This window comes from Protopterus annectens, chromosome 3.part1 (assembly GCF_019279795.1).
Source record: "Protopterus annectens isolate FY-2018-M chromosome 3.part1, PAN1.0, whole genome shotgun sequence".
Classification (NCBI taxonomy): Eukaryota; Metazoa; Chordata; order Ceratodontiformes; family Protopteridae; genus Protopterus; species Protopterus annectens.
Window position 1 is genome coordinate 1,194,970,329 of NC_056732.1, and position 144,179 is coordinate 1,195,114,507.

Genomic DNA, 144,179 nt, shown 5'->3' on the forward strand with positions numbered 1-144,179 from the left:
TTTATTTATTTTTATTTATTTAACATTTGTTGACCGGGAATGTCCGACTAGGTTCCACAGAGCCTGTTTTCAGCGGAGGCCCGGGGAGAAACGCTCCAGAAAGTTTACCAGAGTGAGACAGAGAAAAGTTAGAAAAATATCTGGGCTTTTCAGAAATGTCTTAATTATTGCAGACAGTTATAGTATAATGCAGTTTGGTCCTACCTGGATATACCTACAGCTGACATCTGCTAATATGTGATAGCCTGAGCACTATATGTGTGTACAATACTTAACAGTGTAATGCAATGAGTAACACAAAAGTTGATATTAGTTCACACGTATTAGTAATTCAATAGATGTGCTTACAGGTTAACTGTAATAATGTGAAAACATTCTACTTCAAAGTAATACTAACAGTTGTATTAAACCATTATCTTATACTATTATAAAAGGCTCTGTCATGCTGGTAAAATGTAAGAAACTTTACAAGGCTAGCCACCCGAGTATAAAAATCAGCTCTAGGTGATTTGGTGATGTTGACTCAAGTTGCCAAAAATGGGCATAGGTATTTGCCAGTGATAAGTGTGTTAAGGACCTACACTGACCTATACCAGGGACAAATGCAAATTGTGGGAGGGGTAGTACTTACAGCACTGTGTTCTCTTAGATATTGGCCTCTCAATAGGTGAGTCCCTGTTCCTCCTAAACTTGTGATTGCACATTTGCCTACTCTGGCCACTTTTCACGGCTTTCGGCTTCACTGAGGTTTGAAAAATAGCCTACCTTACACCAGCATGTCATACCCTTGCCTTTGCTGGTGAGGTATGAGCAGATGTAACCTCATCATTCATCCCTACCCCCACAGCTTTTATAGGTCCTTGGGACACTAATTTAAACTAGCCCACCTTGGTCATAGTAAAGACATTACCCCTCTACACCAACAGAGCAGGCATACTCAGAAAGACTATTAGAGTTTGGCACATACTTTCATTGTGCTATGAGTTTCCAGAATTCTGAAACATTGCATGCTAATGAGGCCCGTTAATACTATATGATGGTGAAGAGCAAAACATGACAAACACAAAGCCAGAAGTCTCAACATCAAAATGCACGCATTCGAGGCACTCCTCAGCATGGAGAAAATCGATATATGTGCAGTAACAGAAACCTGGTTTAAGGCTCCAGAGAGCACCCCAGCACTACCAGGCTACAACTCATACAATACATTTCGGCCACAGAAACCAAACCGAAATACAAAAGGTGGGGGTGTATCCATATTCATCAAGGATACCCACACCTCCTGATTAGTGGCACAGCACGATGCTTCAGAGATCATCCACATGCAACTAACAATGGGCAAAACTGCAATTCAAATTGTAGCTTGCTACAGATCACCCACCATGTCCCAGGACCCCCATTCCACATTTCTGGAAACACTGGGAAATGTAAAGGACCCTAATATTGGGTGATTTCAATTACCCAAACATTAACTGGGAGAACTACTCAAGTACTAACTCCCTTGCCCAACTTTTCCTAGAATTTATAAACTCAAATGCCCTGGTTCAACTGGTCAACACTCCCACCAGAGGTGACAACATATTGGACCTGGTCATCACCAACATGGGCGACTGGTGTTCCACACCAGAGGTCAACCCCTCACTGGTTAGAACTGACCATAAACAAATCACTTTGGATATCCATATTCCGCCCCCACCCTTGGACAAGAAAGCCACCATGAAAAACTTTTCAAAAGCAAACTTCCCGTTACTTAAGACCAAGTTGTAATGTTTCAAAGCACCCATGCTGAAGGATTACACTGTCCAAGCTGCAAAATCCTTTACTAATGCATTCTACGAGCAGCTACAAGAATGCATGGATTGTGCCATCTCAAGCAAAACCAAGACTCACTCCTCCAAGAAATGGAAATCAGTCTGGTGGATTCCTGCCATAAACAAGCAATGCAATAGAAGGAGGAAACTAGTACAGTAAAGAGTAAAATTGCAAGAAGGGAAGACATCCTTGATCAGTATCAGCAAGAAACTACGATCCCTCATAAAATCATCCAAGGCGAGCTTTGAAAGAAAAATTGCCAAGGACTCCAAAGATAACCACAAGGCATTCTTTAGCTATGTCAAGAATCTAAGTGGCAATGCTCAGATCTGCTCAAAGTTAATGCAGAATGGCACAGAATATACTGAACTGACCAATATCGCCAACATCCTGGCAGACAGGTTCAGCGCAAACTTCACCCCCCTCTCACCCCCAAAAGGGCCCATAACCATACCAGAAGAATGTAGAGTCCCTGAAATCACAGACACTCAGGTTAAAACAGTCCTCTCCAAAGCCAAAAACACAGCATCAATGGGACCAGATGGTGTCTCAGGCTGCGTCCTACACAAGCTCAAAGACAAACTAACCCCTCACCTAAACACACTGTTCAAACTCAGCCTCTCCACAGGCTACATACCAATAGAGTGGTGCACAGCAACAGTTATTCCGCTCCACAAAGGTGGAGCCACAACAGACCCTGGGAACTATCACCCTATAAGCCTGACTAGCTTGGTCTGCAAGGCTATGGAGCGCATCATCATGGAATTCATTAACAGAGACATTGGGAACCTCCAAACACTGGACCCAACCCAGTTTGGCTTTGTTAAGGGCAGATCATGCCTCCTAAACCTGGTGGACTTCTTTGAGACAGTTACCAAGGCTATAGATGAGGGAAAGGTGGTACACACAGCCTACCTAGACCTTGCTAAGGCCTTCGACACCATTCCCCATTCTGGTATTATAGACAAGTTCACCAGCCTGAACATAAACCCCTATGTCACAAGATGGGTTGTGAACTGGCTCATGGACAGAACCCACATGGTGAGAGTTCTGGGAGCTAGGTCCATCTCTAAACCGGTTATAAGTGGTGTTCCCTAGGGCTCAGTCCTAGGACCCCTCCTGTTCGGCATATACTTTTCAAAGGTACAGGCAAGCACAGGAGGACTATGGCTGACCAAGTTCTCAGACGACTGCAAAGTAGGGGCTATAATTGACTGTCTGGCTGACACAGACATCCTCCAAAAGGGTCTCACTGAGACTGAAACCTGGTGTCAAAATCATGGCCTTAAGCTAAATGCCAAAAAGTGCATAGTCATCCCCTTTGGAAAAAACAAAGTACCCACAAACTACCACATAGGTGGTAGTCCCCTAAATACGGAAGACGTAATAAGGGATCTGGGGACCCAAGTAGATAGTAATCCCACCTTTGATAATCACATTGCCAAAGTGGTTAGAAAATCCTTCTACATGGCCTACCTAATCACAAAAGGGTTCACATCCAGATCAAAAGAGGTAATTGTGCCCCTCTACTCATCACGCATTAGACCCATCTTAGAGTACAACGCCCCATTTAGGATGTACCTTACAAGACACCTGCAACAGCTCGAAAGACCACAGAAGTACCTCACCAAGACGATCAATGGCCTCAAACAGATACCCTATGCAGCTTGACTGTAGAAATTCCAGTTGCACTCGGTTGCATACTGCCTACTCAGAGGTGATCACTGCCTGATATATAAGGCAATGTCCAACCCAGAATTGATGGACATGTTCCACCTAAAGAAAACCTTATCCCCTAGAGCCACATGCTCTAAGGATCTAAACTTCACCACAACAATAAATAGGACATGCTGGAGGGATAGATTCCTGTCCCAGAGACTTCCCATGCTTTGGAACAAGATCCTAATCTACATTAGACAGAGCTCCATGCTAACACTCTTCAAAAGACACCTTGACGAGTGGATGGAAAACAGAAAGTTTACCTCAAGGATCACTTCAGTGGCTCTGCTGGACAGAGGCACAGGGAACTAATCTAAGGGGATAGCAAAAGCCAACACATTCCTGCTAGGCTTATAAATGCCTTCAGGCAGATAGTCTAGTACCCACCTATGAACCAATATGGTCACATGCATGGGATTACTTCTACATGGAGAAGTAATGGAGCTGCTTGATACCAAGTATGCCCACTTATTTTATGTGACATCTGTTGCACTATATCATTTTTTAGATCTTTGTTCAATACCTAAATTATTAAAGTGATCCTTTATATGTTTGCTGAAGTTGATATGTTGAAGTTGTATATTATAGTATTGTTTACATTTCTGATGCTTTCTTTAGAGACTACTCTGTGTTGATGGCAATACTTCTACTGTAATGGTTATTGTGGTTAACCTTTGTGGGCACTGATGCATGTTTTTCCACAAGTATATGTTGTCCATATCTATGTTGTTGCATTATTAGTATAGAAAGCTGTTTGCTGCCCACAACTATGCTGCATACCCAGCCCAATCACAAGTTTTTGCAAATCTCACCAGCTGTATCAAAGTTAATTTAGAATATGTTTTCTATCTCTACCTCTTTCTCTCATTATATTGTGCAGATGAGGTCAATACAAAGGCAAAACATGCAGGTTCATAGCTAGCTGGGTTTGAATGTCTTGGCTTGAATGTAACCGTAAAGACTTAAAAAGATGAAAAAGTCATGGACATTCAGAAGTCATGTAGCTGAAATACTCAATGTCTTTAAGTGGTCATTTGCATCTATCCCATGAGCCTGCATTACAGGAGGTTTATGGTATCACACAGTCAAAAGTCTAGCTTGATTGTGTTTTTATTGTAGTTTTTACTGAATGGTTTGTCTGTGTGACCTGTTGGCTTAACTTTGAGAGATTACTGTCTAAACACACTGAGCTGAGCGGAGGAGGGGCACTGAACACAACTCTGATCTGTGATACATAACAATAAGTATCCTGTTTTTTTTTTTTGCTTTGCTTATTTTTACTAGTTATTGCTTATTTTATCTATTTATAGCACTTTTTATTGTCTGCTGCATACTTTTTACTGTATTTTATTGTTATAAACTAATCTGCACAGTTGTATTAAAATTGTCTGCCTTACAGGGCCTGATAAATATGTTTTTTTTACTGTCACACTGTTTGTAAAGCCTTTTTTAGCTAGTTTCACTGTGTGAAAGGTATTAACTGGAAATTTTCTCCATTTGTTAAGCATCTGTGTGTTTGTTCTGATTTCCTGCAAAGCCGTGTATCTTATAACTGATTTTTTTGCAGTTAAAATAATTTTCTAGGGTCTCCTTGCTCCATTATCTGTTTAAAACTTTCATTTATTGGCTCACTGCTATTTTTCTGCTGTGATAAATATTTCTGTAGTGCTTTCTGCCTAAAATAGTGTAACTGGTAGCTGTAGTGTAGTTTCCCACCCTCCCTCTCTATTGCTGTTTCGTTCTTATACTTGGTGGTTTTGCAGTTGCCCACCCCACTGTAAATTTGAACTGGGACACTCTTCCCAGTCTAGTGTCATTAGCTCGTTCTACCTAATACAGATAGAACATTTGATAAGGCCAACCCACTTAGTATATTAACCTTGAATTATCTCCTGTTCCTCCTTTCTCCCATTCCACTTTATAAAAAAAAAACACTTTGCTAAAATCTACCATTGCAAGAATCTCATTGTATTCTGACTGAGTGTGATACTCAAACAATCTGGAAATATAGAGCTGATAAGTTTATATTTGGCACTTTTAACTGTTCAGAGTTCTGCACTGTCTTAATTTTTGCTTGACTGAATTATTTATATATTTACTGGCATTGCTTTCTGATACTCTAACTGCCTCCATCTTCATTTTTTTCCTAATTTACTGCTTTCTGCACTTTTTAATCATTTTTTAATTTAATTTGAATTTATTTAAACTGTATTTGCCTTAATACTGCTACACACTCAAGTGTGCTAGTGTGCACTGCATTTGAATTGTTTTTACTGCTGTTTTTGCTTCTTTTCTGTAAAAAAAATTCTAAGCTTGTTTCCTGCCTTTCCTGTAGCTAGTCTAGTCCAGATACATATTTGCTCTATCCAGGACTGTTTGTAAGCTTCTGAGCCCCCAAGCCTTTCTGTGTTGGAGGGAAGCCTTCTAGCTTATCAGTGGGAGTGTTACACACTAGGTAGCCTATCTACCACAAGAGGAGTGGTTTCTGGCCCAGAAATTGTAGTTTATTGGATTTTTGGGCAGTTTTTCCATCCCTTTCAACTTTCTGGTTTAAAAGCCCGCATTTGTGCTTGTTTCTTGCATTTCCTGTAACTAGTCTAGTCCAGATACAGATTTGCTGTATCCAGGACAGTTTGAAAGCTTCTAAGCCCCCAGGCCTTTCTGTGATGGAGGGAAGCTTTCTAGCTTATCAGTGGGAGTAGTAAGCACTAGGTAGCCTATCTACCACAAGATGAGTGGTTTCTGGCCCTGAAATTATAGTTTATAGGCTGTTTGGGCAGTTTTTCCATCCCTTTCAACTTTCTGGTTTAAAAGCCTGCATTTGCGCTTGTTTCTTGCATTTATTGTAACTAGTCTAGTCCAGATACAGATTTGCTGTATCCAGGACAGTTTGTAAGCTTCTGAGCCCCCCACGCCTTTCTGTGATAGAGGGAAGTGTTCTAGTTTATCAGTGGGAGTGGTAAGCACTAGGTATCCTATCTACCACAAGACAAGTGGTTTCTGGCCCAGAAATTGTAGTTTGTTAGCTGTTCAGGCAGTTTTTCCATCCCTTTCAACTTTCTGGATTAAAAGCCCATGTTTACTTGGGTTTGCACTTGTTTAAGCTCCATGCAGTGGCTCAGAACTGAGGTAAACTATTACTGGTGCCAGAATGTCTGCTCTTCAGTTTTTCCCTTCGATTGTGCTAGTTCTTTCTCTCTTACACTTCAAATAGCCTAATCGCTTTGTACTTTAACAGGTTTTTGTAGCAATTATTGTAGCACACATAAGTGCCATCAACACTAGTCGTTCTTCATGGAAATAGCTCCAGTACTTAGTAGTTATGAACACCCCTCCTGGCATGATCAAAGGGCAGTTCCCTGTGCTTTTTTCTATTAACCTGGTGCACTTCGGCATTCTGAGGCAGTGTAGCAACTGCCTCATGTACACAGACAATCCTCTCCTCTTACCTCCCAACACTCAGACTTGTGAGATATGCACTTATATCACTAAATTGGAAGCTATGCACTCTCCAGCCAAGACAGAACTAGCTGGTCAAGAGGAGCACCACATCACATGGAACACATAGCCCTCAAGAACACCCACTATCACACCTCTCACATAAAAACACAAACCACACACCCACCTTTATGGAGGCTCTCAATAGAAATTTACCCAAACAACAGAGAACTCCAAGACAGAAATGCACTCCACCACAACAAAGCACAAACCATAGGACACATAGCTCACCTCCACAGTGTGCTCCTCAACCTAAGCCCTGAAAGCTAAACACCTTTCCCAATACACTAATCATAGGTGACTCAATAGTGAGGCACACAGATGTCCTACTCACTAGGTTGAATAAGGAGAAGGTAACAGTCAGCTGTCTATCAGGTGCCAGAATCCGACACATAACACATGCATTCAGGTCACTCCACAACAAGTGCAAGTATGATGCTGCCATTGTCCATGTGGGTGTGAATGACCTGAGACCCACCTCCCTGGACTACATGAAAAGAGACATAGTGGAGCTCTCAGATTATGTATCCCAGACAGGTATGACACTAGCCTGAGCAGTATCCTACCATCACCCAGAATGATACCACAATACAAACAAAGAATTATTGATTTCAACAATTGGCTAAGTTTCTGGTGTCATTCTAAGAAGATCCAGTATCTGTTTGCTTGGGATGACATGACTGACAGACCTCAATGCTTTGCCAGAGATGGCCTGCATCTGTCACCCCTGATTTTCCAGGTACTGGCTAAGTCTCCTGCCAATCCTATAGTGCCTTTTTTAGGTGGTGTTCCAAATACCAAATTACCACAGTAACACTTATAAATAAATGCAATCAAAGGGCCATGTTGCTCAATGCTAGAAGTCTAAATCTCAAGATGCACTCGCTCAAAGCACTCCTCAAAATGGAGAACATTGATATTTGTGCTGTAACGGAGACCTGGTTTAAAGTGGCAGAATGCACCCTTGCACTACTAGGCTATAACTCATTCCACACTTTCAGCCCCAAAACATAGACCGAAGCTCCAAAGGCGGTGGTGTCTCCATATTCATAAAGGATATGCACACCTCCAGACTAGTAGCCCAGCATAAAGCATCTGAGATACTTGAGGTACAACTAACATAGTGTAAGACGGCGATCCAGGTCATAGACTGCTATAGGTCCCCAACCATATCCCTAGACTCTCACTCCATGTTCCTAAGCATCCTGGAATCTATCAAGTTCCAACCCAACACTGTCTTATTAGAAGACTTCAACTACTCCTCCATCAACTGGAAAAACTACTCAAGCACCAATACACTGACCCAACGCTTCCTGGAATTCATCAGTTGCAATGCCCTGGACCAGCTCATTTTGACCCCCACTAGAGGAAGCAACATCCTTGACATATTTATTACTACAATACTACTGTTGCTCTATACCAATAGTCAATCCCTCCCTGGTCAGATCCAGCCATAAACTAATCACCATGGAAATCCACATCTCACCCACACCCCCTGCAAAGGTAACCACCTTGAAAAACTTCTCCAAAGCTGACTTTGGACTCCTAAAAACAGAGGTGGCTAACTTCATGGCACCCATGCCAATGCAACATAGCTGTATGACTGAATCATATTCCAATGCACTGTACAAACGTACATAAATGCATGAAACTAGTCATACACAACAGAACCAAGATGTTCTCCTCCACAAAAAGGAAGTCAATCTGGTGGTCCACTGCCATTAATAAACTCTACAACAGAAAGAAGAAACTGTTGCAGAAAAAGGTGAAGTCCCAAGACTGGAAAAACTCCCTTATTAGCCTCAACAAAAAGTTGATATCCCTCATCAAATCCTCTAAAGTCAGCTATGAAGGCAGAATTGTGGCAGACACTAAAAAGAATAACAAAGCCTTCTATAGCTTCTTTAAGCCCCTTTAAGTGTTCCAAAAATATTACACTGCCTTTTTAATTACATCAAACTTTCAGATTATGTTAGTATAAGATTTTTTCAGAATCCCACCTTTGGTTTGTGTTTCGGTATTTTTAAAGTGGCCACAACTTTGCTTGTTGTTAAAAATGAGATTCTCTGATTTCTTCATATTGTTCTTTATACTATATAAAACTAACAGAAGCATAGCTGGTTCAACAAGCTTCCTGGACCAGTACTATGAACCAGAACCCCACTGTTCAGCTTTTCAAGTGAAGAGCAAAAAGACAAAAAAAGCACTACTTCACTGTAATAAGCTGATTGCTACATTGTAACTGATCGGGTTATCACAGTTAGATCTATGACCACCCCCTAGCTCTTCCACTGAAGACCAAAAAACATAGAAAATGGACATTCCTTCTTGTAGCACATCAAAAAGGTGGCCAGATGCATGAAACACCACCACCTCTTCTACCCCAGTCATTCAGGTCTCATTTCTGTGTCCTCTCCCCAGCCTACCTTCAACATATTTTATTAAAATGAAATAATAATTTTTTCTTGTAAGCTGCAGTAAACTGTTTGCTACATACGTGGAAAACAGTTGCTACTGGTTATACCATGCTTGCATGAAGTGTTAAGGTGCTCATGTTTAGTTTACAAAACATTCTTTTTAAACTGTAGTATACTGCTTGCTATAAATGTAGCAAACAGTTGCTACAGTTTATACCCTGCCTACATGGAGTGCTACAGTGCTAAGTCTTTTTTTACTTTTAAACTATAGAAACTGCTTTCTACATTGTAGCAAACAGTTGTCACAGTTTAGACCACGCAAAGAGCACTACAGCACCCAGCTTTGACCGCAAATACAACACCAGATTTTTAAAAAATGGTATTATATTAAAGAAAGGTCAGAATCAGCCAATTGTGCCCCCAACACATTGCAACCAGGACAGTTGCCCCTCTTGCCCCACCCTAGCTATGCTACTGAAAACTAGTGTAGCATTATGCACTATAGAAGAAGGTTGAGCTGTCTTACTAAGTAGTCTTTATCATGCACTTTTAAAATGAAGGTTCATGCTAAGGAAGTCTTATAGGTTATGGGATTTGTTGGCAGTCATATGAGAGATCCCATGATAAGATGACACATTAGATATAAAGAGAAGTATCACCTTTGTGATAACATTGACTCTGTGCATATTCAGGTAAACTTGATAACACATTTTTTGGATTGCCTGCAAACTGAGAAATTTGCGTGAGGTAAATATTCATGGGATGCAGTTTGATCATTATAATGACTGTTTTATTTTATGCACTGTTTATGGGTACTGTTAGTGATGGGTGTCTTATGTGTATCTTATGGAGACTTTGTAGAAATAGGAACTCTGTTTCGTTATATAACAAAAAGATGGATGCCGGTACTATTGTACAAAATTGTACCTATAAATTGGATTGAGTTCTTTCTACGTGGATGACTACTTCTGTTTCATTGTGAATAATTCCATTATTTGGTAGGGGAGGAATTGTACTTAATATTTTGTTTCTAATCATACCAGACTCCTGCCTTAACTTTTCCTTCCATACTTAAAATATTACCTTAAAACTTCTAGCCTAACTGAAACTCTGCTACCACATCGCCCATCTGTTTTCTCCCAAAACCTAGCTAGCCATCACTAAAAATGTTCTTATACCAAAATAGTCTTCCTTTTCTCAGCTTACACTAAGCAGAGCTCAGAATATGTAAAAACTACTGAAAATGCAATATTCAAGTTCGCTGTTTCAGCGGACATGAACATGCATCACTGCGACCTACGAAAACAAGTTCCTATTACAGAAAGAGCTATCTTGTTTTATGCCACCTTGATTTTATAAAATCCTCATAGATGGATACTGACTCTCACTGAAAAGTTTACTTTTAACAAAAAATGTTACTTACCCACTGAGAATTACACAGGAAGCGGCTCTAAAACTTTCTCCCCAAGGTTCGAGAACCTCATTGGTGAGAGAGCCTTCTCCAATATGGTGATAAATATATTTCTTGTTTAAAATAAAAAAAAAAAAATATGGGACATGCCATATTGAATAACTTTCAGACTAAACTAAAAGGTAATCAAAGCCTAAAGTCCTATAAAGCTGTTCTAAATGAACGCTTACACAGCAAAATTAATTGTATTTGTTTTCAAGAAGTAGGTAAAACCTACTAATCCACTTCAGTGCTCAACACAGATAAGCACTCTTCATATAATTTTTAGCTCTAAATTCTATCTCTTCCCCTAATTATTGTTATTCTATGACAATACCTAACAATTCTTCTGTTCAACATAAGTTGCTTTCAAACGTATACCTCTGTCTTTTCTATTTATTACTTTAAAGCTTGTTCTCTACATATGACAATTTAAGCACTTCCATGTCTAATGATTGTTTATTGTTGTTTGTATTACTTTCCAAAGTTAAGCATTTTTCCATTACGTTATTTTCAGTGCAACTTACTATGATAAGCATCTGTTCCTTACTACGTTAACCAATATCTATAATTATTGTTCCTCTAATGACTATTAATCTGTACTACTGAACCTGGGTTGTGGAGCAGCTCACCTATCTGGTTAACAAACTGAAAATAAAAAAATATATATCACTATTGTTAACGACCCCCTACCCTTTTCTCTGAGTACCACAGGATCTTTCTCTTCCATCTATATGAGTTAGTACCAGATCAATCAGATTGTTATTAAAATGGGTTGCAAGACCTTATTGAAAATATGTGTGCTCCCATCCAAGGAAGCAGGACAAATGCCACTAGTCCTGCAATGGGATGACATCTTAAGTTCTGCCCATTCTTACCCATTCTTACCCACTGCACATCTAAGTGTATGACAAACAGTTACATAACAAGCTCACTGAAATTGTCCTTGCTGTCAAAGATCATAAGGATAAAGATTTAAGAGATGAAGCAGGGAAGTTAAAGATAAAAAGTCGGCATTCAGTTATATAGATGAGTAAGGCTCTAAGTTGTGAACAAGCTTCTTACTTTAGTCCAGGGCACAGGGTTTAATTCTTTCAAACTTGAGTTGCCTGTAGTGTGACTCCAAGAATGAACCAGTCAGTGCTTCTGGATCACCCCCAGAAAGGGACATTTGTGTCCAGTAACCTTTGCCAGTTAAAAAATGCAGAAAGGAAGATACGGTAATACAAGCAAATCTGAAATGTTGTGACAAATAAAACTGAATGAAGAAAGTAAGGATACCATAAGAGCAAACATCAGAATTAAGTAAATTATGTTACAAATTATTAGGAAGGAATACAGTCTTTTACATTTTTTATTAATGAGTGTGGAGTAATCACTGAAAATTAACCAAACATCAGTCAAGGGTAAGATCAGCAGGGAGCAGAAGAGAAAAGGTACAAATACTAAATGGGAGCTTATGCTACACATACCTGTAACAAGGGGCTGGGAATATACAAACACAACCATGTCAATGATTCCACATAGGAAGGTTGATACTGTGCCATTCTTCCTTGGGGCTGCTTCTGGTAGCCAGAAGGTACAGAGTTTGATTTCTTCAACCTCCATTTATAATCAACAAATGCATTAACTAAATACAAAATAGGCTTGTGTGAACTCTTAAAGCTGAAGGTAGACCGAGTAATGGGATTCATCATAGTGCAGCCTTGGAACTACAACATCATATGCCACTAAAAATCATTTGAGGGTAAAGTAGTACTAGACAAAAGAATTTCAAAAAACTAATTTAGTCACATGGAAGAAATTACAGAGTCTGTCTTGCCAAGTAATAGATACTTTGGGTATGTTGATTTGAAATTCCTACATTTAAGAATGTTTAGAAACAACACCTCTGACAGCTACAAAGCTCATATTAGCCATACGGGGGATGGTTAAAACTTGATGAATAACCAAACACAGCAGAAGTAAATCTAGAATGAAATTAAAGCAGTTATAAACACTGTAATATAGTTTTTTTTCAGTTCTGAGCATATTCTACCTAGTTGTCCTAAACACAGAAGAAAGTCTGGAGCAAAAAATATGTCTCTTCAAAGAGGAAACAAAAATAAGTTAGAAGGTAACTAAAGAATGTGAGATATATATATATATATATATATATATATATATATATATATATATATATATATATCTAATGTATTTATTTATTTTACATTTGTTAACCAGGATGGTCTGACTGGACAAGGTCCATTTACAGCGGAGGCCCAGGGAGAAAAGCTCCACTTAATTACAACAACAAATAACAACAATAATGATATTATACATAATGTAAAAACATTATTATACTAGTAGTAGTTAGTGAGAAAAGAAACAGTAAAAAAATTCTAATCAGCAATATTTACATATGTACATTTGTTGTAAAAAAAATGGACAGAGATTATAACAAGATCCTGTTTGTCAAGGGATATCATTTGTAACAACCATGCTTACTGAGGGCATGAAATATGAGAGAAAACAGAAAGTGTGGAGGTAATAGATTTTAGGACTATGTGACACATGGACAGAGCCAAGAACTTATAAGATGGGCCTTAAGTGAGTTTTTGAATTGTGTGGTATTTGATGCAGAAGTCACAGATGGAGGGAGATTATTCCAAGTTTTTGCAATACTGTGTGAAAATAGAGCTTTACCTGTTGTGTTGTTAGCTGAGGTGATAGAGAGGAGTGATTTGTTGGCAAAGTGGAGTAAACGATTTGGTGTATAGTTAGTCAGTAATTGCCTTAGAGCTGGAGTTTTGTCAGGATGTTTTAGGTTGTTGTATGCTATGACAAGTTGGTGAAAGGTTAATAGCTGTGGGAGCTCAAGCCACTGAAGTTGCCTAAGAGGTATACAGTGATGGGTTCTAAACGGGGAATTCTTTGCAAACTTGGTGATTTTGTTATAACAAGACTCAAGTTTTTCTAGGTCAGATTTTCCTAAAATAAGTGAGAATTGGGGTGGCATACATTAGTGTGGAAAGAAGATGGGTTTGAGCTACGGTGACCTTAGCCTGATCTGATAGAAAATTTTTATGTCTATATAAGGAACCCATTTTTTGCGTACCTTTTTTATAGTTTGAGAGATATGGATGTTAAAGTGGAGGTTGTTATCTATCTCGATGCCAAGGAGCTTGGTGTGTAGAGAGGGTGAAATGACAGTTCCATTACTGGAGGAGATAGAGAAGGAGAGTGGAGAGGTTTTTGCTTTGTTTGGGGTAAATAGAAGTAGTTTTGTTTTGTTGGGATTTAAGATAAGTTGAATATTAGGATGCACCTTTCTACTGAGGCAAAAGATGCTTGGGCGAGGTGCTGTAGGGTGGTAAGAGATGGGGCTGAGCAGATTTAGGGTGGAATCATCTGCATACTCTATAAGTGAGGCCTGCAGGGTAGAGGTATGCAGATTACTGGTGAAGACAGAAAAGAGCATTGGACCCAATATGGAATCTTGAGGTACATCAATGGTGGTTGGGAGTAAAGGGGATATAACTCCTTGCCACTGGACAGCTTGCTGTTGGTCTGATAGGTAGTTTTTAAACCAAGCAATAGTGTTAGGGGCAAAGGTTAAAGAGGTTAGTGTATCTGTTAGTATGGGGTGAGAAACCATGTCAAATGCTTTAGAGAGGTCCAGGAATATAGCAGATACAAATCTGTGGTTATTTCTATGTTGTTTAACCAGGTTTGTGAAGGAGAGAAGGGCAGTGGTTGTGCTGCGATGTGAGCGAAAGCCATGTTGTGTAGGGGAGAGGAGATTGTTTGAGTTTAGGAAATGCATGACTTGAGGGTGTATGCATTTCTCTAGTATCTTTGATAAAGGAGACAGAATGGCAATGGGGCAGTAGTTTGAGAAATCATAGGAGTTTCCACCCTTATGAAGGGGAATAATGCAGGAGATTTTCCACAGTTGAGGGATATAGGATTCCTGCATGGAGCAGTTGATAAGGATTGAGACTGGGTAGGATATGGAGTCGTCAGCCATTTTTAGGAAATTTGCTTGTATACCATCTGCTGCAAGAGTAATCGGTTTAAATTTTAAGAGGTGTTTTTTATTGTAGAGGTTGGGACAGGTGAGAATGTAAAGGCAGATGTGTTGTTAGGAGCTGTTGTCATGGATGAGTAGCTATTTTTAGATAGTTGAGTAGACAGAGATTTAACGGATTCAGTAAAGTGATGATTGAATTTGGAGGCTATATCGCAATCTGTATTTGAGGAGGTTGAGGTGGGAGCTGGTTTGGTGGTTTTATCAGGTTTTAGTAGGGAGTTAATTGCATGCCAGAACTTTTGATGGTTGTTGGAGTGTTTGCTTTGGATACTTAGTACTTCTGTTTATCAAGCTTTGCTTGTTGTTTGACCTAATTCCTAAGGTGTTGATAGTTTTGTTTGGAAAGACTCATGTCGTCTTTCTTCCAGGTTTTCCATGCCTTATCTCTGCATTTTAATAGGGTTCTAGTGGACTTACAAAGCCATGGAGCATAGTGTAGTTTAGCTCTAATTGTTCTTATGGGGGCTACTATATTAAGGATCTTAGTAAGAGTACTATTAAAATAGTCCACTGTTTGGTCCAAGTCAAGGGTGCGTAGTGGTTCCCAGTTAGATTTTTTAACTTAGTGTTGAGATCTAGAGGGTTAACATTGCAATCATTTAAATTCAGACTTGTCTATAGACTTTAGGTTTGTGGATGTTAATATGTTTACATAGGAGGAAAATTGGGAGGTGGTCGCTAAGTCCATCTGGCAGACAGCCTATTTGGTAGTTTTGTTCTGGGTAGTTTACTAATGTCCAATCTAGTATAGATTCCTTTTGGGACTTTTTATCTACTCTTGTAGGTTCTTGAATGAGTTAAGGGAATCCATACAGGTTGATGTGGTTAGTGGGGTTTTTAGAATTGCAGGCTAGCCAATCAGTGTTTAGGTCTCCTAGTAAAATAATCTCTTGTGGGAGGTTGTCTTTTACCCATTGAAGAATCTCCTCAATTATCGGAGAGTTATTACCGGGAGGGATATATGCACAAAGAATATTGATACTCTTTGTCATGTTTAAGAGTAGCACAGAACCTACGATCTCAGCAGTATTAAATTTTGGTAGAGTTAGTAGAGGTTGTAGAGTAAGTGTATTTTTATAGACAATTGCAATGCCCCCTCCTTTCATTCCCTATATATGTATATATACATATATATATATATATATATATATATATATATATATATGTATATATTGTTTACTATCAAAAAGTCGAGTGGAGATGCTTGCAGATGGACAAGCGAAAGATGGATGTTCAATTGCCCATGTTGCTCAACATTCCTTGTTTGAATGTTCATATCAGCGAATGCTACTGTACATTCACTGATATGAATATGATGTACTACACAGAGATGATGATACAGTGCGGCTTGGGACATTCATCCATTTCCTCACTGTAGTGCATTCTCGGAGTTGGAATATATAGTTAGCAGGGGGTGTAGGGGGGTGGTGCAGGGGGGCTGGCCTCCCTGCAAAAATGCGATATGAGGTGGAGGAGTTTCCCTGACTTGAGCACCTATATGGACATCATGTGGTCTGTTCAGTGACAATGTTGAATCTGCTGAATTAATTCAGTTGATCCAATATTGTGAGCGAATGTACATTTTAACTTTCGCTCTTCCCTTCAATTTTCTGAATGGGAATTTATTTGTACGGTGACACTTTGATAGTAAATATATATATATATATATATACATATATATATATATATATATACATATACACATTTATTGAATTTATTGAAGTTTGTTGAATAGCACATATGTCGACTTTCATAATGTTGACACCAAATGGTTGAAATTATACATGTTGACTCACACTGCACAGCATATACTGCACATCAATCTTAGTACATACACAAAAAAAGAAAATATGAAAGAAAACATTGTTTTCTTGGGGAGGCAAGGCTCAGATAATTATATATACTAACACCAAGATTGCACGATTATCAAAAAAAATGACAAATTTGCCATCCCCAAGAATTGTTTGATCTCACAGCATTGTCAACACGTCAGTCATCTGTTTAGTTGAGAAAATTGTTTTGACAATGCAGACTTTGACAAAAGTACCATTTGACAAACGTGGCCGTACCCATATTCATCAAGTCTGACAATATTTTCACCAAAACGTCATAAGTGCAGAAGCACGACCTGCCAGAACATTGTATTTTCTGTCTGTGAAAGTAACCACTTGGCCACAAATGAAAAAAAACCACAAACAGTAGCAAATTACACCCATCAAAGTGGGGGACTTCACCCCCCCCCCCACAACCCTCCAACTTAAATATACCGAGGTCACACTACAGCAGAGAAAGGGCAAAGATCACCATGGTGGCAAAGCTGTTACTTACCTTGAGAGGAAATACAATGTTCTGGGAATTCATGCTTCTGCATTAATGACATTTTCATCTCGACAATTTCAAACTTGATGAACTGAGCCACAGCATTATGAAGGATAGCCATATAAATATATATATATATATATATATAAATATATATATATATATATATATATATACACACACACACACACACACACACACACACACACACACACACACACACACACACACACACACACACACACACACACACACACACACACACACACACATATATATATATATATATATATATATATATATATATATATATATATATATATATATATATATATATATATATATAGGTTCATAGGTTCATACTAGGCTATCTGCCCTAGGGCATTTATAAGCCTAGCCAGAGTGTGTTTGGCTTTCGCCACCCATTTTAAATTAATTTTGCTATGCCTTTTTGAGGTTAGTATACTGTGCCTCTGTCTAACAGCGACACAGAAGTGATAGCCGGGTAAACCTATGATCTCCCATCCACTCATCAAGATTCCTCTTGAAGAGAGTCAATGTGGGACACTGCCTAACCTGGACTGGGATTTTATTCCAGAGTGAAGGGAGCCTCTGGGTTATGAATCTGTCCCTCCAGCATGTCCTATTTATTTCAGTGCTGAGGTTCAAGTCTCTCGAGCGCGTAGCTTGATGGGATTTGGATTTTCTGAGGTGCAGCATGTCCATTAATTCCGGGTTGGACATGGCTTTATACGTCAGGCACAGATCGCCTCTGAGCAGGCGGTATGCCACTGAGTAGAGCTGGAGTTTCTTTAACCAGGCAGCATATGGCATCTGTTTGAGCCCTTTGATCCTCTTGGTGAGGTACTTTTGGGGTCTTTCCAGTTGCTGCAGGTGTCTGGTAAGGTACATCCCAAAAGGGGCATTGTACTCAATTATGGGCCTGATGAGGGATGAGTAAAGAGGCACGATGACCTCCCTGATCTAGATGTGAATCCCTTCATGATTAGGTGGGCTATATAAAATGTTTTTCTAACCACTTTGGCCACATGGTTGTCAAATGAGAGATTGCTATCAACTTGGGTCCCCAGGTCCCTAATGACTTCTTCTGTACTTAATGGATTACCACCTATGTGGTAATTTGTGGGCACTTTGTTTTTGCCAAAGGGGATGACTATACACTTTTTGGCATTTAGCTTGAGGCCATGGCTCTGGCACCAGTTGTCTGTTTCTATGAGGCCCTTTTGGAGGATGCTTGTGTCGGCTGGAGAGTTGATTATGGCACCCAGTTTGCAGTCATCTGCGAACTTGGTCAGCCACAGCCCTTCCGTGTTGTCCTGTACTGCCGAGAAATATATACCAAACAAGAGAGGTCCCAGGACTGAGCCTTGTGGGATGCCACTTGTAACTGGTTTGGAGTCTGACATGGCTCCAGCAATTCTAACCATGTGGGTTCTGTCCTTGAGCCAGTTTGCAACCCATCTAGTGACATAGGGGTTTATATTTAAGCTGGTGAGCTTATCTATAATGCCCGAATGGGGTATTGTATCGAAGGCTTATGCGAGGTCCATGTAGGCTGTGTGGACCACCTTCCCCTCGTCAATGGCCTTGGTGACTGTTTCAAAGAAATCAACCAGGTTTAAGAGGCAGGATCTGCCCTTAACAAAGCCAAACTGGGTAGGATCCAGTGTCTGTAGGTCCCCAATATATTTATTTATAAGGTCCATGATGATCCTTTCCATAGCTTTGCAGACCTAGCTAGTCAGGCTTATGGGGCGATAGTTTCCAGGATCCGTTGAGGCACCACCTTTGTGGAGAGGGACCACTGTTGCTGTACGCCACTCTTTGGGTACATATCCTGTAGTAAGGCTAAGATTGAACAGTAGTTTTATGTTTGGGTTTAGCTCTTCTTGGAGTTCATGAAGGACGCAGCCCGGGACACCATCTGGTCCCATTGATGCTGTGTTTTTTGCTTTGGAGAGGGCGGCTCTTACCTGAGCATCTGAGATGTCAGGGCGGCAGCACTCTGCTGGGATAGATATTTGTCCTTTTGGTGGGGAGAGGGGGGAGAAGTTTGCACTGAACCTGTCAGCTAGGATGTTGGCAATGTCTGTGGACTCGGTGTATTTTTTGTCATTTTGGTCTAATTTTGAGCATATCTGGGAATTCTCACCCAGGTTCCTAACATAACTAAAGAAAGCCTTGTGATTATCCTTAGTGTCCTGTGCAATTTTTCTCTCAAAGCTGGCCTTAGATGATTTTATGAGTGCCTGTAGTTTTTTGCTAATACTGATCAGAGATGCCTTCCCTTTTTGGGATTTTGCTCTATCATGTAGTAGCTTCGTCCTTCTATTGTATAGTTTGTTTATGGCTGGGGTCCACCAGACAGGATGTCTGCCTTTGGAGGATTGGGTCTTGGTTTTATTTGGGATTGCATGATCCATGCATTCCTGAAGGTGTTCATAGAATGCGTTTATAAAGGATTCTGCGGTCTGGGCCGTATTTTCCACAGGCCCGGGGGCTTTGAAGGATTTCGCCTCGGTTTTGAGGCATGTGAAATTTGCTTTAGAGAAGTTTTTCACTGTGGTTTTCTGGGCAGGGGTGGGGTCGGGATGTGAATATCCAGTGAGATTAGTTTATGGTCTGATCTTACCAGTGAGGGATACACTTCTGGTCTGGAGCATAGTGTCCCCATGTTGGTGATGATCATGTCCAGTATGTTTTCCCTCTTGTGGGAGTGGTAACAAGTTGTTCCATAGCATTTGAGTTTATAAATTCTAGGAACCTTTGGGCTAGGGTGTTGGAGCTAGAGTAATGCTCCCAGTCTATGTTTGGGTAGTTGAAGTCGCCCAATATAATGGTGTTTGGAGAGACCTTCATATTTTCCAGTATTCTCAGGAAGGCCAAGTGGGGTTCCTGTGTTTGGGAGGGTGGTCTGTAGCAGGCTATAAACTGGAAGGCAGTTTTACCCACAGTTAGTTGCACATGGATAGTCTCTGATGCTTCGTGCTGTGCCACCAACCTGGAGGTGTGGGTATCTTTGACGAATATTGATACTCCCCCTCCTTTTGTGGTTCGGTCCAAGTTTTGGGGCTGAAAAGCATGGTATGAGGTATAACCTGTTAGTGCTGGGGTGCTCTCGGGACCCTTGAACCAGGTTTCTGTTACTGCACAGATATCGATGTTCTTCATGCTAAGGAGAGTTTTGAGTGCGTGCATCTTGAGGTTTAGACTTCTGGCGTTGAGTAGCATTACTCTTAGTTTCTTATCCCTTGTGATACCTATGGAGGTGGATTTGTCTTTTGAGCCTTGCCTAAAAAAGGCACTATGGGGGTAGCAAGAGCCTTTGCCAATATCCGAAAGCCCAGGGGTGACAGGTGCAAGCCGTCCCTAGCGAAGCATCGTGGCTTGTCGAGCATGTCATCCCAGGCTGACAGGCATTGGATCCCCTTTGAATGACACCAACACTTAAGCCAATTGTTGAAATTGATCATCTTGTCTTCATATTGTGGCATCATTCTTGGTGAGGGTAAGATGCTACTCAAGGTCAGGGTCATACCGGCCTGGGCTACATGCTCAGAGAGCTCCTCTATGTCTCTTTTCATGTAGTCCAGGGAGGTACGTCTCAGGTCATTCACACCAGCATGGACAATGACTGAGTCATATTTGTACTTGCCTTGGAGTGACCTGAGTGCTTGTGTTATGTGGCGGATCCTAGCGCCCGACAGGCAGCTCACCGTGACCTTCTCCTTGTTCAGCCTGGTGAGCGGGATGTCAGTGTGCCTGATGATAGAGTCACCTATTACAAGTGTATCAGGTGTGTTGTTTAGCCTTAAGGGCTGTGACTGTTCGGCACACTGGCTTTGTGAGCTATGTGTTGCACGTGTTTTGTTTTGGGGTAGCGGTTGCTTGGGTGTCTGCTTTGGAGTTCTCTGCTGCTTAGGCAGATTTTTATTTAGAGCCTCTGAGTATGTTTTTGTGTGTTTATGTGTTTGGTTTGTTGTCGTGGTAGGTCTATGTGAGACTGGAATTGTAGTGAGTGTAGTTTCCTTCTCCTCCTGACTGGTTACACCAGTACTGAGTTGAGAGAGCTTAGCCTCCAGTTTGGCTATATGGTTGCATCTCTCACATGTGTTGGAATTTGTTGGGAGGAGGAGAGGGTTGTCTGTGTACATGAGGCAGTTGTAACATTGCCTCAAGATTCCCAGATTCACCAGCTGGACCGGAGAGGAGATTGACAACTGACCTTTGGACATGCTAGAATAGTATTGGGAATTCCTTTATAATTGAAAAAAAGGGCCAGTGGGGAACAAGGTACTCAAGGGAGTTTGTGAGGGTGTAGTGCTTTTAATTTTTTAGAGCTGACTTATATAATTGCTTTAGTGAGCAAGTGCCAGGTAACTTAAATGCAATGTGTTACAGGTAACTTAAATGCAAAATGACAAACAGTAACTTTCTTTCAAGTGAAACAAGGAAATAATTACAGTAAGCAATGCAGATATCACTAGGGATCCACAGAAGTGCTAAAAGGCTGCATTTTAGGTGGAATTAGCGTTTCAGGGGAAATAAACAAACAACAAGCATACAAATAAAGCTAGATTCAGCAGGCCTGGATCTAGTCTATGCTACAGCAAACAAGGTGTACCAATTTCAGTAAGAAACAGTTAGAATATGCAGGCACTATAAGCCTTTAACCAGAAATTCCCTGCTCAGAAGGGCAGAGTCCAGCCTCTCCTCCCACAAGAGTGCAGACTGCAATCCTTCTTAACGTAAAATAACTGGCCTGAAGCCCAAGTGCTTAAACCAGAACTAATACACTTTTAGAATAACAGACACTGAGCTCTCAATCAGCAGTTCCCAACTTAGAAGGATGTAAGCTACCTGTCCTGCCACCACAGTGCAGACCACAAACCTTCCTAATGTAAAACAACTGGTCTGAAGCCCAAGTGCTTAATCCAAAAGACTTAGAAATGATAGCTACACTTTAATCAAGTTACTACCAGCAGTAATAAATACAACTGAATACTTTAAAGAATGCCTGGATTAGTGCTCAAGTTATACAAACAAAGCTAGATTCAGCAGGCCTGGATCTAGTCTATGCTACAGCAAACGAGGTGTACCAATTTCAGTAAGAAGCAGTTCAAATATGCAGGCACTATAAGCTTTAACTAGGAATTCCCAGCTCAGAATGACAGAGTCCAGCCTCTCCTCCCACAAGAGTGCAGAACACGAACCCTCTTAATGTAAAATAACTGGCCTCAAGCCCAAGTGCTTAAACCAGAATTAATACACTTTTAGAATAACAGACACTGAGCCCTCAATCAGCAGTTCCCAACTTAGAAGGATGTAAGCTACCTGTTCTGCCACTACAGTGCAGACCACAAACCTTCCTAATGTAAAACTGGTCTGAAGCCCAGGTGCTTAAACTAAAAGGCTTACAATGAGTTACACCAAGCAGTAATAAATACAACTGAGTACTTTTAAGATGACGCAAAAGCAAAATAAAGTAGGAATAAAACACAAATACAGTAAAAGCAGATACATTTTTTTTTTTTTTTTTTTTTGGAAAGAGAGAAAGGAGTAGCAGAAACTAAGCTGATTGGCCTTCTCAAATGCTCTCCCTGTACTGGGTAGAATGAGGTAATGACACTAGACTGGGAGGAGGGTATATGGTCTGGGACTCTTGCACGAATGCACTTTTTACCGAATCGTGAATGGGTGGGCATACTTACATGAAAATGCTTTTCACCGAAGCTGCATTTTCACATAAGTATGCTTGTTGTGCCGGTCGTACTACTGTGAGGATAAGGGAAAAATCCCTTTTCCCCACTGTAGTGCAATTTCGGATTGAGAATATTAAAGTGGGGGGGTGGGAGGTGCAGCCCCCCCCCACATGGGGGGGTGATGGGGGGCTTGCCCCCTTCGTAAATGTAGATTTAATGTTTTTTTTTAGTTGCTTTCGTTAAAGTGTGTTCTGTGATAGTGGATTCGGACTGTTGAACTTTCGTTCAACAGTCCTAGATCCACACACACACACACACACACACACACACACACACACACACACACACACACACATATATATATATATATATATATATATATATATATATATATATATATATATATATATATAGGTCTACTGCTTAAGCCCGACTCTCAGATGACTGACTTTTAAAATCCCGAGTCTAAAATCACAAAAGTTCAGAAACCCGAACGTTGATGTTTACTATGGTAAGTAAATATGTGGCCAACTGTAAATGAAACTCATACAAAGATAAGAAACCCCCCCTAGGTGGGATGTAAACACCCCCCCCCCCAACTAAATATACCGATTACGGGATTGCACTACAGTGGAGAACAGGCCATGTTGGGCAAATGTTTATTTACCCTAGTAAACAGTCAACATTCGGATTTCTGAACTTTCTTGATTTTTGTCTATGCATTTTGAAAATCAGAGTTGAGCTTTAGAAGTAGACCCATATAAATATATATATATATATATATATATATATATATATATATATATATATATATATATATATATATGTGGATTACCTTCATAATATCAAAATGCCAAAACATCAAAATTCACATAATTGACACAAGAAGACTGCAACCTCACATCAACCAACTTTTACAATGCTGAAACTTGAAACAGCGAAACAGGTACTTCACAAGTCAGACAGTACATGTAAGTCCTGACTGGAGATCAAGCTGCAGTCATAAGGGCAACTTCTCCATTTAAACACATTTAACACAAAAATGTAGCCTTTTCAACATTTTTGCTAATTATATATACCAAATCCAAGATCACACTACAGTGGGGAAAAGGGTAAATTTCCTGATCCCCCGTTGTACTGTGATTTACATTTACATTCAAAAATGTTGAAAAAGCTACATTTTTTTCTCTTTGCGCGCATATATATATATATATATATATATATATATATATATATATGTAGAGAGAGAGAGAGAGAGAGAGAGTTACATACAATATAGCTACAACAAATCTATTGAATCAGGGCTTAGTCAGCACAAATGATCAAACATTAGTTTCACTAAAAGACAACTTGTCTGAATGTCTATTTTACTGAATGCAGTATAGCCAGGTGTATGTTCTGTAATACAGAAGCAGAAACATTTGGATGTGTATAAAGAAGCATTATTTGCTGCTTGAGTTAACCTGTAGGATATCACTGCTGATCAGGTTTGTATATGTGCATTGGCAGTGATTCCCTGTGTATATTATTTTCACTTTTCTGCACAGGTGTGCAATTGTGAGTTAGTATACACATGGAGGGTGTTTGCCCACCACAAAAAAATATATTTTTGAATACTTTTGCCGTAGATGTTTTTGATTGTCTCATGTTTAAATTATTTTGATTTTAAGATATATATATATATATATATATATATATATATATATATATATATATATATATGTGTGTGTGTGTGTGTGTGTGTGTGTGTGTGTGTGTGTGTGTGTGTGTGCGTGTGTGCGTGTGTGTGCGTGTGTGCGTGTGTGTGTATATATCATACTTGTTAGATGGAGGAAGTGTAAAATAATCTACCATAGATGAGATACCCTGTAGGAGAGAATTAATATTGCAGAAAGACTGGTGATGGGAATTGGCACAAGGGGTCAATTCTATGTACAGTTTTGGAGTTCTCTCATTGACATTAATAATGAATTGACATTGAAAGAACAGAAGTTGTTGAGAAAAACATCAGTAAAAATAAAATTAAACCTGCATGGAAGACATCAGTGAAACAATAAAGGAGCATACTATTTTTATAACTGCTGAACAGAGGAAGAGGGAGCATATGCAGAACAATTAGGAAAATCAAGTGAAGTCCCACAATTCAGGGGAACAGTTGCTTTTTATAAGAGAACTTTAAAGCAAAGGGGACAAATGAAAACTAGAACATGAGCAACTTGTGGTGCTGGAAGGAAGATATTTTTTCATAGGTGGAGTTATGGATGCATGGAACAGTCTTCCTGATATAATTGCATAGGTATAGATGGTGAGTTAAACAATGTATAGGACATAACTTTAAAAATTTAAGATATAGTTTATTCATAGGTTCATAGGTGCATACTACACCACTATTAAGTACTAGGGCCTTTATAAGCCTAGCCATGCAATGGAAATGTATCCCATGAATTATTTTGCCTTACAAGTTATTTTAAGGAGTACATGCCACTTAGGGCATGATGTAATGGCTGTCTCTGTCCATCAGAGGAATAGCTGTCAGATCAGAGGTTAATGTCCAATTTCCCATCCACTGGTCCAGGTTACATTTGAATAGGATTATGGATGGGCTGTGCTTCAAATGGAGGGGGTAGACTATTCCAGATAATGGTTATTCTCTGAAATAAATAACTGTCCCTCCAACATGTCCTATTAAAGTCACAGTCAAAGCTTAAATCCTTAGATCTAGTAGTTCTGGTGTAGTTCATTCTGTGGATATGAAAAAGGTCTATCAGAGTGGGATTCAAGAATACCTTGTATACCAGGCATAAACCACCTGTCAGCAGTCTGCAGGAAACAGCGTATAGAGATAGGACTTTGAGGTGATCTGCATAGGGCATTCTGTTTATGTCTTGTATTTTTTGTGAGGAACTTCTGTTGACATTGCAGTCATTCTGCGTGCCTGGTCAGGTACATAGAGAAAGGGTCAGATGATGGCTGACTACAGTGATGGGTCGCCTGATGACTGAGTGCAGTGGCACCATAGCTTCCCTGGACCTAGATGCCATGCCCATACTTTTAAGTTGAGTGACATTTTCTTACAACCCTAGACAAATATTGGTAGAAAGGCAGGTTACTAACTGCATGTGCATCCAAATCTCTGACTGCTGTATCTACTTGTATGGGTGTTATATCAATGGCGCAGTTTTCCATTGTGTCTGACTTCCCTAAAGTAATATTATGCATTTCTTGGCACTGAGTTTTAAACCATGGCTTTGGCAGCAGTCATCTGTCAGTGTTAGACCTGTAACACCATGTAAGTTGTTAGTTTCTTAGGGGGTTTCTATGATTGCTCCTAGCTTGCAATAATTTGCAAACTTGGTAAGCCAGAGGCCTTTGACGTTGGTGTTGACTTCCGAAAAATAGACAGCAAAGAGTAGTGGACCCAGCACAGAGTCCTGGGGGACTCCAGTTGTGCCCAACCTCTTTGTGGCGGTGGTCTCTCCCATCCTGACTTCTTGAATCCTAGCTGTGAGTCAGATGGTTATCCAGTGAGTTACTTAGGGAGTTTGTGCCTCATTTCATGAGTTTGTTTACAATGCCCAAGTGAGGTATTGTATCAAATGCTTTAGCTAGGTCAAGGTAGGTAGTATGTACCATTTTGCCTTCATCCATTTCCAGGATGACCTACTCACATCAGTCCACCAGGCGCAGTAGCCATATACTTCTTTTGATGAAACCAAACTGAGATGGCTTTAGTGGCTGAAGGTTTCTTATATCATTGTTACTCATCTCCATAATAATTCTATCTATGGATTTGCATGTGAGACTAGTCAGACAAATGGGTCCCTAGTTCCTGAGATCCACTTATTGTCCACCCTTGTGCAGAGGGATGGCCATTGCAGTCCTTCATTCACATGGCACAAAGGCTGTGCAGAGGCAATGGCTGAATAGCAACACCAGTGGCTCTGATAGGTCATCTTTCAGGCTATTTAGGAGGCATCTCATCCTAGGATATTATTATGGCCATTGAAGCTGCATTCTTCACATTAGTGAGCACATTTAAAATCTGCTCCCTATAGATTGTGGGAGGAATCATGCTTGATGGTATTTCCTGGGGCGGTGACTGGGGGTGGGATGGGAAGTTAAAGTTAGAGCTAAATTTGTCAGCAAAAGATTTGCTGTTGTGTGCTGCCTTTGAGGTTTTGGGCATAGCAGAAGAAGGCCTTATGGTTGTCCTGGGCAATTTTAAGTCTACATAATTACTCCATGTGAGAGTCAAACCCTGCACCTTATGTCTGAAAGGTAAACACCTTATCCACTATGTCAACCTCCCACTCTGGGGGTGAGGGGTAGCATTCTTCCATATCTGTGAGTACCAGATCCAATCTGGTTATACCTCTAGTAGGCATATGCACTAACTGGTCTAAGGTGTTTGTGTTTACAAAGTCTAGGAATCTCTGTGCCTACAAATCTGGGGTCATGTAGGATTCCCAGTTTATAGGGGATATTTAAAGTCCCCCATGAGTATGGCATTTAGTTGAATGGTGAGTATCTGCGAAAGGTCTAAGTATGAGCTATGGGTTTCACAGGACATAGAGGGTGACCTATAGCTTGCTATGATATAGTATGGGACTTTGTCTATGATAAGCTGGAGGTGGAGTAACTTAAGTGCATTGCCATTTTTAACCATCCTAGAGGTATGCTTGTTATTCATGTACATCAAGAGACACCTCCAGCTTTAGTCCTTATCTGTGCAGTTGTTGGTCTAAATGAATGGAAGGAACTGAAGCCTTATACTGCCAGGGTACTGTCATAGGTTGATAGGTACATAAGTAAATACAAGGTCTGGTGCCCTTGCAAGCCATTTTAAGGCTACCCAGTTTCCCTTTTTGTGCTTGAATTAATCTATTCCATTTGGTTAGAGATTGGCCTTACTCACCCCATCATAGATAATTATATATTACCCCCTATTGACAATAACTGGGATCATACCATATATCTATAATTTTAGTGGACACCTGCATGGGATAAAGCACTTAAGAGCTGCCTCTGTCCATCATTAGTGCATGGGGCAGTTCTGGAGTAAATTTTCTGTTCCCATTCATAGATGCAAGTTGTGCTTGAATATAGACAGGGATGAACTTTTTATGTTGATGGGCAGTGTGCTCTAGATCAACAGTATCCTCTACGTGATACTCCAATCAGTTCTGTTAATATTGCAGAAGAGGTTTAGATCCCTAGACTGAGCATTTCTGATGGTGTTTGCATATTAATGTAAATCCATCAGTATTGGGTCTGAGGATGCCTTGTATGTCAGACAAAGCTCACCTCCTAGCAGTCTGTAGGATACTGAGTATTTTAACAGGGCTTTGAGTCGGCCCATGTAGGACATGTTGTTTAGGCCTTGTATCCTTTTAGTAAGGTATTGTCTATGTGCATTCCAGTTGTTGCATGTGTTTGAATAGACACATGCCAAGAGGGGCATTATATGCAATGATTGGCCTAATGAGGCATGAGTAAAGGAGGACAATGGCATCTATAGATCAAGACACAAACCCTCTGTTTATAAAATGACTTTCTTACAACAATGGATTCTCTGTGGTTTTAAACTATGTCTTGGTGACTGCACAGATGTCCTTATTCTCCAAGGCGAGGAGAGCTTGAAGGAAGTAAATCTTCGTGTTTATACTCCTGGGATTAAGGAGTCACACCTTTAGATTCCCTTGGGTAGATTTTACTATGTTAGAAGATTTGTCAGTTTGGAATTCACTAACAAGGGCTCTGTGGGAGCAGGACAATTTTTAGACAACATTTGAAAGCCTAGAAGGAACAGGTGCAGACCATCCTTGGCAAAGCAACATGGTTTGTTAACCACGTTCTCTCTCACTGACAAATATTTTATTCCCCTAAAATGACACAAGAAACTAAGACACACAGTCCAAGAGTTCCTCGGTGTATCTCTTCATATAATCTAAAGAGATATGCCTCAGGTCATTTCCACTACATAGACTATGAATTATACTGGTAACTGTGGTGCAATCACTTGAGTGCATACATACCTTGGTGGATCCTGGCCCCAACAGAAAACTGACTGTTTTTAGCCTGGTGAGTTGGGCTAAGTATGTTGTACAGTGAAGTCCCCTATGGCAATATTCCTGGCTAGTATATTGGCTTACCTTATGGCCTTGGAAGTTGAGGCTACACTGGGTTTGGCTATATGCTTAGTGTTAAGTGTAGTTTCTGTTGAGTGGTTTCTGGGTTTGCTGAGGATAATTTTTGCAGGTGGAATGTCTGGGAGGTCTTTGGGAGGATTGCATTTATGTGCCTCAGCTTAAACAGGTCTATGTGTGAGGCATCTACTATGTGTGGTGAGGGTAGCATGTGTGTTTCTAACAAGCAGCTTACTATTATGAATGTCTGTATACAAGAGTTTTGCCTCCTGAGATTTTAAGTGTATACATCCCTCACATACTGTATTTTTTTCTTTAAGGATTAAGTGGTTGTCAATGAACATTTGACTATTGTTAGAGTATCTCAGTATACCCATATCCACTAAAGTGGCTGCATACAAATTGGTAAAGTGCATATCCATGATATCAGGTCCTTTATTAGGTGAGCTACAAGGGTGCAGTATACAAGGGGTGAATAATGGGCTGACTAAGGGTGCTTTTAAGGCTAAAATCTAGACTGGGCTAGCTAATATTAAATTTAAGGGGCAGTGCTCCTCAACATGCAAAATAGCTGTTCTGTGCTACTAGACATGCAAGGTAGTTGCTCTATACTCACCATGTTACTGGTGGAGTTTCAGAATTGGTTTTATAGGGAAACCTTGGTTTCTAGAGAGGCACCAAATTTATACAGGCACTTAAAACACAGGAACTAGCTTCAATATCCTCTGGCCAATACAACAACTATACTTACAGCTTTCTTAGGGTCTATATTACTTCTTCAAGAAACCTGCCCAATGCACACTAGATTGTCGACATGTATTCAGCAAAATTCACTTTTGTGATTCGCTGAATACTTAAAGGGCAAACAAATACTTGTCCTACAGCCCAACAAACCCAAATCTACCTAAACCAAACTCACCCCCCAAATTAAATATACCAACTTTGAGATTGCACTGCAGTGGAGAAAACGGCCAAGTTGAGTAGTTGGCCAACTATTTCTTTGCCCTTTAAGTATTCAGAGAATCACGGAAGTGAATTTTGCTGAGTATGTGTTGATGATCTTGCGTTTGGTATAAATGTTTTTGAAGACCTGATATAGACCCACTTTGTTATGCATTTCTCAACTCAAGACAGGCCAGGCCACCACCTACTGTAGAAGATGGACTATCCTAGAACTCTTACTGTAAAAACACAAAACAGATTGTTGTTGAGTGTAATGCTATCACAAAACTACATAAGCAAACTACCTGGACAAGGTAATTTAAAGTATTAGGAACCTTTAAATTATCTAAAGTGCAAAATCAACAAATAAAACAAAACTAAATCAGTATCACTCTAAAACAGTTAACTGAAGTTCAGAAATAATCAAATAGATATTTTATCTACCATGGATGAAGCAGAATTAATTCAAGAATCCTCAGAGTGTGTCAAGAGCACCAAACAGATGGAAGTTCTGGGAAAATGAGCAGGAGACAGTATGTAGTCAAGAATGTCTACTCAAGGTAGCAGAGCCAAGATGGCCAACTGACAGCAGCAGTTTTTCAGATATCTATGAAACTAGTATATAAAAAAAACAGGAAATAACTTATTTTATTTTAGCAAAAATACTTAGAATTGACAGATAAAAGTATAAACTATATTATTAGTAACTTTGGTTAACTTAGAAAAGTTTTTTCCTGTCACATTATAAAGGAGAATATATAATGTGTGGAGATGAGCACTTTGAAGACTTCTCATTCTGACATGGCCTTAAAAAAAGAAATGCAACTTGTGACATCTGCTCTACAAGGACTCTCACTAAAAATGGATGATTTTAAGGAGAATTACAAAACCTCAAGGAAAATTGTCAGAAACAAACATATTCTCTCAAGGAACTTATACAGCAGCATCAATCCAGAATAACACACTTAGAAGCATCCCTGAATGATCTTGATGGAGGACTGAAGGAAGAAGAAAGCCAGAAAGAATTTCTCATCAAACAAAACAGTTGGCTTCTCAATAAAGTGGATGACCTGGAAAACAGAGAGAGAAAGTCAAATATAAGGATTTCTGACATCCACGAGAGAGCTGAAGGAGAAGATATAATTTCTTTCCTGAATACCTGGATTCCAGAGATTTTAGATTTAAAGGAGGATCTGTCCTTTGGTATTGAAAGGGCTCATACAGCTTTAGGAAGCTAGTGTCAACATGCTCCTCTACTCCTCCCAGATCAAGGGTCATAAAGTTTCTATCTTATTTGGACAAGGAGTTGGTCCTAAAATCTGCCTGGAGGAAAAGTCCATTAAAATTTAATCAAAACCCAATTAGGATTGATAATGACTATTCTACCAGTGTTTTGCAAAAGAGGAAAAAAGCTTGGCCATTAATAAAACTGTTAAAGCAAAATAACATCAAAACTCAGCTTGTCTTTCCTGCCAAAATAAAAATTATATATCATAATGAAATGAGATCATTTAATTCCCTAGAGGAAGCCACTGCCTTTATTAAAAACAGTAACATTATTTCCTTACCTGAAGATATGGAATGGGCATATGCATCCCTGAAGAGAGTTGCTGGTAAATCTTTTTGGACTGATGTTAAAAAGAAAAAAACAAAAAAAAACTGAGTCAAAGATTACTTTTCCCACTAAATGTCTCAAAGCATCTACTGCAACTGGACTTTAATTTGCTTTATACTTGCTAAAATTTCAAGTAAGGTATGTCATGACAATATTTTTCTTATTGCTTTTCTTTCTCGTTTTGCTTTTTCATTTCTATACTTTTTTTGTTCATATACAAATTAAATAACTGTTTATGCTTTTAGTATATTAGTATAATATTATTGGTTTATTGAGTGATATAATTGAATAGTAGGCTATCTTTGCTTTTATGACCTTAAGATGGCATGCTTTATTTCAAATAATATATAGCCCTTTGCCCTGCTAAATGTTCTTCTGAGTTATTACACAGGCATAATCACTGCTTAGATTAATTTATCAAAACTGTTTTGGATACATGGGATAACAGGGCATATGTATGATTTAGTATATATTAACTAGTTTCTTTAATATTTATAAATTCTGATTGTTTCAGAATATATATAGGTACCTGTGTGAACAAAAAGCTGTTTGCCAGCTTTTGACATAAATTGGGTCTCTCTGACACTTATATGCTTATATGTTTTATGGCACAAGGTTTTTAAACAGTTACAAGTTATGTTTCCTATAGAGTTTAATGTTAAAGTACTGTTTTTTCTCTCATTTGCATTGAATGTTATTTTACTGTTTGGAAGTATCTGACAGTTAAACTTTGCATTTGTTACTGTAAATAAGCAGACTTTGTGATACAGTTAAAATGAGGTCAGGAAACTGTACTGTGTAGCGTGTTGGGTGGGAAATGTCAGTTTGAAATTTAAGAAGTGAAGCTTTCTTACTTAGCTCGTGACATCATGCATGCTATGGATGCAGATCAGATTACATTAAATCTAATGTGTATATGCAAACCTAATTGTGAATATCAAGTCTCTGACTGGTTAATATAGCATAGTAGGCTTCTTTTAAAAGAATTATGAGCTACACTATCTGCAAACATATTCATGGTTCCCTTTTATAATAGTGACTATATTTTGTGATCAAATATATACAGAAATGTTATTTTTTCTTGTAAACCATTAATTATAGCCACTATTTCTAGTGAATATACTGGAGTTTTTATAAATAAATCTTTATAAATAACTTTCCTATGCAGTTAGCAAGTGTTTAGTATAGGCTTATACATTTACAGGAAATGCTTATGACTAATGGTAATAACTGTAAGGATACTCAAACACCATACTAAATCCTAGCAAATATATGTATGAATAATTTTGATTGAACTATAATTACTTTACATTTAATATGTTGATTTCCTTATTGTATCCTAGATATTATTTATATTTCAGATGTCATGTGTTCAGTTATTATAAAGTCATGTTTTTTAGTATATTAGCACTTTATGACAGGGAAATAGCTCGGTAATATCTATGACTTGTGGTAACACAACAAACAAGTTATGAGTTTCAGTATTACCCTATTACTATGGTAGATATTTACAGCTATCTCTATCTTAATTTTGTCTTTGAGTCATTCACTTTTAAGACTTGTTATCCATAGTACATTTTAGATAAATAATTGTAATAATTTTTCTCATTTTAACAGATGCCAGTTAATTATTATTGATTTTAGTCAGTTACTTAAGCATCTGCTATTCCAAACATTTAGGAGTTAATTAAGAACAAATATGTCTTAAGGAATATTTCTAAAAATCTATGTTAACATTTTTTGGGAATGACGCACACTCACTATGTGCTAAGACCCAGTTCTCATGAAGTTTATATTTAGTGGGAGTTTGTCATGATAAGATTTATTCAGAGTGCAAGTAAATACAAATGCTAAATGATTCTTTGATTTGTTCTGCCATTTTGAAGCTTTTATTAGAACTAATAAAGATGATATGCTTAGGTATTTTGGGTAATCATTTAGATTGTTAATAAAGCTAATGTTTCCTTAGTCTATTAAGCAGTAAATTCAGATTATATATATATGCTAATATGTCTCTTGCATCCTTAGTGAATAATTACTGTATAAATGTTTGATGTTTCTAATAATAGTGTATGTAACTCATCTCTAAAACCTAACTGGAATTAATATCTGATTAGTTGTTTATCACTACTATTTTTCTCTTAATTTATAATATATTCTCCATTTTTTACTTTGTTTTCATGGGCTCGAACCAACAAAGGTTGATGGTTGGGATAGGTAGTCTAGCAGATTTAGTTTTGTTTGCTAGACTAGGAATGCATCTCATTCCATGTATAGAGTGTGTTAACATTAGTAAAATATGCAACTTTTTTGTTATTTAACTGTTTTTCTAGTTTTGAAATGTCTGACACAATTGATTTACTTTTATCTTTCATGGATAAATTTATTTGGATTGAGATAAATAGAAATACAGCAATTGATATTCTGATGTCTATTCAGGAAAAGTATTATATATACAGGATTCTATTAATACAAGTTCCTTTATTATTTGTTATCTTTAAAGAATTCAGATATGGATTTAACTTTGATATCTTTAAATACTAATGGCTTAAACAACCCATATAAGAGAGTCAACCCACTAAGGTATCTTAAACTAAACAAGGCTCAAGTAGTTTTTCTCCAAGAACACACTTTAAAATAAATGACACATTTATGTGGGACCCTAAGGAATACACAATACTTGCTCAATCTTCTTATAAAAAATAAGACCAGAGGAGTAACAATTCTATGGAAAAAGAATTTCTTAAATTCCCAAATCATTTACAAACATCTAGACAATGATGGGCTCTTGTTCTTAGTTATACTTAAGTTTAATACTATAATTTGGACCCTGGTTCATTTATACTGTTTCCTGGGTATGGGAGTTGGACTAGCTAAGAAACACTTAGACTTTATTACAACTATTTCTAAAGGTAATATTATACTAGGAGGTGGTTTCAATTGTATCACAGATATTACAGAAACTACCAATAAGAAATCTCCTAGACCATTGTCCTCAGCCAAACAGTTAAAAATGGACAGAAATATTTAAATTAAAGATACCTTTAATGCTTTGGGACCAAATTCTTTACTATACTCACACCAGGACTATGGACATGGTACCCAAACTAGAATAGATACAATTTATATCTCACAAGATCTTTATTCTAAAATCTTGAATTTTTCAACACAACCTTGTCCCTTTTCAGATCATAATTCTCTGCTGTTAACAATACACTTGGAATTCAATCAATTAGTTATTACTTTAAGGATTCCTTCATATATCACAAAAATTAAAGACTTTAAACCTTGGATAACTTCTGAACTTCAGCTTTTCTTAGAGATTAATTATAAACCTGAAGCAAACACAATTATGGTTTGGGATTCTCTTAAGGCCTTTCTATATGGTAAAGCCATTAGCTGGTAGAAAAATAAAATTAAAGAATGGGACTCAGAGTTATAGGATCTCCAAAATCAAATATTATCTCTTAAATCTAATAAAAACTTAATTGCTACAAATAATAATAAGAAAATAGAAGAAGCAAATAAGAAATACAATTAAATATTATCCCATAAAACTAATTTAGCTATGGAAAAACTGAAATTAAATTCTTATGCTACCTCTCTTAAGCATCGTCATAACCTATCTATGAAAGTTACGATACAATCAAAAATTAATAACATTGATAGTATCTTTCATGAAGGGAAAATGAAAAAAGTCTCAGACATAGGGGACATTCTGGAGGCTTTTAATTATCATTATGCAGAGCATCATAAAGATAAAATAAGTACAAATGAATGTGAGAAGTTAGAGAATATAATTCCCAAAATAAGAATTCCTGAGGAACTTAAGTTAGATCTACAAAAACATATTTCTCAAAAGGAACTTATACATGGGATTAAAGGAAGTATGTCTAATAAAGCACCTGAAATAGATGGCTTAATTATTAAAATTTATAGATTGTTCCCTTCTTCTATAATCTCTCTCCTACATAAAACCTTTCTTGAAGTTCAAACATTAGCAAATATTCCTCCTTCTTGGAGATATTCTCTAATTTCCCCTATATTAAAAGAGAATAAGGACCCTAATCACTGCAACTCATTTAGACCAATTTCTTTGTTGAATAATGATTATAAACTATTTATGTCAATTATGGTCAATAGATTGAAAATACCCATATCTAAAATAATTAATGAAGACCAAACCAGTTTCATATATAACAGGCATACACAGGATAATATTAAAAGAGTATTAACTCTGATAGATTACCTCAATAGCGGAAACCATGAAGCATTGATAATAGGTCTAGATATTCAAAAGGCCTTTGACTCCTTAAATTGGGGTTATTTATTTAAAGTCTTACAGTTATTTTATTTCCCTCCTTTTTTATAACAATGATAAAGAAAATCTATGAAAGTAATCTAGCATATGTCAGATTAGGTCCCTTTACTTCCAAAGCAATCCAAATCACTAGAGGTACTAGACAAGGATGTCCCATGTCCACTATCCTATTTGCTCTGGCCATAGAAATACTTGCCATTTTAATATGTTATAACCCAAAAATAAGAGGTATAACTATATATGATCAATATATTTCTAAAATAATGATGTTTGCTGATGATGTCTTACTTACTTTACCCGACTCTAAGGAAGTATTAGATGAAGTGGATATAGTAACAACAAATTTTCAGAAAATCTCAGTACTCTCCTTCAACAAATCTAAATCAAAATATTTATTATTAAATAAAAAAAGAATATACAGGTTCCAGTTAATCATATTATTGGAAACCATGTTTCAACTCTAAACTATTTAGGAATAGTCCTAGGCAAGAATATAGAGAAAACCTTACAGTTTAACTATGCTAAAGCCATAGACTTAATCAAGACATTAATAAGCAAATGGAATAATTTGTTTATAATATTTGATGATAGGTTACAACTGATAAAATGGATTTGCTACCTAAAATATTATATATAGCACAAGCCCTTATACTTCCACCAGGAAAGAAAATCATCAAATAAATCACTTCAACTCTGCTGAAATTCCTATGATACCACAAAAGAAATAGAGTGGCATATTCTTGTCATATCAGAAAATGGGAACAAGGGGGTTAAAATTCCCAGAGATTGAAACTTATATAAAGGCATCTATAATTAAAATAGTGATGAATTGGATAAATCCTAGATACTCTTCCAACTGGAAACAGTTACACTCCATTATACTAAAGAATGAAAATTGTTTATCAAAGAATGCTTTGGTAACAGACAAAGATAACAAGATATGGCACTATTTAAGTTTACATTTACAGTATAGTGCAACAAAATTAACTAAACTAGCACTAATAAGCAATATTTTTGATGTGTTTAGAAAATTCATTAACACAAATTCAGATATAACACTGTGGCATAGATTTTTAATACCATTTACTATTACAAGAGATTTCCCCGATAAAACACATAGAGAGATTTTTGGTTTATGGGACCATAATAATCTATTTGTTGGTTGCAATGTATTGAAAACCAACAAGCTTTGAACACATAAAGTATATTGTCAACCTATGGCCTATCCCCTAATGACTGGTTGGTTCTTCAGAGTGTCACAGCATACACTAAGGATATGTGTAGAATAATACATAACTCATCCTTCAAAACCGTACCAAAAATTGTAAACTGGATTTTTGGAATTCTATATAATAATATCAATGTTAAGAATGAATTACCATGTCTATAGAACACTTTAATTGTCTATAAGACAGCTCCTAAAGATTCTTACTGGCAATACCTAACTAAAGGGTTTCAAGTATCATTATCAATGGAAGATAAAATAATAATTTTATTTTCAGTTAAACTAACTTCTTACTCACAATTCTGGAGGATTTTCCATTGGAAGTTTCTACACAGATCTTTTTTGACACCTGAGAAACTCTCAAAAATGAACCCTTCAAACAAACAGCAAGTTATGTTGGAGATGTCATCTGTCCACTAATGCTGACTGGTCTCATATTTTTTATGACTGTACTAATATTAAACCATATTGGAATGAGATTAACAAATTTCTTCAACCTATCTATACTGATATATTTGTTTTGACAAAGTCTTTAATTTTATTGAATGTTGTTAAAAGTAATAATACGAAGAAATATGGCCTTTATTTGTTGTGGACAATGTTAGCAATAGCCAGAAAATGTATAACTAGAAGATGGAACTACAATGTAGCACCCACAATGGAGGAATTGCTATCATCACTGAAGAAATGCATACTAATGGAGAAAATATCTGAAGAGTTAAGAACTTTTCCCTAAGCCATTGGTTAATAGTCAGTGGAGGAAAGTTTTGAATTTGATTGATACCCTACAGATGGAACCAAACTCTTCCTAACTATCATAGTTTATATATTAACTTATTATTTAACTACACATGTTTTTATTTGAATACTTTTTGTCAGGCTGAATGTAAATACTGTAAATAGTTATTGAATGTTATGAATGTATTAAATTTATTGTGTTATTTCATCAAAATAAAAATCATTTGAGTAAAAAAAAAAGAATGTCTACTCAAGAGCAATACTGTTTGCTGGGTGGGCACTCAGTGGATCTATGGAAAATAATGGGTGGGAAGAATATTTAAATAGCTTATACAACAGACAGTAGCAATGAACGAGGGGGAGAAAAGGACTTTTAAAGACTATTTATCATTAGGTGTATATGCCAGAGACACAGCCTTTTAAAACCACAACAGGAAAATGGTGGAAGGGTTAGAAAAAAAAACTGAAGCTACAAGAAGCTAATCAAATAAAGCAATACTGGAGCTCTAGCACTATGACTTTGAGCTACAGGTCAATGAACCCAGGAAGGTTAGAATTTCAGAAACTTTAGCTTAATGTCTCAGTGGGGGATGGGGCAAACACAAAGAACAGGGAAACAGAAAGACACTGGAATGCAAGTTTAAGCAGGTAAATGATAAGCAGAATATGATCCTGTATTATCGAGGCTGGTATATAAGCAACTATGAAAACACTGAAGCACCAGTCTTATAGCAGAATATACAAGGCTTTCATTACTGCAATTCAACCATTGTCTAAGGAACTTGGCTATGCAGAAATTTACCAGTAACACTGTTTATGAAAAGAAAATAAATTCTAAATGAATAAATAAGGCTCATATATAGCAGTAGTTTACAGTTCTGCCACAACTATAAACATAGTTACAAGACCGCAATTCACAGCCCCAGACAGGGTTCAAAATGCAAGCAGATAGTCTTCATAAGTAATTCAGCTTATAGGGGTAGAAGTGCAGTATAATGTATAAACACAATCTCCTCACAATCTTGTATTTTACATACAGAATAGGGATATGCACCATATCACCAAGTCAGAATGCCAGCAGTGCCTACTTCTTCTTACAAGTGGAGCTGTACTGCTGATATTTAGAGTTGGGGGAGCTGTCTGAGTGCTTATGCATGCACCATAGTGGATAGTGAGAACCACCCTCTAGCCTCCCCGGTGAATGTCCAATTTCACTTTCTTTTTAGAAAAGATGTAATTCCTTGGTGGTATAGTGGCCCAAAACCCATGTCCCTCCTCCCATATATGGAAAATACAGGCATGATGGCCATGTTGCTTGTCATGCCTGCATTCACATGTATGCCCTATAGATGCAGCATTGATGCTGAACAGTCTCATGGTAGAACAACTCCACCTGTAAGACAAAACTAGAACTGCAGACAGGCTCCCTGCTTGCAGTATCAATTCCCTGAGAATGTTGGCCTGACTTAGGCAACTTCATACTATGCACAGACAAGATAATACAGTTCTTTGCATAGAATGTTTCTGAATCATATTATTTTGCTTGTGTGTAACAGATCCCTATTGAATTCAGTACCTCAGTCTGGCAAGACATTGAATTTGGCAGATCCTGATCCTCAGGTTGATGTCATTCCCACAGTTCAGGTTAAATTTTAATATTAAGCTTTGGAACATATTTGCACTAATATGCACATTATAATAGAGCCAACCAACAATGGGGGTAAAGTTATAGTACTGGTTAAGGAATATTGTTTAACAGCTATGCAAAATATGCTACTGCACTCCAACAATTTTAAAGAGGTAAGTTGTGAGAAAACAGATATTATGAAGGAAGACTGCAACAACATGTCGATGGATTCCCTAAGTGCAGGGCTATTATCTAAGGAGTAGTATATGTATCTTGTATATAAGAACATTTATATGCTGTATGTGTATGAGCTCCCAAAAATATGCAAAGATTTGACTATCTTCCATATAGACCAACACTGTTTTTTTTAGTAGAGTATATAACTGAGTCTGTGTCAGTCTACATGGAGTATGTCTTTAAGCCTTTAGTCGTGATTACATTTGGTTATATCAGCATAACAGGAGGATGTTTATTGCAGCTGAGGGAGGTGGTAATGGAAGAAAATGATGTGTTTTTGACAGTAGATATAAATTACTTCTATACCAGTATAGACCATAATCAGCATTTGGCAAGACCTGAATGGTTATTAAAGACCTATTCAAATTATGATCAGAAATGCATAAATTTATGTACTACACTATACATTTTGAGAAAATGCATTTGAATATGAAGGCACAATGCACATACAACAAAGAGGGCTGCCATGAACATCCTGATGGCTCCAGTCTATGCATGCAGTCATTAAACATATAAAGAGATTATAGGCAGGATTCCAAAGAATATTATAAGAACTTTATAAAAACATTTTTTTCACTTTCTTGATGATTATCCATTTCAAAGAAGTGTTATCAATGAGTATCTCTGACATGCAATAATATTCTTTGAGGTAGTATTTTATAGAAGGCAGGACAGAATAATTGTATAAGTAGCACTAGATGCTCAAATGATCACTGTTGCTCTTGCCTAAATTATGAGTTATGTCCTGTTAAGGATGTTACGCTTCCAAAGCTTCAGGGCACCTTCCAAATGCCCAAACTATTATATCAGCAATCTTGATCTGAGCTGACTGAAAGCCAGGTTTGGGTACCAAACCCTTCAGAGCTTTCTTGTCAACAGAAAGTGGGAGACCAAGTCCCTGAGAATAGTGCTGGGACAATTATACTAAATGTCCACATTGCAGCATAATAAACCAACAAGCATAATGGGGATGGAGGGAAGCCGTGGCTACTGCAATAGTGTTTTACTGTTATGGTAAGTTTTCTTACACAGCTGTGCTATGTTCTTCACCTGGATCACTGCTGCAGTAACCTAAGTTATATGGCTAGATTACCACAGCTTAACATAACTAGCAGGAGGAAATATGAGGGTCCAGAAGTCTCCGGAAAGTGGTTTTAACAAAGGCTGTCCTAGACCTAGTGAAGAAATTTAGTTTATAGTGCTTTGTAGAAGTGTGCATAGATGATGGAGTTGCTGCTTCTAGAATACTTCAAGAATCCTACCTTTTCTACAACAAACAAACAAGAAAACAAAAAAAAAAATACAGATGAAGCCAAGACTATGGTATAATGAGCTTTGACCTTGCCTGAAAGAGTTGTATTGTGGTGGGTATAACAAAAATTAGCAGCATAAGACAACTATATGGAAATGGTTTGTGCTGACACAGATTGTCAAATTTTCCTTAACTTCACAAGAAAAGAACAACTGATCATAAGTTCTGAAAGATTTTATTCCATCAAAATAGTACCTGAGTTTTCTATGAACACCCAAGGCATAGAGTCTCATTTTTCCCTCATTTTAGGTTCTGCAAAGAAGACAGGGAGAAGGATATCTTGGCTTTAGGTAAACTCAAATATCACTTTAGCCACAAATTAAGGAATAGTTCTTAAAGAAACCCTATCTTTGTTGAAAATAACATAAGATTGACCCACCATAAGAGCTTGCAATTCAGATACTTTTCTAACAGAGGTCAGAGCAATATGTAAGAATGCTTTACATGTCAAAAATCTCAAGCCAGCCTGATGAGCCGGTTCAAATAGAGCAAAAGTTACCAATTCTAACACTAAATTAAGATGCCAAAGAAGGAGCCTGCCTGTATTCTAGGAGGCTTTGTATGCAACACTCCTTTCAAAAATAGTTTTACATGAGACTGCATTGAAAGAAGGGGATCCCTAGGCAGAAATGCTGAAATGGCTTTCAAATGAACCTTGATTCAGGAGTAAGATAGGCTATAGTATAAGAGCTCACACAATAAAAGTAGAATCAGACAAACACAAGCCCTGTATGGGTGCTGCTACTTTCCTTGGCACCAACTAGAAAACTTCCAGTCACTAATTAATGATTTTCTACTAGAAGGATTTGTTGCATCTTTTAATACATGTTGCATGTCCTCATAAAGACAGTCAGTTATAGTTATTATGGTTGGGATGTTTCTAACACCCCTAGTCTTGTGTGAGTAGGTCTAGTCTGTGAGGAGCTTGTGGTAATTGTCCTTGGCCATTTGCAAAAGAAATGGAGAATCATTGCTGCCTCGGTCAGAAGGAAGTCACTACAATGATATCTGGAGAATCCTTCTGAATCTTCAGAATGACCCTGATAAAATATTGGAAAGGGTACAAAAGCATATAAGAAAATTTATGTCCAAAGAAAAGAAAAAGCATATGCCTTCCAGGCCTTCAAGGGTAGGGACATGGAGAAGAATTTTTCCAACTGACTATTGAGAGTGGAAGCAAAAATATGTACCGGAGGTGTTTCACACAATAAAACTGAATCTTGGAAGGCCTCTTGATGCAAGTTCTATTAGTAAAGGTCTGTCCAGGTCCTACTCAGCACATTTTTGCTGTAATGGTGCATAACATGCCTGTAGAGAAAGATTGTACTGAAGAGCTATAGGTTCATAAGTTTGCACTAGGTTGTCAACCATCAGGGTCTTTATAACCCTAGCAGTGAAACCCAACCCAGTTTAGTACTTGAATACATTGGATGCCTATATGGTGGGGGTATGTTAGTATGGAGGTAGCTAAGGATTATTTCTGGGGGTACATTAGTTTGGGATCAGGTAACTTATTGTTGGCCTCTATTCATCAGCGACATGGGTGTCAGACTAGGGAGTGTATTTATGATTTCACATCCAATGATCAAGGATTCACTTGAAAAGGGTCAGGGGTGAACTCCACTTCACATGGATGGGGAGCCTGTTCCATAGTGAGGGAATCCTTTGAGACACATTTTCTTCTCTCCAACATGTTTTATTTATATCCCAGGCTACCATGACTAGTCTACGTAGAGAGTAAGAATTTGTTCCCCCTAGACAGATAGTGTACCACATCACTGTGATATAGTCTGTCAGCACTTGTAAAGTCCCAGAGACCAAAAAGGAATGAGACAGTTGAGAACATTTATAAGTAAAAATATATTTTATTTTATGTGATTTGGTCTGTTGTTTTCTGTTACAAAGAATTTGCACTTTTATCCCCATATGCTATGTTTCTCAAACAAAGTCTGAGGAATCTGTAATTACTGACTATGCTGGAGATAGGTGGAAGAATGGGAGACCTGGATGTTTGAAAAATACGGTGCCTACAGCAAAAAGTCTCCCAATTCGCAAACTCCAAGCACTAAAAATTGAAACCTTAGGGGATGTGGATGTTGGGACCATATATATTATATGTACCAATGGAATTTTATTGTGTGCAGTATAGCAAAAAGCATCACGAGTTTCCATGGGCCCAGATAAAATCCCTGGCTGTATCTTACATGAACTCAGGCATGAGCTTTCAGCTCCATTAGACAGCCTCTTCAACCAAAGCCTGAGCACCGGCTTCATCCCAGCTGAATGGAGGACAGCCACTGTCATGCCCTCTACATAAAGGTGGAGCATCAACTGACCCAGGCAATTATAGGCCCATCAGCTTAACTAGCCTGATCTGCAAGGCCATGGAACGCATTATCATGGACCTTATAAACAAGGACATTGGCAACCTCCAAATGCTTGACCCCACACAGTTTGGTTTTGTCAAAGGGAGATCATGCCTGTTAAACCTGGTTGACTTCTTTGAAACAGTCACAAAAGCCATGGACGAGGGGAAGACAGTGCACATCGCCTACCTTGACCTAACCAAAGCCTTTGACACTATTCTCCACTCAGGCATAATAGATAAACTCTCCCAGTTAGGCATCAACCTGTATGTTACCAGATATGTAGCTAATTGGCTCACTGATAGAGCCCAATCAGTCAAAGTAGGGGAAGTCACCTCTAGTAGTAGACCCATAATGGGCAGTGTACCCCAAGGACTGGTCTTGGGGCATCTACTGTTTGGGATATATTTTTCTGAGGTGCAAGCCAAAACCAGTGATCTGTGGCTGACCAAGTTTGCAGATGACTGCAAGCTGGGTGCTGTCTTAAATTCCCCTAGTGATGTGAACATCTTCCAAGAGGCCCTTACCCAAACTAATGAGTGGTGCAGAAGCATGGCCTCAAACTGAATGTCAAGAAATGCATCATTATCCCCTTTGGGGAAAATGTCATCACCACTAATTATCACATTATTAACAACATACTAAGTATGCAATCAGTCATGAGGGACTTGGGCACCCTGTTTGATAGCAACCTGATTATGAACACCACGTTGCCTTCGTTTTACGGAAGGCTTTCTACATGGATCATCTCATAAATAAGGGTATTTCATCCAGGAACAAGGAGATCATAACATCCCTGTACTCCTCCCTTATCAGACCCATTATCAAGTACAATACCCCCTTGGCATGTACCTTGCCAAGCACATGCAGCAGTTGGAGAGACCACAGAGGTTCCTGACCAGGAAAATCCGGGGTCTCAAACACCTATCCTATACAGATAGGCTAAAACCCATGTCCAGCTACTAAGACTCATACAGACTGTTATAGGTGACCTGTGTCTGGCATACAAGACCATTTCAGACCCAGCCTTGATGAAGTTGCTGCATATCTGTAAGACAAACTCCACTCACACAACCCACACGCAAGACCTTAACCTGGTTTGTGACATTACTAGAACTTTCTGTCAGGATAGATTTGTGTCCCAAAGACTCCACCCTCTGTGGAATAGACTCGTTCTCCATATCAAGCAGGGTACCTCTCTAGCCCTCTTTAAGAGGAACCTGGACGACTGGATGGGAAACAGAAAATATACCCCTGAGATCCCACCTGTGTCCCTGCTGGACAGGGGACACAGATGCTGACTTTGAGGGAACATGGGCGAAATTCTTTGCTAGGTTTATAAGGGCCTCCGGGTCAATAGCCTAGTATCATCCTATGAACTTATGAACGACTATCATAGATGCTCTGAGACCCAGGATCTTGGGGAGTTCCTTCAGACAATAGTCTAAGTGGAAAAACAGGAATACATCTAGATACAGATATACTTTTTTTTCCTGTGGAAAAAAAAAGCTGTGTAGATTGAGGTGTCTCAAAAACACTTAAGTAGAAGCAGTCCTGTAAGAAAAAGTCAGACAAGACATCTATGTATTTGTCTAGAATTTCAGTCCATGTAGGAAATTCCTACCCAAGTCAGGGATTCCTGACTCCTTGAAAAATGCTCTAAAAAGAAAGGCAAAATGCCTGAGTAAAGAAAAATGTGAGCATGTTACAGTCTGCAACAAGCTATCACAGGAACCAGACACTTTACAAATACCCATATAACAGGGAATAAATCAAAGAGTAATGCAGAAAAACCTTTCAAAAAGCCCTAGAAACTTCTGAAATGTGGATCTAGGAATGTTGTGATGGTTATAAGCTCTTTTAAGTCTATGGCTACCAGAAAACTCAAATGGAAAATAAGGGATAGCAAAATGAGAAGGGATAATAATTAGAACGTGGAATCAGAAGCATTTTTAAATAAAGCCCTTCACCTAAAAGAGGAGTAGGAAGAGCTTCTAATACCCTCTGGCAGAGTCACATGCTCCATGACAGGAGAGAAAGGAAGAGTTAAGTCTGGTGAGTGAGGGACAATCCCTTAAAAAAATGGAGAAAGACACTCCCACTGTGAAAAGTAAAGATGAATTTAGGGTTTGCCAGGGTACAAGGGAGAATGTCTTGTAAATAATCATACACACTTATTAGACAGTCCTATTTTGTTTTTTTTGGGGGGGGCATAGATTTTTGAAACTCCCTGCTGTAGCTATTTAAATATTTGCTTACCGGCAAATTGTTGGATCAGCTCAATTTGCCTTTTAGAGTTGGTAGTTGATAAGTATTAAATCCCTTGGCCAACTAGGAGAAAGAAGCCACTCAATTGAGAGAGCCCATGAATCAGCATATCCCTCTCATCACATTTAACATGGCTCTCTGCAGCAGATGGTTCAAAACTAACTCTCTATCCAAGGGAGAATTCAAAATTTTATTTTTGACATCATCTGGACAGTTTTGAGAGTGCAGTCACTTAAACCTCCTAATAACAGAATAGTATTATTCTGCAATATTTGTTTTTAGTATACTCAACTATCACTCTCATCTGCTAAACTTTATGCTTGCCTCTTTTGAGAATATGGTGATAGTTTTGGCATCCATTTTCTTTTCTGAGGAGAATTCTGCTGCATCTAACTCATTTGCTTCTGTGTCTCAAGTGGCTGCCCATTGTTTTAAATGTGCATGGCACCTGCCACAAGAAGTTATCAGAACCCTTCGCATCCTTGCCAGAAAGCATGGGATTATTATTAACCAAAAGTTGAACAGAAGTGAGTGTATAAAAAGAGAAAAGCTTGAGAAAGTTTATAAAGTCTACTTGCTTTCTTGGAAGCAGCAGTCTGGCTCTTAGCCAAGTTATATGCTGTGACAAAACATCCTCCAAAACAGAAAGAACAGAAAAGGAAAATAAGTAGTTCTGGAAATTCCAGTTGTAACAAAGCATAACACTTCCAGAGAGACAAAGAAACATCTCAGTCCTAAAGAAACAGCTGATTTATTCTTGAAATAGTTTCAGAGAAACAGAATTACTCAAAGGGACTGGCCGAAGCTAAAGTCTCCTCAGAATCTAATTCAAAAATCTGTGGAGACAAAAGAAACTATATCCCTTCACACTCATTTTGTGGTTCAGTTGCTAAAATCTCTTCAGTAAATGAAGAATCCCTTTATCTTTTACCAGAAACAGCCATATTGGAAGGGTCAAGAGCCTTAACTAAATCTCAGGTTAAGCCCAATAAATCAGTCCTGTCCAATGTAACTGAAATAGAACAAGATATATGTCTTAAGTTTTTGTTTCCATTTTGACAGGAATTTCTGAAGAAACAGACCCATTTTTGCCAGAAAAAAACTCCCTTGGGATGGGCATATTTTTCTAGCTAGGCAGAGTGGCATTCTCTGCCACTTCTCCAAAGACTGACAATAGTGGTTCTCCCTTGCCCAACAAGGGCACTTCACCACCTGCAGAGAATGTGTCTAAATCATGGTCCATGGTGACTGTATGGATAACACCAGTGGGAGCCAGTGAGAAAGATGGGTGGTCCAAGGAATTAGTTTTGTCCACATCACAGTCACCCATTTGTGGCTGAGGCATATTATCAGCCTGCTGAGGTGCAAAAGCTGTATAGTAATGTTCTTCTTTTTGTGTTTGGGAGAAAGAAAAACTGATGAACTAGTGGGTTGTTCCATGGTTAAACTGAAAATGATGCCTGATTCCTGGGTATGCCAAGCAGCATTAGTTGATGAGATATGTAAGTAGTAAAGAAGTAATTTTTCCCCATAAAAGCACTGTAAAAAGCTCTTTAAACACTTACCCCTACCAAAAGATAAATTAAACAAACTCTTGCAGAAGAAAAAGTAGTTTGAAATTATTTTTATCACTTTTTTACCACAGATAGTAAAAGTGACACTCACATTTAAAAGTAATTAAAAGTTGGATTTAAAGTGACACAATATAATGAAACATGGATTCACCCTATTCATTGGATGTAATTCCTAAAGTGGGAGAGAATGGAGTTATAAACACTGCTAGCCATCTTGTTTTGGCCATCTGGCATACTTGAGCTTGTTGGAAGAGATGCAGCTGAGGTTTAGTTGTGATTTTCTGCCTTTAAGACCTGATGCATATGGATGTTTCCCATCCCTGAGGGAAGACCAGCAAGGCTAATATGGATAACAGAGTAAGGATCTGCTTGTAACTAAGATCTAATTAAAATATTCCCGGCAGGAGTTCCACTTTGCTCAGCATGCTGGCAAAACATAAACTAGAAATTGTTGTTAACTGAATTTTGTTGCAGAAATGGAAGCATTGTCAGCAGGATCAAGGTGTATGAATGATAATTTTTTACCTTTCTTCACACTTTCTACTAATGCTCTTTTCTCTAGGAATAATGTTATTAATAAAAGCAGATGCAAAGTAAGCACTGCACCATATTTTAAGACAAACTGCTTTGAGCATTCCTGAAGGAGTGGCAATCATTACAGCAAACTATTCATCAGCAAGGTCCGTGAAATTCAATCTTAGGAAATGTCTTAAGCAAGCTTTGGCATGGTTGGTATGCTGTCATACCACATGCATGCTGATCGCCTAGTTAGGTTCAAAAAAGATTTACTTATTAAACAATCATTTTAGCACTAAGTCTGAAACCACACATGCATGAACTCTGAGCTTGCCAGAATTAATGTTACCCTTGAGGTCAGAGTAAAAAGTGATTTATGTAAGTGACATAAACCAATAAACAGCCTTAGAGTTGGCAACAATAGCATCCTGAACATGGGCCTATTGCGAATAGGGGAAGTTGACTTGTTTAGATTTGTATATGGTGGACAGAGCAATAGGTAATTACTTATACACAGAGGCACAAGTTTGACATGAGCATACCTGCAAAACTGTGCAAACTACACCCCGAGTTTCCTTTATGAAGACATGTAAAGGACTTTAGGAATACAGCTTATGGCATAACCTATATACTGAATCTCCTTATGTGGTAGGTAATTCCCATTTTATGCTGAGGGACCAAAGAGGATTTTGAACACAAGTATAAGACCAATAGAGACGTCTGAGCGGAGAATGTTATACTAGGCTGGAGCTAGCCATTTTGGTAGATTAAAAAGTGGGTAAATGAGTCAATGCATAGGTATGTTACTTTATCTACACTAGAATAGCTGTGGTAAGTTTCACAGACACCGAGAAAGTGTTAAAGTAGTGCTGGATCAATAAATAGAAGTTTTGAAATTCTTGAGTAATGGATCTGGGTTGACTAGTTTGCAAGGTACTTCTTTGGACAAGACAAGCCAATCAATCATTTAGTTTCCTGCCATTCCAGAAATCACAAACAGATTTGAACTGGGACTTAGCTAACCTTTTATAAATCATTTTAGGTATTAAAGTGTAAAAATTCAAAATATGAGCTGTCAGAGTATGCTATTAGTTCAAGTCTAATCTAAATTTATTTGGGATTGCCTGATTTTCATATTTTTGCAAAAGTAGCAATACTACAAATCAGTATGCATTAGTGTGACCAATACTACAAAGTGAGATTGAAATCTTTGCAGTCTAAAGTATTTCTCATAGTCTCACTCACATTAGACAACTGTAATCTAGTATTATAATAGCCTTTTCTAGTCTATTTTAGTATCATAGATTATTTCCTTTAAATCGGGCTACAACAAACATATTGCTCATAATTTTAAAACCTTATGAAATTGTCAGTGCTTCTTATTTGTAAAATTGCAAACCAACTCAAAAGATAAAACTGTTGAAAAACACACAAGGTAGCAATGACAAGTGAAGCCAACGGACTGGACACCGTTCTGCAATACACAAAGATTTTCAGACTATATATATATATATATATATATATATATATATATATATATATATATATATATACTAATTATGTAAATATTTAAATCCCTTCTGATTCCTTTATACAAATATATATATATATATATATATATATATATATATATATATATTTAAATACACACATGTATCAAAAACAAATTTATATACAAATTTAAGAAGTAATTTAAGCTCAATATTTAATTTTAATAAATCATTGAGATATAATAATTTTATTAAACCTCTTTAAAGTTTACACATACTAAACAACTGAGTTCCATCTACAAGTGAATTGTTTTGCGTTCTTCTGCGTGTTTTTTAAAGTTTTTAAAGTTTTAAAGTTTAAAGCTTTTTGTTTATGATGCTTATGTTAATGTAATGTTAATGCAAGGTTAAAATAATTCAATTTAATACGTTTGATTGAATTGTTCAATACTGTGGCTTTTTTGCCGGATTTCCTGGCATGTAAAATTGACGTTTTGTAAAAAATGTTTCAATACAGTCATCTTTAATTATTTTAATTAAGTAATGAATCAAGTAAGTGTGATGATGATATAAGGTGATTGTGTGTGCATATGGGGTTGTCTGATGAAGGTGGAGAGATTGCTCTCTACCGAAAGCGCTTACTCTCAATAAAATCTTTGTGTATTGCAGAACGGTGTCCAGTCCATTGGCTTCACTCATCATTGCTACCTTGTGTGTATATTTGTAAAATTGAACATTTCTCATTCTTCTCCCCAAAACACCACTGCTTTCTTACTGCCTTAAAATACATGCATTGTTGGGTATTGGTGAACAAATAGACTAACGACTTAAGCAAGCTGTAAGGATAGTACCATCCTCTTCCATCTGAGAAAAAGTGCCTCAGTATAACACAGGCAAGAAATGTTGACCAAGTATATAGAGCAAATTCGGCATTTTGCTATGGCTCAATGAAGCAGAATATTCTTTCAAGTAGAACCCCAAATTAACCCCCCAGTTATTACTGTTTGCTGCATATAGTTGGACTCATATGGCCCTGACTCTCTAATACATATTTTCTCACGAGTACCAAAAATATTCACATCAGAGATATACTGGACTTATATCAAAGAGTAAGGTGTCACTCCATTTAAATATAACTGTAATTTGAAAAGCATTGCATGCCACAACACATCAGCACATTCAGTGGAAGTCAGCATGTTGTGTTCTGCTGCCTTCAAATTACCTAGCAAGATTATCTCCATATCAGCAAATTGTAATTGATTAAAGTATGTAGAAGAAGCAGCAAGTCATTTGGTACATATATACATTGTTTTAACCTGACTAGATTATTTCAAAGCAAATTAATGTCATTTAAAGCTCTAGTTCCATTATGACCAAAGAACAAACATCATCCTTTCTTGTGAACACTTTAAGTGGCAGCAAAAAAAGTACAGCATAAGCATTTAAAATGTAATTGCAAACTTAAAGAACAGATTGTTGTGTTAAACTTGTTCTATCTTATTAAAGTAGATATAAGGCAGATGAGATAAACTTATCAATTGATTTTGAAAGGGCCATTGTGTTCCACATTTTTTATAACATTTTGGCAAGATGGTGGTGATACTGGCTGCCTAGCCATATATGTTGCGATTATTGTGTAGTTTTCATCTATCTCTACACCATTGAATATTGTTCCTCGTTTGTTTGCTGGACACTTCTTGCTTGATTGTATTTACTGGTAGTATTTATTGACCAGAAGTAACTATCTGAGACTTCCGACTGAAGTTTAAGAAGCTTTCTTTGAGAAATTTGAGTGAGAGATTTATCTGATCAAACTGGTAGCTGAAGGTTGGAAAAGATCAGCAGAAAGTCTTATGTGATTCCAGGAGTGTATTGGAATCAAAACTAGTACCTGAGGGTGTTCAATCTGCCTTTATTTTTGAGGCTTTCTGCCCAAGAACCAGTCTGTGGTCCAGTAAGTACAGATTACTGTTTGTTGGTAGAAACTCCTGCAACGTTCTAGGGTTCCAGGAATAGTATGGTTTGGGGTGGACTACAATGGCAGAAAGAGCTCTGGGTTCCAGCAATCACAAACCAGAACTGGTAGGCAACAACATCCAAAGAAGCTTTTAGGGCTTGATATCCACATGTTTCAAAGCCTTTGCCTAGACCACTGATAGATTTACCTCTCCAACCCTCCTTGAGTAACATTCTTTTAAAAGAAAAAAATGAAATAGGTTTTTCTTTTCAAAACCCTTCAAAGTTTCACTTTTTTGCCATAAGCAAGAAATATACCAATTATAAGCTATCCCTGTTTGAACAACTTGGAGGAAGTGATGGATCTGGAGAATTTACTAGACATAAGGAGGATTAGCTGGCTGCTGGTGCAGGCACAGTAATTTGGTATTGATCTTACAGTGGACTACCACACTTTATCTCTTGCTGCATCTGCCATTTTGTTGGGTCAAGCTCCAGCCTGTTGAAAAATGCTAGGGCTGACAAAACATTTGTTTTATCTTTTTTCTTCAGTAACAGATTTATTTTTAAGGAATATGCTGGAATTTTAGCCTTGTCCACCTTGCTCAATGATCATTTTTTATCTCCATCATGTTCTTGCTTTATTTACTTGAATATATTTCATAGTCATTGATGCTCATTTTATTGTTGTTTTTATTCAATGATTTTTTTTTCCTCATGGTTTGTTTTTTAAGGATTATTATTCTCAGTCGTATTCAATTTACTATTTAATTCAAAAGTGCTTTTCTCTTGCTGTTTCATTTTCCAGAGAATTTACCAGACACTGTTTTGTTTGTATTTTACAGTGACTACACCCTTTTTATTTTGCAGTGACCATATCCTTGTCCACGTGACAGTTTGTTTTTCAGGCAATATCAGTATTCTAAAAATTTTAAAAGTATTAAACAGAATCCAGAAGATATTGCTGCTCAACGTTAGGAGCCTTAACAAAAACTCTACTCCCTATAAGCACTCCTCACCCTGGAAAGTATCAGTCTATGATCATCATGGAGATCTGGTTCAAGACCAGTGAAAGCCCTCCATCAGTACATGGTTTCACTGCCTATCACATATCCAGGCCCACAGCATCAGATAAGGGCGCTGTATGTAGCACTCTCCCCATATTCTTAAAGGAGTGCTTCATCTCCAGACACGTTAGACTAAATAATGACCTGGAACTCCTCCATGTCCTATGTGCTATTAGGAAAATCCCTCATCATATCATAGCTAACTATATGACCCCCTCTCTGCCCCCTTTGCCCATACCTCCTAACTAACTAGTATGGAGTCCCTATCTGTTCAGACCAACACTATTCTCCTAGGAGACATCAACTGCCCTACCATAAATTAGGAGACTTACACATATTCAAACATTCATGCCCGGTGATTTTTGGACTTGGTCACCACAAACTCCTTGGGGGAGTTAATCTGTACCATAACAAGAGGATATAAAATCCTAGATTTTTTCCTTATCAATAAGGGTCAGCTTTTCTCCCCACCAATTGCATCTTCCTCCCTCCCCACAAGTCAATTACATTCATCATAGAACAGAAGCCTGAAGTATATTCCAATATGTAGGTATTCAGAAATTATACAAATTCTATACTACTAAAACTGAGTGATGAACAGGCTAAATTCAAAAGCCCCTTACATCTTGATGCCCCTACTACTTATATGGAATAATTCATTGCTAAATCCTATGTACATGTGCACAGCTGCATATACACATTTGTCTTCTTGAAAAATACATACAAAATATGTACGATGCCAAATTCAAAAATAAATGTCTTTGGAGGAAACCAAATATAAACAGGGGCAAGATTCAATAAAGCTTACACATAGTGTACACCAAGTGTACACAATATGTATTCAAGAACATTCTTACCACATTTGTTTGTGCTTTCTAGTCACTCAGAAAGATTACAGTAAGTGTACATGTAGTCTACACTTTGTGGTAACCTTCACAAATCACTGTCAGTATTTAAAGCTGCAAGAATATCAGTAGGAAAACTAAAGTTAGGAGGGAGAAGGTGTGAGTTATGTCTGTATTGTCTGTTCACTCAAAATGGTGTACATTTAGTGTAGGCATTATTGAATCCTGGGTCAGGCTCTATAATAAAAGAGAAAAGAAAAACTTGTGATACACAAAAATAAATCTAACTCTCAAAATGGCAAATCTCTGTTGGTAAACTAAACAAGGAGCTCTCGACTCAGAACAAATCCCCAAAGCCAGATATGAGTTAAAAATAGCCCCAATGCCTCATACTTGGACCTAGAGCACATAGCCACTTTCCTAGGGGACAAATTTACCTAAAATTCATCCACACCCCTCCGCTCCAATACTCTGTGATCACAGAATCACATCTACACCTCCTCTTAAATCTTTCAAGAACAAGTTCTCAAGGAGTTATCAAAGGCCAGCAACACTACACCAGCACAGCCCAATAGCATACCAGGCTATGTACTGGTCAGCCTGAAGCATGACTTGTCAGATTTCTTTCAGAAGCAAGTCGGTATCAGCCTCAAAACATGAATGGAGGACAGCAGCTGTCATTCCCATGAGTGGCTTCAATGGATCTGGGTAATTATAGACCTATAAGCCTGACCAGTCTTATCTGTAAGGTAATGAAAAGGATTGATATTGAATTAATAAACAAAGCTATAGGTAACCTATTGACTCTCGACCCAACCCATTTCATATACTTTAAAAGCAGGCCCTGCCTACTTAACTGGCTGACTTCTTTTAAAACATTACTGAAGCAATTAACAAGAGCAAAACCCTGCGCACTGCAAATCTAGACCGTACAAAGGCATTCAGCACCATCCCATAATCAGATATTGTAAATAAACTCTCCCAGCCAAATGGTAATCCCTATGTTACTCAATGGATAGTACACTGTCTCACAAACAGAACCCTGGAAGTTAGAGGAGATAGCTCTACCATATTCAAAAGACCTGTTACTAGCAGTCTACTCCAGGGTTCAGTCTATGGGCCACTCCTCTTTGGCATTTACTTCTCAGAGATCAACAGTAATGTTAAGTGTTTGTGGGTGAACCACTTTGCAGATGTCTGCAAACTTTGCTCCATCATAAACTCCCCAGAGGGCAACACAATTCTCATAGAAGGCCTGTCCCAAACAAATAAATGGTGTCAAAACTGTGGATTAAAACTCACGTCAAGAAGTGTCATCATCATTCTCTTTTGGCTTTTCCCATTAGGGGTCGCCACAGCGGATCATCTCTTTCCATTTCTTCCTATCCTCTGCGTCTTGCTCTGTCACAACAACCGCCTGCATGTCCTCTCTCACCACGTCCATAAACCTTATCTTAGGCCTTCCTCTATTCCTCTTACCTGGCAGCTCCATCCTTAGCATCTTTTTCCCAATACACCCATCATCCCTCCTCAGCACATGTCCAAACCAATGCAATCTCGTCTCTCTTGCTTTGTCTCCAAACTGTCCAACATGAGCTGACCCTCTAATATACTGATTCCTAATCCTATCCATCCTAGTCACACCGATTGCAAATCTTAACATCTTTAACTCTGCCACATCCAGCTCTGACTGCTGCCTTTTTGTCAATGCCACTGTCTCCAACCCATATAACATAGCTGGTCTCACTACACTCTTGTAGACCTTCCCTTTCACTCTTACTGATACCCGTCTGTCACAAATCACTCCTGACACTCTTCTCCACCCATTCCACCCTGCCTGTACTCTCTTCTTCACCTCTCTTCCACATTCACCATTACTCTGAACTGTTGATCCCAAGTACTTAAACTCTTCCACCTTTACCAACTCTACTCCCTGCATCCTCACCATTCCTATACCCTCCCTCTCATTTACACACATATATTCTGTCTTAGCCCTGCTGACCCTCATTCCTCTGCTCTCTAGAGCATATCTCCACCTCTCCAGAGTCTCCTCAACCTGATTCCTACTCTCACTACAGATCACAATGTCATCTGCAAACATCATAGTCCACGGGGCCTCCTGTCTGATCTCATCTGTCAACCTGTCCATCACCACTGCAAATAAGAAAGGACTCAGAGGTGATCCTTGATGTAATCCCACCTCCACCTTAAACGGATCTGTCACTCCCACTGCAGTCCTCACCACTGTCACACTACCCTCGTACATATCCTGTACCACTCTTACGTACTTCTCTGCCACTCCCGACTTCCTCATACAATACCACAACTCTTCTCTAGGCACCCTGTCATATGCTTTCTCCAAGTCTACAAAGACACAATGCAACTCCTTCTGACCTTCTCTGTATTTCTCCAACAACACTCTCAGAGCAAACATTGCATCTGTAGTGCTCTTTCCTGGCATGAAACCATACTGCTGATCACTAATCATCACCTCCCTTCTTAACCTTGCTTCCACTACTCTTTCCCATAACTTAAAGCTGTGAATAATTAGTTTTATCCCTCTGTAGTTACTGCAGCTCTGCACATCACCCTTATTCTTAAAGATAGGTACCAAAACACTTTTTCTCCACTCCTCAGGCATCCTCTGACTTTCCAAAATTTCATTAAACAATCTAGTTAGAAATTCCACTGCCATTTCTCCTAAGCACCTCCATGCTTCCATTGGTATGTCATCTGGGCCAACAGCCTTTCCATTCTTCATCCTCTTCATAGCTGCCCTTACTTCCTCCTTGCTAATCTGTTTCACTTCCTGATTCACTATCCCCACATCATCCAACCTTATCTCTCTCTCATTCTCTTCATTCATCAGCCTCTCAAAATACTCTTTCCATCTACTCAACACACTCTCCTCTCTTGTGAGTACCTTTCCCTCACTATCCTTTATCACCCTTACATGCTGCACATCTTTCCCAGCTCTGTCCCTCTGTCTAGCTAATCAGTACAGGTCCTTTTCTCCCTCTTTAGTGTCCAATCTCTCGTACAACTCTCCATATGCCCTATCCTTAGCTTTCGCCACCTCTCTCTTTGCCATGCGCCTCATCTCCTTATACTCATGTCTACTTTCTTCATCTCTTTGACAATCCCACTTCTTCTTCGCCAGCCTCTTCCTCTGTATACTCTCCTGTACTTCCTCATTCCACCACCAGGTCTCCTTGTCAAGAAGTGTATAATCATATATTTCAGCAAGTGTGATTCCCTCTGTAAGTATCACATTGACAATGCATCTGTAAAAATTGATCCCGTAGTTAGGGATCTGGGAACCTATGCCAACAATGAACTGTCATTTGATCACTATGTATCCACTGTTGTAAGGAAGTCATTTTTAATCACACAGCTTATATCTAAAGATACCACATCCAGGTCCAAGAATATAATTGTTCCACTGTAATTGGCACCGATTAGGTCAATCATTGAGTATAATGCCCCTTTTGTGATGTACCTGTCCAAACACTGGTCACAACTTAAATGACCCCATTGCTTCTCACTTGAAAAATCACAAGTGTAAATCAAAAGGACTGTGCAGACTATCTCAAAGCCTTGTCATTCTTCTTTTTCTTTTCTTATCAAACAGGCTACTGAGAGGTATCGTCTGCTTCATGTATAGAACATCAGTAAACACTATTCTGCCAGACCTATTATGCATTTGCATTTCTAATGGTTTAATAAATGCCCACTCATGGGATCTCAGTTTCTTTTTGCAGATGGATAGGTACAGATTTTAGACAATACCGCTTCTTAGAACTGTGTTTCTCTCCACATAAAGCAAAGTACTTTTCTTGTTGTAGTCAACCATAATTTGGATGAATGGATGGGTAACCATGTATTAATCCTGGTTTAGCATTCCTGTGCCACATGGATAGGGGAAATATGTACATTTCCCAATATATCCTTGCTTGTCCCATCTCTGGGTTATTCATATACAAAATATAAGGGCTAAACAGTACTATGGGAATATAATACTAGACATCTTAATATCCTCAGATCAATAGCCTTTTAAGTACCTGTGAACCTATGGGCTTTTATCTGAGTCTGTTGTATCTTAAAGTTTTGATTATTGTTGTTATTTTAGTTTTTTTTTTTATTGGAACACCTGCTTATATGGATTTTTATTTATTGTTTTAGTATTGTCCTTACCACCCATTGTTAATGGACTATTTTATTTTTAAATTGCTACTTCTACCAGATCATCTTGCTTTATAGATTGATTTTGTATTTATTTTGTAGTGAAGCTCTCCATTATAAGAGATCCCCGTTACTGGTGTCACAGCCATTGTGTCTTTGTAGACATTTTCACCCACTGCATAAGCATCAGGGTGGACATCATTACCAATCTTAAGCAGATACTTCTGGATGTATACCAGTGATGGGACAGAGAGCTTGGCAAAACTACCAAGGTTAGTTGCCAAAGCTCCTGTCTCTTCCTGTACCCAGGGTCCCAATAACCCATTATCGGCTTGTAGCAGAGACCTGCTCTTCTTTGTTTCCTCTTACAGCTCTGAACTCCAGTGCTAAGTCAGTACACAGGAAAACAGCCAATAGTTCTGATTTGTAGAATGTTGATCTTTTCTTTTTAATCATGACCTGGTTAGATGAAAATATCTGTCCTCATCTGGCTGCTACTCCACTTGGAGTCTTGTTTAACACTGCCCTAGGAAGGTTATGGTTGGGAGTGGTGTTGTAGTTTGTAGCAACGACAAAGTTAGGCTAACCCAATTGGAACCTAGAGAGACCAACTTCTTTAAACATCTTGCTGAAGGAACAAATTGTAAGTTTATTCCTGTCTACTGTCCATCAGGTATCTCGGGGACATTACTTCAGGAGTTCACTGATTTCCTCATCAACCACTTTTCTAATGTACTACAGTTCCTATCGGATAGCTGGCTTGACAAAATGAATGCCCTAGATAAAGATTATAATATATCTCATTTATAAATGTTGAACTCTTCGGCCCCAGGTTATGTATGCCCTGTGAACCCGGGTTTGACACTTCTCCTTGTACCATGCTTACAGCTGGCTGTAGGTTAAAGCTGTTGATGAGCTGTATTGTCAGGTGACAAGACTGAGCTTTCAAACACAATGCCATTTATCAAAGACAGATTTCATGCAAAAATGTATAGATTCTGACTAACAGAATCTCTTCAGTGGCTAACTGACCAGCTGTAATCTTTTGTGTGGTGGAGAGACTGTGCAATCCAGCCTGTCTGTCCATCAGAGAAACTTTATCTAGTCCTGAATGTAAGTCTGCTGCTTGAGGTTTTTTCTTGACAAAGTGTCATCAAGTTCACTTCTTCCTGGCTGACTGTCAGGATGGCTTAGTATGTCCTCCTCTACCATTAACCTGTTCTTGGTTAATGTTCAATATTCCCAATTTTGATGAGGTCTCTAATGTTTTCTCTAGTATGTGATCAACAACAGGCAGACTAGACCATTGTACTTCTAGACTAATAATGGCCAGTTTTAAGGAACTGGGTCCAGTGATTTATTGGATTCTGGTTATTTTACTGAGAGATGGAATAGTCCCTTCAGCCTTGAAAGAGGCTTTTGCTATCCTGACGCTCAAGATACCATCTTTAAATTCAAACAATTTAAATAACTATTGCTCAATCTCTATCCTCCCCTTTTTGAGGACGTTTATCACGAATGTAGTCAATAAGTAACTAGAGACGTATAATAAAGTAAGAGGGCTTATAGAGCTTTTAAATTTTGGCTTTACACTCAACGCATTATTGAAATGGCTGTTGTAAGAATTGTTAATGATCTGCTGATGCCAAGACGCTAGTTGTACTATACACTGTTGGCCCTACTGGATGCCTCTGCAGCGTTTGAGAAAGAAAACCATGACATCTTAATAGAATGCCTGCATTCTTCATGTGGCATCTCATCTTTGGTTCATAAGTGGTTTGTTTCTTACTTGTCTAACCATACAAGTGTATGTTTAGGAACTCTTCCATGAGGCTACTTACTGCTATGGCCAACATATTACGATTGGTCTGTGTGTCCTTCATTGGCTTCCCATTCTCCATATGATAATCTTCAAGATTCTAGTGTTAGTTTATTGGTCTATTCATGGCTTTCCACCTTGCTTCCTGAAGGGTCTCATTGTGACCTGCTACTCTATTTAGGTGACGCATTTAAGCACCATTGGGCTGCTGTTAGTTCCATGGGTCAGCCAAGAACTTCAGGTTTTCTTTATTTTTCTAAGAAGTCCCTTACCTATGGAACCTACTTCCTTGGTGAGTCTAACAATGATCTTCTTTGGACAATTTCAGGCAAACATTAAAAGCAGATCCTTTTTTAAATGGCTTTTGATGGTTTGGGTTGATGATACATTGTCTATAGACTTAGCCAAGACTTTTGACACAACCCCCACTCAGACATCATTGACAAACTCACCTAACTAGGTACCAACCCTTATATCATTAGCTTGGTCACTAACTGGCTCACTGATAGAACACATAAAGTCAAAACAGAGGACTCCACCTCCAACAGCGGACCTGTAACCAGTGGTGTTCCACAGGGATCAGTCTTGGGACCTATACTGTTTGGAATCTATTTTTCTGAAGTACAAGCAAAAACTAAAGGTCTCTGGCTGACAAAGTCTGCTGATGACTGCAAACTGTGAGTGGTCATGGAATCTCCAAATGATGTCAACATCCTACAAAAGGTCTTACACAAACAAATGATTGATGCCAAAGACATGGCCTTAAACTCAATGCAGAAAATATATTATCATCCCTTTCAGCAAAAGTGACGTTCCTGCTAGCTACCACATCAGTAGCAACACCCTAAGTATGCACTCACTGGTGAAAGGCCTGGGCGCACAGGTTGACAGCAACCTTACCTTTGATCACCATGTTGCCATAGTGGTAAGAAAGGAATTCTATATTGCTCATCTCATAAGTAAGGGCATTGCCTCCAGAAAAAAAAAGTTATAACCTCACTGTACACTTCCCGCATTAGGCCAATAATTGAGTACAATGCCCCTTTTGCTATGTACCTTTCCAAGCACCCGCAGTAATTGGACAGACCACAAACGTTCCTCACAAGGAAAATTCAAGGTCTTCAGCATCTGCCTCAATTGTTTGAAATCAATGTCACTTAATTCTGTCAGACTACTCAGAGGTGATCTCTGTCTTGCATACAAGGCAATCGCTGACCCTGCTTTATTGGAAATTCTGCATATCCACAAGTCAAATGGTACACGGGTTACTCACTCTAAAGACCTTAACCTTGTATGTGACATTAATAGAACCTGCTGGAAAGACAGATTTGTCTCCCAGAGGTCACCACACCTTTGAAACAGACTCCCATTTCATGTCAAATAGAGCACCTTATTGGCCTTTTTCAAACACAGTCTGGACGATTGGATGGGTAACCGTACATTCACCCCAGGGATTCCACCTGTGTCCCTCTTGGACAGGGGTAATAGATGCTGGTCATGGAAATAAGGGTAGAACTTGGCTAGGCTTATAAGGGCTCTAGGGCCATTAGCCTAGTAACTTCCTATGATTCTATGATCCTATGTTTTAAACTGTTTTAATTTTTGTACTTGTTTTCTTTTCATATGTTAGTTTTTAAGGTACCTAAATCAATTTTAACTTAGATTTTGACAAGAAAGTGACTTATCATTATCATAGCTCCAAGGTCACTTTTGGAATAACTGGATGGATTGTTATTAATCTATAGTCACATAAAGTCATTTTAAAAAATCCTGTCAGTACCAGTACTCTTATAGCATGTGAAATACTTCATTATCCAGCCTAACCTTTCCCTGGCTACCTTATTCATTTATTTTTGCATTGTTAGCTGATAATGTTGTCCTCTTAAATAAATAAAAGTGATGACTATTAATTATTTAAAGATATTACATAATATAGATTATAAGGATATCCTTTAAGAATGCACATGAATATTACATTTTGATTCTGCTGTCTCAAGAAACATTATCTCCTTGTGACTCTCTTAAAAACATTCTCACATTCCAGGTCTAAACTCAAGTGGTGAGTTTTTATGACCTGCCCATAATAAAAGTCTTGTTTAAAAGCAAGGAGCCTCTGCCTGGTAGCAAAGAAACATTAACCAAAGACTGATAACTGACTTTGTGGTGCTATCTGATGAATAGCCCATGCTACAGATATTCTGCTAAGAAAGGGGGCAGGACTGTTTACTAATCAGCATACCCGTGTGACTAAGGCATCAGCTAGATAGGCTTTGGAGACCCAAATAAGCAATATGGATTTGTTGATCACTTGAAGGCTTCTGTAGGAGATGAGTTCAAAATTTACTTTCAGGAGATGAAGCCAAGTAAATTGAATCATAATGGACAATGTTTAATGCCGTAGTTTTTGAGGTAACAAGAAGCTTTGGCTCGAAAGTGGTTAATGCCTGTCACTTTAGTAAACCTAGCATCCACTGATATAAACTATCAGTAAGGAAAGCTGTCTAGATGAAGAAGATGGTCATTTTGACATTTAGAGTGTACTCTTTATTCAACAAACTAGTACAAATAGACCAAGAAGGCTGCAGTGACAGCAGGTATTGATGTGAAACTTAACACATAGAGAGGGCATAGAACGGTGATGGAAAACTGTATTTGCTTAGTTTTCTTGTCAGTGACCAGGTTAATCCCATGATATATGATGAGGTTTCAGTAGATATTTGAGGAGGTATTCATCTTCTCACTTAATCCCATATTAACTATGCCAGCTTTTCTTTTGTCTTAACTCCAGCTGATATTATATGCTTTCTCTGTCATTACTGCATCTTCTGTGCTGGCAATTTTATATCCATGATCTTACCTGTCCTATTTTGTTTGTGATCTATAATCACTGTTAATTCACTATGTAAGGTGTATTCATGTTGTTATTGCTAAATTTTGCTGAATGTATAATTCTATGTACTTACAAACTGTTGAATTTCCTGCGTGTTTTCTGCTGTACAACTGTTTGAGAATTGCATTGTAAAATCCTATGTATTGTTTTTTTATAAATTCACATGGAGCTTACCTTCCCATGCCTCCAATGAAAATGCAACCTGACTTATCAGATCATATCAGTGAATAATAAAGGAGTACAGTTAGCCTTCCAGGTAGCTAAAGAAACACATACCATCTTCTTTAGGAGGACTCTGGAGGCCTGGCAGTCAATTCAGCAATAGCAGCAATGCTCTGGAGTTTATTTATATATATATATATATATATATATATATATATATATATATATATATATATATATATATATATGAAGCTGGGTTAATGAACTGGGTCAAGTACCATTTTCACATGGACCCAGAGGCAATACTAACTTTACAAAACAGCAAGAACAAACAGATTGCCTTACAAGTTACATGTATATCAACATTTACATCTTGATTTCGCTACAGTCAGTATTCACTTTTAAATAAGCACTCAATTGTGCTTTTACATGAATACTATTTATATACATCATTACATTCTGTATTATGACACTAGCACTAATCCAGTTTAGTAACTGCAGTAACTGCACTTTTTTGTTTCTCTGTGCCTATGAGACACAGCCGCAACCATAGGTTCATAGATTCATAGTAGGTTACTAGGCTAATGGCCCTATGGCCCATACAAGCCTAGCCAAGTTTAACCCTTGTTCCCTTAATGGTCTAGAGATGGTCTATGTTATAAGCATAAATCAGCACTGACTGCCCTTATCCAACAGGGACAGAGATGAAATCCCTGGGGTGAATTTGCAGTTTCCCATCTTCAGAGTCTATTTGTCTGTGGGCATGAGAGTTGTAGTTCCATGTTTTTGATACATAGCTTGAATCTACTGAGCCTCCTACCATATTGTATGACTTGGCTATAAGTAACTGGTGTTCATCTGCAGGGCATATTGGTTTGTTTGGGCAGTAATGTATGACAGTGTAATTTAGGGATGAACATTATCTGGTTTATGGATAAGGTCATGGGTAGTCACTCTAGTTAGGTAGATTCACTGTGAATTTGGCCACTTTGTTATAACCTTGATTTAGGTTACTGTTGTGGGTGGATTATAAGATAGTGAATATGCACGTGCTATAGAGGAGTTGGGGAGGCTGATGCACTGTACTTTCTTGCATTATCTATTGTCTGTAAGATACAGCTTGATCATGTAGAGGGAGAACAAGTTTTTGGTGTTTTTTTTTTTTTTTTTTTTTTTTTTTGTTACTGCTTGTTTTATGTGATGGTCGAATTTCATGTTTTCCTCAATGATTATGCCTAGAAGTTAAGTATGAGTTACACGTTCTATTTTTGCGCTGTTTAATGAGGTTATGGTAAAACATATATTTTTTATGCAGCAATAAATAAAATTAGAGAGGAAGAATGAGATGTTGCTTTGCCAATTTCATAGATTCATAGAGTGTTACTAAGCTAACAAGCTGGGGAGGCCTTTCTAAACCTAGCCAATGTTTTCAAAAGAATAATGATGTTCTGTGCCATAACAGGACACTGAGGGCCAGGTATTTATAAGCTACCTCTTTCCATAAGGAACATGGGTGCCAGGCCCAGTGTAAATTTCCTTTTCCCCATCCATTGATCTAAGTTGCGCTTAAACTGGGTGATAGACAAACTTAGCTTCACATGGCTTGGAAGCCTATTCCATAGGAGAGGCAGTCTCTGTGAAACATCAGTCTTTCCAGCATGCTCTGTTTAGGTCACAGACAAAATTCAGGTCTCTTGACCTTGTATTTCTGGTACTCCTTGACCTATGAATATGTAGAAGATTTGTAAGTGTGGGGTTTGTGGATGCCTTGTAAGCCAGACATAGATCAACTCTCAGCAATCTATAGGAGACTTGAGTAGAGGGAAAGGGCTTTAAGGCACTCTGCATAAAGACTTATATTCTTTTTGTAAGGAACCTCTGAGGTAATTTTAGTTGCTGCATATGCCTGATCAAGTATATACCAAAGGGAGCATTGTACTCTATGATTGGTCTGATAAGGACAGAGTACATGGGGATATTATAGTGTACAACGTACTCTGTCCTTATCAGACCATTCATAGAGTACAATGCTCCCTTTGGTATGTACTCTAGGATTGGTCTGATAAGGACAGAGTACATTGGGATATTATATCTTTGTAGCTAGATACCATGCCCTAACTTATAAGTTGTGCAACATAAAAAGGTTTCCCAGCCACTGCGGCCACATGGTGGTTGAAGGTAAGGCTACTGTCTATGCACGTATCCAGATCCCTGACCACTGGATCAACTCTTAGGGACATATTATCAACACGGTAATTAGCTGGGATGGTTTACTTCCCAAAGGGTACAAGTATGTATTTCTTAGTGTTGAAGACCATGGCTTTGGCATCATTTGTTAGTCAGAGATAGACCTTCTTGAAGAATGCTAGTGTCTGTAGGGGAGTTGATGATAACCCCATTTGTAATCACCTGCAAACTCAGTTAGTCATAAACCATCAGCATTCACTTGCATTTCAGAGAAATAGATGCCAGAATGGAGTGAGCCCAATACTGAGCCCTGGAGGAGTCTGCTAGTGACTGGCCTCTTGGTGGAGGTGGCCTCATCTACTAATCAGAGGTTGTCTATAATGCCTGAGTGGGGTTTCTTATCAAAAACCTTAGCCAGGTTGAGGTAAGCTGTGTTCAGAGTCTTAACCTCATCCAATGCTTTGGTGGCCCTCTCAAAAAAGTCTACCAGACTTAATAGGCATGACCTTCTTTTACCAAAGCCAAACTGTGATGGATCCAGCATTTGCAGGTTACCTACAGTATGTCCTCATTTATCATGTTGATGATGATTCTTTCCATGGCCTTACATATGGGGATGGTAAGACTAATAGGCCTGTAGTTACCTGGATCAGTGCTCAGCACTCCTTTGTGCAAGGGAATGACTGTAGCCATCTTCCATTCCTTGGGCACAAAACCTGACAGAAGGCTTCAGTTTAAAAGTGATTCAAGTGTTTTCAATGCTTCTCATCTGCTTCAATATTGTAATGTCTGCACAATCATTAATGCAACAGTTTTGCCACATTATTATGTATTTCAATATACAGGCCCTCTGCCATTAGTGTACCACACCCAGCAACAAGATGTACAACTGTTAGTTTCATTTTACAGAACCTGCATTCATTGGTTTTGTCCACATGCTCAATGGACTTTGTAAACTAACATGTATGTAGTCCACTATCCTGAACTGCCAATATTAACTTTTCATGTTTTTGGCTTAAATTCACCTCTCTTTAGCCATTCCTATATCAGATCCTGATCTACATGAGGCTGTTACAGGAGTTTTCTGTACTTGCAACTATATTTATGTCTTTTCCATGTTTCTTGCCTTTTCATCTGATCTTTCTCCTTATATTATTTCTTTTGTTTTTTGGTGCATTGCGTTGCTGCTTGATTTTTATATACTTTTGTCTTGGTTTCCATTCCCACCTGACATCAATATGCTTCTCCAAACTAAGCAAATTAGTCATCTTAGACTTATTCTCTTCATGCTTCAAAGCTTCCACTATGTTTAGATCTAATGAGGTCAGCAGATATGTGTGCAGTTCTACAATTGAAGATCTATACATGTAATCAGTTTTGAGGATGCCCATGTCTTGTTCAGAATGAGGAATATATAATCTTGGTATACACAGATTTTTATGGCTTACAATCAAAATGTGAAATGGCAGTTTTATGACTGCCAGTTGTTCTAAATTGCTGCACTCAAGGTCCGCAATGCCGAACTGCAATATTATGAATCATAATAAAGTATGTAGAGCTGCGTTTGTTCTTATGGGTTCGGCATTGTGAATGTAGATCTCGATACAGTGGGGAGTGGGGAAGTTCCCATTTTCCTCACTGTAGTGTGATTTTGGAGTTGGCATATTTAATTTGCAGGGGGTGTGGGGGGGCACACACCCCCACTTGGGGGGTGCAGGGGGGCTTGCCTCCCCTGCAAAACATTGACACTAAAGCTGACTTTCGATTCCGAAAGTTTGGTGTTGTGAATGGGACCGTCGCAGCGATGATTTCTGACTTTATGAAGGGATTGGTCAGTACATTTTCGTAGTTAATTCAGCATTGTGCATAAATTCACAATAGTTCCGTATTTTGATAGTAAACTGATTTTTATATGTTATTTGATAAGCATGAAGCAATTTTCCTGTCCAACTTATCCAATACCTTTTGGAGACAGTCAGTCCCCCTGAAACTGCAAGTTAGAACAGGAAGAGTAAATTGGTTTATAGATTTGTGTTTGTTCTTACATGTCAGTGCTGTTTTCAGTATTAATTTTAGTCCTGTAAAATATTCCTTACTGAGTTTTGTTCACATTTGTTCTTGTTTTATTTTCAAGCTTGCATTTCTATGTAGATTTTACAGTCATGCTTAAACTATGAGGTATAAGAGTAGTATAGCGATGAGTCAAAGGTTGAGTTGTGTTTAGGATAGTGTTAGCTGGAATTGCATACATTTCTCAATTGATTTTGTAAACCAACATGTACATGCGTAAATCTACAATCATAGGACTTCAGATATATATGATGACCTCATCAGATCCAAACATAGTGAAAGTTTTGAAACTTGCATACATTTCTCAAGTATATTGGTCAGGCAGGACAAAATAGCTATTGGCTTGTAGTTTGACATGTCAGTAGAGGTGCCTTCTTTGTGTAGAGTTAACATGCAAAATTGTTTCCACAATATGGGCATATAGCATTCACTGATGGAATTGTTTATTAAAATGGAAACTGGATATGCAAAGGCATCAGATGCTGTCTTTATATACTTTCCTTTTAATGTATCCTTGGTTGAATTGTTTAACTTTTGTTTGAGATGATGTCTCACTCAAATTTCTTTCTCTTCAATTGAAACCTGTTTGAAAAATTCAAACCTACTCCTTAATCCCAAGGAAATAAAACCGATTCTTTACACACCAAAATATTTTCTCAATAAAAAGTAATCTTTCTTGGTTATATCTGCAAATAATACTAAAATTGACACATACCACATACTAAATTACTGAGCAGAATAAGAGATGACAATCTTAAATATAATCAACATATTCTTCAAACAATTAAAAAGACCCACCAGAAATTGTTCTCTTTACAGGGCAAGCAGTACCTTACAGACCTGGCAAGAAAAACCCTAGACACAGCATATTTGCTTACAACCCTCTTATATGCCTCATCTATCTTTACAAACCTAAGCTCTGTACTAGAATTCAAATTATTATCCTCTTACAACAAAGTAGCTAAATTTATGCCAAACACTGCACACCGAACTCACCACCTTAAAACAACTACATAACATACTCTCAGCTAGTTATGGCATTCAAACTGATATAATGTCCTGAAAAATGTTTTGCATTAAAAATCATATTATTGCTCTAACCCTCCACAAGGGACCTGCAAACACTGGCTAATCTACAATGTATGTACTGTACCTGTGTACTATATATGTATTCTACCTATGTTCCAAATTGCAGCTGTACATCACAAATCTATTAATTACCTTTATTTTTAAATACATTTTTTTTGTTTGTTCTCTCCACTGTAACTGTTGATGTGCCACATTCCACTGTAAAAACATGTCTTTTGTAATTTGTGTGTATACTGACCATGTCTAAATAACTAAATGTATCTGTAATTTTTCTTTATGGAGCTTTTCTCCCCTGGCCTCTGCTGAAAAAGGACCTTTTCGGCTCAGTCGGACACCCCAGTTAACAATTGTACAATAAAATAAATAAATAAATAAATAAATACAAACATTTCTACTAAGCAGTACAAAACAAATAAATAATTTTGAAATCATTTTACTCCTGTTACATCTCCAGACTCTGGAATACCATCCTATGCCAGTAAAAATGAATAGCAAACTCCCAAACTATAAACTCCAGCTCAAACAACACCTTATCCAATCCTGGTTATCTTCATGTCCATCATCAGGTTGAAACGTCTAGTAAAAGCACAACCTTTTTTATTGCTTATCACTATTTTTGTCCTCCTCTACTTGAATCATTACACTACTAACAAATTTCCTTTCCGCACTTTATGTAGCCCTGTTACACCCCAAAGAACACTTCTCATCTTTCTCTTTTTCTAACTGCCCCCATCCACCACTCTACCCCTCTCATACATCTCCTCTACACTAAATTATAAACAATCCAGATACACCAATTTGGAACAGGCAGCCTAAATAAAACAAATCTTATACCATGCTCTCTCCGTCATATGCTATTATTGCTGTCCTCCTATAAAATACTAATATCTCACTTCTCCTCCTACATAATTTTATAACTTATTTCATTATATCTCTTGAACTTTTTCAAACCAATACAATACTAAAATCCCCCTTCCTACACAATTTTATAACATACTTTATTGTGTATCTTGAACACCTTGCAAATATTTCTTTACTGAAATGTAAGAACACTAAACTTCTTAACAACGTTTTCCCTTCTAAAGTATTGAACCATTTACTTTCTGCAAGACTTTAGAGCAACAACAACTGTATGGACTTATAACAGTTAGTGTAAATACTTTACTGTATATACTTGCCTTATAATTATATTTGTTTTTTATGAGAAATTCAACAGCTGTTTTCTGAGTGTTTTCTGAGTACTGTCTGACATTCACTTGTGAATATAGATGTACTGGGACAGAGCTTTTCTGTCAGGGCCTCTGCTGAAAATGGGTCCTGCCCAGTCAAATTTTATGAGTCAACCACGACAAATAAATCAAAATAAACGTAGAATGATGTGAGGACAAGTTGGAAAGAAAGCGTGCTGTTTTGATTGTCCACTTGAGGAGTGGTATGCAGAGAAGTGGAAAGTAGTGTTGTTGGTTAGAGAGGATGCTATTGTATGAAATGAGTATTGAATTGATTTGATATGCTGTTTGGTTTAGGGAATGTGTTATGTGGATGAATGTAGCTGCTGGTGAACACAAAAAGAGCGAGTGCTGTTTGTTGAAACTGATTTCACTGACGGTGGAGTTTGATTGTTTTCTGCACTGTTGTGTGACCTGAGTTGGTATGTATAAGTCTGGGGGGTAAGGGGAGTGTTCACTTACATGAGCAGTGCAGGTGGGTTTGCCCCCTATAAAATAAATTGTATTACTTGCCGAAGGTAGCATTGGAGAACAGTATTCAGTTTGTTACCATTCTCTGAAATTGCCATCAGTAACTCAACATGAATCCTTGTTTTGTTGTCTATGGATAGAGCTGTTTGTATAGTACATCCAAGATTTAGTAGTTGAGTTATGGATGACCAGAAAGCTTTGAGGAGTTCTTTAATATGAATTTTGAAACTTTATGCAGTATGTTCTCTTCTTTGTTTTAATCCAGTCTGTGTTAGAAAGTTGAATTGTCAAAGAGTTGACATTGATAACAATGAACCCAAATAAGTGTAAAAATACAATGTTGAACCAGAAGATAGCCAAATATAACAACATTACAAGCAGATGTGTTTGCAGGGGGGCAAGACTTCCTTGCATCCCCCCCAATTATATATACCTTCTTTGAGTTTGCATATCAGCTGGTAATGGGCAAATTCCCAATTTCTGCTGTTCCATGATCTTGCACAACAGCTTCCTACTTGCACTGTGCAATGCAGTTACATTCGGTTAACTTCCGCTTTATCTTTATATTCTTTCACATATTTGAGTTCAGTGTTATGAACTTTTTGGCAAATTGGCTTTCTAATATAGCCTCATTTTAATCATGAATTTTGCAGCCCCTCTGAGGTGACTATAGTTCTGAAAATCTGTTTGCCTTTTATCCTATGTCCATTTTTTCCAGGCAATGTCCCTATGATTCATGACATCTTTCGGATGTCTGGATACTCAAGGTGCTAGATTGGCTTTAACCCTTTTATATCTGAGAGGAGTGAGCTCATTTAGAATAGACAGAACTATTTTATTGAATTCAGATGCAGTTTCATTGGGGGTAGTAAGATATTTGAATTTCATGGTTTTATGCTTTTGATTCAAGTTTATTTTTTTTTGAAGGATATCAGATTTCAAACTTGGTTGAAGCTGTGATGTTTTTCAATGTTGTTGTGTTTTTTGTAGTGAAAGGAAGGAGAAGGTCATTTAAAATATCTGTAAAGTTCCTGAGTATGTGTGTGTGTGGGGAGGGAGGGGGGTGGAATGAATCAGTAGCAGATTGTCTGCTACTAGTTGCATTATGCTGAGTCAGTGTAGTAATGAGTTGTGTGAGGCCATATAAATTTATGACATTAGTGGGGGATCAGTTTATAGTGAGCTGATCAAAGTTGAGGTCACCTAATATTATTGGTTCTAGAGGGATATTCAAAGATAGCCATCAGAAGATGCTGAAATTTCTTCCAAGGGGAATGTTGTGATTTTATATATATAATATATATATATATATATATATATATATATATATATATATATATATATATAGAGAGAGAGAGAGAGAGAGAGAGAGAGAGACTTGCAATTATTTAGTTTAAGGAAGGAGATAATAACTTCCTCATTATTAAAATGATGGGGATTACATGAGGAGGGAGAATAGTAGAGTATTTTGAAGATTATCACCACTCTTCCAAATGTTTTTCTTTTCCCTGTCTGACCTAAATATGTAGTAGTCTGTTGGTAAGATTGAATTTTATTTCATTTCTAGTTTCACCAATGTCTCAGTTACAACTGCTATAACTGTTGAGCAATGTGACTAACCAGGCAGGGATATCTAGTATTTTATTATAGCTACTTCTAAGGTTTCTGCTAATGAACTAAAAGACTATGAGTTTTGAGAAGTAGGCGACAGTGGATGAGGAAATGGTTTGTGGAGTAGGTAAGACTTTTCAGAATGACATTTTGGACCTTGGTTAAGGAAGATAGCTCCAGTTAATTGTAGGGTCAGTACCCTGTTGTGGTAGTTAAAGAGAAATTTACAGTTGATTTTAGTTTAAACCTTGTTTGCAGTCTGTGGAGTATAGTTACTGGTATTTATTCCTAAAAGAGATGGATATAAGGACTGTAGTACACGTTAGAGGCTGCAGTGAGATATGTGAGTTGTGTTTGGTGCTTGAGTGTTTTTTACACGTGAATAGGCGGTAGACAATAAATTACATGTAGCTAGTACATTTATACCACCAATGCATTCTACTTTAAATTTTTTTGAAAAAAACCTGTGAAAATAATTTGAGAAATATGTTACATTCTAACTTTAATAGTAAGATGAGATCTAATATTACGGATATGGAAAGACAAGCATTACAGAATTTAAAGGAAACAGGAGTCAGAATTTTACAACCTGATAAAGGAGGGGGATTAATAATTATGACCCCACAACAATACATTAATAAAATTCTCCAAACACTCAGTACTGTAGCTTATGAAGAAACTTCTAGAAATCAACTTCATCAATCATATAATACTATTAGGTCCTTGTTTAATGACTTCTTTATGGATGGTAGAATAGATTTGACTACATTAAACTATTTAACAATGTTAAGACCTAGATTACCTATTCTTTTTGGCATCCCTAAAATTCATAAATCAATATTGGATCCACCTATGCGACCATTGGTGGATGCCAGGAATAGTATAACTTATCTGTGTGCTAAAATGATAGACACTATTCTTCAGAAATACATTTGTAAAGATTCCTGAGCCTTTCTCCACAATATAAATAATTTACAATTTGATGGAAATTTGAATTTTTTGACGGTTGATGTGAAAGATTTGTATACCTGCATACCACACCAGGATGGTATAGAGTGGGTTAGTTTTATGTTACATAAATATAATGCACCACAAACAGAAATTAAATCAGTGGAAGAAATGTTGGACATAGTTTTGTCTTATAATTATTTTACCTTGAACAAAAAATCTACCTCCAGAAGATTGGTGTAGCCATGGGCTCCCCCTGTGGGGGTAGCTTTGCTAACTCGGTCATGGCTTTTTGGGAGCAGGAAGTGTTGGGTAAGAATGTATATGTTATGAGTAAAATTAAGTATTACAAACGTTTTTTAGATGATATTTTTATCTTAGTTGAAGGTGATGATATTATGGCTCTTGAATTAGTATCCTTTTTAAATTCTAGAACTGAATTTTTACATTTTACGTACACCTTCAACAAGGATAGAATAACTTACTTGGATGTCGATTTACGTAAGGATTACAGTAATCAGACTTTTTATGCGAAAATATATAGAAAAGAAACTTATTTCAACACTTTCCTGGATTATAGTAGTAACCATCCGACACACCAAAAGAAGTCTGTTGTCAAAGGACAGTTAGTAAGAGCGGCACACATGACTTCGAGGACAGATGACTTTTATGATGAATGTCAATTATTGCAGAATATGTTTATGAGTAGGGGTTATCCCAAACAATTTTTAGAGTTAATAGTTAAGGAAGTTATTTATAAAAGAGATTCTGGCTTTTATTTACCTATTCTTGGCTTGAACACATATCAAACAACAGAACCACATAACACTAATTTGTTTTCTACCAATTTGGCTTTTATCACTCCATATAGTTCTGATGGTGATATTATTACCTTCATTTTGAATAAAAATTGGAACATGATTAAAATTGACCAAGACATTGGTAATAAGTTACCACCTAAACCTAAAATTATCTGGAAAAGGGGTAGAAATTTAAAACAAATATTACAAAGTAACATGGATACAGTTACACCCTTTAACAGAAAAGGTATGTTCCAGTGCAACATGTGTAAATATTGCATACACATGCTTACAGGTGAATCTTTTACTATCAGAGGAGTGTCCTATAAAGTAAGATACAAATTTAATTGCCGATCAAAAGGAGTGATTTATTTAGCTCAGTGTAATCTTTGTCCTGCATTCTACATTGGCAAAACAGATAGAAAATTATGTGAACGTGTTCATGAACACTTATATGCCATTAGGACAAACAAACCAGACAATGCACTGGCTAAACATATAATAGAAAACACTCATCACACATTCTCCTTCAAAGCAATTGATTCTATTGTTTCAGATGGAAGAGATGGTCCTGAGCAGGTTTTATTAGAAGTCTTAGAATTGTATTGGCAACTTCGTTGTCATGTTTGTGTCTTACCAGGATTGAATGAGATATGCTCACTGTACCCTATATTAAAATTAAGAAGTCTACGTAGGTAAATTATTCCTGGCAGTTTTTAAATATACATTTTATCCACTGCTGGGTAAGTTATGTATATTACATAATATCTCTGTGCTACTTTATCTGTAGTTATTGTCATTTACATTTACATATATTGACACTTAACTTTAATATAGTTAACACATTTTAGAGCATACAGTAATTTTTTCCAAGTTTAGTAGATTATATACATATTTTTCATAATAATTTTTACTGTTTCCATGTTCTGTATTAGTGCTGGCACTTATATGGTTTTATGTATTTTAGTATTTTAATATTCATACATTTATGCTTATTATGATGTCTTTTATATGTTGCTATAGAATGTTTGCGGTTTTGCCATTAGGGATAGCCTAGTTATTTATTAGTATGTATTTTAGACGTTTAATTTAATTATATTCTTTATAGTTTTTTATCCTGACTGGCTGGCTTTAGAATGTTTTTAGGTTGTTTATAGTTGAGCCGCCATGGTATGTATTTATTTTCTTATTAGGATGATTTTAAGGTGCATTATATACATCTATTATTCGCAGCTTTTTTACCTAGACAGACTATTATATAGTCTTCAGCGATCACAAACTCATATTTTTAAAATGCAATATTTATGTTCTATTTATGCTCTTGTTATCCAATATTTGAATGTTTTAGTTATTATTTATGTGTCATGGTTGTTGTTGCTAGTTAAAGATAATGTTTTTTGTTGCCTGGTTACGGCGTTTATTTTTGGCACCAAACTGGCTATTTAAATGTTCTTTATGCCTTGCTCTGGTTAGTCTGAAGAAGTCCCGCTATAAAGTGGGACGAAAAGCGCTTAACTACATGTTATTACAATAAAGCTGGCTGTTCGGTTTGAGATACCATTGTGTGGATTATTTATCTGAGACAGTGTACACAATTAACAGGAGTTTGTTCTACTTCAACATTTCATGGTGCAACTATTTATGTGACTAGTGTCTGGTAACATCCTTATTGAATTACATTTTTCGGGCGGTCGAGAAGTGCTGCAGTTTTTGTGGAGTTTTTAACATTTAGTTGGAAGACTGTATAGGGAAATGGTGATGGTGTATTCCAGTGCAGTAGTTGCTGGGATGTGTGCAAAATTCTATGACAAGTAAGGAAGGAAGGAAGTCAGGTGAAGTGAGGAGAGGAGATAGGATTTGATTGTGTTTTATTGCACATATCACTATATGAATGGGAGAGTATACATGTATTTGGTTCAACAAATAAATATACTGATAAAATTCTATTTTATAAATGCATTGTTGATGATTTTTTTTTTTTTGGTTTTAGCACTTGAACTACAAGAATATATTTGATTCTTGGAAACTACAACAAATTTTAAGTTGAAATATTCTAGAGCAGAGATTTGTTTATTGGATATAGCACTTAAAAATACTGATGGGCTGATATCAATGAATATCTATAGGAAGGAAGTTCAGGCTAGCCAATTTCTCCATAGTTGTAGCATGCATAGGTTCATAGGTGTGTACTAGGCTAATGGCCCTGGAGCCTTTACAAGCCTAGCTCATAGGATTACCCTGGTATTGTACCACCTGACCTTAGTTCCTAGTGCTTCTGTCGAGTAGAGCCACTGGAGTGAACCCCGGGGTGAATTTTCTATGTCCCATTCACTCATCAACATTTCTCTTGAAGAGGGCCAGTGAGGTGCTCTGCTTGACATGTATGGGAAGTCTATTCCATAGCATGGGCAGTCTCTGGGTTATGAACCTGTCCCTCCAGCATATTCTGTTGATTGTGGTAATGAGGTTGAGGTCTGTGGAGGGTGTGGTCCAGAGGGATTGGGATTTCTTTACGTGTAGCATTTCTTTTTTTTTTTTTCAATAATCCGTCTTTTATTGTTTTTCAATTACATAACTACACACTATAAATATATGCAATATATACATGATTGCTTCCAAAGGTTACATAAACATTGTATATTAATACAAATTATTAAAAAAGAAATACAACATGAAAAAGTCAACAGTCTGTATTATTGTTACGATCTATGTCAAATCTAAGATTGAATCAGTCTTATAAATATGTGTCCTGAGTAATAGTGGATAAGAACCTCTAGGCCAACACAATATTAAAGATTTGCTCCCATATTTTTATATTATTTATACTTTTCTTATGGTCATTGATTAACAATTTATGCGCTAATATGTGTCTGATTGCTAATGTTCTAAAATTTCCCAAGATGTATGAGTCGGGTTCAACCAGTTTGAAGCTATGTATAGTTTCATTACTAAACAAATATTCATGATTATGATCTTTTTTCATTTGTCTAAGTTATCTGGAGGAATATGTAGGATCATAAATTCCCAAGAGAGTGTTGAATGCTGGTATCCCATTTTCTGTAATTGAAGTTTTAATGAATTCCAAAGTTTAAAAATGCATTTGCAACTCCAAAACATGTGAAACAAGTCAGCTGTCTGGTCTGTACAATATGGACATTTAGGCGAGTTCTTTGAGTCAAATTTATGAAGAATAAGACGGGTATAGTAGGCATTGTTAAATATCATCAATTGTGTGAATAGTAATTTCTGAAGGGACACAGACTTTAATGTTAGATTAAATGCTTCCAAGATCTTACTATCGTCAACTAATATTAATTTTTCCCTCCAATAATTCAATAAGAGAATATGTTTATTATATTTCATCTCTTTTATCAGTTTATATGAAGTAGTTATATATTTTGTATCTTGTATCAGAGCTTCCCACAGATTACGACATATATTTAATTCCTCTTCATTAAAATCAAAGTTATTAAAATAATTAATAGCCAGATCTTTTAGTTGTCTCATGATAATTAGACAGGAAATAGGAAGACTTTTCTCTTTTAAAATATCGTGAACTGATATCCCAATAAGGGGGTAGAGATCCAATACAATTAAACCCTTTATTAGGGGGAATTTTTGTAAGTCTATCAACTTATTCCCAATTACTAAATTTGGGTTCTTGTGAAATGGTTGAAATACCATCATATATTTTAGTAGGTTTAATGAGGTAAAAAGATTTTGAATTGAAGTTACATAACTTTTAATATGTTCCATTAAGTCATATTTACTGAGTGTTCCTCTATTCAGAAAGGGTAGAGCTTTACAGTTAATTCCCACTTTAGTTACGTGTCTGTAGGTTAAAACCAGCCATTTTGGCGCCCATTTCAGACTGCCTCTATCAAAGTGAATCACCCTTAAAATTCTGTTGGCATTAATTATCAAGTAATAAGTTTCAAAATCTGGTAAATCTAAACTTCCTCTATTCTTTAGAGCCATCAGTTTCTCATATGTTATCCTCATTTTCCTAGGTTCCCAAAGAAATCTCCCTAGTCCTATATGAAGCTGTTTAAAAAATTTCCTCGTGATTTTAAGTTGTGTAGCTCTAATTATATATAATATTCTGGGAAGAACACTCATTTTGATAATTGCAGTTCTTGCCATCATTGGTAGTTTCAGTTTACTCCATCTTTTCAAGTCCAATGTTATCTGATCCCAAGTTGACAACATTGTTTATAAAAAAATCTTTATTATCAGTTGAAAATACAATACCCATATTTTGTTTTTTCTTCCGTCAATACTTGTCCTATCAATGGGAGCAATGAAAAAGGTGTAGGAGTCTTTAATGGGAATATTTTAGATTTCTTAAAATTTAGTTTATAATTAGAGATTTTCTCAAAGTCTTCTATTGCTTTTAATATTTTCTCGGTGTCTGACACTGGTGTGGTACAATATATATTTAAATCGTCTGCGAAAGCAGCCATATTTATTTTCATACCATATAGTGTTGGAGGATTGTAATAAACATTTTGTTTAATGTGTAAAAATAATGGTTCCAAATAAAGATTAAACAAAATAGGAGATAATGGGCACCCTTGTTGGGTACCATTTTTAATTTGTATTCTTTTAGAGCATTCTTGATTGATAAATAGATTTGTATATGCGTTATTATATATTTTCCTTAATGTTAGAATGAAATCCGAAGGTATATTAAAGTATGATAACATATCAAATAGGTATACCAAGTTAACTCTGTCAAATGCTTTCTGTGCGTCAATTATGAGTGCATAAATATTGAGATTTTTGTACTTGGCGTATGAAATTAATGTGTGAAGCGTTAATGTATTATCAGTGGTCTGTCTCCCATCCATAAATCCCGCCTGTTCCTCTGATATTAATAAATTTCTGACCTTTTTCAGTCTATTTGCCAGGATGGATGTCATAATTTTCATGTCTATGTTCAAGAGTGAAATGGGTCTGTAATTATCTGGGTTTTTAGAGTCACTTTTTTCTTTCGGTATCAAAATAGTCTTAGAAGCATTAAAGTGAGGATCATTGATTTTATTTTGAATTATATAATTAAATGTCTGTGAAAGTATTTTACTCAAAATCTCATTAAAAGTTTTATAAAATTCAGAGGTCAATCCATCCGGGCCTGGAGCTTTATGTGGTCTCAGCTTTTTAATTATCTCTGCTACCTCCTCCGCTGAAATTGATTTAATTAAATCCCTATGGGACTCATTATCAATATTCGGGAATATGATCTTCTGCAAGAAATCTTTCCTAACTTTATCTGGTAAAATTGTCTGCTGATTACCATATACCTGATTAAATATTTTTTCAAAAGTATTCATAATATCTGCCTTATTAGTATATGTTCTATTATTATAGTTTATTTCTGATATTAATAATGTTGATTTCGCTTGGTTAATAATGCATGCTAAAGCTTTTGAGGGAGTCTGAATATGATTCGCGTATTTCACTAAATTTCTCTGTTCATAAAATGACAGTTTACTATTATGTAGTAAAAACAGTTCTTTTTGACACTTTAATAAGTCTATTTCTGTTTGTTTATTATAGTTCCTCATTAACTCCTGGTCTAGTAACTTAATTTTGGTTTCCAAGTCTAGTAGTTCCTTATTTTGCATTTTTTTATAGTAAGTAGCTTTCTGAAGAAAAATCCCTCTTATTTGGGCTTTGATTGTAGCCCATTCTATATCAACTGGATGTCTGTTTTTATGAAAGTTATGAAATAACTGTTCAAGTGTCTCTTTAACTTCTTTCAATATGTCCTCTTTCCTTAGTAAATATGGATTTAAAGACCAATTGTATCCTCGAAGTCTCCTATTACTCATATTATTATTGTTTAGTGTTAGTGTAATCTTTGAGTGGTCTGATAATTGTCTGGCTTGGGTAGAAACACATGGGTCAGCAGATATCAATACTTCCGAAATAAAAAAAAGTAAATTCTCGACCACATTTTATGGCAGCTTGAGTAAAAAGTAAAATTCTCTGCTTTCATTTGTATGTGTGTATGTATAAATGGGTCGTATAATTTAAAATCAGTTTTAAATTCCTTCAATGCTATCATTGCCTGTTTATTAAAAGCTTTGGATGAAACAAATTTGTCCAACTTGGGGTCTTGATACGAATTCCAGTCACCTCCCATTAATATATAACAGTTATTATATTGTTGTAAAATGGAGTAAAGTGAAGTTATAAAATGGTGCTGATTAGTGGAGGGGGCATATATATTCATGAGTAATATAGGTTTATCATAGAACTTAGATATCAGAACCACTAAGCACCACCTCCCCCCTTTATCTATTTTGACATCTAAGATTTTTTCTTGGTATTGGTTTTTAATTATAATTGCCACTCCTGCACTGTTCGTTGTCCCTTCCGCCGCCACTATCTCCCTAATCCATTTCTTATTCTTCAGTATATCCCACTGATCATTAGTCAAATGAGTTTCCTGCAATGAAATAAAGTCTGCTTTTGATTGGAAAAACAAATGTAAAAATAGCTTCCTTTTTTTCATGTTCTGGAGTCCTTTAACATTCCAAGATTCTATTATCCACATCTGTAGCTCTTCAAAAATGTATTCCTATTCCTACTATTGAGAGACAACCTTAGATTACAGTGTATTAACATACCATAGATTATTTGAAAGCAAATCTGACATCCCATCCCTACCCAGTGCTTATCCACTATTCCTCTGGACCAGGATGTACATAGGTTTTTCACATCCCTTGAGTATCTCTGTTTATCTAGATTTCTAACTTTACAAATTAACCCAAAAACCTTATGCAAAAAACCTACAACCACTATCTCTAAATCTACAAAGCTTAATCCAAACATTCCCTAATAAACACTACTAATTAGCTAACTACAGTTCTGGACATACTTAATATAGTCAAACACATTTGCTAATTGTTGTGTGGAAATCCAGTTTAACTAATAGCTCACAATATTAATAATCAGCAATGAGAATAATACATTTTAACTTCTTGTCATATACACTATTAATTATTAATTCCAGAGAAAGGAAACAGTTGTTAAATATAACAATACAGTCCTAAGGTTATTTATGTTTAAATGTTCTAACTGTTTTAGGTAGTTGTCCTTCTCCAAGGTAACAGTCTGCTAAAACTTGGAACATATTCTAAGTAACAATAACACCTGTACTGCACAAAGCATTTGACTAAATAAATGTATCCCTATAAAATATATTTAAAAATACTAAAGAGAAGGACAACCTAAATGTAACATTTTAAACATTTCAAGTTCACAGTCTTTCATAACATTTATTATACTAACATCATCCTGTTATTTTATTGAACAGAGCATAGACAAACATTTTCCTAATTAAAAGTGAAAGAAAAAAAAAAAGAAAAAAAAAACCCTATCTAAGAAAAGAAAAAAAAAAAAGAAATAGAGACATAATTACCAGATTCTAACACTATACAATGCAATACCCTTCTATTTTAACCAACCCATTACAATAGTATTTCCTACCTGTACAGCTGTACATTTCCTTATACCATACAGAAGCCATTTACCCTCCAAATAAGTCCAGGAAGCTTTGTTTTTAGTTCCAAACAGTTTCTACAGCTTCTCTATAGTCCTTCCTGCTTGCTGAGCTTGTTTTCTTCATTTTGAATTTGCGATGGGGGAACCAGTTCGCAGACGGACCTCCTGGATGTGCTACGTTGAAATCAGTCCCCCTGCATCCTCCAAAGGACTTCCTGTTACCTCGTGGCTTGTTTACACTCGTAGAATCCATAAATCTTTGGAAAAACCTTGTGGACACGCTGGAATTTCGAGATAAGGATGTAATCAAGAGTTTCCCAGGGCCTGGTAGAAAAAAAAAAAACAAACAAAGAGTTATAAAGCCTCGGATCGTCGTAATTATGGAGTCCCAGTCTGTCTGATGCTGAAAGAAGACCTGGATGCTTTGATCAAACTTCTGAAGGTGGCAGTGCTTTGAAAAGCTTCAAAAAGGTAGGTTTTGCTTCTTTTTTAGTGTTTATTGAATATTTAACACCATCCACTGTGAAAATTAAAGTATTTGGATACTTCATTTGAAATCTGATGTTTTTTTCAATCAAAAACTTGCAGTATGGAGCTAGCATTTGCCTGGATTGTCTTATTTGTATTGGTAAGTCCTGTGTCATGGAAATTTTGTTATTTTGCCAGATGATAAATCCACCATTTTTTTAAATAGTTAGCAGTATTTTGCTTGCATCTTGGTAATTCAGAATTTTGATATAGACAGGTCTAGGTGCATTTGAAGCAAATGATTCTCTGATAGCTCTATGTGCTCTTTCTATAACAATCTGTTTAACACTATCAGAGTCCTTAAACAGTATTTCAAGTATTTGCATTATGGTAGCATTCAGATCATTATACTGAATTGTTTCTGGAATTCCTCTAATTATTATTATAACGCCTGGATCTTGCTTCCAGGTCTAAAATTTTATTTTGCATGGTTTGGATGTCTGCATCATGAGAGTCTGTTTTTTTCGTAAGCATAATTATTTTATCCTCACTTTCAGCTATTCTGGTTTCTGATTTATCCATCCTTTCCAAAATCTGATTACATGTGGCACTAAACGTAAGCATTTGTGTTGATAAATCTTTTAAGGCTTCTTGAATAGGTAACAGTGCTGATTTAATTTCCTCCATGCTGACAGGTTGGTCTGGTTTGTTTGTTATTCCTGTTTTTGCAGTCTCCCTTTGTGTAACTGTTTTCTGTCTTTTAAAAAAGCTTCTTTTTCCGGAGATTGCAAGGCAGATAGTTTAGTTTTAGAAGTTGTGATTTCCATAGTTTTCTCTTCTTTTGACATTTTGATACACTGTAAATGTATTTTTACCAAGTGTAAGGTTTCAGCTGAGAGATATGTATTTCCTTTGTTTGTTGCTCTGTTCAGAGTCAGGCTGACCATCAATTCCAATCCTGCTGTTAGAAAATATTTTTTCTCTATTTTTCCTTCTGAGAAGCAAAGATAGACGTTAGTACTTTAGTTATTGCTGCCAATTAGCATATGCAATCTTGTGATATATCCACAGGGTTGATTTTTGTTTCTGATATCTGGAGAGCTGTAGTTTTGCAGTGTTTAAAGAACGGTGGCCATCTTTGAATCTAGATGTAGCATTTCTAACAAAGCTGGGTCAGACATGGGTATGTAAGTCAAGCAGAGATCACCTCTAAGTAGGCAAAATGAGACAGAGAATAGTTGGAGTTTTTTGAGTCTGTCCATATAGGACAAGTGTAAGGTCTAGGATCATCTTTGTGAGGTACTTTTGCCACCTCTCCAGTTGTTGCAGGTGCCTAGTGAGGTACATGCCAAATGGGGCATTGTACTCGATGACTGGCCTAATGAGAAAGAGTAGAGGGAGACAATGACCTCTTTCTTCCTGGATGCAAACCCTTAGTAATGAGATGTGCCACAGAGAAAGACTTTCTAACCACAGTGTCAACGTGGTGGTCAAAAGAGAGGCTGCTGTCAACCTGTGTTTCCAGATCTCTTATAACACCTTCTGTGTTCAGTGGACTACCATCAATCTGATAATTCAAGGGAACTGGGTTTTTCCCAAGGGGGATGACGACACATTTTTTGGCATTGAGCTTAAGACTATGGTTCTGACACCAGTTGTTGTTGTCATTGAGGCCTTTCTGTAGGATGTCAACATCACTTGGGGAGTTGATAATAGCTCCCAACTTGCAATCATCTGTGTACTTTGTTAGCCAGATTCCCTTTATGTTGGCCTGGACTTCAGAGAAGTAGATACCAAATAGGAGAGGACCCAAGACTGAACCCTATGGCTCTCCACTTGTGACCGGCCGGCAGTCTGACTTGGATTCAGCAACTTTCACACTGTGGGTTCTATCTGTGAGCCAGTTTGCAACCCACCTAGTGATATAGGGGTTGATGCCTAGCTTAGTGTGTTTTTCTATGATTCCTGAGTGGGGAATAGTATCAAAGGCCTTGGCCAGATCAAGGTAGGCTGTATGAACCACCTTGCCTTCATCCACAGCTCTGGTGACTGACTCAAAGAAGTCGACCAAGTTGAGCAGGCATGATCTACACTTCAGTTTGGAGATTCCCTATATCCTTGTTTATTAGGTCCATGATGATGCATTCCATTGCTTTACATGGGGTCCCTATTAAATTTTTGAATGTTTCAAATTTCGAATGTCATATGGTTGACACCATATGATCGAACTTTGAAAAGCTCGTAGGTGAAAGGCAATGGCTCCATATGCACAGAATGGGAAAATTTCCCTTTTTTGCACTGAAGTGTGGTCTCAGAGTTGGTATATTTAAGTAGGGGGGTGTGGGGGGTGCCAAGGGGCTTGCCCCCCTGGTCAGACCGTTAAGGTAAGTGTTTTTTTTTTTTACGTTTTTATTATATATTAAAATATTCAAGTTTCGCTCATATGTTGTCAAACATATGAGGTTCGAAATTTGAAGCTTTGAATATATAATATAGACCTGCTTTGCATATCAGACTCATCAGGCTAACTGGGTAATAATTCCCAGGGTCTGTAGTTGCTCCTCCTTTGTGGAGAGGGATGACTGTAGCAGTGTGCCATTCGATAGGGACAATGTCTGATGTGAGGCTGTGACTGAACAGGGCACACAGGTGAGGTGCCAGTTCACTCTGTAGTTCATGGAGAACACAGCCAGGGATATTGTCAGGTCCCATACAAGCTGTATTCTTGGCCTTGGACAATGCTGTTTTAACCTGTGCAGCAGTAATACTGGGTGCCTGGCAATCTACTGTTATTGTGATTGGTCCTTTGGGGGAGTAGAGAGGGGTAAAGTTAGCACTGAATCTGTCGGCCAGTATATTGGCAGTATCTTTTGGCTTGGTATAGGAGGTACCATTGTGCAGTAGCTCAGAGCAAATCTGGGTATTGCCATGAAGATTCTTTACATGACTATAGAAGGCCTTGTGGTTGTCTTTACTATTTGCTGCAATTCTGTTTTCATAGCTAGCTTTAGAGGATTTGATGAGGGATCTCAACCTTTTGTTGAGGCTGATAAGGGAGTTTCTCCAGTCTTGGGACTTCACCTTATTCTGCATCAGTTTCCTCCTTCTGTTGTAAAGTGTGTTTATTGTAGGTAACTACCAGATTGGCTTCCTTTTTTTTGAAGAGAGCATCTTAGTTCTTTTGGGTATGGGAGATACATGCATTTGTGTATGTGGTCATACAGTGCATTGGAGTATGATTCGGCAGTTATGCAACTATTCTCCATTTGCACGGGTGCCATGAAGTTAGCCACCTCTGTTTTTAGGAGCCCAAAGTTAGCTTTGGAGAAGTTTTTTATGGTGGTTACCTTTGTAGGGGTGGGGGTGGGAGGGATGTGGATTTCAAAGGTGATTAATTTTTTGGTTGGATCTAACCGGGGAGGAGTTGACTTTTGGTGTAGAGCAACAGTCGCCCGTGTTAGTAATGGCCAGGTCAAGGATGTTGCTATCTATAGTGGGGGTAAGAACGAGCTGGTCCAGACCATTGGAATTAATGAATTCCAGAAAGCATTGGGCAAGTGTAATGGTACATGAGAAGTTTTTTCCAGTTAATGGAGGGATAGTTGAAGTCACCCAGTATGAGAGTGTTAGACTGGACCCTAATATTCATTGTTGGGGACATATTGCAGGCTATGACCTGAAACGCTGTTTTACCCAGTGTTAGCAGCACCTGAAGTATCTCAGATGCGTTATGTTAGACTACCAGTCTGGAGGTGTGCGCATCTTTTATGAATATGGAAACACCACCGCCTTTGCAGCTTCTGTCCAAGTTCTGGGGCCAAAAGGTGTGGGATGAGTTATAGCCTGGTAGTGCAGGGGTGCTTTCTGCTGCCTTGAAGCAGGTCTCTGTTACAGCACAAATGTCAATGTTTTCCATTTTAAGGAGGGCTTCGAGCGAGTGCATTTTGAGATTTAGACTTCTAGTGCTGAGCAGCATGACTCTCAGATTCCATTTGTTTGTAGCTGTTACGGTGGTAATTTGGTCTTTGGAACACCACGTAAAAAAGGTACTATAGGGGTGGCAAGAGCCTTGGCTAGTATCTGAAGCCCAGGGGTGACAAATGCAGGCCATCTCTGGCAAAGCTCTGAGGTCTGTCAATCATGTCATCCCAGGCAGCCAGATACTGGATCCCCTTAGAATGACACCAGAAACTTAGCCAATTGTTGAAATCAATCATTTTCTGCTTGTACTGTGGTATAATTCTGGGCGATGGTAGGATGCTGCTGAAGGCTAGGGTCATACCCACCTGGGCTACATAATCCAAGAGCTCCTCCATGTAGTCCAGGGAGGTACATCTCAGGTCATTCACACCCACATGTACAATGACAGAGTCATATTTGTACCTGTTGTTGAGGGACCTGAGTCCATGTGTTATGTGATGGATCCTGGCACCTGACAGGCAGCTGAGTGTTACTTTCTCCTTATTCAACCTAGTGAGTGGGACATCACTGTGCCTCATTTTTGAGTCACCTATGACTAGTGTGTTGGTCATGCTGTTTTGCCTTAGTGGCTTTGGTTGAGTGGCACACTGTTTAGGAGAGTTATGTGTCATATCATTATTGTTGTGTTGTGGTGGTCAGGTGCATTTCTGCCTTGGAGGTCTCTGCTGTTTGTGTAGATTTTTATTGAGAGCCTCCACGAAGGTGGGTGTGTGGTCTGTGTTTTTATGTGAAGGCAGTGCTGGTATGTGCTCTGGAGGGCTATGTGTTCCATGTGGTGTGGTGCAAGTATTGACCTTCTAATCTTGACCAGCTATTCTGGTCTTGGCTGGAGAGTGTGTGGCTTCCAATTTGTATATATAAGTGCATCCTGGTCATGTTTTTAAAGGGATAGTTAAAAGCCAATATATGAGAGTGAGTAGACTGACTACAGATTCAACATTATGTAGCCAGCAGTTGGAAATGTTAAAACAAGAATTTTAGATGAGAGGCTATGATGAAGGTCTTTTGCATGAAGTATCTAACTATGTAACTAATGAACGAGATAATAGAGCCAAACCATAGTTTTCATCAGAACATCCACAGACTAAGCCAAGTCATAATAACAACACTAAGTTTAGATACATCATGAAATATAGTGTTAATACTAGTGGTGTGACTGACATTATACAGAGCATTTGAGACATACTAACTGTTGTGCCAGAACTGGATAAAATAATAGGTACATATCCCAGTTTTACTTTTAAGAAATGCCCTAATCTGAAACAGAAAATATGCTACAAGGAAATGCATGAAAAGAAGGACCAATCCACTAGAATTAAAAGAAAAGGTACTATTCCATGCTATAATTGTGTTTTTTCTAAACACATTGATCATTCTGTTACTTTTGAGCATCCATGAACAAAGCATATTTATGAATTTAATTGCTTTGCTACTTTACTTGTAACTTAGAAAATCTGATTTATTTAGCTGTGTGCATGACATGCACTATTTTCTATACAGGTAAATCTAACAGAAAATTTAAGGAATGAATTTCTGAACATCTTTCAGAAATCAGAAGGAATATACTTACTAATTCTTTGGCTAAGCATATTCATGACAATGATACAGACCATGCATTAACTTTTATAGTAATACAAAGAATATTTTTTTAACATAAGAGGTGGTGATGTTCTAAATGCCACTGAACTAGATGAATAAGGGAGGATGTTAAAATTGCAGGCTGACCGTGCACCTGGATTAAATGCTTCAGTTAGTTTTAAACCTGTATTAATACAAAAGCAAATGAAACTGAAGTGAATGTTGCTATTGACTGCCTGTATCTCTTGTGCTTTTTAAGTTGCTTTTGAAGGTACGTTTTATATGCGTTGTGTCTTTAAACTTTAGGCTCTCGAGATAACAAGCTGAACTCTTATTTGGTGATGGGATCATGTGCTGTATTTTAAAATCTCTGTATCTGAACTGTGTTTTATATGCATTGTAGAAGGGATTATTCACAGAAGCTCTACTATTTGTATTTTGATTTAAGTAAGTGTTTTTTTTTTTAATTCTGGTGTTGAGATCAGTGTTTTATTGTTCTTTCTATTTCAAACCCAATGATTTCAAATACTCAATTTTACTCCTTGAAGTTGACAAGTAATTGACATAAGGCAGGAATCATCCCTGGATGTGAAGCCAGTCTACCACATGCCACTTAAACTTGCATCCACACCAAGGAATGAATTACCATTGCCAGTGAGACTCCAAAGTGTAAGCCCATATGGATGTGGAAAGCTTCACTCAGTGGGTACCCCAGCCAAGAATCAAACTCAAAGTCCATGTGGTATGAGGCAGCTGCCTCCCATACTCTCTCTCTTACATGGGTACGAATGTCATTCTCAAAGCTGTATCAAATCATTTAAAACCAAGTCACATGTTAATGTATTATTATTGTTATTATTATTATTATTATTTTAAAATGTTTTTTACTGAAATTGGCTTTGTGGCTCTATCTCTCTGTCCCTCTGTGGTTCTGTCATGTTCCTTGATGCACTGAATGGTCCAGGGTGCTGAAGTACTATGCATTACATAAGGACTGGTTCCCACTGGAAGTTGGTGTTGTCTGCATTACTGACTTAACACCTTTTGTTTAGTTTTTAAGTAAAAATATAAGTAGAAAAATATTTTTAAATAAAGAATGCTTTTTATTCAGTCACTCTAAAAACTAAAAAATAAGGAAGAAGAGTGAACACTTTGCAAAAGAAACACAGACAAGCTGGTTTCAAAAAAGCATTCAGTGTTGCTTTTGCTAATTCCTGCCACTTCTTCTGGTACCAAATGGCCAGAATCAACAAAACCAATTTCAAATGCTTTTCTGAAATCAGCTTGTCTGTGTTTCTTTTGCAAAGTTTGCACTCTTTTTCCTTATTTTTTTACTTTTAGAATGACTGAATAAAAAGCATTCTTTATTAAAAAATCTTTTTTTACTTATATATTTCTTTAATGTCACAAAGCATAACTCGATGACCCAGAAAACATCAAAAACATTCTTTTTGTAGAGAGGCAAGACTTAATTCATCCTTCCATGTGTGTGAGCTCATTCCCCACACCCCCTAATTTATACAAACACACACACACATATATATATATATATATATATATATATATATATATATATATATATATATGTGTGTGTGTGTGTGTGTGTGTATATATATATATATATATATATATATATATATCAGCTGCACTGTTACAGTGCAGTGGGGAAAGTAAAAAAAAAAACACTAGTGCACCGCCACCTCAATCCACACATGTTAGAGAGGTTCTTAAGAATTGAGACAAAACTAAATCCTTCTACATTAGCTCTAAATAACATGCCTTTCTAAAGTACAGGAAAACTGGTGAAAGTGGCATGTTTTGTGATGACAGTCCCCCCGATTCCCTATACCTTGCACGGCATGCAAGATCGGTGCAGGAGTTCTAGCAGGCAATATATCTGCCGTGCGATCCAGGAACAGCCTGTAGGGGGGTGCACGAGCGATCCTGCACTAATCCTGCACGGACTAAGCCCCTGTTAGCAAATCACCCCATTTGCAGGATAAATCTATGCAAATAAGGTGATTTTTCAATCCAGGAAGCTTGCAAACGGCCATGCAGGACTAGTGCAATCTGCAGAAATGTACTCGGTTAGTAACCGAGTACATTTCTGCAAAATCCAAAACGGAGCTGTGACAGCTCCAAATAAAGCCTGCATATCATGTAGTAAGCATGCCAATGGCCAAGTATAAGACCATTGGCATTGTAAACAGTGAAACACATGTAAAAATCAGCTTTTATTTTATTTTATTTTTTTTTTTTGCTGATCTCGGCTGTTTAAGCGTAGGGCAGCGGAGTGCAAACGGGATCGGGGCAAATAAGAAAATAAACCCAAATTAAGCATTCTAACTAAAATCAGTATTCTGCCATGCTAGTCAATGGCAGGCAGAAGACAACATGGCCAGTGAGTAGTAGTTGCTAAGGGGGGAGGCTCAGTGTGAGACATGCAACTATGCATTAGCAGGCAATCTATGCAAATGAGGGGAATGATAGTGAATTCCAGTTTTCCCCAGCATGCTAGTCAGGTCCCAACAGTGTAATGGGGGGGGGTCAGGCATACTGTAAGCAGATTGGAGCCCTGTGGCTTGGGTTTGATCCTAGCTTAGCACAGCTAAGCTAGGGGGTGTGTCTAAACCTGCCTAGCACTCTTTACATTGCCTAAGCGGGTGTGCGTGCTGCACACCAGGTTTTAAAGAAAAAAAAAAGAGTTAAACCAGGAAATAGCAGCAGTGTGCACATTTGTGCACTCTGTTTGTGCTGCGCACCACCGGACTTAAACAGGAACGCAATGGTAAGGGAAAACAGCAGTAGGAAGATAATCAAGGAGAACTAGCATAGCTGGCAGGTGAAATGTATCAGAATCAACCAATTACACTGGCAGCAGACCAGCACTCTACACCACCGGTGTAAATAAGCAGGTAACTTTTAACACTCACAACAGTAAAATGATAGAGCCTGCAATAGCTATCATACAACAACATGTGGAAGAGGCTGAGGGTGGTGAGGATGTGAATGCTGTTGATCAACCCACAGTGAGGAGACGGAGAAGAGTGTACAGACCCAGGGTAACCTACCAAGGGCTACATGAACTGGAGATAAGGGAGTACTAAAGGGTGGACAGGGACCTCCTACAGCAAACTGTTGAGCTGTACCAGCCACGCCTGACACACAGAACTAACAGAGGGGAACCCATGCCAGTGGATACTAAGGTATGTGTAGACCTATGAATATTAGCTACAGGTACCTTCCAAAAGCCAACTGGGAATATCATGAGGATTTCACAGGCATCAGCATCCTGGGTACTTCACCAGTTCCTGGATGACATGTCAGAACATGTCGGTGAGCACGTATATTTCCCCGACACCCGTGAGACGTTGGCCAGCAATATGCAACTGTTCCACCAAATAGCAGAATACCCTGAGGTAGTGGGTGCTATAGACTGCACACACATATGCATCAAAGCACCACCCGGTGAGCAAGATAGGGTCTACATCATCCGCAAGGGCTTACCCTCCATCAACTGCCAGGTCATGTGCGATGCCCAGGGCATAATAATGAATGTGTGTGCTGCCTGCCCTGGAAGCTATCATGATTCCCACATCTGGCATCTGATGCAGCTGTACCAGAGATTTGCCAATGAGGGCATCCTGATGGTCACCCAGTGTGGGATGCTGGATATGCACTGGAGCCAAGGCTTATGACACCCTTCAGAAATGCACACCAGAACAAGAACTCCATAATGAGGCACACTCACAGACCAGAATTATAGTAGAGCATGTGTTTGGGATGGTCAAGCTATGGTTTTGGTGCCTGGATTCATCTGGTGGAGTCTTGCAGTACTCACCAGCTACATGTACCCAAATTGTCCTTGTATGTGCCATGCTACACAATATGATTCTGCAGAAACAGCTGCAGCAGGAACAGCACGGGGCAGGGCCACACAGCCCCCAACATTGCCAAGGCCTGCACAGTCACAGAGTGACTTGGATGAGGAACAGCCTGAGCCTGCCCCAGTAGGCAGACGGAGGCATGCCCAGTATGCCCTGGCCTTGGCAAAGAGGCAACGCATAGCACATACACTGACACAGGAGGGACCCAGGGAATAACACCTCTCTCTGACTCTCACATACAGTAAAAGGGATGCCAAACATTACACTACCTGTGCTTAACCATTTGTAGGGAGTGTTCTATGTTCATCTGACATAGGCAGCACTGCAGCACCACCCTCAATACTGGGACACACACAAGGTAAGAGACTCACAGATGCCAGTTAGGGGGTTCACATAACCAACAACAGTCACAGCCAGCATGACAGGTATAGACAAACACAAACAAAGGCTGTTCTATGGTCTCTGAATGAGGCCTATGGGTAACCTCCCCCGGCCTACACAGACAGACTACAGCAGGTCAGGCAGTGGTATGTCAGTTCTGAAGGGTAGGAAGTCAAAAACTAATATGTAGGTAAATAAAAGCTAAGATCTGTAGTACACTGGTATGCCTCTAGTCAGCATGATAGGTAAGACTGAGAATGAAATGGAGTACCTGACATACCAGTACAGTCCTAGCAAATGTGTACAAGTGTCAGGTGTGCTCCTCCATCCTACGTAGTAATGTAATAACAGTCAGATGCACCCCCAATCCTGTGTAGAAATGTAGAAATAGTCAGGTGTGCCCCCATCCTACGTAGAAATGTAGTAACAGTCAGGTGTGCCCCAATGCTGTGCAGAAATATAGAAATAGTCAGGTGTGCCCCCCATCCTATGCAGAAATGTAGTAACAGTCAATGCCAAATGATTGATGGATACCCTGCAGAGACAGCATGCTATCTGTAGGTGTACAACACAAAGTCAGCACTGCAGTACAAACTACCTGGACTTGATCCACAAATTCAATACAGGTGGGCATACTGGGCATGCTCACACACCTAAACAAATGTAGGCCATGTCTGCAAACAGCAGTGGACCAGACATATATGGCAGTCTCAGATGTTAGTGCAGACACTCCTCAGTATGCACCACTCATGCTTTGCACACATAGGAATACAGGCATATATGTAAAGACAACACACTATAATAAGCCAAATGTAGACATACACAGATGTGTGGAAGAGGGTGACTGTGACAAGAACCCATCCGGGCCTGTCCCACACAGCACACAGCCAAAGGGCCACAACCACACATGGGTCAGATGCCACTCACTGCAAATATTGCCACCAGTATCTGTCAGTATTACAGACTGTGTGGTGCACATGCTAGCTGTGCAACATGACTGTACAAGGAAGTAGTCATCTAGCAGCTGTATACATGATCCTGTGAAATATGATCCTGTTTGTGCCCACATGTGGCGTGTCAACTCCTAGATGAATGGGTTATGGCCCATGTAAACTCACTGCCCTCCCCATCGCCCTACTATGACAAGCATGCTGAGGTCAGCCACTGTGAAATACACCTTTGGGAGAGTTGTAGCCCAGTAAACTTCATGGCGCATCCAATAACTGCATAATGCTGTAGTATGATAAACTAGTTAGGTAGGAGTTCCAATCCCAGACATGGCAACTGTGTGTGTGTGTGTGTGTGTGTGTGTGTGTGTGTGTGTGTGTGTGTGTGTGTGTGTGTGTGTGTGTGTGTGTGTTTGTGTGTGTTTGTGTGTGTGTTTGTGTGTGCGTCTGTGTAGAAAGCAAAGCTTTTTAGTGTGGTCACACTCCTTACAATTGAAATGCTCTACTTTGGTAAGGCTACTGATGTCATCCACCTAGAAATACACCTCTGGGAAGGTTGTAGCCCAGTAATCTCTGTAGTGCGTGCCACAGTTGCATACTGCTGTAGTGTGATAAACTAGTTAGGTAAGAGTTCTAATCGAAGACTTGGCAAGTGTGTCTGTGTGCATGTTTGTATGTGTGTCTGTCTGACTCTGTCTGTATAGAGAACAATGCTTTTTAGGGTAGTCACACTCCCTACAATTCGAATGCTCTATTTTTTGCAAGGCTACTGATGTCATGCACCTAGAAATACACATCTGGGAAGAATGTAGCCCAGTAATCTCCGTAGCACATTCTATAACTGTGTACTGCTGTAATATGATAAATTAGTTAGGTAGGAGTTCTAATCCCAGACTTGGCAAGTGTGTGTGTGTTTGTCTGACTCTCTGTGTAGAGAGCAATGCTTTTTAGAGTAGTCACACTCCCTACAATTCGAATGTTCTACTTTTGCAAAGCTGCTGATGTCATCCACCTAGAAATACACCTCGGGAAAGGATGTAGCCCAGTAATCTCTGCAGTGCATCCTATAACTGTGTACTGCTGTAGTATGATAAATTAGTTAGGTAGGAGTTCTAATCCCAGACTTGGCAAGTGTGTTTGTGTCTGTCTGACTCTGTCTGTGTAGACAGCAATGCTTTTTAGGGTAGTCACACTCCATACAATTCAAATGCCCTCCTTTGGCAATCCTGCTGATGTCATCTAATTTGAAATACACCTTTGGGGAAGGAGTTCTCTAGTAATCTCCATGGTGCATCCAATAACAGATCCATGCTGTAGTGTGATATAGACCTCTGTTAGGGGTTCTATCCCCACACATGTTGGTTGTGGATGTTTTGTGTGTCTCACTGTCTGTGTAGGGAGCAATGCATTTTAGCCTAGCCACACTCACTACAATTCAAATGTCCTACTTCGGCAATCCTGCTGATGTCATGCAATGTGATACACACATTTGGGGAAGGAGTACTCCAGTAATCTCTGTGGTATGTTCAATAACTGCGTAGTGCTGTAGTGTAAAAAATGAGTTAGGTAGGGTTTCTAATCCCAGACATCACAGGTGTGTGTGTGTGTCTGTGTTTGTAACTCATATCCTGTGTGGAGGCGTGTGTGAGTATGTGACACCTGGGCCCAATGTGGAGTGGGTTTTGCAAATGTCCTATATGGTGGCCCTAGTATATATTACAATGTCCACCATACAGGGATAACAGATGTGAAATAGCCGAGAGGCTGGGGTGCAATTCCATACCCATACATGTGACTTCAACGCCAGGCAATCACAGTTAGCAAACTCAGTATTACCCAGAGCACACTCTCAACCCATGTCTTATACACACACACACACACTTGCCTAGGCAACAGCCAATATGTGGGTAGTATGCTGCATATTGGGCACTGATAGTAACTATGGAGTGATTGCAGTGAGCTACAGAGGGCATGGCACCCTGTCCATCTGTCCAATAGGCACATACAGTGCACCTTCCCCATGTTCCCCACTGGACACCTGCAACACCTGTGGTGCCATCAAATGTGACCCGCAAAGGACATACAATACTTAAAAACATGCCCTGTATGGACAGATGCCTTTGACACCAGGGAACGCCATTAGCATGCTATCAATGTAGGTGCAGGGTAAACCTGCTGTCCATTACTAGTTCCCACCACAGTTGGCCAAGACTGGCACAGCTAATGATAATCTGTGTACACAACATGGGCCAGACACCCCAGGTACAGTTCTACATGACAGTGTACATGCATGTGGATGGTGTGCACATCCCAGACACCATCAATGTCATGGACTAAGGAACACATACATGGCAAGTGATGCACCGCATTGGCCACACACAATAGTCACCCAGGTGACTGGATGATGGATACAATACCCACCTGTGCAGGCAAATGCAGAAACTACAGCCCTGAGCTACAATGCAGACCATTGTCATGTGGCCTGATGCCAAGGTATACCCATCACATACCCTTGTATAGTTGCCTGGCACAGTTGACCACCAAACACCCATGCAGAAATGCACCCATGCATGTCAGTACTGGCACCATGTATGTTTGTGTGTGTGTTGTATGATGCATATGATCACATCCACAATCACTACAACCACCATTGGCATACTGAGGCATGCTGTCTGATGTCAGATACCTCCCCATACCCTTTGCCCATATAACCTCCGTATGACCTATGTGATGCATGTGATACCTGCACAGTAATGTGTTGTGGTAATCTCACTAGTGATGAGTTGTATTCCTGGCACTGCCAAGTTTGTCAATGTGTGGGCATCCCTGTGAGAGTGTGGCTGTGTTGATGCTGGCACCTGTTCATGTGGACAGGCATGTGTACTACAACTACCGTATAGCTACCATATCCCTTTTGCTGATGTCACTCACCATCAAATATATGTTCTGAGGGCTCCACAGCAGGTAACCTATGTGGCGCATCCAATAACTGCATAGAACTGTGAAAGCACTACATAGTCATCAGGGGTTTGATATCCTGTGCTGGTAGGTGTGTGACACAAACATGCTTAAGTTTTACTATTCAAACCCTCCCTCACTTGTCTTTGTCTCTGTCTGCCTCCCTCACTTCCTCACTGGTGGATATGGAGACCTACACCTGCTTTGCTTATGCAGCAGCATGTGTATTTTAAGTGATGCTCGTGATCAGCTGATGGCCTCTGCACACATTGCAGCCCTCCCATAGCTGATTCCATGTGGAACAGCTGTGGTAACATTCCCATAGCCAAATGCATGGAAACACACTCCAGTATCTAGGAACATCATGTTGGTGTTGGGCCTTTTCATTCACTGTGAGCAGGAATTCGATCTGTTTGTCAAACAGCATCTCAGATGGATTGGGTATTTACCTCTGACAACATACACTGTGGAAACAGGCCAACACACAGGAGTGGGATGTGCCTGCCCTGAATATAGACAGTAAGTACTGCTATACTGCATTTGGAGTAATGTTGGTTTAACAGGGTGTGTGCGGATATGGCTGTCCTACATGTTTTAATACCTGCCATGTATGTTCTATGTTTATGAGGACTCCCCATCTGTAGGGTCATCTGCAGACTGGGCAGTGTGTGGTGCTTTTGGTTTCATGTGTTACCCACAGAGCATCTATCTGTGAACTGCAGAAGGTAGTGTGAGGATTGCAGTCTGTAGATGGTATAAGCCGTAATAGTTACTGACTTCATATCCCTCATATGTCAAATGTTGCGACAAACCCTGTTACAACAGTAAATGTATGAGGTTATCACAGTGACATGTCAATATTGTCCCTGTGTATGTGCTTCCAGCCACAACTCTGTCAACCTTTGTACATATGTCATGCATTAAGAGGTGCATATGTGCTGTACACCATAATTAGTGTCATCATTTCCGATAACAAGCCAGTAAGATATCAGATTGCTACACACGTTATGTACAGTAGGGGATATATTTGATGACATAACCTGTACATTCTGTGGCTGTTTGTACAGTACTGAGGTCTGTGTAATTATGGTGAATGTCGACAGTGTGTGTATTGTTAATACATACTTTGACCTGTGTACAGACTGTGGTAGATGTCATCATTCTAGGTTCTGTCCTATCTCATGTTACATGCTGCTCCACTGTATGTTACCGTATTGGCTTACATGTTTGTAGGGCTATACACACACATGTCCCATACCACAGACAGGCATCAGACCACACTGTGTAGAGGCCCAGTATATGAAGGGTTAGTGTGTGAGTGGCACATATGAGGATGTTGTTGAACAGACAGTTCATATACTGTAATATTATGCTAGCTTACCATATGTGGCTGTGGCTGTGTTCACATTGGTTGGGGTTATGCACTTTCACACAGGTGTATCTTACCCTGTGCTGTGACATGCCTGTAGTGCCTGCTATATATGCAGGTACATGTGCATTCCCCCATAGGAGATGTAGGCCAGTGTTGAGCCAGTCTGCCTGTAGCCTGCACAGTGCTTTGTTACATGCCTAGCAGCTTTGTATACATACCCAGTGAAATGTCATGTCCAGATACTTGCCAGATGTACTGCTGCCAGGCCTCCCTTAACAGTCATGTATGTCAGACAGAGCAGTGGGATGCTGTACAGATGTATGTCAATATCTAGTGGGTAGTATGTGGCCATGGCACTTCTGCACCAGCAGTTATTATGTGTCAGGACAGACAGGGGTGTGTGAATGCATAACCTATGGGGACAAATGTATACCAGTCGTTATGTGTTACACCCATCCACATGGCTGTTAACACCCATATTATCAGGCTTGGTCCACATGTTCTGCACTAAGGGGTTCTCTGTATACCTCTAGACTGTACGGAGTGTGTCAGAATGCTCACATATATTGGCCAATATCTCTGCTGTAGTCCACAGGAGCATTACGTGCTTGCAGCGGTTCTGTACTATGATGTCCTTGGGATGTCTGTCAGTAGCCAATGGCGCATGTGTGAAAAGCAGATGTGACCTCCCACACACACCATGTCTGTGAAGACAATTCCTATTACAGTAGCAATAGTCTACTAATAAACCTGCTATACATACCTGACATCCCCTTGCACTATGAAGTTGGGACTATAGAGGCTGAGGTAGGGCTACACTCCATGTTCAGGACATATGGTGAAAATATATGTACATATGATTATCCAGATATCTGTATAAATGATTATACATGTACATATTGACATATATAGATGGGTATGTATATGTACATAGATATGCATATACCCACCCAGATATATACATATACAGAGCATTATATGTCTACACATTTACAGATAGTGATACATATGCACATATACGTATACCACACTGCCATTCCTGCCAGCAGTCCACTGCTGTTGTATCCCCTACACATACGGTGGGGCTGGGGCCATATATGTGTGGACTTCACCTACACAATACATGTGTGCCCATATGCACTCCAGAGGCCAGTGTATGTAACAGTGGTATATGGCCCTGTATTATTGAGTCTAGGGGGGGTGAACCATACATAACCTAGGCTGTTACAAATTATATATTATATTTTCCTTGTTATCCTGTGCAGCCATTTAAGCTGCATTAACTGTAGCTAAGCGATGGGCAGTCCCACGCACCTACAGTTAGCTTTAATCGGATTTTTGAAAAAAAAATAAAATGGTTTCTTTGTTTTATATATGCTGTTGCAATTTTACACAAGGGGGACTGTTGGTGGGGATATGCAGTCACCTGTTAGTGGTCTCACTCATTGCATACCCCTTTCTGCTGTTCTACATTGCGGGGACGTGTTTATTCTTTTTTTTTAAAAACAAGTTTATTGTTTTAACATACAAGAGAAATATCATAACAATTTTATACAAGTAATTAAAATAGATATGATTATAACATTCAACAAAACAACCAAAGTATTTGCAAAGACATCCACTACAATCAGATCAATTAATTAAACTAAAATACCATGCTATTGAAGTTAAGATTTTTTTAACAGGTTTTGTAAATATCCCATACAATATAATAAGATGTTTTCCTAGTTGTTCTTGACCTTATTGTGTTTATTTCCATATGGCACACTACATTCATAACATTTTTAAATTCATTAAATGAAGGAGGTATATCTGAAATCCAATTTCTGGTTATTATTTTCCTAGCCACTGCTAGAATAGACCATAACAAGGGAAGCTTAATCTTTTTAACACTTTGAGGTACAGGTGTGTTGAATAATATAAGAGATTTAGAAATAATGAAATTATCTGTAAAAAGAGCCTGCAAAAATTCATTAATTCACTTCCAATATTCTTTCAATTTTATACAGTCATAAAACATATGAGCCCAGTCAGCATTAATTTCTACATTACATCTTTTACATAGATTATCTTTATTATTTATTTTATTCATCATCAAAGGTGTATAAAAAGATCTATGTAAAAATTTCCATGTAAAAAGTCTCCAGACAATGGAAGACGTAGTTTTGTAGGCAGATTCCAATATATATATTGTTTATCTTGTTGATTTTGTGGGTCCCCATTAATGGAAGTGAAATAAATCCAGTAGGTATCTACACTGTAAAAAGTTTCTTGTCTGATAATTTTATGTATGTATGAAAGCTTTCCTTTATCAGAAACTTTATGTTGTAAATTTAATATCAAGTAATCAATCAGTGTTGGAATAGATTCTTTAACTGTTATAGACATTAGATCTATTTTATCAATGAGATATTGTCTAAAGGTCTGAACCTCTAACCAGCAAGTTTCTCTTAGATCAAATTCTTGTTTTAAGAAATCTAGATTTTTAACTTTATTATCAGATATCAACTGATACCAGTACTTTAGATCATTATCTATAGCTAAATGGGTTCCTTCAGAAGTAGATGACAAAAGCATACCCCGAGTATACATTATAGGGAATATAATAAAATTCCATTCCCTATATTTAGGATGCATGAATATAAAGTTACGATAGCTAATAATAATGTTTAATGGGTAACTAACTATATGTTTAGGTGTAATAGGTGAAGTACAAAATTCCTTTAGTAACCATAACATGGAGTTATTTACAATCATATTTTTATGTGTTAAAGATATTTTCATGAAGTGCATACTAATTAGCTCCCAGTAATCTTTCCATTTTGCAACATATGACTGATCTATTAATAAAGTAATAACTTTTACAATAGAAGAGATAGTATATAAATTAAAGTCTGGAAAAGAAATACCCCCTTGAGACCAGCTATTAGTATGTGTCTTTAATGCAATCCTAGGTCTATTAGGTGCCCATAGGAAATTTAACATTAATGTATTCAGTTTTTTGATAATTATTTTTGTAGGTGGAAGTATTATTGATTGTATTAAGTATAAAATCTTGGGGAATATTATCATTTTAATAATTGTAAGTCTCTCTTCCATAGTAAAAAACATATTATTCCAGGTATTAAAAAGATTTTGTATATTAAGAAAACAGGTATTATAATTATTATATATAATAGATTTAATATATTTAGATAATATTATACCTAAATAAGTTATCTGACCTGAATTGGGTACATATTTAGTAAAATCACTAATGAGAATATTTTTTCGTGTATATATTATAGGTAGTATTTTAGTTTTTTCTTCATTGAATATTAAACCAGAAATACTTTTAAAATTCATCATTTTATCAAATAGAGACTGTATAGAAGAATTAGATCCTGCTGATGTAATTAGAACATCATCTGCAAAAAGTTGAATTTTAGATGTTGTATTTTCATCTATTTCAAAACCCTCTATGTCAGTACTGTTTCTGATCAAATTAGCCCAAGGCTCCATTATTAAAGTGAATAATAGTGGAGAGAGTGGACACCCTTGTTTTGTACCTTTAAAAATGGGTATTTTTGTGAGACATATGTTCCTACCTTAATATAAGCCAATGTTCCTTTGTATAAATGCTCAATTAGATTTACAAATGCATCTGAGAAGTTTGTGCACTTCAGTAAGGTAAACAGATAGTCCCAACTTACTGAATCAAATGCTGAACTTATATCAAGACTAATAAGTGTTAAATCTTTCTTTTTCCTGTTTGCAAAATCAATTAATGTTAGAGTTCTCCTTATATTATCAAAAGTATTTCTATTTACAATGAAGCCTGTCTGATCTATATCTATAATGCCAGGGATGATTGTCTTCAATCTATCAGCAAAAATACTCATAAACATTTTATAATCAACATTAAGTAATGAGATGGGTCGATATGAAGTACATCTAGTTGGATCTTTATTAGGTTTTAAAATTGGCGAAATAAATGTATATTGCCAAGATGGGGGGTTATTAGCTCATTTTGGGCCAAAATAAAAACTTTATGTATTAATGAATATGTACTTTTAGAAAGGATTTTATATATCTCTGGTATAATACCATCATTACCCGGTGCTTTGTTTGATTTAAGCTTGTTTATTTGTGTAACAACCTCTGTATATGAAATACTTTTGTCCAATAGTTTAATCTGTTGTTTATTAAGCTTTTTATTCATGTTTGTGGTTATAAACTCCTTTATTTTATCTTTAGGTTCCATGTTAATGTTATTATGGTTAATTTTGTGAAAGTGATTTCTAAATTCATCTAGTATTTCTGGTAGACTAGAAACATTCTTCTTTCCTTAGAGAAAAGATTTCTTTGATATGATTTTGTTTATTCAACCTTTTGTTTTATTTTTAAGTCTATGTAAGTATTTGGGGCTTATTGAGTAAGACAAAAACTTGTATTTCTCTAGAGTTATTTTAACTTTATGAGTTAAAATTTCTTTGTATTTCTCATTTAGTTTGTTTATTTCTTCAATGACTTTCTTATCCATAATATTTTCTTTATTATTATGTTTATAAGAGTCTAATTTACTTTGAATATCTAACAATTCCTTATCCCAAGATTTCCTTTTATTATTATACCATCTGATACTTTGTCCATATAGATATGATTTTAAGGCATCCCAAACATAGACAATGGAGACTTCAGGAGTATTATTTATGTCTAGAAAATGTACTTCTGAAAGTATATATTCTTTATAGTCTTTTAGTTAAGTATGCTGGTATCCTTTTGATCTGAACATTGTGAGTATTTTTTATTATGAACTCAAAAACAATTGAATTATGATCAGATATAGGACATGAAATGATTTTGGAATTAATTAAATCTGTTACCATCTGGTTAGAAATAAAGACCCTATCTATTTTTGAATAAGATTTGTATCTGTTAGAAAAAAAGGTGTATGGTAATGATTTTGAATCTATCTGATTATTAATATCATTTAAATGAAAAGAATTATCAAAATCATTTAAATGTTTTGCATTAGATGTAATTTTCCCTTTTCCTATAGTGGTAGTGTCACTTTCATGTAGTATACAATTGAAGTCACCAGCTAAAATAATATCTCCTATAGAGAATGATATGATCTTATCAAGATGGTGTTTCACTGTATTAATACCAATTCCAGGTATCCAATATACATTAATTAATGTATAAGTCTTCCCATTAATTTGTATTGTAACCATACAAAACATTCCTTTATCATCCTGATAAGACTTAATAGTTTTAGGAATGGGCATACTTTTATTCCATAAAATAGCCACTCCTCTTTTTTTCTGAGTGTGCTCTGAAATAACCAATACTGTATAGTTTGTGGCTAGTTTATCAATATCTTTTTTCAAGAGATGAGTTTCTTGAAGGAAGACTAAGTTGGCTTTATGTAAATTAATGTATCTTATTAGGCTTGCCCTTTTACACGGATTATTCAATCCATTAATGTTTAAAGAAATTCCTTTTAGAGATGTCATTTGGCATTTTTAAAACATAAGAATCTTATGATCAAAATAACAATTAACAAAATAAGTAATGTTACATCTCCTTCTTTAGGTGTATCTTTAAATATAGCTGTATTTATTGAATCTCTTATGGGATTTTGTATAAGATTCAGTTTTGTTTGTAGTGACAATGAGTTTACAAAATGTATTGTGGATGTCAGAACTATATACATACAACAATGAACAAGAGAAAATAATGTAAGGATTAAACCTTGCACCCAGCCTGGAGTTAAAAACTCCAACTTAGAGTAGTATATACCACTCAAGTTAACCACCTACCCTAAGCAGCAGTACCTCAGCTACCACCTTATCAATTTAATACTAGTTATATTTAACATTAAATTAACAACTTTCAATTAGATTATCTAGCAAGACAAAACTACACATTTGATAAAACAGCATCATATAAACTAAGATAAACTTTTTTTAAAAAAACTATTCATACTACTATATACATCTAATTAATATAATACATTTGTATTCAAATAGCATTCAAATAAACTTGATATTAGGAACCAAGAGGAGAGAGAGAAATAAAAGACGTGAGAGAGGGAGAGAGAGTGAAAGAAAGAAAAAAAAAAAAAAAGGGAGGGCATATTTACATATTAATTTATTCAAAGTTTGTAAAAATAAGTTCTAATATTCATTTAAATCAAAAACTTTGGCTAATATGGTTCAGACATTACATATATTAAGATGCATCTATTTTCTGTCATGTAAATGCAGTTAACAGCTTCCAAAAAACATTGAATTACTTGTATCTGAGCTTTTTTCCCATACTTATTATTGTCAGTAGAATAAAATATTATATTTATAGAAATTGTTATAAATCATACTGCATAGTTATGTAAATTCTCAGAAACAGTTGCATTATTGTAAAGAAAGCCATCTGTATTTTGTATATCTATACTGCTGCTTTAAAATATATCACATGACAACTTCTTCCAGAATAGTCATAAAGTTATTTATGCTTGTCAATCAGATAAATCAAATGAGTTATAGTAATGTATATGTTTAAATCATAAGTTTTTAACATAAATTAGTATGCTGCAGTCAAGTAAACTTTCATAAACACTTGTATAAATGTTTTACTTTCTATGCCTTCTAAAATATCACATTTGCTTACTACAAGAAACTGCATCATTTAAAATCATTATAACTGACATATTTTATAAATTATAACATAAATACTTAAGTAATTATATAAAATAACTCACATTTAAATGTTAAAGAGTTCATTTTCCTTCACAGAGTCGCATTTGCAGCAGTTCTACTTCCTGGTAGAGTGTTCTTCCTGAATCTACAATGTGTCAATGTGAATTCTGGGGTCAAAGGTCAAATTGACTGCTTTCAGCTTCTCTGCGTGAATTCTGAGAGTTGAAGCTTTTAAAACAACTTGAGGACACTGTTCATGAGGTAACCCACATCCCAAATTGTCTCCCTTAACATTTTGGCGGGAATCTGGTTAAAAACTAGTGACAAACATTCATTTAGCAGTATAAATGCATCTAAACATAACAAAACCTTCGCAAAGTATTTTACAGGTTATTACAGCCTCTATGCAAGTGAAATTAAGCTCAAAGTTATTAATAAGTAATAAAACTCAATATTTTTGTCCCAACTCACTTTTTATTCAAATCTTATTATTTACTGTGCCTGTATGATCAAAAGCATTTCAATATATTAATATGAAAGAAAATAAAGAGAAAGAATAAAGAAAAGAAAAAAAGAGAGTAGAAAATAAAAGAAAGTAAAGCAGAGATAGAAAAATGTAAAAGGAAGCTATAAAAAGTATTTACAATGTAATATTACTTACTGCTTATATTAATAAAGATGGAAATAAAACATATTATTTACTATTATTTAGTTCTAATTATTATTAATTAAAGCATGTCAGATTATTTGTAAACAAGCATAAGCAATATAATCAAGAAAGTATAATTAGTAATAGTATTTAAACAACATATAAACTTTTTTACAAGGAATAAATAAGTTATTATTCCATTTATCATATTTTCATTACACTTCTCTCCCTGCCCTCCCCCACCCCTTACCCACTACATAATCTAAATAGAATGTCATTGTTTAAAATAAAGAAAAGAAGAAAAGGAGAAAAAAAAGAAAAAAATTAATCAAGTTACTAACCTTACTTCTCTTTTTCAGAAAGAGAAACAAACTGAATGATAGCTTGTTATTAGTTCCTCAGATATTTTGACTGATTATGAAACAAAACATTTCTTTGCACACAAAAAATAACTTTGATTAAATCATTTTCAGAATATTTGTGGCTTTCTGGAAATGTAGTAACTATATTTAAAAAGATTAATAATGAAGAAAAATAAAGAGAGAAAAAAAAGGAAAAAAAAAAACATAGAACAAATCATTTGTTTTTTAGTCTCGTCTTCTTCTCTGAAATCTTCCACGAAGTTTCAGTTGCCAACCTCTTTAATGAAGGACTAGCCCATTCCATTTCCTCTATTTTATCCAAAATCTTATTTTTTTTGTCATCAAAAATTTTAGGACCATCAGGAAGGAAGATTTTTAGCTTGGCAGGAAACAGAAGGTATGTTTTAAACTGTGCTTTTTTAAGCTCCCTTATTAGTGGCAGAAAAACTTTTCTTTTAGCTATTACCAAGGAAGAATAGTCATTGTCAAAACGCACAGTTGTCTCATTAATCTTAACAGGAGCTTTAGCCCAAGCAGATTTAAGAACCATCTCTTTATCAAAAGGTGATAGAAATCTAACTATAACTGATCTAGGATAGTTTTTGTTAGAGTTAGTATTAGCTATAGATCTATGTGCTCTTTCGATACCAAAAGAGAATGCTTATAGTAAGTCTAAAGTTTTAGGGAGCCATGTTTTTAAAAAAGAAGTAATATTGTTACCTTCAATATTTTCTGGCAGTCCAAAAATCCTAATGTTATTGCGCCTAGATCTATTTTCCAGGTCATCAAGCTTTGTTTGTAGATGTGTATTTTGTTTCAGCAAAAACTCAATGTTGATTTCCTCTTCTTGGATTCTATTTTCCATGTCATTTACAGTCTCTTCTATGCCTGTAATCTGGATCTTCTGTTGTTGCAAATCTATATGTAACAAGTCTATTTGTTTTGTAGATTTTTCTATGAAGGTATCAATTTTAGTATCCAGTTTATCCATCTTAGCAGTAAGTTGCTGGATTGTAGATATCAGAGACTGAAGTTCTTTCTTGATGCTGGAGTCTTGAGAATTTGTCTTACTGGAACTCATTTCAAACAGAAAAACTGACAAGAAAATTTCCAAGGTGATTTCTGACAGGAATATTTTTAAAATTTCCTTTCTTTTTTAGATATAGTTCAAGAAATAGATAAAACAAACATATTTAGAAAGAAAATTACCTCATAAATTAATTTTTTAAGTAATTATTTCCTGTCAGTGCAGTGAAATTGGTGGAGCTGAAGAAATCTGCTGCTATCCTGTGTTCATCCTTGGCCACGCCCCCAAGGGGGCATGTTTATTCTGAGAGCTCTGCTCCATGTAAGCCTAGGAGCTCAGGCAACGCACCTCATTAATATGCATGTTATGCTACCGTCCTGCTCCTAAATAGTTACTTGCATGCAGGACTAAGCTAGTCCTGTACGGAAGATTAGTAAATCTGGGGGAGTGTCTACATATTTAAAAAGCTTGTCTTGAAAAACCTGAAAAAGAATAATGTATCTGTTTATATGTGGCATATATAAGTTGATTAACTAAGAAGAAAATCAAGTAAAAGTTTTCAAAAAAAAAAGAATTTGCATAGATGTATGCATGTATTTACAGTAGATGTAATGATAATGATGATGTATTATGTACCTGCATTTGTAAGTATATGTTTGTATGCACTCATACATATACCAAGACAGAACTAGATGCATATGCAATGCATGTATAGATATTTGAATATGTATTTTATGTGTGTGTGTCTGTTTGTTTGTGTGTGTGTGTGTGTGTGTGTTTGTGTGTGTGTGTGTGTGTGTGTGTGTGTGTGTGTGTGTGTGTGTGTGTGTGTGTGTGTGCACATCTGTGTCAGTGTGCATGTATATAGATATATAACCATTCATAGCAAGTTTTGCTTTTGAGGTATCTACAATCACAGTTTTTGGATTTTCACTTCCTGCAGCTTTGAATAATTATAATTTTCAAAATATTTCTTGGGAACATGGTATGGATTTCGGACTTTTGATCGGTGGAACATATTTTCACTGTTTACTGACTATTTTAATCTCATTGTTAGTGTATGCATCTGATATTTTCTTCCTTTTTTCTTTCTTTACTTAAAAGTTGACGCAAGCAATTCACAACAGTTTTTAATACTTAATAAATAAGCACCTATCCAGGCATATCTAAAGGTCAGCTCCCAGTGTTTTCTCCTGTCTACCTGATGAAGCTGGGCATCTTGGGGCAATGCAGCAATTGCCTCATGTACACAGACAACCCTCATTCTAAGGGGATCTAGTATCTGTCTGCCTGGGATGACATGATCGACAAACCACTTTGCTTTGCCAGAGATGACCTGCACCTGTCTCCCTTGGGATTCTGGATACTGGCGAAGGCACTTGCCACCACTATAGTTCTTTTTTTAGGCAAGGTTCAAATATTAAATTCACCACTGCAACAGGTACAAGCAAGCAAAATCTGAGGGTAATACTACTCAATACTAGAAGTCTAAACTTCAAAATGCACTCAATCGAGGCACTCCTTAAAATGGAGAACATCAGCATCTGTGCAGTGACAGAGACCTGGTTCAAGGCTCCAGAGAGCACCCCTGCATTACCAGTCTATAATTAGGTTCATAGGTTCATAGGTTCATACTAGGCTATCTGCCCGAGGGCATTTATAAGCCTAGCCCATTGTTTTGTGGCTTACGCCACCCCTTTAGTATGGGGAACTATACCCATTATTTTGCTGCGCCTCTGTCGAGCAGTGACACTGAGGTAATTCCTGGGGTATATCTGCGATCTCCCATCCATTGGTCAAGATTTCTCTTGAACAAGGCCAGCGAGGTGCTCTGCCTCACATGTACCGGGATTTTGTTCCACAGCATAGGAGTCTTTGGGTGATGAATCTATCTCTCCAGCACGTCCTATTAATAGCCGTGTCGAGGTTTAAGTCTCCCACCCTTGTGGCTCTGATGGATCTAGATTTTTTGAGGTGAAGCATATTCATCAAATCTGGGTTTGACATGGCCTTGTATGTTAGGCAAAGGTCACCTCTGAGCAAGGTGCGACTGAATAGAGCTGGAGTTCTTTCAGGCGGGCACCATAGGACAGATTCTTGAGACCCGTTATCCTTTTGGTGAGGGACTTTTGTGGCCTCTCCAGCTGCTGCAAGTGTCGGGTCAGATACATTCGAATGGGGCATTGTACTCAATCATTGGTCTGATGAGTGATGAGTAAAGGGAGACTATGACCTCCCTTGATCTAGATGAGAATCCCTTCATGATAAGGTGGGCAATGTAGAAGGACTTCCTAACTACTTTAGCTACATGGGTGTCGAATGACAGACTACTATCAACCTGGGTCCCCAGGTCCCTGATAACTTCTTCTGTGCTCAGTGGATTGCCACCTATTTGGTAGCTAGGGGTAACCTTGTTTTTCCCGAAGGGTATGACTATGCATTTTTGGCATTTAACTTTAGGCCGTGGCTCTGGCACCAGTTATCCGTTTCTGTGAGACCCTTCTGAAGGATATCTGTGTCAGATGTGTTTTCTACTATGGCCCAGTTTGCAGTCATCTGCAAACTTTGTCAGCCATAACCCTCCTGTGTTTGCTTGTACTTCGGAAAAGTAGATGCCAAACAAGAGTGGGCCCAGGACTGAGCCCTGTGGGACACCACTTGTGACAGGCTTTGAGTCTGACATGGCGCCAGCAACTCTGACCCTGTGGGTTCTGTCACTCAGCCAGTTTGCAACCCATCTTGTGATGTATGGGTTAACATTTAAGCTGATGAGTTTTTCAATGATACCCGAGTGGGGTATTGTATCGAAGGCCTTAGCCAGATCGAGGTAGGCTGTATGGACTGCCTTTCCCTCATCAATGGCTTTGGTGACTGTTTGAAAAAGTCAACCAAGTTTAAAAGGCATGATCTGCCTTTGACAAAGCCAAACTGGGTTGGATCCAAAGTCTGCAAATTCCCTATGTCTTTATTTATGAGGTCTATTATGATCCTCTCCATGGCTTTGCAGATAAGGCTTGTCAAGCTAATGGGCGGTAATTTCCAGGGTCTGTGGAGGCACCGCCTTTGTGAAGTGGGACCACAGTTGCAGTGCGCCACTCCTGGAGTGCGTATCCAGAGGTAAGACTTTGATTAAACAGCTGTCCTAGCTGTGGGTTTAATTCCTCATTGAGTTCGTGGAGCACACAGCCGGGACACCATCGGGTCCCATGGATGCTGTGTTTTTGCTTTGGAGAGAGCAGTTCTCACTTGGGCGCTGGAGATGTTTGGGGGCTGCACTCATTTGGTATAGATATCTCTCCTTTGGGGAGGGGAGAAGTTTGCACTGAACCTGTCAGCCAGTATGTTGGCAATGTCTGTAGGATCAGTAATCTTCACATCATTTTGAACTAGTTCTGAGCATATCTGGGAGTTTCCTCCTAGGTTTCTAACATAGCTAAAGAAGGCCTTATGATTGTCTTTTGAGTCTTTAGCTATTTTTCTCTCGAAATTTGCTTTGGATGATTTTATGAGAGCTCTTAGTTTTTACTTATAGTGATCAAGGGTGTCTTACCTTTTAAGGATTTTGCTCTATCTTGTAGTAGCTTCCTCCTTTTGTTGTAGAGTTTGTTTATGGCTGGGGTCCACCAGACTGGACGCTTGCCTTTGGTACAAAGAGTCTTTGTTTTGCTTGGGATTGCCTTATCCATGCAGTCCTGCAGGTGCTGGTAGAAGGCGTTTGTAAGTGATTCAGCGGCTTGAGTATTGTTTTCCATGGCTCGGGGCCTGAAAGGAGACCACACTAGTCTTTAGAAGTGTGAAGTCGGCTTTTGAGAAGTTCTTTACTGTGGTCTTTTTATTTCAGGTGGGGGTGGGATGAGGACCTCCAGCGAGATTAGTTTGTGATCTGATCTCACCAGTGAGGGGTATACTTCGGTGTTGAACATTGTGCTCCCATGTTCGTGATGATGAGATCAAGTATGTTATCTCCTCTTGTGGGGATGGTGACTAGTTGTTCCATGGCATTTGAGTTTATGAATTCCAGGAACTTTTGGGCTAGGGTGTTTGGGCTTGAGTAGTGTTCCCAGTCTATATTAGGGTAATTGAAGTCACCTAGGATGATGGTGTTTGGTGATACATTTATCCCTCTAGTGTTTTCAGGAAGGCCATGTGAGTTTCCTGAGTTTGTGAGGTGGCCTGTAACATGCTACAATTTGCAGAGCAGTCTTGCCTATGGTTAATTGCACCTGGATGGTCTCCGATGCATCGTGCGTTGCCACCAGTCTTGAGGTGTGGGTGTCCTTGATGAATATGGATACCCCCTCCTTTCTTGGTATTGTCCGGATTTTGGGGCGGAACGCATGATATGAGGTAAAACCTGATAGCTGGGGTGCTCTCAGGAGCCTTGAACCAGGTTTCTGTCACAGCACAGACATCGATGTTCTCCATACTGAGAAGGGCCTCAGTGCGTGCATTTTGAGATTTAGACTTCTGGCATTGAGCAGCATTACCCTTAGTTTTTTCCTTTTTGTGTTCTAGGGTGGTAGGTTTAGAATTTGAGCCTTGCCTAAAAAGGCACTATGGGGGTGGCAAGAGCCTTTGCCAATATCCGGAATCCTAGGGGTGACAGGTGCAAGCCGTCCCTTGCGAAGCAGCGTGGCTTGTCCAGCATGTCATCCCAGGCAGACAGATACTGGATCCCCTTTGAATGACACCAGTGTTTAAGCCAATTGTTAAAGCTGATCATCTTATCTCTGTATTGTGGCATCATTCTTGGTGAAGGTAGGATACTGCTCAAGGTCAGGGTCATACCTGCCTGGGCTACATAATCAGAGAGCTCCTCAATGTCTCTTTTCATGTAGTCCAAGGAGGTACGTCTCAGGTCGCTACTCAGGGCACACCTTTAAGGGTCACCTCCCACTGTTTTCTCCTGTCTACCTGATGAAGCTGGGCATCTTGGGGCAATGCAGCAATTGCCTCATGTACACAGACAACCCTCTCCTCTTACCACCCAACACTACAACCTGTGAGAAATGCACTTATATAGCCAAACTGGAAGCAAAGATCTCTTCAGCCAAGACTGGACTAGATAGTCAAGAGGAGAAGGTAAACAATTGCACCACACCACACTCATCACATAATCCCTCAAAACCTACACCACCAAAGCACACACATAGAAACACAAAACATACACGTACATTCACAGAGGCTCTCAATAAAAATCTACCCAAGCAACAGGGACCTCAAAGCAACGTAAGCAACCTCCACCCCTAAACACAAACCAAATGACATGTAACCCACAAACTCAGGGTGCCACTCAACCACAGCCCATAAGACATAACAACATACCCAACACTCTAGTCATAAGTGACTCTATAGTCAGGCACACTGATGTTCCACTCACCAGGCTAAACAAGGAGAAAGTTACTGTCAGCTTCCTGTCTGGTGCCAGGATCTGCCACATAATACATGCACTCGGGTCACTCCACAACAAGTACAAATATGACTCTGTCATTATCCATGTTGGTGTGAATGACTTGAGACGTACCTCCCTGGACTACATCAAAAGAGACAAGGAGGAGCTATAAAATCTTGTAGCCCAGGCAGGTATGACGCTTGCCCTGAGTAGCATCCTGCCATCACCCAGAATGATACCACAGTACAAGGACAAAATGATTGACTTCAACAATTGGCTAAGCTTTTGCTGTCATTCTAAGCGTATCTAGTATCTGTCTGCCTGGGATGACATGATCGACAAACCACTTTGCTTTGCCAGAGATGACCTGCACCTGTCACCCTTGGGATTCTGGATACTGGCAAAGGCACTTGCCACCCCTATAGTTCTTTTTTTAGGCAAGGTTCAAATGATAAATTCACCACTGCAACAGGTACAAGCAAGCAAAATCTGAGGGTAATACTACTCAATACTAGAAGTCTAAACCTCAAAATGCACTCAATCGAGGCATTCCTTAAAATGGAGAACATCAGCATCTGTGCAGTGACAGAGACCTGGTTCAAGGCTCCAGAGAGCACCCCTGCATTACCAGTCTATAATTCATACCACACCTTTTGGCCACCTAACCTGGACCGAAACACTAAAGGCGGAGGCATGTCCATATTCATTAAGCATATCCACACCTCCAGGCTAGTTGCTCAGTGTAATGCATCCGAGATTATCCAAGTGCAACTAACTCTGGGCTAGACCAGAATCTAAATTATAGCTTGCTACAGATCCCCCACTATGCCCCAGGATTCCCACTCCTCATTTCTTGATACACTGGAAAATATTAGGGTACAACCTAACATCCTAATGGCTGATTTCAACTACCTCACCATTAACTGGGAAAACTGCTCAAGTACCAACGCCTGTGCTCAACGTTTTCTGGAATTCATAAATTCCAGTGCCTTGGATGAACTTATCCACACCCCCACCAGGGGCAGCAATATCCTAGACCTGGTCATTACCAACATGGGCAACCGGTGTTCCACACCAGAGGTCAATTCCTCATTGGTCACATCCAACCACAGGCTAATCACCCTAGACAACCACATACTACCCCCACCACACATTAGGGAAACCACCGTAAAAAATTTCTCCAAAGCCAACTTCACATTTCTTAAGACAGAAGTGGCAAACTTCACGACACACATGCTGACGGATAATAGAGGTATGACTGCTAAATCCTATACAAATGCACTTTATAAGCACTTACACGAGTGCATGGATCATGCAATCCCTAACAGAACCAAGGTGCTATCCTCCAAAAAAAAGGAAGCCAATCTGGTGGTCCCCTGCCATAAACAATTGTACAACAGAAGAAAGAAACTGTTGCAAAAAAGAGTAAAATCCCGTGATTACAGGAACTCCCTGGTCAGCTTCAGTAAGAAGCTGAGATCCCTCATAAAATCCTCCTAAGTTAGTTATGAAAACAAAATTGCCACTGATTCTAAAGACAACCACAAAGCATTCTATTGCTATGTCAAGAATCTCAATTCAATGGCAACAATAAGATCTGCTCTGAGTTACACCACAATGGCACTAAATATACTGAGCCAACTGATATTACCAACATCCTGGAAGATAGGTTCAGTGCTAACTTTATCCCTCTCTTACACCCTAAAGGGCCCATCTCTATACTGGAAGAAAGCAAAGTTCCTGTAATCACGGCTGCACATGTAAAAAAACACACTCTCCAAAGCCAAGATCACAGCATCCATGGGACCTGACAACATCCCAGGCTGTGTTCTACATGAACTACAGAATGAACTGGCACCCCACCTAAGTACCATGTTCAATCATAGCCTCACCTCAGGCTTTGTGCACACTGAATGGTGCACAGCAATAGTTATCCCACTCCACAAAGGGGGAGCCAACATGGACCCCAAGAATTACTGCCCCATTAGCCTGACAAGTCTGGTCTGCAAGGCTATGGAACGTATCATCATGGAATTTATAAACAATGACATTAGTAATCTCCAAACTCTGGACTCTACCCAGTTTGAGTTTGTAAAAGGCAGATCATGTCTCCTAAACCTGATAGACTTCTTTGAAGCGGTCACCAAAGCCATATATGAGGTTAAGGTGTTTCACACAGCCTATCTAGATCTCACCAAGGCTTTTGACACCATCCTCCACTCTGGAATTATAGATAAACTCACTAAACTAGGTATAAATCCCTGTGTCACAAGATAGGTTGCCAACTGGCTTACTGACAGAATCCACACTGTGAAAGTAGCAGACTCTAAATCCATCTTCAGACCAGTGACAAGTGGAGTACCACAGGGTTCAGTCCTGGGTCCTCTCCTGTTTGGTATCTACTTCTCTGAAGTACAGGGTAACACAGAAGGTCTTTGGCTAACAAAGTTCACAGATGACTGCAAACTAGGAGCCATAATCAAAACTCCTAATGATGTGGACATCCTACAAAAGGGCCTCATTGAGACAGATGCCTGGTGTCAAAGCCATGGCCTCAAGCTCAGTGCCAAAAACTGCATTGTCATCCCTTTTGGTAAAATCTATGTACCCATGAACTACCACATAGGCAGTATTCTACTTAACACCGAAAGTGTGATATGAGACCTTGGGACACAGGTAGACAATAGCCTCTCCTCTGATAATCACATTGCCACAGTAGTCAGGAAATCCTTCTATGTGGCACATCTCATCACAAAAGGTTTCTCATCCAAGAAAAAAGAGGTCATCGTTCCCCTCTACTCATCACTCATTAGACCCATTATAGAGTACCACACCCTTTTGGTATGTACCTCACAAGACATCTACAACAACTGGAAAGGCCACAGAAATACCACACAAAGAGGATTACAAGCCTCAAAGAAATGCCCTACGCAGACCATCTCAAAAAACTCCAGCTTAACTCCGTTGCATATCACCTACTCAGAGGCGATCTCTGCCTAACATACAAAGCTATGTTAAACCCAGAGCTGTTGGACATGCTCCACTTAAAGAAATCCCAATCCCTCCGAGCTACACGCTCTGGGGACCTAAACCTTGTCACCACAATAAACAGAACATGCTGGAGGGATAGACTACCTATCTATATCAAACAAATCTCCTCATTAGCACTCTTCAAGAAAAATCTTGGTGATTGGATGGGAGATAGGAAATTCACCCCGAGGATCAATTCTGTGGCTCTGCTCAACAGAGGCACAGGAAAATAATTTCTTGGGTGGCGAAAGCCAGGGTACTGTTTAGCTAGGCTTATATAGGCCCTAGGGCCTATAGCCTAGTACCTACCTATGAACCTATAAACAATAATATTTTTGATACATCTGATAATTGTAGATTCATATAAAATTTACTTGTATTCATTGATTCATGAATGCCTCAAAACATTAATATCTTAACAAATACCAAACTGTTTATAATCAAATAATATAACTATGTACAATATACACAGTCTCTCAGAAATAACATTCTTATTATAAAATTATTAAGGTAATATTCCATCAGTAAGTACAAGAGAAGCATTCTAAAAATCAGTTAACTACAATGTTAACAAATGAAAAACTCTTAAAAGATAAGCTATTTCTTGAGTACATAAGTTATGGGTTGCCTCATATTACAGATAAACTACTAACAATAGCATGAACGTGTTGATACTGATAGATATATGCCAGTGCCGCTCAGAATTATATGTGGTGTTTGTTATATTTTAATGGAAAATATTGCATTCTGTAAATGCAAGACTATGCATAAACAAATGTGCTCAGCTGTTAGACTGATGATTAGCTTCAATTTAGTGATGCAGCATTTCAGAAAACCATGCAATCCCTTACAAATACATTCAGTAATATTTTGTGTCAGTGTTTAGTTTATCGCTGCCTGAGTGCATTATTACTCTATCAGTATTATTAGTATTTTATGTCAAATCATTTAGAAATACAATGTCATGCTTCACTTAACATTTTTGTCTCCTATCACTATTTGACAATTAACCTGTGCAGACCCAGTCTCCACATATATTTTACTCATTAGTAAACTTTTTTTTCTAATTATGTTTGGCACATCATACTCTTTCCTGCCTTTTGAGCAGTTTCAATTTCACTTCCACTCACTGTGAAAGCTTAGATGATTTAAGGATCCACAGCTAACCCTAGAATGACAGTATAACAGATTGTGTCATTTTTTAACAATTTTGGTTAATTTGAAAGCCAGCTTGTGATATCCTATGCTTTATTAAGAGGGTATGGCAGCAGGAGGTCTCCAAAACAAAACACAATAATAACCAGTCACACATTACCGAACAGAGCAGCAGGGGTTTACTCTTCCTTATTAAGTCTTTTATTCCCTTGCTGCAAAAGAGAAACAAATGTAGGAGCTGTTGAATTCCCTAGGCCCTACATTTATAAGCATTCTCATTTCCTGTTTTCTATACCCAGTGCAAGCAAAAGGCATAAAATTAGTAGTTTTTGGTGGCTAGGTGGACACAGCTGAATTCCAATCAGCGGCTAAGTGATCTCAAAGGGACGTGCAAGTCTGGCACAGAAATGTGCATTTTGCCTTTCTTTTACCTGTCCTGCTCTGTGCTACAAACATCTGGGTAATTTTTTTTTAAATAGGACCTCTTGGGAAAACATTTCTTAATAGATATAATAAGTCAACTGTTTCAATGCCATTGAAATGAAACAATACAATGCGGCAGACTTTCATGGTAACCTGTAGATCAATTTGTGTATGAATTCTGTATTATTAAAGTATAGCATGACATGCTTTCTTTTGCTGGAACTTTTGATGTGATCTTATGAAGACAAGATGCTGTAATGGAAATTGTATGAAGTCACTGCAGCTTTATAACAGAAGGCAGATTCAGCAAAGGAAATCATTGCTCCTCATTAAATCAGTGATCGAAGCTCACAACTCCAGTTGGTGAGCAGACTCACAAATAATTAGGAGAAGTAATACTTTCATTTTTATTTTAACTTTAAACAAAATATAAACAAATGCATACTGTTTACCATCTCCATTGAAAAATTCTTACACAGTCATATGTTTCTAAAAGGAAAGATTTTGTATTGCATTTTTGTTTCTTTCTGTCACCGTACAGGGTTTATTTTGTAGGTTCAAGAGTATATGGAAAATGCCTTTTGAAATTTTTTCATAGAACTGATTACATTTTACCTTTGTTGCAAACCTTTAGCTGGCCAGCAGAACACCAGCTAAGTAAACACCATTAAGCCAACTAACTTAAAACACAAGTACATAATTAGAAGGAAATGTAGTATAACAACAAAGAACATTATGTTGGCATCGCTGGATGCCTTATTTGATGTTATTACTGATACCCTGGAGATCCTTACTAACTGATAATGAATTAGAAGTCCTGCTGAAGATCAAGAGGGCGACCAGCAGATGTTCGGACTGAGACCCCTAACATAACGTTTTTACCTTCTGCAAAAAGTGCTGATATGCCACTTGAAGGACACATTATGTAAATCACAGTTATTTCTGATGCTAGAGCCACATACAGAGTGATGCTGTTTGCAAACAGGTACGAAATAAGAAAGCACCAACAACATTATTAGTGTATGCTACATTCTTCAGAAACATGTTACATTTCTTGGTATATACAAAAGAGAGAGAGGATGTTAAGGCCTTTCATTTGAAATCTGAGTTTCAGAATGATTTTCTTTATATAATTTCATACAACTTTTCTTTTTAAGCAATAACCCGCGGTTGGGTGTGGCTATCAGAGGAAACAAGGCCAACTGTGGGTTAATTCTGTGCTATCCGCACCCAGTCATGGTTTATTGCTATTATATAATAGCATTATTTAAGAAAGAAATTGCTTATCATTCTTAAATAATGTCTTTGTATAACAGAACTGTAGTGCTCCTCTATGTTCTTTCAAGTTTGTGTATGTACTATTATGCTCCCACACTTGCACAGTACATCAGTGCTGTTCAGAAAATGACTTTTCACCTTTGCTGTTTTTTTTCCTCCCCCTGTCATTATGGGTTCTTAATGCAAAAATCTAGACAAAGCCCAGCACAATAGGAGGAACAAAGGTCTAAAAACAGGAACAGGCTTTATTGCTCTTATAAACTTAGAAAGTTAAAGCAATAGGAGATTTTGGGTAAGCGTACATTTTTCTGAAGGATGTGAAGCATAAACCTCAAATGTCTGTCAGTTTTTCTCCACTTCAAACAATAGTGGCTTGACAGAAAATTTTTAGGAGGAAAAGACCAAAATCTATGAGATAAAAATCTGGAGATTCTGTGAACATCTGGACAGTTGAGGGGTATGAGAGTCTGCAGAGACTTTGGGTTTGACAATGGAGACAAGGTAAATCAGGTACATTTTGTGTTTCTTTAGTGTTGCATACTCTATGATTTTTCTTGTATTCTGCTATGTCCTGTAAGCATTTGCTAAAATAAAAGTCTGGTTGCTCAATGGTACTAGGCTGGACTTTCTTCTATTGGTATATGCTTAGTTTACAATGGTCATACTGGGCGGGATGTCAACTCAGCCTGCACGTTTTTTAAATAGCAATGAGCTGCTATTGCATAATTACAATTTCTGTCTTACTTGACATTTCTGTTTGTGTTTGATCTCATATATTTTTTTACTGTCTAACTTACAAAAATGCACTTATTTGATTTTATATGTGTTCAATGCATCTTGGAGCTTTGCTTCGTAGCCCTTCCATCTAAATAGGTTATGCTTAATTGGACTTTTCTCATTAGCTAAAACACGGAGCTGGGGAGATCAGATAGTCATACAGATAGACAGACATACAGACAGATAGAAATGCATACATACACACATGCATATGTATATAGATTTGTTACTAATTAAAGGCATGCACACAAGGAATTGCCAAAAAATACAGCAGGATTGTGAGTCCCAGGTTTCTAATTAGGGTTGGACTTAGAAATCAAGATAAATGTCTACATTCTTAACTATATACAAGCAGTGAAGACATTCTGGATTATGTGCATCTTTGCACATGTCTCACTTGAACTTTGGGCATGATCTACAGATGTGGTTTTCAAAGGGTAGGGCAAGTGTGTATTTTCTAAAGTAGAGGAATAACATGCATGCAGAAGTGGAGGGAACCTGCCAATATCCATTTCAGACAAAAGACATACTGTAATAAACATTAACACAGTTTTGCTAGTTTCAGACGTTTTATCTGATTCAGTTCTGTAGCTTTATGCAAAATGTGCAGTAAAGCTGTACAAATTACATCTTACTGCACACCAAGCAGAAACAAGTGAGTTGCACTGCATTAAAATAGAAGAAAAGTAATTTGGAAACAGCTATATTGGACATTTAGGCTGTATACAGAAATTTCATTTTCTTAAAGACAGAGAAGTATGCAATATCAGCGAGTCCTCTGTGTTCCCATGGAAACACATGTTTAATCCACAAATTAGACTGGAAATCCCTCTTGTTACCTGTGCTTAGCTTACATTGCTGTCATAACACACAGCACAGTAACTGCTCCAACCATAATTTTTTGACAATATAGACGCTTGTTTATTATCCTGCAACATGGGAGGATTCCACTGACATATATTATGAAGTTTGAAGATAAAAGGACTTTCAAAAGAGTAGTAGCAGCAGAAGTGAATAATCAGCACAATATTGTTCACAAACTTGCAAAACATTGCAAATGTCATTGTATAAACCTAATAACTATTGCCCACACCCTATGTCACTGCTCCATGTACATTACATGTTGCAGTTGTATAACCATAGTTTGAATTGTTTGTGCATATGGGCATACAAGAATTGCCAGAACTGTAATGATGCTAAGCTGTCTATGGTGTTTTTTTAGACCCCGCCCCAAGTGAGTGATTAACTAACAGGAGGCTAGATTCCAAACTATCAGCACAGAACTGCAGGTTGTCTGAAATAAGCTCATGGCATCCTATAAACTATGTGATATGGAAGGCATGGTTAATGTGGAATTAGCATATAGGCAAGTGCACCCAGCAAAAGACAGGAATATACATTGGAAAGTTGCTTCTTATGGTGCAAATAGAACACATGCAACTGATGTGAAAAAATGTTTTTACAAATTAACAATATAAAAGAAGTGCATTTCTGATGGTGAATATCATGCTTTTATAATATAGCACAGATACAGTGACATATGCTAAAGAAATATCTGTATCTCATATACAAGTATAGCAGAATTATCTAGTAAAGAATGCATTTAGGTATTGTTACACAGGATATTTACAACGCCATCAAGGATACCTGTTTATTGCAGGTGCATACATAACTATACATTAAGGAGTCTTTCAATACTGTGGAATCTGCTGCATAGTTCACAACAAAAACAAAAACAAACAAAAAAAAGGTGGTGTGGCATGCCATACCACATCACCAGAAAGTTAGTAAGCAGTAATCTAAAAATTAATGTGAGGAGGGGGATGCATGTGGGGAATATGTGCAACAAACACACATCTTTGCAGAGTTACCTTCTTACAGAGTTAGACAGCACTACTTGGGTTACTTGTCTTTCTTAACAGTAACTAAAACTGGATTACAAGTCCTGTGAAAAACTGTAAGTAATGAAAAACATTTATCACAGTCTTTAACAATACAGAATGCTGAGGGGTTAGACTGGGGAAAAGTCACACTTAGTGTAGTCATTTGGAGGCATGTAATGGGCCACAGCAAACTAGTCATATATTTATACCTGTTTGTCTATCTATCTATCTATCTATCTATCTATCTATCTATCTATCTATCTATCTGTCTATCTATCTATCTCTCTATCTCTCTATCTAATCTATCTATATATCTTTGCATTCAGATTGTCTTGTAATGGACCTGAAATGAGTCTCTCAAAGGCATAAGAAACAAACCTCACAGTTCTTGGAGACCTGAACAAACCTAGACAGTGGGTTGTTAAAGTCCTAAAGTCTGATGTCTGAGAAGTGTTTGGTCACTCTTATTTTGAAAGGGTTAATTACATTTTCAATGTAGAATGCTTTGCATTTTGTGCAGCTTGCCCAGCATATCACAAAATTACTATTGCAGTTATATCTCTCAGTATAAAAATACATACTACTTTTTCAAGTTTGAACATATAAAATAGTTCTTTTGTCTCATAAATGCACAGCATCTGCAGCATGGGGAGTTGCCAGGAAAGATTCCTACCTGTAGATCTGTAAAAACAAAATGAAAACCCCAGCAAAGTAGAACTTCCACTGAGTGACCCCCCAACCCCCTTGTATCAGAGGCACATGGGTACATGCAAATGACCCTTATGAACATCAGATGTTTCAGCTAATTGGCGATTCTGAATGCCCATGACTTGTTTTGACATTTTAATGGACAATTTCAGGTCAATAAAGCCAAACTTCACTAGCTGTAGATATGCATATTTCGGCCTTGTTATGACCTCATCAGCCCAGCACAAGCAGCGTGTTATTATCATTAGGGTCACTGCAAAAATATCCCAAACAATAAACTAAAACAATAAGTGAGAAGGTCACTGAAAACCCAATCAGTAAAAACAAAATGAAAACTCCAGCAAAGGTAGAACTTCCACTGAGTGACCTCCCAAACCCCTTGTATCAGAGGCACATGGGTACATGCAAATGACCCTTATGAACATCAGGTGTTTCAGCTAATTGGCGATTCGGAATACCCATGACTTGTTTTGTCACTTTAATGGACAATTTCAGGCCAATAAAGCCAAACCCCACTAGCTGTGTATATGCATATTTCAGCCTTGTTATGACCTCGTCAGCACAAGCAGAGTGTTTGACTAAGCATAAGAAAACAGGCTGTTATACCAAGATGATGTCCATAATCATTAGGGTCACTACAAAAGTATCCCAAACAACAAACTAAAACAATAAGTGAGGTCACTGAAAAAAACAATCAGTAAAAACAAAATTAAAACTGTAGCAAAGCTAGAACTTCCACTGAGTGACCTCCCAAACCTCTTGTATCAGAGGCACATGCGATATATGCAAATGACCCTTATGAACATTAGGTATTTCAGCTAAATGGCGATTCTGAATGCTCACAACTTGTTTCATCATTTTAATGGATAATTTCAGGCTAATAAAGCCAAACCCTGCTAGCTGTGAATATGCATATTTCGGCCTTGTTATGACCTTGTCAGCACAGCACAAGCAGAGTGTTTGACTAAGCATAAGAAACACAGGGCTGTTATACCCAGCTGATGTCCATTATCATTATGATCACTGCAAAAATATCCCAAACAACATACTACAAAACAAGTCATGGGCATTCAGAATTGCCAATTAGCTGAAACGCCTGATGTTCATAAGGGTCATTTGCATATATCCCATGTGCCTCTCATACAAGAGATTTGGGAGGTCACTCAGTAAAAGTTCTAGCTTTGCTGGAGTTTTCATTTTGTTTTTACTGATTGGCTTTTCCAGTGACCTTCTCACTTATTGTTTTACCTGTAGATCTGTGGATGAACTAATTTCTTTTTCATTTTCTACGTAACTTCAAATACTTTTTCCTTTGTGATAAAGGAATGATAGTTTAGGTGACAGAATCTGACTGCTAGATTTTGTTTTCCCCTTATGAAGTTCCAGTTTTTGACCATTTTTTTTTTATTACAAGTGAATCCTTGGAATAAGTTAGGATCATACTTCTTTCATGTTTGTCATTTCCTTCATAGGTTGTGTAACTTGTGACAGTTTCCTTTTGGGGGTGGGTTGTCACTAGATCTGGATCGTTATTTTGTTTGAGGAGTTTTATTATGGGTCCTAGTATGCTGACCACCAAATTCTCATTGTATCGTCTTTCTAGAAAATCTTGTTGCAGTTCATCTAGGTTGGTGAGAAGTTGGACCAACTCTATCGAACCTCTGGCTGTTCTCATTCCCTGTGATTTGATGACATTTTACTTGGTAATCTTGGGGTGCATGCTGTTATCATGTAGAAGTAAAGTCACTTGTGTAGGTTTTCTGTAAAGGACATTCTTGAACTTTTCCTCATTTCTGTCCTTATAGATGGTGATGTCCAGGAATTCCAGCTCATCATTGCTATAGTGGTTAATGAAGTGTAAAAAGCCTGTGTGTTTTCATGTAGGAGAAGATATTATGCAGCTTGACCAAAGAAGATCTCCGTGAGATAAAGATATTTTCAATAAAATGATAGTAACAATCCATGTATTGATAGAATTCTGAGGAAAAGATGGTGTTCTCTTCCCATCTGGCCAAGACTTTATTGTTTCTTTGTACCATTTCTGATTGAAATGAAAGTAGTTTTTGATAAGTATGGTATACAAATATTCCCAGTAGCTGTAATTTTTCAATGGTTGGTGTTGGTCCTATAACTATATATATATATATCAGTGGGTGCATGTTTACATGCCTGTGAGTAGTAACATTTCTGCTTCTCATTGTAGTGACTTTATACATACAGTGTATAAACAAGCTTTTACAAGCATACATAGACTCCATAAGGTATGACAGCATCTGAGACTGTTTACTTGCACATTATATGCATGAAAATGTTGATTCTTCTTTTATGTAAACAGTGTTTATATTCACCACCATTATTACTGAGAGGCATTGCACATACAACTGTGTGTTCTGCACATGAGTAGACAGTGTCAGTGCAGAGAATGAGATCATCGTTGATGTATTTGGGAATGAGAACGCACCCTGGTAGGGCAATACAGTGACATAATTTGGAGGAACCTTTTTTGGGAAGATACTGCATGCAAGATTAATGTTGTTGGTGACCACAGTATGTTGCCAAGGGCCTGCCATCTTTGTTTCACTGACATTATGCTATGTGAAGCATTCCATGTATAAGAGTACAGATGGCATTGTGATGCCACCTGAGGTGTCCCATCAGTACTGGCTCCATCAGAAAAAACTGATTATGTGAACAAGATGAGGGTTATTTTGGAGGGCCACACATCAGAAAAGCTCTCTATATGAAGTGAATATAGAAGAATCAATGTTTTTTTACAAGACCTATTTAATGTGGGCTCTGTATCCATCGATGAACTCAGTTACTTGACAGTGCTCTATCCAAAAATACCTGTAATATTTGGTGTGCCAAAGATACATAAAGAAGTGTCCCAACCACCAATGTGCGCAAATTGTGGATGCGAGAGGCTCAATCACACACCCCCTTGCCAAATTCCTTGACTTATATGTTAAGAAATATGTTACGAAAGAACTGAATGCCTGTAAGGATTCTTGGGATATTTTAAAAAAGAATGAATAATGTTACCTTTGAAACAAGCTATTTATTCATAACAATTGATGTCAAGGACCTTTACGCTGTCATCCTCCATGACTTGGGGGAAGAATGGTTCTGTGAATATCTGAGAGGGAAAGGTATATCACAGGAGCAAATAAACATGTTTGAACAACTACTTGACATGGTGCTGAAATGTAATTTTATTTTATTTGAGAAAGAATACTACCTTCAAGTAGAGGGTATGGCGATGGGCTCTTCGTGTGGGTGACTATATGCAAATATTGTTGTGTTAGAGTGGGAAAAATGATATTTAGTTAATTCCCAGTTTTACCCCTTCTGTCACACATACATTAATTTCCTGGATGATATCTTTATTTTATGGGATGCGTCCGGTGATAAAGTAAACAAATTCCTAGAATATATAAAAGGAACAACATCATTTTTAAAGTTTATCCACCACATTGATTATGGAAACATACCTTATTTAGATGTAATGATTATGGAAGATGTGATGAATAACAGATTACTGCAGAAATTTACCACAAGGAAACTTATTCCAACAGTTTACTCCATTTCGATAGTAACCACCCTCTCCCACAAAAAAGAGCTGTGGTGAAAGACCAATTTGTTCCAGCAGTCCAGATGGGGACTATGTGAGAAGCTTTTTTGGTAGAATGTGACAAACTGAAGAACATGTTTCTACGCCGTGGGTATCCTGTGAATTTTGTGGGGGATATTATGGATGAAGTTATTAGACACTGGCAATATGGTCATTTTCAACCAATTTTTAGGTACGACACCTGTACTATGAATTAGGGAGGAAGACCCACAGTCTGAGACACAAGTGCAAATTGAGGCTATGAACAATGAGGAGATAGTTGTGGGAACTGGTAATAACATGGCTATTGGGCAGGGGCAGCCCGTGCTATTGGACTGCCGGACTGCAGCCCCCTCAACTTCAAACAAAAAAAATAAAAAGAAATAAATAGAAAAAAATAGAAAAAATATTTTAAAATTTCGCGGACTTCGTGCATGCTCACTAGTCCGGACTGCTGCTGAGACAGTCTGGAACATGGAGCATGCACAGATTGTCTCAGCAGCAGTCCTGATTGAGAAACATGGACAGGAGTGCTCCCACAAGTCTATGCAGTTTTAGACTGCCTGGGAACTCGCTGGGGAAACACGTCGGGGTCGGACTGCAACATCAGCAGTTTGTCGGGGGAAGGATCTTGGGTCTGGATTGGAGTTTGCTGCAGGGGAAGATCTCGCAACAGGCAGGGTCAGACTTGCGTGGGTTTTCAGCTGCAGTCTTGTCAGGGGAAGATGCATTTATGATTTATGATGGTTTTGCAGACAGGGATTTGAATTTACTACATAACCAGGTATGTGGATGTACAAGGGGTGTGTGTGTGTGTGTAAATGCCCCAGGTGCAATATACTGATGGTTAGACTCATGGTGGTGTGGTAGGGAATACCTCAGGCTTGAACCCCGTACCTTGTATGCAGGTGTTAAAAACCTGAATTCCCTACCCACCACCATTTGTAAAAAAACTGCAGATTTTTGCCTCATATTTGATCTGATCTATTCCTCATAATATCTGTGGTTTGTAAATATTTCAATACATGATATTTGATGGTGCAGTGGTAGCATTGTTGCCTCACAACTGCAGGTTTTTGGGTTTGATTCTTGGCTGGGGTGCCTTCTTTGTGGGGGGGGGGGTCTGTATCTTCTCCCTGTGTTTGTGTGGGTTTGCTTTTGTGTCCTCCCATGTTACAAAGACATGTCTGCATTATTTCTTCCTGGGCCTCTGCTGAGAATTGTTTTTTTGTTCCAAGTCAGACTGTCCTGATTAACAAATGTTAAATAAAATTGACAGGCATTTGAATTTCAGACTTCAGGTTTCTGAATGCTTGCTTCCTTACAGATTTGATGGTGCAGTGGCAGTATTGTTGCTTCACAGCTATAGGTTTTCTGGTTTGATTCTTGGCTGGGGTGCCTTCTGTGTGGAGTCTGCATCTTATCCCTGTGTTTGTGTGGATTTGTTCTGGTGACCTGCCATTTTACAAAGACATGTGTCTACAGTATTTCTCCCTGGGCCTCTGCTGAAAATTGTTTTTGTTCCGTCAGAAGTAAAATTGACAGGCATTTGAATTTCAGACTTCATATTTTTCAGAAAATACATAGTAAAACAACTTTTTATTCTAGCAATAAATATATAGTAACACAACCTTTTATTATAGCAAATTTTTAAGTTTATAAGATGGCTATTTGAAATTTGTCTTTATTTTTGGGACTGTAATACTGTTAGTGGCTTTGTCCAGGTTTTTTGTGCTAAGGTTGACAGCTATGGCAAGAACTGAATTCACTGAATATGTTTGAGGGCTGTATTCCCTCATTACTGGGTTTGTCCAGGTGTTTTGTGCTAAGAGGTTGACAGCTATGGTGAGAACTGAATTCATTAAATGATAGCCATTTAAGTTTCAGTCTTTCTCTCTTTCACAAAGCAGCTGATTTGGCGTAGTGGTATGTTGCTCTTGACTGTTTTGCACAGGGACCTTGGCAGTAAAATGTACGGTGGTAACACAGCATTTTTCTATCACAAAGCAGGTGATTTGGCATAGTGGTATGTTGTTCTGACTCTTTTGCACAGGGACCTTGGCAGTAAAATGTATGGTGGTAACACAGCATTTTATTCTAGCAGCTTTCCAAGATTATACAAGCAATGTTTAATGTGTCCCTGTTTTTTGCCCTTTTGACCCACCCCAATAAATTTGGCTTTTTCCAGACTTCTTGTGCTGCGAAGTTGAGATGCAGTTGAGTATTGAGTAGATTTTACAAGGAGCTGAGAGCTGCAGGGGAAGAGAAGTTTAGTGCTGATTATGCTAAGTCAGCTTGCATTGCTAATAGCACAACAGGTTGTGTACTTGCTTTTTATGCAGAAGGTTGTTGGTTCTACTCCCATAAGGGGTGAATGCTGCCGTATTGAAAGTTAAGATACTAACTATGAGCCTGTTATCAGTTTGCCATCCATTTCCTATTGCAATATTACTAGCTTATTTTTAATGTAATTTTGGCAATTTATTCTCAGGGGCATCACACACTTTATTTTACGATGAAACCATGAAATATAAATGTGATTGCTAGCAGCAACCTCTTCATTACAGATTTATTTAACGTGGAATTATTTAGATGACTTTTTTACTACTTCAGAGATTGTGCATATTTACTGATAATGGTGGACTGTAGAATTGTGCATATTTACTGATAATAGTGGACTGTAGAAGTTTGAGTAGACTTTTATGATGGAAATGTTCTGAATTGGGCAGTTTTGTTTCATTGTTTACTGTAAAAATGTTCAAAGCAATAGGAAGGTGTATCAAAGAGCACATGTATGTTTCATATGCAAGGGGCCTATGATTTGAAAACAGCCCAGAATTAATTTTTATCTGCCACGGGTAAAATGTATTTTCTTTGAATGTGGGTTTTAATGTTGTTTCAATGAATGTGAATTTCAAGGGTAGAGAAGTTTTAATGCCAAGTTTGTTTAGCAGATGTCTTAGTGTTTGTGCTGTAAAATGCAAAATAAAACTTTCAAATGAAGTTCAAATCATCATAGAAGTAAATCAGTATGCACATTAGTGTTTATGGTAAATGGAGTGAAATAGCAAAGTAATGGATCATTGGAATGGCTGTAGGGGGTGGCTGCATTCGACCATGGTTTTGTGAGGGGGAAGGGCGGCAAACTTAGACAGCCCCAGCTGAACTATACTTCCCGACTGTCCAGATTTTCAAAGAATGAATAGATTTTTTGCTTCTTATTTTTGGTTTGTTCCTCATAAAATTTGTGGTTTTCTGGCAAATCATTTAGGAATTAAGTCACTAAATAATGACACACTAGTTTCAGACTACATAACCTTCAGAAAAATGCATGCTAAAGTAAGACCTGTTCTATCAACTGTCCCAGTTTATACAAGAGCAATTTTTAGTACTGTTTATATGTTCCCCCAATATATTTGGCCTTGTCCAGATTTATGTTCCAGTTTATACAAGAGCAATTTTTAGTACTGTTTATATGTTCCCCCAATATATTTGGCCTTGTCCAGATTTATTGCATTAACAGGTTGAAAGGTACATGCAAATAAATTACTTTATAGAATTAGGCATAGCCAAACCTCTGAACTGTCCCTGATTTTGGCTCAAAATGTTGCTCTTCCCCTAATGATACCTCCGCAAAATAGCGATTTTGGAAGAAAACATGGAGGGTTTATAATTAAGAAATAACTGTAATAATCAGATTACTTTTATTTCAGAAATGCATGTAGATTCTTTTATTTTGTCAGCTGCTCAAGTTAGCAGTACTAATATTAAAGTGTCCCTTCTTTGACAGGTTCCCAGCTGTATTGTGTTGCTATTTTATATTTTTACATCACATTTTGGTCCATTTTTCATAAAATTGTGTTTTTTTGGCAAATTAGTGACAAATAATCAAAGACTGAAGTTAGAAAATAATGACAGACATTTGAGTTTCAGATTTCATACCATTCAGAAAATTCATACTAATGCAAGACCTCTATAAGCTTTCTAAGTTTATAAGAGCAATAATTTAAAAATTGTCCTTATTTTTGGGCCTTTGTCCCATTTCTTTGTATTGCTTTGTCCAGATTTCTTGCTCTGAGGTTGAGAGGTATGACAAGTGTGTCAGGGCCATCACAAGTCAGCCAGAGACATTTCAAACTGTGACATACTTGTTACACCCCACTCCACCATGTAGTGACTCTGGATGTGTCGAAGCAAGGCAAGGAGTAGTTATGCAGTGTAAATGTGCAGAGAATCCCACCCATCCAAGGTAGACACAAGTACTAGAGTGGCTTTTCCTCTGTCCTTGATTTTTACAGAATGGTCTGGTTTCTGTCATATTTTTTGTACTGTTGATTTATGCTTATTACTCAAAGTGCCTGTTGCTCTGTGTTTAAGTAACAATACTTTAATGACCATCAGGTAAGCTTGGCTGAGATTGCAAGATGCAAGTAAGCTTTAATAAGCATACTGTTAAAGAATTGCCAACATTGAAAGCCTTTCTGTTGCCATGTAGAGAATACTTAACTAGATAATGTATAAGTCTTGGGTATTGAAATGCATATGCCAGTATTTGTAATAAAGGACAGAATTACATTATTTTAAGAGTCTCATTACACTTGGAGACTTCCAGTCATCTCTGCAGGCTTTACCCGTAAACCGAATGCCACTTGCGTGGTCCATAACCTGTACAGTAATCCTTTTAAGCAATGTATCTTGAGCTTATTTCTTGTTTGCTTTTTATTTTTGACTTTGATCATGTTTTCCCCATGAAACAAGTAGATGTCAGGCAGCAGGTGTTTTTTTGGATAAGGAACATTTTTACAAGTGGGGGCATCAGAGATTTCTACTTTCAGCATGTTACTTGTTACTTTAATAAAGCTGAATATAAATTATAATTAGAGCTGCAGTGCAAGAAGTGGTTTGAGTTGAGTGATGCTTGTTTTTCTTATACTTGATTTTGACTGGCATTCCATTAATGTATTAAAAAAAAAGTAATTTATTTTTTCATGCCTCACAACCTTTTTTGTTTCCATCTAGATATTAAGCTGTCATGCAGCCAATGCATTGAAATATTTTTATTCTTCTACACTTCATTTTGTCTTGATTGGACTCTCATAATGACGGTTTGTCACCCAGTGCAGTATATTTAGTTTTTGTGGTTTGCTACTACAGGTGTGTGTGTGGTAGGGAATACCTCAGGCTTGAACCCTGTACCTTGTATGCAGGTGTTAAAGACCTGAATTCCCTACCCACCACCATTTGTAAAAACAAAAACTGCAGATTTTTGCCTCATATTTGATCTGATCCGTTCCTCATAATATCTGTGGTTTGTAAACGTTGTAATGCTTGGTATTTGATGGTGCAGTGGTAGCATTGTTGCCTCACAGCTACAGGTTCTCAGGTTTGCTTCTTGGCTGGGGTGCCTTCTTTGAGGGGTCTGTATCTTCTCCCTGTGTTTGTGTGGGTTTGCTTTTGTGTCCTCCCATGTTACAAAGACATGTCTGCATTATTTCTTCCTGGGCCTCCGCTGAATTTTTTTTTGTTCCAAGTCAGACTGTCCTGATTAACAAATGTTAAATAAAATTGACAGGCATTTGAATTTCAGACTTCAGGTTTCTGAATGTTTAATTCCTCGCATATTTAGTGGTGCAGTGGTAGTGTTGTTTCCTCCCAATTACAGGTTTTCTGGTTTGATTCTTGGCTGGGGTGCTTTCTGTGTGCAGTCTGCATCTCCACCGTGTGTTTGTGTGGATTTGCTATGGTGCCCTGTCATTTTACAAAGATGTGTCTGCAGTATTTCTCCCTGGGTCTCTGCTGAAAATTGTTTTTGTTCTGTCAACAGTAAAATTGACAGGCATTTGAATTTCAGACTTCATGTTCTTCAGAAAATACATAGTAACACAACCATAACACAACCTTTTATTCTAGCAATTTTCTAAGTTTATAAGATGAATATTTGAAATTTGTCCCTATTTTTGGGACTGTATTCCCCCATTATTAGCTTCGTCCAGGTTATTTGTGCTAAGGTTGACAGCTATGGCAAGAACTGAATTCACTGAATATGTTTGAGGGCTGCATTCCCTCATTACTGAGTTTGTCCAGGTGTTTTGTACTAAGAGGTTGACAGCTATGGTGAGAACTGAATTCACTAAATGATAGCCATTTAAGTTTCAGTCTTCCTCTTTTATAAAGCAGCTGATTTGGCGTAGTGGTATGTTGCTCTGACTGTTTTGCACAGGGACCTTGGCAGTAAAATGTATGGTTCTAGCAACTTTCCAAGATTATACAAGCAATGTTTGTGTCCCTGTTTTTTGTGCTTTTGACCCCCCCAATACATTTTGGCTTTTTCCAGTTTTCTTGTGCTGCGAAGTTGAGTATTGAGTAGATTTTACAAGGAGCTGAGAGCTGCAGGGGAACAGAAGTTTAGTGTTGCTTAAGTGAAGTTGGTTTTCCATGTTAATAGCACAACAGGTTGTGTACTTGCTTTTGATGCAGAAGGCTGTGGGTTCTACTCCCACAAGGGGTGGATGCTGCCGCACTGCGAAAGTTCTCCTTGGTGAAGATACTAACTATGAGTCCCTTATCAGTTTGCCATCCATTTCCTCTTGCAATATTACTAGCTTATCATTTTTTTAATGTAATATAGGCAATTTATTCCGGAGGGGCAACAGACACTTTATTTTTCGATGAAACCATGAAATATAAAGGTGTTTGCTAGCAGCAACCTCTTCATTAGTTATAGATTTCTTTAATGTGGAATTATTTAGATGACTTTTACTTCTTCAAAGATAGTGCATATTTACTGATAATGGACTGTAGAATTGTGCATATTTACTGATAATGGTGGACTGTAGAATTGTGCATATTTACTGATAATGGTGGACTGTAGAATTGTGCATATTTACTGATAATGGTGGACTGTAGAATTGTGCATATTTACTGATAATGGTGGACTGTAGAATTGTGCATATTTACTAATAATGGTGGACTGTGGAAGTCTGAGTAGACTTTTATGATAAATGTTCTGAACTGGGCAGTTTTGCCATTATGGGTGCATGTGTTTTGTTTCATTGCTTACTGGAAAAATGTTCAAAACAAATTTAAAATGCCCTCTAACAACTGTAATATATTGTACAAGGAATATAATTTAGTACAATGAGGAAGGTGTATCAAAGAGCACATGTATGTTTCATATGCAAGGGGCCTATGATTTGAAAACAGCCCAAAATTAATCTTTATCTGCCACTGGCAAAATGTATTTTCTTTGAATGTGGGTTTCAATGCTGTTTCAATGAATGTGAGTTTCAAGGGCAGAGACGTTTTAATGATAAGTTTTCATTGTGAGACTGCATTGCTTTGTTTAGTAGATGACTTAGTGTTTGTGCTGTAAAATACAAAATAAAACTTTCAAATGAAGTCCAACTCATCATAGAAGTAAAGCAGTATGCACATTAGTGTTTATGGTAAATGGAGTGAAATAGCCAAGTAATGGTTCATTGGAATGGCTGCAGAGGCTCCATTCAACCATGATTTTGTCAGGAGGGAAGGGCAGCAATCTCAGACAGGCTCAGCTGAACTATACCTCCCAACTGTCCAGATTTTCAAAGAATGAATAGATTTTTGCTTCTCATTTTTGGTTTGTTCTTCATAAAATTTATAGTTTTCTGGCAAATCATTTAGAAATTAAGTCACTAAATAATGATACACTGAGTTTCAGACTTCATAACCTTCAGAAAAATGCATGCTAAAGTAAGAACTGTTATTCTATCAACTGATTCAATTTATACAAGAGCAATTTTTAGTACTGTTTATATGTTCCCCCCAATATATTTGGCCTTGTTCAGATTTACTGCGTTAACAGGTTGAGAGGTACATGCAAATAAATTGCTTTATAGAATTAGGCATAGCCAACCTCTCAACTGTCCCCGATTTTGGCTCAAAATGTTGCTCTTCCCCCTAATAATCCCTCCGCAAATTAGCAATTTTGGAAGAAAACATGGAGGGTTTATAATTAAGAAATAACTGTAACAATCAAAGTTTTAGATTACTTGAAATGCATGTAGATTCTTTTATTTTGTCAGCTGCTCAAGTTAGCTGTACTAATATTAAAGTGTCCCTTCTTTGACAGGTTCCCAGCTGTATTGTGTGGCTATTTTATATTTTTGCATCACATTTGGTCCATTTTTCATAAAATTGTGTTTTTTGGCAAATTAGTGAGAAATCACTAAAGACTTAAGTTAGAAAATAATGACAGACATTTGAGTTTCCGATTTTATACCCTTCAGAAAAGTCATACTAATGCAAGACCTATTCTATTATCTTTCTAAGTTTATTAGAGCAATATTTAAAAATTCTCCTTATTTTTGGGCCTTTGTCCCACTTCTGTGTATGGCTTTGTCCAGATTTCTTGCTCTGAGGTAGAGAGGTATGACAAATGTGCCAGGGCCATCACAGTCAGCCAGAGACATTTCAAATTGTGACATACTTGTTGCACCCCACTCCACCATGTAGTGACTCTGGATGTGTCCAAGCAAAGGCTAGGAGTAGTTTTGCAGTGTAAATGTGCAGTGTGTCCCCCCCATCCAAGGTAGACACAAGTACTACAGTGGCTTTTCATCTGTCCTTGATTTTGCAGAATGGTCTGGTTTCTGTCATATTTTTGTACTGTTGATTTATGCTTATTACTCAAAGTGTCTGTTGCTCTGTGTTTAAGTAGCAATGCTTTAATGACCATAAGGTAAGCTTGTCTGAGATCATAAGATGCAAGTAAGCTTTAATAAGCATACTGTTAAAGAATTACCAACATTGAAAGCCTTTCTGTTGTTGCCATGCAGAGAATACTTGACTAGATAATGTATAAGCCTTGGGTATTAAAGGACAGGATTCCATTATTTTAAAAAGCTCATTACACTTGTTGGAGACTTCCAGTCATCTCTACAGACTTTACCCGTAAACTAAACAGAATGCCAATCATGTGTGGTCCATAACCTGTACAGTAATCCTTTAAGCAATATATCTTGAGCTTGTTTCTTGTTTGTTTTTCATTTTTTTACTTTCATGTTTTCCCCATGAAACAAGTAGATAGTTGTCAGGCAGCAGGTCTTTTTTGGATAAGAAACATTTTTACAAGTGGGGGCATCACATAGATTTCTACTTTCAGCATGTTACTTGGTACTTTAATAAAGCTGAATATATTATAATTAGAACTGCAGTGCAAGGAGAAGTGGTTTGAGTTGAGTGCTGCTTGTTTTTCTTATACTTTATTTTGACTGGCATTCCAGTAATGTATTTAAAAAGTAATTTATTTTTTCATGCCTCACAACCTTTTGTTTCCATCTAGATATTAAGTAAGCTGTCATGCAGCCAATGCATTGAAATATTTTTATTCTTCTACATTTATTTTTGTCTTGATTGGACTCTCATAATGATGGTTTGCCACCCAGGGCAGCGTATTTAATTAAAGTTAGTTTTTGTGGTTTTGAGCATAGCTCCTCCCCTTTCTAGTTGACCACAGCCCTTCCCCTTGACCCCACCCATTCAGCTGTCTTCTGCAGCCGCCACTGCTATTGGGTCTGCATTTATAACCACTTTTCCACTGACAGTTGAGCCATAAAAAACATCCTGAACAAAAATTGGAATTTTCTTGAAGTGGATGGGGAAGTTAGAAAATATGTAGGAAATGGACCTGTCTGTGTATATAAAAATGGATGTAATCTAAAAGATTATTTTGAAAAATCAACTGTCCTTAAACAATGTGGGTATATGTACAAATGTGGGAAATGTAAATTTTGCTCATATATTCTGGAAACAAGTGAAGTACTAATTAATGGTCTTAAAGTAAAACTGCGGTGGTGGTGCTGCGGTAGCGTTGTCGCCTCACAGTAAGACGTTGTTCTGTTCAATTCTCAGCTAAAGCATCTTCTGTGTGGCGACATGTGTGAATGGGCGTACATTCATTGAAGGTTGTGCATCAGGGCTGGCAACTCGGCACATAAAAATCTACTGCCAATCATTAGTGGACCGGAGTTCCGCTGTGGCGAGCCCTAACCGGGAAAAGCCAAAAGACACAACAACATTGTTGTGACCCTGAAAGGGTTGTTTATTGTGCTGTTTGCCAACAATGTACTTATTCTACATCAGAAAAACTGAAAGAAAACTGAAACAGTGTATAGGAAAACACATCAGAAACATTAGGGACTAAGAAGAGCGGAATGCTTTAGCGAAACATAATACAGTGACTTGTGGACATGGTTTCAAATTTGTAGTATTGGAGTGTGTTCAGAAAACAACTATGGGCAGACCATGGCCAGTACTGCTGGAAAAAGCAGAATTGTCTTTGCAGCTTCATTTAAATGCCAAGTTCTGGCCTGGATTAAATGAGTCTGCCTCAGTTAATAGTGTTCTGAAGTTAAATTCACTTGATAGATAGTTGTTTTATGCATTTACAAAGTTTTTATAACTTTTTATGGTTTAATATACCACTATTGCTTTTTAGTAGTATTCTGTCTTGCTATGGGTGTGTAAAAAAGGGGGGGGTAGTGCATATTGCTTATTGATTGGTGCTCACTGTTTTAACCTGGATGATGTGAAAAAAAATTTCCATTTTAACACACTATTTAAACAACAGTGTAACTATTAGCTATATCTGATGAAGGTCCTTATAACTACATACATTTTTTGGAACGAAAATGCTTATCTATATTTTATCTGGGTTTTACTGGAATTATTCTAAGAATAAAGCACTTCTATTGCCAAGTAATGGTGGGTTTTACATTTGTTTCCAGCTGGTTCCTGTTTGCATCTCCTGTTGGCAGTAGGCATCAACATAGGTGACCTCATCTAGAATTACTATTACTATTGCAGGTATCCCAGTGTGTTTGTGTGTGTGTGTGTGTGTGTGTGTGTGTGTGTGTGTGTGTGTGTGTGTGTGTGTGTGTGTGTGTGTGTGTATGTGTGTGTGATTGTGTGTGTGAGTGTGGGTGTGTGTGTGCGCTGGTGTGTCTCTCAGCCTGTGGTGATGGTGGTCACTGTGCTAACCATGTACACTGCATGTTTGTGGTCTTTGCTCTTCCTGAGTTTAATTTTTAGAATGTGATATTCTGAGCTTATTACAGTATTTGATCCTTGCTTTCAAGAATATTGTTCATGTATGAGACTTATATATTCAACATGCATAGCAGCTGCACTACAAACATTTAATCATAACAATTACAACCTTTTTGCTATTGGGTCCTAGTGCACATCAACGACATTCATTACATGTATCAATCACACAAGCATGATGTCAATGTATAGCTGTATATTAGTATTAATACACATGATATTATTGTTTGACACAACTGATTTCACATGGATGAATGTTGAGACACATCTGTGTTGTTCATTCCTTGACAAGTTTATGAATGTACTACCATTGAGTAATATTCATCAAAGGTATGTCACATAGTTATGCCACATAGTCACATCGTAGTCTTACCTGGCCATCTTTTTGGCATATATACTGTTACATGCAGATGCATTCCTATGTCTTGGAGACACTCACTAGCACACATAAAAGCCTGATAATCCTTGCTTGAGTTTTCCTACTGGAAAACATATATCACATGTGATAATTTCTCTGTAAGCATTACAGCAGATATGCTTAATGTGCTCATATCCAGTGTCACTGACATATATCACCTTCTGAAGTTTTGGGATTTCTGCAGTACCATCTCACACTTCAGATTCACATTTGAACATTGCACATTTATCACATGCTGTGTGCACATGTACAATTTTGCCCTAGCAGTGTAACTGACTTGCAGTACTGCAGTGTTAAAACATTTGTAGTGCAGTTTCATGGAGACCTCATTTACTACTTGGGACATGTTATCATCAGAGTAACATTTTATGTTGTTTGCAGCATGCTGTAATGCACACACTTCCCCTGACAGAAACACAGACACATACACCACAGACAGTGACACACACACAGACGCACACACATACATTTGCAATATACATATTTAATAGGTTCATAGGTTCATACTAGGCTATCTGCCCTAGGGCATTTATAAGCCTAGCCAGAGTGTGTATGGCTTTCGCCACCCATTTTAAATTAATTTTGCTATGCCCTTTTTCGAGGTTAGTATACTGCGCTTCTGTCTAACAGTGACACAGAAGTGATACCCGGGGTATAGGTTCATAGGTTCATACTAGGTTATCTGCCCTAGGGAAATAAAACACCTCTGTAAGTCTCAAACCCCGGACCTTGCACACACTACACAACATGAAGTACCACTAAGCCATGGTAGATGCTTGCCTACATCCACTATCAATGGACTGACACACACAATGTGTGGTACACATGTAGACACAATGTCCGTAGCAGTTTTTATATATCTACTAACTTAGTAATTATGTTCTCTTAGAGCCCCAGCAACACTACTGATAACATTATATGGTGTACCTGCATGATGCGTACCTGATCCAGTATAGCATACATTGTTACAGATGTTTGAATCTCTGATGTTATCCATGTAGAGGTCACATGTAATTAATGAGCTTGTCAGGTGTTGTCTAACTTTACAGACTACTACAGATATACATCACATTTTGCTCTGTGTACAAGTGTTTATATTTCATGTCCACTCTCAAAGTTCTGAGACAGATGAGGCAGTATTGACTAAGCTTCCATATATGGCCACACTACCTTTGGTGATCACACCTTGTTAATAATCCACTGGTGTTCTATTGAGCAATATGTGAAGACTCTGCTTCATCCTTTTCAGATGTCTGCGATTCATGAGGTAGATAGTTACACCTAGAAAAGACAGGCTACCAAGCCTGGTAATATCTCTTAAACTGGAAACATCAAAAATCTGAACAAGGCCCATGAAAAATCTGTATACTGATTAATGTAAAATTTACATACATAATCCCAGCCACTCCAATGGAATTGTGGGATACCAACTTTCAAATGCAAACTGAAGAATAGAACCAAAATATAGCACCAGAGTCTCCCTGCAGCCATTCCAATGTCCCATTACCTGGCTATTTCACCACATTTACCATAAACACTAATGTGTGCATACTGCTTTACTTCTACAATGATTATTTGGATTTTCTTTTTACATTTTATAGCACAATGCACAAACACTAATAGATATCTGGTAAATAAAGCAATACTGTCTCACAATGAAAATAGACTTGGCATTAAAACTTTTCTGCCCTTGAAGCTCACATTCATTGAAACAGCATTGAAACTCACACCACATCCAAAGAAAATGCATCTGGCCAGTGGTGGATAAAGATTACCTTTGGGTTGTTTTCAAATCATATGCCCCTTGCAGTCAAAATAAGAAACATACATGCATTCTTTGATACACCTTCCTGACTTTATTGAAATGATATTCCTTGTATAATGCAGTACACTCGTTAGACTTAAGTTAGAGTGCATTTTAAATTTATTGTTTAAACATGTTTCCAGTAGGCAATGAAACAAAATGCATGAACTAATAATGACATAACTGCCCTATTCAGAACATTTCCATCAAAAAAGTCTACTTCACACACAATTGCATTTTAAATTTATTGTTCGAACATTTTTCAATTAGCCAATAAAACAAAATGCATGAACCAATAATGACAAAACTGCCATATTCAGAACATTTCCATGTTAAAAGTCCACTTCTACACACACACACACACACACAAACACACACACACACACACACACACATGTGCATGTGTATATATATATATATATATATATATATATATATATATATATATATATGTGTGTGTGTATATATATATATATATATATATATATATATATATATATATATATATATATATATATATATATATATATATATATATATATATATATATATATATATATATATATATATATATATATATATATATATATATATATATATATATATATATATATATATATATATATATATATGTATTTATATATGTGTGTGTATATAGAATGACAGTAGTGCAAGCTATAGGCATCTTGCACAGCTTCTTGCACTCATTTTCAATTTCACTTTTTTTGGGGGTGGGGTGGGCAAAAGGCCAAAATCCAGGGACACATTTTAATTATAAATTGCTTGTATAATTTTTAAAAGCTGCTTGAATAAAATGCTGTGTTTTCACCATACATTTCACTGCTAAGGCTTGAACCCTGGACCCTGCCCACTACAGTCAAAATAACATACCACTAAGCCAAATCAGCAGTTTCCTGAAAGGTGCGAAGACTGAAACTTAAATGGCTATCACTTAGTGAATTCAGTTCTCACTTCTCACCATAGCTCTTAATGTCATAGCACAAAAAACCTGGACAAAGCCAATAATGGGGGAATGCAGCCTCAAAATAGGGACAAATTTGAAATACTGATCTTATAAACTTAGAAAATTGCTAGAATAAAAGGTTTTGTGTTACCATTTATTTTCTGAAGAATATGAAGTCTGAAATTCAAATGCCTGTCATTATTTAGAGAATTCAATCCTTCAATGATTTGCCACAAAAAATCCTGAAAAACCCCCCACAGATTTAATGAGGAACAGAATAAATATATGAGGCATCAATTCACAAGTGGTGGTGGCTAGGGACTTTCAGGTCTTTTTACCTGTACCTAAGGTACAGGGTCTGTGCCTAAGTACCTCTAGCCACCAGCTGTATTCAGACACCCACTGGCTGTTTCAGTAAATAACTCTCTCTGTTCAAAATAGTACCTTACAGAGCTCTGCAACAGTTGTTTGTTTCAGCTCAAAAGTGCAATTTAAAATAAAGCTGGAAATGAAGGGGTGCCCCTTGGGAATCGTGGTACCCCATTATTTGGAGCCCAAAACTCATTTTTTACTGAGTAATTTGGTACAGTTGGGAGGTGTGAACCTGGATGTTATATTATGAAACATGGCTAACACAGTGACTATCTAAACAGCCTTTTGTGGTGTGAGTTGCAATGCATCTCTGGATATATCTCGACACTTGAATCTGGCTTTTAGCATGTGTCACAGTGTGTGCTCTCTTAAATGTATCCTCAACAGGAATGTATGGGTCTCATAATGGTGTTATGAGGTAGGGCTGCAGTGTATAACCACAATCCCCTTTTAGCATAGAGAAGAAAACATATTAGTAATGCACCAGCACACACTACCACAGCATACATGTATGTTCCCATACTGGAGAACCTACCAATTACTTGCTCGTTGTGGATATCACCATCTTAAAATATTGCCCATAAGGCACTTTCCCAACCAATGGCAGCATCATGTATTCACCCAGAGTGTGCTGTAATAAGGATAATGATGAGGGCATTTACCAAGCATACTACCTGACAGCTGAGTAAAGTCCATCTTCTCTAGTTGTAGTACAGTCAGCATCTACAGTTGGAGTTTTAATTAGTATGTTGCTAGAATCAGTTGCACCAAGTACATGGGGGAAATTGGCAATGGCAAAGAACTGTTCCATGGCAGTCTGCCACTCCCATGGTATACTTGGGAAGTAAATGTAGTAATTCATCTTCCTGCTCATGATTTCCATGAACTGGCCTAGTATATGACAAACCTCCTTGATCTGTTTAAAACTTTCATTTAGTGGCTACAACTAGTAGCTGTAATAGTGTGCATTACTATAATTGCATTTTTATTTAATTACTAAATTGTAAACTGCTTTTTCATACTGAGACTTGTATTTTCTCTTTGTGAGTGGTCTTTCTATGCATTTACTGTGAGGTTTCTGTGTTCTGCTCAGGTGGCATAATCTTGATAGAGGCCTGTTGTTGTCCAGGCCTGGTAGTTTTGTTTGTTGAGTTTCCTGTGTTTCTGGCAGTGATTTTCTGCTGATACTCTGTCTTCATTATTATTGACAGTAACAGGGTTTCCTAACCTTCTGTAGTTTGAGTGATTGGATAATAGCAGGGGCTAATAGGACTGAGTAGTAATTTGATCTTCTAACTCTTCCATGCTTACTGGTATATAAACCCTGTGTCTGGAAAATGTTGTACTTGTATTTATCAGGCTGTGGATTGTAATTCATTACTGAAACTAAGCAGAAATTCCTCATGATTCCAAGAGCAGGATAAGTTATTTCATACACTTATTTTACTGAATTGCACTTCTGTAACACTTATAATTGTGCTATATAGTTAATCTACTACATTTTTTTACTGTTTAACATCATTTATGTACTGCTTTATACTGTTTTAACTATTTTTCATTGCTAGATACTGTTTCATTACTCTTAATTGCATGTTTGCTGAATTACTTATCTGTAAACTGCTTTTTCATACTGAGAGTTGTATTTTCTGTTTGTGAGTGCTCTATCCGTGCTTTTCTGTGCATTTTTGATTTTTTGAGGTTTCTGTGTTCTAGTCTAATCTGTTTTCAGTTAAAAGCATTCTCTAGAGTTTGCTGCTTGATCTTTTTGAAACTTTAATTTAGTGGCTACAGCTAGTAGCTGTAATAGTTTCCCACACCCCTCCCTATTGTTGTGATGTTCTTATACTTGGTGGCTTTGCATTTGCCAGCCCATAATGTATATTTGATTTGTGACACTCCTCCCAGTCTAGTGTTATTAGTTCATCCAATCTAATAGAGAACATTTGTGAAGGCCAACCGACTCAGATTCTTAACCTTGAATTAACTTCTGTTCCAGCTTTCTCCATTTCCACTTTAATGAAAAAAAATTCTAAGCTTGTTTATTTTTATTTATTGATTTTACATTTGTTAACCGGGTTTGTCTGGCCGAGCTTTTGGCTCATTTTCAGCAGAGACCCGGGGAGAAAAGCTCCTCAGGACTAGAAAACAATTTATTAAATTTTAGTAACATAGTAGCAACAATCAGTTATAGGATCTTCCAAGCAGAAACCTGGAAAGACAAGAAAGCTCCTCAGGCAATTCAATTATACAGAGTATAAACAATTGGCAGACAAGTATGTGAGTTGTTACAAACAAGGTTTTAAAAAATTAGAAGAAGAAAATGTGACTAGTTACAATATTATTTAAGCTGCTTAGAGCAAAATGAGTTAATAGTTAGGTAGATGCTTATTTAAAGTGGGTAGGATCTAGTTGTATAGGAGTTTGGAAACAAGAAAGGAAAGTAAGAATGGCTAGTAGGAGATGCAGGGGAGGTAGAGTACTGAGACAGACTAGACAGGTAGGTTGTTTTGAGACTGTAAGAATTAAGAGTGGTTGGAGATGGAGGAAGGGAAGAGGTAGAAAAGGCAGGGGAATAGTGTTAGAGATACATTGAGTGAGGTGGTGAAATAGGTGAAAGGATGGTGGTTTCACGGTGGTTGGCTACAGTGGCAAGACCACTTTGTTTTTAGGTATTTCCTAATGGCTAATTTGAAACTTTTGCTATGCTGGAAGGATTTTATTTCCAAGGGGAATTAGTTCCAGGATGTAGCTGGGTTATAGTTATAGAGAAGGCAGCCTATTTTGGTTTTGGGTTTGTAGATGTTTAATAATTCTTGATTTGAGCTGCATAGCGTCCTAGCAAGGGAATATTTGGATATGATAGTGGAGAGGCTGGGGCAGAAGGAGGCTGGATAGAGGATAGAGTGGATGATTTGTAGTTGGTATAGTTGAAGCAGCTGAGGGAATTCTAGCCAGTCTAGTTGATGTAGTGCTAAGCAGCGGTGTGACTTGTAGGTTTGGTTAGCTGCAAATCTGGTGATCTTATTATAGGTAGTTTCAAGCTTGGAAATAAGTGTAGAATTCTGGTTTGTGAATATGTGGCAGCTGTACAGGAGTGTTGGGAGTAATAAAGCCTGGGATAGAGTTATTCGGGCAGTGTCAGTTAAGTATTTCTTGCTAAGGAAATGTGTCCAAGTTTCTGATGAGTTCTTTTTACTGAGTTAGTAATATGGAGATTAAACTTAAGCTGATCATCTATTGTAACACCTAGCAATTTAGTACTAGATTCAGCTGAGATGATAGCGTTGTTGCAAGATAAGATGGTAAATGTACTTTTGAGTGTGGTTTCCCCCCTTTTCTGTAACATGTCTAGTCCAGATACAGATTTGCTGAATCCTGGACTGTTTGTAAGCTCCTGAGCCCCCCCCCCCCCACCGCTTAACTAGGGTTAAACTATTCCTAGCGCCATAAAATCTCCTCTTCAAATTTTACCTTGCAACTAGCCAGTGTTTTAGTTTTAGCACTCAAATCTGTTTCTTTGAGATCAGCACTTGTTCAAAACTCATTGTAAGCGCTAACAAAGCTACAAATTACTTCAGCACTCAACTTTCCTCACTTGTCTAGAGGAAAACAGTTTTTAGTACTTAATAAATAAGAACCTATCCAGGCATATCTAAAGGTCAGCTCCTGGTGTTTTCTCCTGTCTACCTGATGAATCTAGGCATCTTGGGGCAATGCAGCAATTGCCTCATGTACAAACTCAACCATCTTCTCCTACCACCCAACACTACAACCTGTGAGAGATGCAGTTATATAGCCAAACTGGAAGCAAAGCTCTCTTCACTGAAGACTGGACTAGACAGTCAAGAGGAGAAGGTAAACACTTGCACCACACCACACTCATCACATAGTCCCTCAAAACCTACACCACCAAAACACACACATAGAAGCACAAAACACACACCTACATTCACTGAAGCTCTCAATATAAATCTGCCTAAACAACCGAGACCTCCAAAGCAGAAATGCAAGCAACCTCCACCCCCCAACACAACCTAAATAACACATAGCCCACAAACTTAGTGTGCCACTTAACTACAGCCCATAAGGCATAACATACCCAACACTCTAGTCATAGGTGACTCTATAGTCAGGCACACTGATGTTCCACTCACCAGGCTAAACAAGGAGAAAGTTACTGTCAGCTGCCTGTCAGGTGCCAGGATCCGCCACATAATGCACACACTCAGGTCACTCCACAGCAAGTACAAATATGACTCTGTTATTGTCCATGTTGGTGTGAATGACCTGAGACATACCTCCCTGGACTACATGAAAAGAGACATGGAGTAGCTCTCCGATCTTGTAGTCTAGGCAGGTAAGACCCTAGCCCTAAGTAGCATCCTGCCATCACACAGAATGATACCACAGTACAAGGACAAAATGATTGACTTCAACAATTGGTTAAGCTTCTGGTATCATACTAAGGGAATCCAGTATCTGTCTGCCTGGGATGACATGATTGACAGACCATGCTGCTTTGCCAGAGATGGTCTGCACCTGTCGCCCTTGGGATTCCGGATACTGGCAAAGGCTCTTGCCACCCCTATAGTGCCATTTTTAGGCAAGGTTCAAATGATAAATTCACCACCGTAACAGGTACAAGCAAGCAAAATCTGAGGGTAATGCTACTCAATGCTAGACGTCTAAACCTCAAAATGTACTCATTCGAGGCACTCCTTAAAATGGGGAACATCGACATCTGTGCAGTAACAGAGACCTGGTTCAAAGCTCCAGAGATCATCCCTGCATTACCAGGCTATAATTCGTACCACATCTTTTCGCCACCTAACCCGGACCGAAACACTAAAGGCGGAGGAGTGCCCATATTCATTAAGGATATCCACACCTCCATACTAGTTGCTCAGCATAATGCATCCGAGATTATCCAAGTTCAACTAACTCTGAGTAAGACCGCAATCCAGATTGTAGCTTGCTACAGACCCCTCACCATGCCCCAGGATTCCCACTCCTCTTTTCTTGATACACTGGAAAATATTAGGGTACAACCCAACACCCTAATAATGGGTGATTTCAACTACCCCACTATTAACTGGGAAAACTACTCATGTACCAACTCTTTTGCTCAATGTTTTCTGGAATTCATAAATTCCTACACCTTGGATCAACTTATCCACACCCCCACCAGAGGCAGTAATATGTTAGACCTGGTAATCACCAACATGGCCGACCAGTGTTCCACACCAGAGGTCAATTCCTCGTTGGTCAGATCTGACCACAAACTAAACACCCTAGACATACACATTCTGCCCCCACCCCCCATTAGGGAAACAACTGTAAAAAATTTCTCCAAAGCCAACTTCACGCTTCTTAAGACAGAAGTGGAATCTTCACAACACCCATGCAGATGTACAATAGAGGTACAACTGCTGAATCCTACATAAATGCACTTTATAAGCACTTACATGAGTGTATGGATTGTGCTATCCATAACAGAACCAAGCTGCTATCCTCCAAAAAAAGGAAGCCAATCTGGTGGTCTTCTGCCATAAACAAACTCTACAGCAGAAGAAAGAAACTGTTGCAAAAAAGAGTAAAATCCCATGATTGCAGGAAAACCCTGGTCAGCTTCAGCAAGAAGTTGAGATCCCTCATAAAATCTTCCAAAGCTAGTTATAAAAACAAAATCACCACTGATTCTAAAGACAACCACAAAGCATTCTATAGCTATGTCAAGAATTTCAAAGGCAACACTCAGATCTGCTTTGAGTTACAGCACAATGGTGCTAAATATACTGAACCAACTGATATTGCCAACATCCTGGCAGATAGGTTCAGTGCTAACTTTACCCCCCCTCTCACCCTCTAAAGGGCCCATCTCTATACCGGATGAATGCAAAGTTCCTGTAATCATGGCAGCACAGGTAAAAACCTCACTCTCCAAAGCCAAGAACACAGCATCCATGGGACCTGACGACATCCCAGGCTGCCTGCTACATGAACTACAGAATGAACTGGCACCCCACCTAAGTACCATGTTCAGTCATAGCCTCACCTCAGGCTTTGTGCCCATTGAATTGTGCAACACGACAGTTATCCCACTCCACAAAGGGGGAGCCAAGACTGACCCTGGGAACTACTGCCCGATTAGCCTGATGAGCCTGGTCTGCAAGGCTATGGAACATATCATCATGGAACTCATAAACAAAGTCATTGGAGATCACCAAACTCTGGACCCCACACAGTTCGGGTTTGTAAAAGGCAGATTATGTCTCCTAAACCTGATAGACTTCTTTGAAGCAGTGACCAAAGCCATAGATGAGGGTAAGGTGGTTCACACAGCCTATCTAGATCTCACAAAGGCGTTCAACACCACCCCCCACTCTGGAATTATAGATAAGCTCACTAGACTAGGTATAAATCCCTATGTCACAAGAATGGTTGCCAACTGGCTTACTGACAGAATCCACACTGTGAAAGTAGCAGACTCCAAATCAGACTTCAGACCAGTGACAAGTGGAGTACCACAGGGTTCAGTCCTGGGTCCTGTCCTGTTTGGTATCTACTTCTCTGAAGTAAAGGCTAACACAGAAGTTCTTTGGCTATCTAAGTTTGTAGATGACTGCAAACTAGGAGCCATAATCAAAACTCCTAACGATGTGGACATCCTACAAAAAGGCTTCACTGAGACAGATGCCTGGTGCCAAAGCTATGGCTTCAAGCTAAATGTCAAAAAGTGCATTGTCATTACCTTTGGTAAAAACT